The following is a 115,125-nucleotide window of genomic DNA, read 5'->3' as shown; positions in this document are numbered from 1 at the left end:
CACTGTCAGATTTTTCTACTTATTTCAAGTGAAAATAGACTTGAAATAAGTTAAAAAGTGTCTAAAAACAAGCTACTTTTAAAAAAAAATATGTATAACTATGTATGTATATGTATAAATATACTTATTTTAGGTATAATGAGATTTGTTTTGACTAGAAACGACATTTTGACTAGAAATAAGACAAATATTCTTGGTAAGATTTTGAGTTTTTGCAGTGTGATGGTTTACAAAGCATTAAATGGTTTAGGGCCAAAATACATCTCTGACCTCCTGCTCAACTATGAGCTGTCCAGACCTCTCAGATCATCTGGTACTGGTCCTCTATCTACACCTAGAGTCAGAGGTAAACAAGGTGAGGCAGCATTTAGTTTCTATGCTCCCACTAACAAACTCCCAGAAACCTGCAGGTCTGCCAGAACCCTCAGTGCCTTTAAATCAACATGGAAGACCTTCATGTTTGCTGACACCTTTCATTAACTGCACTGTAACATTATTCTGTTATGTTATATCTTTTTTTTTTTTACTATGTTTTAGTTGTTCCGTCTCCCTTTCTGTTTTACTTCTTTTTTATACCTGTTTTAATTCTTTCTCTTGTCTGCTTTTAAATAATGTTTGCTTTTTATGTTCTCATTTTGCTAATATGTAAAGCACTTTGAGTTGTCTTGTTGCGGAAATGTGCTATACAAATAAACTTGGCTTTGCCTTTGCCCATCACAGAGACAGGGGTGGACTTGGGCAAGAAAATCAGCCCAGGCATTTTTGGCCCACGTCGTCGGCTTTCAGCGCCATAGTTTTTTTTTTTTTTTTTGGCGGTTGTTTATTCATGTCGTCGCCTGAGACCTGGCTCGCTGATACTAATGTTTAATGCTAAATTTAACTTGTGTTTTAATCAGAAATATATAACTGCAGCTGTGTTTATTTATTCATGGTACCTTTTCACTGTATTATTCACTGTATTTGTATCATTGCATTTATTATATTCAGTATATTTTATCCTATTCTGAAGCCTGACCAGGGACAAAGACTGCAAATTAGCTGAAGCTAGACGTCTTACTGTATATGCATCACGTTTTCCCATTTTTTGTGGCAATGTTGTATCGTCCATGTTAAATAAACATTAAAATATATAAATAAATAATAAGCCTTATCATTAGCCCCGCCCATCCAGTGACTAACAGCCCCTGACAGAGTGACAATTAACCAGTTCTGGCCAGTTCTGTGGGGAGAAAATAAAATAACAGAGTTTTATAATACATAGTTTTTTCTGATGCCACTTGACAAAGTTTCTTGAAATCACATAGAAACAGGTGGAGAGTTTTCACTATAAAAGGAACGACTGAGTGTTGACAGTTGGTAGCAAACAGGAAATGATCAGGTCCACAGTTTGTTGACTCATTGTCAACAAAATTCACATGTGTCCTATACACCATGATTTTCAGTGATCGGGTTTGGGCGGTGGAGGCAAACACGAGGCTAAGTGCAAGAGAAACTACCTGGATTTCCCCTGAAACAGTGGAGATGATAAAGTTTTCACGTCCTGATGCGACTCCTCACTCTCTCCACAGACCGAACCAGCGATCCTGACTCTCCTGACATGAAAGTCGCAGGTGAGCAGATGTTTGTCGCTCGCAGATGGAGCGACCAGATGGCCGAGCGAGGTCCGACTCCTGGTGCTTTCTGCCCCGTTTCTCTCGCATTCACCAAGTACTCATTAAAAAAAAACAAAAAAAACACACGTCGTTTGAAATGTGGCCACAGGAGAATCCACGTTCACCGAGGAAAATGAATGAGTCTGTGATTGATGAAGCTGCAAATTGTGGTTCAGAAAATGGTGGAGCAGTTTATACACGGTGCACACAATTTTGAGAGACAAACAACAAAGCAACAAAAAGTGTTTTTAAAAGTCAGTTTTCAGTTTAAGCTCCAAAATACTTTTTTTCATCTATATTTTATTTTGAAATGTGGATCTACAAGAAGATATGAAACCATCTCAGTGTAGTTTTCCATCTCCTCTTTCAGCTTCTCTCTGGAGCTCTGGTAACAACACGTCTGTGTCAGCCAATCAGAAGAGAGGAGGAGGCTCTGAGCGTCTCTTCTGATTGGCTGACTGTTTTCCGAGTGATCCAATAAAAGTAGAGCAGATGTCAGAATAAAACACTCAGAGAAACCAAATCCTGCAAAGTTGTTGGATGGTGGGTCCAGGTGGTGAGGGGGCGGGGCTTTGTTGTGACATCACAAAGTGACAGGAAGTCCTGACGGCTGGTTTTAAGGCTCAGTTTCTGAATACAGGCTGTGTGCATTTCTCTGTGGACTGAGGCTTTGATACTTTCACAGTATTAATATAGAACCTAGAGCTGCTTTATAATCACACTACACATGGACATCTACCTTTATACTGTATGGAGCTTTAACACAAACATCTACCTTTATACTGTATGGAGCTTTAACACACACATCTACCTTTATACTGTATGGAGCTTTAATACAAACATCTACCTTTATACTGTATGGAGCTTTAACACAAACATCTACCTTTATACTGTATGGAGCTTTAACACAAACATCTACCTTTATACTGTATGGAGCTTGAATCTAATGTTATTTGTTCATTTTCAGATTCATATTTGAGTCTCATTCATTTGCTAAAAAAAGAGATAAATGCAGATTAAACCAGGTTAAAGATGAATTTGACTGATAGTGTTTCATTCCACTCATCAGAATTATTTTGCTGACCGTCATTGTGCAATGAAAATCTGATACAGTGAAAACCCAGTGGTGATTGTTGCTCTTCTCTTTGAATAACTTTGGAAATTATCCGTCAAACTTTTACACAACACTACAGCTGCAGATTATGTCGGTCGCTGCAGAACTCAGAGATTTGAAGGTTCCTGGGTTTTTTTTATCATCTCCTCATCTCTTTTATAATATTTTCACGCTTTGTTCGCTGAATGAAAGAAGCTGCAGTGATAGAATCAGCTTTCTCCCCCCCCCCAACCTCTGGAAGACTGTGGTTTCCACACACACAACAACCAGCGACGTGGACCCGAGTGCTCAGTCATCGCCCTCACATGGACACCCCCCCTCCTCCGACCCCCCCATCCTGCGTGCTTCTGCCTGCCAATTAGTGGTGTCTTTGCCTCAAGTCGCTCTGTCAGCTCCGATCAAGGCAGCTCGTCTTCTCTGACATGACTGAGCATCCAGAACGCCACCTCCAGGCCGCGCTGCCCGCAGCACCGAGCCGCCACGAAGAAGGACGTGAGAGAGAGAAAGAGGGGAAAAAGAAGTAGAAGAAAAAGTGAAAAAATGAGGAAGCTCTATAGACCTTAAAGGGATAGTTCACCCAAAATTGAAATTTCACTCATTATCTACTCACCCTCATGTGGACTAAGGGCTGGGAGAAGTTTCAGAGTCCTCCGTGGCTTCTCTGAGTTACAGGGGGTCTCGGCGTAGCAGTGCATGTCCATATAACGGTTGCAAATGGATACCAACTGTCTTCGTAACAAAAAGACACACCAAAAAACATCCAAATACCTCCATGCTGCTCGTATGTAATGTACGTCTTGTAGTTAAGCCCCGAAATGCGAAATTGTCCCGAAAAAAATTAAATACGTCGACAGTTGATATCCATTTGCAACCGTTAAATGGACATGCACTGCTACGCCGAGACCCCCTGTAACTCAGAGAAGCCACGGAGGACTCTGAAACTTCTCCCAGCCCTTAGTCCACATGAGGGTGAGTAGATAATGAGTGAAATTTCAATTTTGGGTGAACTATCCCTTTAATGTTGTGTCTTTTTCTTAATTGTATCTTCCATCTTTGTCTGAAATATAAAATCAGCACATCGAGTACGCGAGAACAGTTTGCATCTTTTTTTCACGGTTTTGGATTTTCAAGGAGATTTTAATGTTCTGGTTGAAAGCAGCTCCTCTCTCTGCGACTCTGACAATAAATTAACTCTAATGACTTTTCTTCTTGAGCCGTTTAAACAGCAGAAAGACACAGAGATCTCAGAGCTACAAACAGATTTTCTGCACACAAGCGCGTCTCCAGCGTAAACATCACAAACGCAGATTCCACAAAGGCGACTGTCTGTGACGCAACTGTGATTCAAAATTTCTTTGTGGGTTTCAGAAAATTAACCTCAATTATCAGCGGCCGCAGCGCCAGAGGATCACCCATCTCCTCAGACAATAAAAACTGCACCAAGAGCTCACGAGTTTCTCTTTCTTTTCTTTTTTTTTCTTTTTTTCTTAATGATGCACATATCAGAATATGAGCCCTCAGGCTTTTGAACTGAGATTCATTATGCGTTTCTCATGTTTTTCATATTAAAATGAAACTTGTGGTGTTCTATCCCGGTCGTGTGTGTGTGTGTGTGTGTATGCATGTGAAGTGACTGAAGAGTCAGACATATTGCAGTCCATTGCTCATGCTCTTATCTGATGAGTGAAAGCAGATAATTAGAGAGCGGTTAAAAGGACCCGAGGCCTTTGATAGACAGCGCTCTTTAAGGAAGTGGAGCCACGGACTCACTCTGCTCGTTTTAATGGTTCGATAATAATACGCCCCCCCACATCCACCCACAAACCCTCACCCCTCCTGACTCATTCAGAAACCCATCTTCATTAATAAATATTCCATCGCGTGCAGAACTCTTGAGAGCATCGAGCTCATCCGACCCTTTTTCCTTTTTCAACCAAACACCAGACATTAGAGTCAGAGATCAAACAGCCCAGTCTGATGTGACACATTGACAGTACATCAAGATAAACTGATGTGCTTCCTGTCAGGTGAAGTAAAACTGCTTGGAAAAGAACAACAAAAGAATGAGATGATGTCTGTCGTCCAAACATCTAAAAAAAGACACGACACCAACTAAAGCTGCTGCTCACACGACATCAGTGTCTGAAAAATAACACACAACATCCTGGACTTTCGCTTTTTTCAGCTGGAATTAACAAGTTATATATATATATAAAAATATATAATTTTTTAGACATATATAGAAAAAGTTTGTAAGTCCCGTTCACAGCAACTATAAGTGTTTCTTCTAGGTGCCAGCTGGTGCAGGATAAATCACAGTAAAAAATCTAAAAACTTCCAGCGCACTCAAGCAGAAGTGTGTTTTGTGTCTTAAATAGTTATATCTTCCGACAGCAATCACTTACATAGAGTGTTTGGTCTGAAACACGGGTCAGTCAGTCACTCTGCTCTGCTGTAAGCCGAGGAGAAAACTTTCCTTGTATCCTACAACCTTTATCCAATGAGGAGAGAGAACGGCATAAAGGGGCGGTCCTCTCTGTGTGTGCAGCCAAGGGATGCGTGTGAATGTGGTGACGTAGGGACGAGGGCGGGGACTGCTAACTCCATCGGCTGACAGGAAGTTAGCCAAAACGACCGGATCGCTTACTTCTGCTTTAATCAATGCAAATTTAAAAGCTCATCTATAAAAGGCAAGTACGAAATGCCATAAATAGAATGACAATCACACTGACAAGTGTTAACTCTCATAATAGGAGACAATATAGATGATAAAGTGAAAAAATAATGTAAATAATAAAAAAAAGTATAATAATTAGGACCTGTGAAATGCGTTGTTCGCCCCTTCTGGTTTTACTTTAGATTGAATTAATCTCCTTTCATTATCGAGGTAAAAGCATCATTTAGATCTCCTTCTCAAGAGTGACGTGGCCAACAAGGCACAAGATCCAGACACTAACAATATAAACAGACAAATACGAGAGTCACACACATCAGTGAAGACACAGTATCCAAATAATATGAAATACAAGGTTAAAACTATAAAGCAATTACAGACACACACAGGCGCAATTTTAAAATTCAAAACAACCACAGTGACCAAGGGATCATCACTTCATCTGTTTCAGGTTCTTCTGTAAATTGTTCCAGGTCGAGGTGGGGTTCTCACTTGGGTTTCTGCACATAATGTATGTTAATTAACAGTAAAACTAACAACAAACATGGTTGAGTCCTTGAAAAGCAAGACGTTGAACAGTTTTATTCATATTTACATGTTCAGGTTTTTATTCGTCTGACTTAACGGCTTTTGTGACGAAACGTATGAAGAGTCAGAGTCAGGTGACTTCTTTAAGAAAGATAGAACCAAAATACATCCACATCTCTGTAGTGTGCAAACGTGTTATTAGCTCTGTAGGGGGCGCTGTATGTTTGGATGAGCCCGATCGTAAACATTATACGTCTACCTGGTTTTTTACTACAACTCTGCTTCCAATAACGTTGGGACGACGTGTGAAAACGTAAATACAGACAGAATGTTGTGGTTTACAAAAAATGTTAAACCACATATTTAATTTGAAAATGGCACAAAGATGAAATATCAAATGTTGAAAGTGAGAAATGTTGTTGTTTTTTTTGAAAATTATTTGCTGTTTGACTTACAGTGGCAATAAAAGATGGGAAAAAGTTGTGAATTGCTAAATGAAAACACCCCCCAATGAACAAGGTTACCTTAGCAACAGTTTAGTAACATGATTAGTAGGGCTGGGACGATATGCTTTTCTCCCGATTCGATTCTTCTACGATTTTTTGGATGGCGATTCGATTTAAATTGCGATTCTACGATATTGCCGATTCTCTCGATTTTTAGTCTGCATTTTTAACATTTATCTGCACACAAATACTGTAGGAGCCTATAAATTAACATACTCCATTATAAAGTGAACTTAAACCCTTTTCAAAACCTGTACTCTCTGTATGTAAAAAAGGCGAACAAATGCACATTGCACAATATTTAAAAAAATTTAAAAAAAAAAAAAAAAAAAAAAAAAAAAATCGATTTTGGAAAAAAAAATCGATTTAAAAATTGTCAAAAAAAGATATTGCGATATTTATGTGAATCGATTTTTTCTCCCACCCCTAATGATTAGCTATAAAAACAGCGTCCCAGAGGGGCGGAGTCTGACTGACAAAGGACAATAATGTTAAATTCCTCAACTCTGAACAATGTGGGATTCACTTCGGATCGACTTCCAAAAGCACAAACACGAATAACATGAATGCAAAGAGCTACATTCACACAATACAAAGCTTACAAAGATAGCCTTTATCAATCATCGTTTGCATCACATTCATGGTGTCTCAATACAAATACATGAAGACACGATACTCAGCATCGTGTCAGTCGACATTAAATATGAAATCACGCGACAAGCTAACACCGTGTGTGTTGTATATGGGCTACAGTGTTTTGTATACTCTCAACCACTTATAGTTACAGAGACGTCTGAATGATACATTGAGCAACATGGTGACATCTTGTTTGTAAGATATTTGGTAACACTTTCCTTAAGGCATACAGCTGTATATTTGAATGGCAACAAGTTTCTTACAGTTACTTTCCTTTTATCAGTTTTTTTCCTTAATCGTCACATTTCTTGCACATTAATTTAATTAAGTCCCTTGACAAGTGTGATGGTGTCAACTAAGAAAAAAATTAATTTCGAGCTACAATAGTTTTTCTTTTAATTTATTTATTTGTTAACTGACAGAAAACTAATTGGCAACAATTTTGAAAAACAATTAATACTTAGCCTACTAATACTAAAAAATGGTTTCATTTCATGGTTTCAGCTTTTTAAATATGAATATTCCAGGTCGTCAATCATGCTAAATTAAATACAGTACCTGCAGGTTTTTAGCATATTTTTTAAGGAAAATATTCACAAGATATAAAATTGTTCCACTGAAACTGTGAAGGTTAAACACATTAAACCACCCACACAAACTGAAGATCCAACAAAATTAAGCTTGACTCATTCAGCTCAGCTCCTTTTTTACATTAATGTTGTGAGGAACTAAGATAGAGTCCATTTGCATTGGGGAATATTATGATCACCTGAAATATGGAGTTCCGCAAGGCTCTGTTCTTGATCCTCTATTCATTTTTGAATCACTCTCAACATGCATAAAAATCACCTGTGAAACCAATACAAAATGTTTGCTGTTATGCAGATGATACTCGCGTATATCTGCAAAACCAGGAGATCCTCAACTGCCCTAATATGGCAAAGACATTTCTTGATTTTGCTTAAATCCTGCAAAATAGCCTTCATTTAACTTCCTGTTTATTTGGTCCATACCTGTGTTTAGCTTTCACACCACAGTGGGGTACAGCAATATAATGAGTGACGTGTATATAGGAGTACAGATTTCGTGAGAGGAGTTGTGCTTTCATTATTTTTTGTCATTTCAAGATATAATTATTTTAAAATGGGATCAATAAGCAAAAAAATTTAAAAACCTATGGCACTTATATGGTGGGTAAGTGGGTTAGTTTGTGGGGTTGTTCAACAAAGATCAGGAGGGGTAACAATTTTACAAATTTACCATAAGTAATGTGAAAATGTGACTGCTCTGAAGAAACTTACTCTGTATGTCTTAAGTCAAGTGCAACCAGAAATGTTTGTCTTGTGCCGACAATTAAATACAATATGTAAAAGAAAAATATAGCACAGTTCAGTCAACAAGCAAGCTTATCCATTTTTGTTGTCATCTCTTGACATAATTTACATTAGATTTTACAAGAAAATGACACGTTGACAGCCATATACCAACAGCAATGAAAAAAAAAAGGCAAACACAGAATTTCATGCAACTGCTGCAAAAAACACCTGCTGCATGAATAAAACCAACATTATTCAACTAGAGTTAATATTTTTCTTTTAGGCTCTGGCGTCCACCCAGCACTTCTACTTCGACTGAAGACTTTTAGCAGCAGCTGTTTCTAAAGACAATAAAACATATGACTGAAGCAGTTTGTCTAATAAACAATATAAACTTGTTTTAAAGACACTGAATGTTTCACATGTACAGATATCGTAACAGTGATGTCGCAGTTGTTGTAATTTGAACCAAACTGTGTATTCACTTTGTCTCTTTTCAAGTCGTTGGCGTCTTAAAATTTAATGTTATATTAAAATTAAATCACATTCCCCATTGCAAATCTACTCACCACACCTCTCATATCTTGTGAATGCTGCAGATGGAACCATCGCTACGTTTAATGATCTTCCAAAAGGTTTCATCTGCGTCAGCATCTTTTGGCAGTGCTTGTTTTCAGGTCAAGTCTTTAACAGTTAAAGTGCATTTGCATTACTTCAGATTAAAAATTCAGTGTAAATCCTGGAGGGTTAAATGTGTGTTGTTTTCGCCGTGGGAGGGGGCAGAGAGGATTTAAGACAGACAACAGTGATGTGGGTGGGAGCGATGGAAATCTCTACATGAGCGGGCGGGAGTGGAAGAAAATCCTGCAGTAGTAGGTGGGAGTGGGTTCGAATAAACCGCTCTGTGCAAACCTGCACGACTGTGAGACCTTAAAATGATGATTTTTGGTCCATCGCTTGTTTGCAGTGTCAAAAAACCCTCAAAAAACAAGGTTCACTTGTGCAGACTGCACATTTTTGGGGAAATGGATAATTTTGCACCAGTCTGGACAGAAGTTCTGGGTGGATGCGCCGCCTACAGTTTCCCCTTTTGGTTTCATGACATCTTCAGTTCTGAGCACCTGTGTCGCTTCATCATGACAGATCACAGATAAAGGGTTTGGAGCATGCACAGCAGTTCATTGAATGAAGAACGAAGCAGTTCGTCAGCACAGTTTTGATTCTGGATCGGTACAAAAACAACCCTGTTTTTATTTTATTTTTTCATAATCATCCAGGGCTCATGTGCTGACCTGGGACAAAATAAACTTTTACCAGGATTTTTTTTTTTCTTTTTAGTAAACTTCAAGTATCACATGGGTGGGCGTGGCCACTGTGGACCACACAATAATATGTCAATAAGGTAACAGCCTTTTCCTGCACAGTGCAAGAAAACTAATGGCTGCCTTTGAGATGGGATGAAAATCATCAACTGAGTTTACAGGACACAAGTAGCTACAGCTCACAGACTTCCTCACAGGAAGCTGCTGCGTCTGATTCTTGGCTGAGTGAAACCTCGTTGGTGAAGAAACAGTCGTAAAAAGTTGAAAGTTGTCCACCTTTAGCCTCAACGACTCCTACGAATTAAAACACCTGGCTGGTCCATGTCTGATCTGGTTTGACCTCCAGAACTCTGTAGTGACTTGGTGCTTTCCTAAACTGTCAGATATCTCTGTTTTCTGATTTTACTCTGCAGTGAGTGAGGTTTACTGAGGCTTGGGAATAAAAACTACATAGTGTTTCAGGTTGTTAGCTTGCAGCTCTGGGCATGGTTTAAAGAAATTGCGGGGGGGAACTGGGACCTCCTCTGTTTGTATTTTCTTTAACAATTATGGCAGTTTTTCTTTGGGGGACAGTCTCTTTTACTTTGTCAATGTACATATCATGTACAGGTACGAATTCAAAGTCAGTTATGATGACTAGCTCACTGACAGGAGAACATTTTCTCGTGAGATAGTCAGTAAAGTTTTCATTTCTATTGACACAAATTGTTTCCATGGCCTCATATTTCACCCACATGTTATATATACTTATAAATACATTAATTTCATAAGAATAAGGACATAGAAAGTCAGTTTTTTTCTAAGTTGAGTCCAATCTAATGCTGGCAGCTCTGCCTACCCTGAAGAAAAACATGGCACCTTTTATCTTACACACACTTTTCCTTTTTTCTTTTTTTAATGTTTTTTTTTTATAAATATTGAATTTATACGTAAACATATACAAGTCAAAGTATATTTACAATTCATTCCTCTCTTATGTGTTCCCAAATGTGAAGTTGAACTGCCTACCGGTCCACAGCTCGTTTCTCGCCTCACACAGTTAATATAACACACAATCATTGAATGTAAATGGCTCTTCAGTCGGCAGCCAACAGGAGCTCATGCTAACAGCACAGGTCAGAACCAGCCGAGGTCCGATAACAGGACACGTCGATGGCTCACAGGTTGATAAAGCTAAAACCAGAATCTGCTCTCGGAGGTTTCTACCCATGTGATGTTACTGTAACAGGTCCCAGGCAGAGTACCTGTCCACAGATAAGGTTCCTGTAAAACAGGATAAAGAATGAGACAGGCGACAGTTTGCTTCTGTTCAGTGCAGCTTCGCTCAGTCGAATTTTACTTATCAATTTGCAAATATATTTTCCATACTCAAATGTCAAGTAACAGTACGACATCCATAATATCAGAAACAAACCCAAAATACTGTACATACAGGCTGGTTACAGTATAAACCTCCTATTTCCAAATAAAACACACATTTACCTGTTCTTCATAAAGAATAACCCTGAGTTCAGTGGACAACTGCATTAATACATCCGCATTCAGTCAGTTAACTGAGTTATTATGTAGTTCACAACTACTGAAAATAATACCATGAAATATAAAATGTACAGGACCTCACATGTTCCCTTATTTAATCTCACTAATAGTGCAAATAAAAGAAGAAACTAGCATATTGCTCTGACTGTTGATTCAAAATAAATGCCTGAGCTGAAGGCTTGAGCTGAAGACATGCAAGGTTTTAACATATTTTAACTGGTTACAACATAGACAAAATATATGTATATCGCTCTATAACTATCACATTTAATTTATTCACGCAGGTAACAAAATACTGTACCCAAGATAATAGTTTTTAACTCAAAATGAAATGTGCTGGAGCCAGAAACTACGACATGGTTTGGTCACAACAGAAAGAAAAAGTAAACAGCGGCGCCATCTTGAGTCGTCCGCGATACACCGAGAACTATAAGTTCTGCCACTGGTTCACAAACCCATTTAAACACATTCAATAGCCTTACAAAATCGACCTACTATCATACTGAGATGTAAAGCAATAATGTGGGTGTTTATGTATGTTTTGAAACATCACCGACCTGTAAAACAGGATAAAGAATGAGACAGGCGACAGTTTGCTTCTGTTCAGTGCAGCTTCGCTCAGTCGAATGAGGAAGTAAACAAGAGTCCGCTCAGAAGATGAGTCCAAGGGGGGAAGCAAATCGCCACACTGCCTCCTACTGGTAACACTGAGTAACTCTCTAGCTTTCACTCTTATGAGATAAAAGAGGTAATTATTGAGCATTTTGACCCAAATTAACACATTTCTTCCACAGAAATAATCATTTCAAAATAAAACAAATAAAATTACATAAAATGTGACCTTCCATTTCATGAGCGTCACACGCTCCCTGACAAAATAAAAATGGCTCCCGACATTTACTTACTCTTAAACCTCAAACATTTTCAATATTCAACATTTCTTGTACTGTTTCAATACCCAAAGGTGAGTGCAAGACAACTCTGTCTAATGATACTACATGCACGAATGTCAATACACAAATAGTGGTGCAGTGAACTGTGTAGTTGATGTGTATGGTAAGACTTGGTATGGTGTGAGGTATGGCGGTGTCTGAAAAGGTGTGTGATAGGTCATGGGATATGGTTGCATTTCCCAGGTTGGTACTGCTGACAATCCATAGGCCCCCACTGTGTTGCAGATGGGTCGGGGTTGGTATGAGGGTCGACCTAGTGTTTGATATGTGAGCATCTGGGTGGGCTTTCTCTCACGAGTGGACTTCCGAGTTTGAGGATGAGTTGCCTGCTCCTCATTGGGCTGCTCATTTTCTGTCTGAGGAGTTAGCAGCCTGTTCACTCCCTGCTCAGGTTCTGCCGGTATTGGATCAACAGGTAAGTGCTCCTCCTCTGTCCATTCCTCCTCGTGTGTCCTCTGTCCCATCTCTCTGCTCTCTACATCAGACAAGCTCTCCCCTCTTTCACTGACATGTGTGCCTGGTCTCGTTTCTCTTTCAGGTACAAGTGGTCGAGTTTCAGAGTGGTCGGATCTTTCAGTGGTTATTACATGTTTATAATGTTGATTAGAGTGTCTCTGAGGCTCACATACCGGCTGAACTTGTGTGTTCTCACATCCTCTCTTTACAGGTACTCTCAGCCAGTATCGGGGTTCCTCGTCATCAGAAGAGTCACTGCTTGGGTTCCACTCACTCTGTCTCTTTGTATTTTGTCTGACTCTTGCTCTCTGTTGGAGTGGTTCTGTTGATGGAGCAGGTGAGTGTTTTGGTGAGCCTCCTTTCTGTTCAGCTGGTGATTTCAGTGTTGGCTGGGGTAAGTCTACTGGTAGGTCATTGACTAAGTGAAGCAGGTTGCGATGTAGTGTGCGTACTCTATTTCCACCAGTTTCTGGCATCACTCTGTAGACTGGCCCCTCAGCAATCCTCTCCTTCACAACATAGACCATGTCCTCCCAGTATGCTCTTAGCTTACCTGGACCACCTCTCTCACTCAGGTTACGCACCAAGACACGGTCACCTGGTTCAAGGACAACACCTTTCATGTGGCGGTCATAGTATTTCTTTCCCCTGGAACTTGACCGCTGACTATTCTCAGAGGCGAGTCTGTAAGCTTCCTTCATCCTAGAGGCCCACTTCTCTGCATAACCTCTTGGGGAGGTAACTTCTTCATCCGTACCCAAGCCAAATATCATGTCCACAGGCAGGCGTGGGTGGCGGCCGTACATCAGATAGAAGGGTGAAAACCCAGTCGACTCATGCCTGGTACAATTATAAGCATGGATAATTTTTGACAGATGTTCTCTCCACCTTTCCTTCTCTTTCTCCTTCAGGGTCCTGAGCATTTGGAGCAAGGTGCGGTTAAGTCTCTCCGCCGGGTTCCCCTGAGGATGGTAGGGGGTGGTCCTTGAATGACCAACACCACTCAGCTGCTGGAGGGTTTTGAACAACTCGTTTTCAAATTCTCTCCCTTGGTCGTGATGTAATTTCCATGGGTAGCCGAACCGTGGGATAAAATCATCAAAGAGCTTCTCGGCAGCTGTTTTTCCTGACTTATTTCTGGTTGCATAGGCTTGTGCAAACCTGGTAAAATGGTCTACAACAACCAGGATGTACTCAAAGCCACCTCTACTAGGCTCTAGATGAAGGTAGTCAATTGACACAAGCTCTAGGGGTGAGTTGGTGGTAATACTCCCCATGGGCGCTCTGATGTGTGAGACAGGTTTCTTCTGCTTAATGCACGGACACTTCCTAGTCACATAAGCCTCCACATCCTGTTTCATGTATGGCCAGTAAAATCGATCTCTAGCTAAACCTAAAACCCTCTCGGTCCCCATGTGACCCATGTCATCATGGAGGTGTCTCAGGACCAAAGCTCGATACTGGTTGGGCAGGACAAGTTGACTTCTCTGACTGGTTTCTCTGTACAGCAGACCGTCTTTGAGATGGAGCTTTTCCCACTCATGAAGAAGTTTCCTGGTCAGACCATTCACTCCCCTTCTCACATCACTGGTCAGAGCGTTGTTAGTCTCTTTAAGTCTGATGACCTGACCGATGACAGGGTCATCTCGCTGACATTTCATGAGCTCATCGCGGCTTATGGTCGGGAGCAGCTCTGGTGACTGTATGGTTGAATCAGGCTGCGACATGTTGAGGACAGCTACATAAGCAACATCTCGTTGCTTAGCAACCCTACTGCCTTCCCATGTTGCCAGGATGGTGTCTCTGGGCAGCTCCTGTGTGCATGAGTCCACATAACTGTCAATGTCTAAGGGCAACCTAGACAGAGTGTCAGCGTCAATGTTTACTTTTCCTGGTCGATATTTCACCTCAAACCGGAAGTCAGCAAGCTCACCGACCCATCTGTGGCCAACAGCATTTAACTTAGCGGTGCTCATCACATAGGTTAACGGATTGTTATCCGTGTAGATGATGAAGTGGGGCGCATAAAATAAATAATCTCGGAATTTCTCACTTACGGCCCATTTCAAAGCCAGAAATTCGAGCTTGCCTGAGTGGAGGTTGTAGTTTCGTTCGGCCGGCGTCAATGTTCTGGACCCGTAGGCAATCACCCTGAGCTTTCCTTCCTGGCGTTGGTACAGGACGGCGCCCAGCCCCTGTTCTGACGCATCTGTATGAAGCACAAAAGGAAGATTAAAATCAGGATAACCAAGCACTGGCGGGTTAGACAGGATGTGTATGAGCTGGTCTAGGGCCCTTTGGTGCTCTTCAGCCCACTTCACTGGGGTCCTGGAGGACAACTGTGCCCCCTTTCCTTTCCTTTGCTTAGGCTGAGGCATCACTGTGGCAGTGGTTTTGGTTTGTAAGAGCTCATACATCGGTTTGGCAACCCTAGAGAAGTCTTGAACGTACGTCCGGTAATAGCTGAGGAATCCCAGAAGCTTACGGACTTCTCCGACAGTGCTGGGAGTTTTACTTCTCAGAGCCTGGATGGCTTCCACGTCCTTGGGGTCGATCCTGACTCCATCGACTGAGACCAATTTTCCTACATAACGAACCTCTTTTTTGAAGAGCTCGCACTTGGTTGGCCTGAGTTTCACACCGTGGCGTTGGAGAGCCCTCAGGACGCGTCTCAGGACCTCAACATGATCTTCAAATGTCTTAGCATAACAAAGGACGTCATCTAAGTAGGGGATGCAGCACTCATCCCGCAGAGAGTTGAGCATCTCCTCCATGCTCCTCTGAAATGCTGCTGGTGCGTTTGAAAGTCCAAAGGGGATACGCACCCACTCATACAAGCCCCATGGAGTGATGAACGCCGTCAGGTGCCGTGAGCCCTCAGAAATGAAACCTTGATGATAGGCTTTTCCCTGATCCAAAATTGAGAACCAGCTGTACCCCCCGAGCGTGTCAATAAGATCTTGGATACGGGGCAGGGGGTGTCTGTCTGGGACTGTCTTTTGGTTCAGGAGCCTGTAATCAATGCATAGCCTCAAGCTCCCGTCCTTCTTGCGAACACAAACTACTGGGGCAGAGTATGGGGACTTTGATTTTATTATCCACTTCTTTGCCAATAAGTCCTGGATATAATCCTTGACTTCTTGGTAGAGGGGCTTGGGGACTGATGTATAGGATCGCTGTACTGGGATGTCATCCTTCAGTGTTATACTCATCTGGAGGCTTGGGACACATCCTATATCATCATCATCCCGAGCAAATGCTTTTGACTCCTCATAGAGCATTGTTTTCACAAGTTCTTGTTGTTCCTCATTTAAATGACTCAGATCAACGGAGGGGTGCCACAGCTGGGGTGGCGGATCTGTTTCACTTTTGTCTCCCCCACAGTCAAGAACAGGTGAGTTGGCTTCACTGACCTCAATGTTGTCTGCATGGTCTGTTTCCACTATCTTGTCGATGGGCTGGATACTGCCTAACACTGTGAAGTGGTCCAGTGTGATGTTGTGTTGGCTATGGTTGCCCACTGGGATTTCCACATAAGGCCGCTTGGTGTGGTGAACCATAACTAGGCCATCACCGATGTCTAGCTGTTCCAGTTTTATGTCCGGATGGCTGACCTCGAACAGCGCCACAGGTGAAGTGAAATCAGCTGGCACTTTACATTTAATGCGGGCAACCTGGCCAGGATGGACAGTGACTTCATGTTGACCAACCCTCACTAGTGCATGGTCATAAATGGGCTCCTGGGTCTGTATAAAGTTCACAATTGCCTCAGCTTTGTCACTTTCAACCTGCATGGCAACTTCCAGCAGTCTGGCAATAACACTGACAACACCCATCCCACTCTCCTGCCCTAGAATGAGCTCTTTGATCACATTGAAGCCCACTATTGGTCTCGCAAGGCTCACCTGACTGACCAGGAAGGGCACTCTGATGGCGAGGTTTGGATCATCATTTCCGGGGAGGTTAAAGGTGAGTTCAACCCATCCATCATATGGTATTGGCTCTCCATTGGCTGCAGTGAGATCAAGTTTTCTGTCTCCCAAGAGCTCACTGAGAGGACGCACTTCCTGTTGAGGTAGGTATTTTTGTTTCCATGAGCGGTCTATAATGCTGACCTGAGCACCAGAGTCTTGAAGAGCAGTCACAGTATATCCATTCAGATTACATTTCAATAAGCATTTCTCTCCAATCAGTTTAGCTACTCGCTGCGATGTTGATCTATTATCAGCCGGTGGATGAGGAGGGGTGACGGCTGGTTTGCTGTTGTCTGAGTGGGACTTAACACTACTGTCGGTCACAGCCTGTCCCTCTGCCATGACCGGGGTGCGTTTCCCGATGGCTTAGATCTTTTTAAGCATCCCACAGCACGGTGCCCCTCTTCGCCGCAAGCAAAGCAGTGATTACAGTCGGTCCGACCGCTGGCAACGCAGTTAGGGCAGCCATGTGGTTTCCCTTTTCTTAGCTGTCTGTTCTGTGTATTAGGACACTGACAGGTACATTGGGGCTGAGAATCAGATGTTGATTGCTTCGCTGTTGTTGGAGCATTTGACTGGAGGGAGCTTACAGCCTGAGTCAGGGCCTGCACTTGAGCGCTCAGTTGATGGAGTAGCTCATCTTTAGCATTAGTGTCAGCATTACTCTTTTCTCTGCTCACCTCACCAATGTTACTCTCACTACTCTGTACGTGAGCTGTTTTTGTGCGGCTGCTGCGCCCCAAGCGTCTTTTCCTCTCACTCTCCTCATTTGTTGTTTTGGTAACTTGTCTAAGAAGCATCTCGTCAGTAACTGCAGGGTCTGAGAGGAGGGGCCTCAACTCACGCCGAATGTCATCATGTTTCTCATTCAAGCCCTGATAGACTGTGCGAAGGAATACGTTTTGTGCTGTTCGTGTCTCATACTTAATGTCTGAATCTGTCTCTCTGGATGTAAATATCACCTTCTGTTTGAGCCCCATCATCCTATAGAGAAACTGCTGCGGCGTTTCATGCTCATGCTGTTTGGCGTTCATCAATTCCTGAAACAGTTCCGTGCTACTTTTCTCTCCTAGGTGGGATTGGAGGAAGCTCTTTAACTCTGTTATTGTCATCTCGTCCTTGCTGGAGAGCATGTCCTTGAAGTTGCCGGGCTTTATGATACGAAACACTGCTCTGGTTATCTCACCCTCAGTGTGCTTTTCTTTCAGTCCTAGGTCAATTTGTTTACTAATATTGCTGTAGCTTATATCAGATGCATTATCACCAATTTGCCCACCGTGGATCTTGAATTCTTTCCTCTGTAGGAGGGGAAGGTCTTTGAGAGCAATCATGCTTTCAGTGGCGTTGGTGGAATGATGGTCAGCGTTTGAGCTAGGTGACAGCATGGCTTGTGGGCTGTGGAACTGGTTACAGTCATTGCCAGTCAGTTGAGTGTCCGTCATATGTGGAGTGAGTGTGGCATTCCCTTGTTTAAACTCCTGGCCGCGCACATGACTAGAGATCAACTTATTCTGTCGTGACTCAGGGGAACTAGTGTGAGAAGCTATGTCTGTTGTCGTAGTTTCAGGGTGGGTATCTGTTGTGTGAGTGTTAATGTGAGCAACCGTAGATGGTGAAGGTGGCGAAACATTAGCATCAGACACTGTAACACCCGTCCCACCCTCTGGAATGAGTTCACCCTGTTCATGTTTTTGCATTATGTCAGCAATCATGTCTTTTATGAAGAGTAACTGCGAAAGGCCCTCGTCCTCTAACTCCAGCAAACTCGGACTGTTCATGTATGCACATATGTGGTCAATGCAGCCCTCTTCGTCATCTTTGTTCAATCTTTGTTCAGCTGAGTCTTTGTCAGGTGTCTGTGGAATTCCGGCTGCAAGCTGAAACAAGTCATCAGCAGAAAGGCTAAACAGTCTCTTCTTTAGAGTCCAAACCAGCTTCTTTCTCTCGTCGTCCGCCATTGTGAACACACGTCAGATGCCGTCGGCCCTCGAATTCCCTCTCTCTGACTGCAGTCAGACGTCTTGGATTCTTGCAGCCCCTGGCTCTGATGATGGGTCCCACACTGGTCCACGAGTTCAGGAATCACTGGATCAACGATGTCCTCCCACTACGGGTGTCGCCGATCCCGGAACGAGCCCCCACAAATCTGTAACAGGTCCCAGGCAGAGTACCTGTCCACAGATAAGGTTCCTGTAAAACAGGATAAAGAATGAGACAGGCGACAGTTTGCTTCTGTTCAGTGCAGCTTCGCTCAGTCGAATTTTACTTATCAATTTGCAAATATATTTTCCATACTCAAATGTCAAGTAACAGTACGACATCCATAATATCAGAAACAAACCCAAAATACTGTACATACAGGCTGGTTACAGTATAAACCTCCTATTTCCAAATAAAACACACATTTACCTGTTCTTCATAAAGAATAACCCTGAGTTCAGTGGACAACTGCATTAATACATCCGCATTCAGTCAGTTAACTGAGTTATTATGTAGTTCACAACTACTGAAAATAATACCATGAAATATAAAATGTACAGGACCTCACATGTTCCCTTATTTAATCTCACTAATAGTGCAAATAAAAGAAGAAACTAGCATATTGCTCTGACTGTTGATTCAAAATAAATGCCTGAGCTGAAGGCTTGAGCTGAAGACATGCAAGGTTTTAACATATTTTAACTGGTTACAACATAGACAAAATATATGTATATCGCTCTATAACTATCACATTTAATTTATTCACGCAGGTAACAAAATACTGTACCCAAGATAATAGTTTTTAACTCAAAATGAAATGTGCTGGAGCCAGAAACTACGACATGGTTTGGTCACAACAGAAAGAAAAAGTAAACAGCGGCGCCATCTTGAGTCGTCCGCGATACACCGAGAACTATAAGTTCTGCCACTGGTTCACAAACCCATTTAAACACATTCAATAGCCTTACAAAATCGACCTACTATCATACTGAGATGTAAAGCAATAATGTGGGTGTTTATGTATGTTTTGAAACATCACCGACCTGTAAAACAGGATAAAGAATGAGACAGGCGACAGTTTGCTTCTGTTCAGTGCAGCTTCGCTCAGTCGAATGAGGAAGTAAACAAGAGTCCGCTCAGAAGATGAGTCCAAGGGGGGAAGCAAATCGCCACACTGCCTCCTACTGGTAACACTGAGTAACTCTCTAGCTTTCACTCTTATGAGATAAAAGAGGTAATTATTGAGCATTTTGACCCAAATTAACACATTTCTTCCACAGAAATAATCATTTCAAAATAAAACAAATAAAATTACATAAAATGTGACCTTCCATTTCATGAGCGTCACATTACCCACAATGTTATTGAAGGGATAGTTCACTGAAAATTGACATTTCACTCATTATCTACTCTCCTTCATGTCGACTAAGGGGTCGGAGAAGTCGGCGCAGCACTGCATGTCCATATGACAATTACGAACGGAGCTCACTTTTCTTCGTCCAAAGAGACACACTAAAAAACATCCAAATACCTCCATAGTGCTCGTCTGTAATGTCCCTCTTGTATTGAAGCCTCGACATGAGAAATCGTTCCGAAAAAAATTAAATAAGTCTATATTTTAAGCTTGTTTGTAGCGGAAGCTCCCAGTGTTGCTCTGCCGAAATCTTGCGCGATTTGCGAAGCCGTGAAGTGGGTGTCAGTGCAAATTGCGCGAGATCTGCACTGACACAGGCAAAGCAGTGAACTGAGACACTGGGAGCTTCCGCTACAAACAAGCTTAAAACATAGACTTATTTAATTTTTTTTGGAACAATTTCTCATGTCGGGGCTTCTATACAAGGGGGACATTACAGACGATTTATACACACGTTTTTTGGTGTGTCTTTTTGGACGAAGAAAAGTGAGCCCCGTTCGCAACCGCCATATGGACATGCAGTGCTGCACGGAGCCCCGCTGTAACTCAGAGAAGCCGCGGATAACTCTGAAACTTCTCCCAGCCCTTAGTCGACATGAGGGTGAGTAGATAATGAGTGAAATTTCAATTTTGAGTGACCTATTCCTCTAAAATCACTTTGTTAAACTATTCAACCCCTTGGTGGTGAACTTGGAGACTGCATGTACACCCAGCCCCCAGCCCTCACAGCACTGTGGTCTCTGACTGCAGGATGGATTGGGTGCGTGAGTTGCGGTGAGACTGCACCATGTGCTCGGAGCCGTTCCGGGAGGCGAAGGTGCCGCTGAAGTGATGATCTCTGCCCAGACGGCAGTTCAGGTACATGCTGCGCCACTTCCTCTTCAGCTCGCCCTGAACCTGCAACAACACGGACACAAACAGACGGACAGATATGAGGAGAGTAACTTCTCTCTCTAATCCCCCCCCCCCATTACCATCAATGGTTCCCAAGTGGAAACGGTAGAGAGCTACAAGATATCTGGGCACGGTCATTGACAAGGACTTGAGCCACATCCTCAACATATCTGCCATCTGTAAAAAGGGCCTGCAAATTAGACTCAATTTCTTGCACAAACACTTTTTATTGAATCAATTTTAACCTTCTTTTTGGTCTCGTGACTTAACAGTGCAGAAAAAAAAATGGATGCAAGGCATTGTCAAAGTAGCAAGTAAAATAATTGGCACTCAGCAGCTTTCTTTGGCTGACATCTACGAGGGTCAAGTCCTGAAAAAGGCACAGGAATGTCGTTATTGTTTGTTATTTGTCGCCCTACACTGCCAAACAGATTTCCTGTTGTGGGACAATAAAAATGACTCTGACTCTCTGACTGTTTTAAAACCTCAGTAAATAAAATGTTTTATATTCTTTGGCAGCGGACGATGTGTTTAATGTCTCTGCTTTATTTTGAGTTATGATACAAAGTCATAACTAAGCAGATTGGATTGGTTGGTCTTCTATTGGATCGACAGAGAAGTCGCCTTGCATCTGATCCCAGAACAGCTTTCTGGCCCATAGAAGATCATTGTGCAATTTACTGCCCTCTTGTGGTGGCAGCAAGGTATCGACTCGTACTTTGTATCTGTTGTTCCAGCGATAAAACCTGAACAATCAAAGGATATTTAGTGGTTGATCAGCAATAACTCCATCCATCCGTCCATCCGTCCATCCATCCATCCGTCAGTCCGTCCGTCCTTCCGTCCGTCCATCCATCCATCCATCCGTCCGTCCGCCCATCCATCAGTCCATCCATCCATCCGTCCGTCCATCAGTCCGTCCATCGATCCATCAGTCCATCCATCCATCCATCCATCGATCCATCAGTCCGTCCATCCATCAGTCCGTCCATCCATCCGTCCGTCCATCCATCTATTCATCCATCCATCCATCCATCCATCCATCAGTCCGTCCATCCGTCCGTCCATCGATCCATCAGTCCATCCATCCATCCATCCATCCATCCATCAGTCCGTCCATCCGTCCGTCCATCCATCCATCCGTCCGTCCGCCCATCCATCAGTCCATCCATCCATCCATCCATCCATCCATCCATCCATCCATCCATCCATCCATCCATCCATCCATCCATCCATCCGTCCACCCATCCATCCATCCATCCATCCATCCATCCATCCATCCATAATCCTCCATTCACCCGGGGTCATGTTGCCGTGGCAGCAGGCTGAGCAGGATGCTGCAGAAGTCCATCTCCTCCCGGGGATCGACGTTCCCAGGACAGATGGGATCTATAATCCCTCCAGCGGGATCCTGATCAGATACCAGAACCACCAAGCTCCTTTTTCCCTTCCTTCTCTCCTTCCTTCCTTCCCTTCATCCTTACTTCTTCTTCCTTCCTCTTTTGATCCAATTGACCTGATCTGTTCCCTATACCTCTATCTTTCTTTCCTTCCTTCTTTCCCTTCTTCCTTCCTTGAACAAATCTGTTCCCTCCCTCCATCTTTCTTTCCTTCCCTTTTCCCCTTCCTTCTTTCCACAATCCTTTTTCCCTTCCTTAACTTCCTTCCCTTCGTCCTTACTTCTTCCTTACTTTTTGACCCAATTGACCCAATCTGTTCCCTCCCTCCATCTTTCTTTCCTTCCTTTTTCCTTTCCTTCTTTCCCACAGTCCTTTTTCCCTCCCTTAACTTCCTTCCCTTCATCCTTACTTCTTCCTTCCTTTTTGACCCAATTGACCCAATCTGTTCCCTCCCTCCTTCTATCTTTCCTTCCGTTTTCCCTTCCTTCTTTCCTCCCATCTTTCCATTTGTCCTTCCTTACTTCTTTCCCTTCGTCATTCCTTCCTTCCTTGACCCAGGAGGACAACAGTTAAGTTCTGAGATCGGTTACGATATATTGCAGCTTTATATGTACATGAGGACGTGTAAACCTGCAAACTCTGTGCAAGTTTGACACATAACAACCAATGAAATTAAACTCATCATTTATTTATAAAGCACATTTAAATCAACCTAAAGTTCTGTCTATGTGTAGAGTGAGACAGACAGGGAAGAGTTTTTGTGTGGCTTTCTGTTTTTACTTGTTTCATCAGGTTCATCTGGTCAAATGAGGATAATGAGATTTATTAGAACTGATAGGAGGATAAAGTTTCCTGGTGTTTAAACAAATATTATGGCCTGTCATCCGCTGTGTTGGCAATGCTGTTATGGATATTTGAATAATATAATTTTTTTAAATAAGAAAAAAAAAATCATAATGATAAAATTAGGACACACACATACACACACAGAGATCACATTTTTTTTTTTTTTAGCTCCAACTAAAACAAATTGCCAATATAATTCACTGCTTATCAAATGTTTCCACTAAAGACAACACTGAAATGAAGCTTTGCATTTTTAAATAAGCATGTTATCAGCCGAGTGCAGACAAATTCATGGGAATATTTTAAAAGCTTTTTCTTTTTTTTTTTGCCTCTCCAAAATAAAAATAGTAAACAGGAAATGATGTTTGGTATTTATGGATGTGCGACATGTATTTATGTCATTTCATTTCACATAAGAGCTCTTACCTCACTGTTCAGGAAACAGTAGAGGATGGCCACAACCAGACCCTGAGAAACACAACGACACAGTGACGTTAACAAAGAGAACAACGATAATAAAAGATATAATAGAGATGGAGATGTGGCTGAGTAACGAGACAGCACCTGAAAGGATCCGAGAGCCAGGTCGAAAAATATCTTATAATCTTCTGCGATGGATTCGCTGAGACAGACGAAGACCACGTAGTGAATCCCGAACAGAGGGATCAGCAACAGAGTGGATTTGGCCAATCTCCTGAGAGGAAAACACAAATGAACAGTGTTGTGTTTGTGTTTATTGTCAGAATCATTTAACTTCAGTGCTATGTGGTTCAGCAGGTTGTCTTGAGATATAAAAGAAGTCTGAGTGGAAAAAAAGTTCATTCTCGATTTCGGCAAAAGCGTCTTATTAAAATAGTTCAAAATCACAACTCTGAGCTTTGCTGATTGCATCTTTCAGACTCTTATCTTGCTAATGAAGATTGTAAGGAGCAGTTGAAAGCTGTGAAAACATAGCAAGTGGGCACTGAATAAAGATTATTATTTTATCAAAAAGTCTGGAAATTGAATCTTGATTATGGCCCTGAAAGCATCAAAAACTATCCACCATTTAATGAGGTCTTTATTGTAGCTTACTAATGCATGAATTAAAGTTAACATTTGGAGGTGAGAGCGACTTTCAGTCTAGATAAAAGATGTTAGAAAAACCCAAATGTTTGAAATCACTCTGAATGATTAAAAAGATTTTAAAGCTCCATAAAGGTAGATGTTTGTGTTAAAGCTCCATACAGTATAAAGGTAGATGTCCATGTGTAGTATGATTATAAAGCAGCTCTAGGTTCTATATTAATACTGTGAACGTATCAAAGCCTCAGTCCACAGAGAAATGCACACAGCCTGTATTCAGAAACTGAGCCTTAAAACCAGCCATCAGGACTTCCTGTCATTTTGTGATGTCACAACAAAGCCCCACCCCCTCACCACCTGGACACGCCATCCATCCAAGTCCAACAACTTTGCAGGATTTGGTTTCTCTGAGTGTTTCATTCTGAAATCTGCTCTGTTTGTATTGGATCGCACAGAAAACAATCAGCCAATCAGAAGAGAGGCTCAGAGCCTCCTCCTCTCTTCTAATTGGCTGACACCAACCTGGTGTTACTGGAGCTCCAGAGAGAAGCTGAGAGAGGAAATGGAAAACTACACAGAGATGGTTTTTAGATCTTCTCCTGGGTCAAGAAACTAATTAAGCCTACCCAACCTGATTGAAAACAAAGATGGAGTCTCAGTTTATGAAGAAGGACTGAATATTTTTTCTTTAGCTTCTCTAACTTTCTGCTTGGCTGTGGGAAAGTGGATATTTTTTAAAACTGGATACATGTGTGGTGCTGTTGTAGGACGGTACAACCTTCCCTCCCTCTCTCCCAGTATCACTCTCCAGCTGTCGACTCAGCTCAGACTTACACCACAACTCCACCACAGCGACACCGAGTCTTTGCTTACATTAACGGGAGCTTCGGCGGTGGAGCGAACCGGGTTTATCCGAGCTTTTCATCACCTCTCGACCCCCGAGTCTCGGATTCCCGCGGCCGCAAAAACACAAGAGCACCTGACAACTCGGCACAGCTCAGCTCCTTCCACTGGAGGGTAAAATTGCCTGGAGATTAAACACACCGCCTCTGACTGGGCAAAGACTCAAATAGAGGCTGAATTGTGCAGGAATGTGCTGCTCCATAGAGGCATAAAGGTTTCCACCCCCCCATCACCCCATCATCCCCCATCCTCCACCCTCCACTTCATAAAGGCTGCATCATGAAACGCTGTCTTGTTGAATGAGTGTTAGCGTCACTCTTATCTCTCCAGACAGCAAACACAGAGGGGATAAAAAAAATGTTCTGGGTGTCTCAGATTATCAGTATTTTATATTTTGAGGCATTTAGCTGGCTCTCTTATCTGCAGCCGCTCACACTGACCCAAGCTGATGCGCCGTTTGCTTAATAACACATGAATGTTGAGACTTCCCGTGAACTTCTTTGAACTTTTGCATATCCACAAGGCTTAAAAAAAAAAAGCCTGGTGTGTTTTTCACGCTGTTTAGACCGCATCAAATCCTGCAGATACCTGTATTGTGATTGGTCGTTGCCGCCGACATCCGGACACCTCAGCTTCTGAACCAGGATCCGGATGATGCTGATGAAAAAGATGAAGTTCACCTGGGGGACAGGGAGAGGAAAAACTTGATCACACTTTATCACAGGAGACAAAAAGAAAAAAAAACTCACGGGAGTAATTTTATTTTTGATGTATTGGTCACTTGAGGTAAAAACTCATTAAATAAGTCGAGTGAAAAGTCTGATTCTATACTGCAGCTTTGGTTTCTTTTCATCACATTTCATCCGAATGCATCACATAGAATAAAAATCCCTGTATTAATGATGTTAATTCATTTATGATTGTTAAACATATTTATTTTTTTCATGGTAATAATATACATAATATACAGACAAATGTTATTTCAATATATAACACATTAAAATAACATACATAACTCATGTTTAACTTCTGTATGCTACATGCAGATCTATATGCTATTGCTAATTTATGTCCTTTTTATTTTCTCATGTCAAATTATATCTCATAAAGACTATTCTCCCGTTCTTGGAAAGTGGTCCAAGACTTTTGTGTACAATATCAACATAACTGGCCAGCCTGACTGAGATTGGACACATGTTTATGTAAGGTACATCGGTGCCATGTCATAATTCCGACATCCGAAAGAGTCCGAAAATTACCCATTATTCCAAAATCTCAGTGTTTCAACATCTCGTTCCGTCCATATTAAACGCATTGTTCCGACGTCCCGTTGTTCCAAAATCTATAAGTGTTTCGAACCCTAACCCTAACCATCCATATATGATACCAGCGAAAACCTGTGCCCATGCACGTTGTATATCAGACAACGTTATTGTCCCTAACCCTAACCGTAACCCACATCCCATAACCCGCTGGGGGTCGGTCAGCACCACGGAGAGCTCCCCAAACAACCTGGACCCCAGTGCGTCACTTATGCACAACTTGCACCAGAGTTAATAACAGGAGGTCATGGTAATCACATTTCGGAACAACGGGACGCCAGATCATTGAGATTCCGGATGTCGGGATTATGAGTGGGCTCTGATACATCTACATTATAAGCATACTAATTAGACCAACCTGAACTCGGGCCAAAATTATATATTGTAAACTAAAAAGAATGGCTTCTACACGGTTCTCATGCACATCCAGTCTGATAAGGTATTTCATTCAAGTTTCATCACGTTGGTGGAGTAGATTTGATCTTTTCTTTTGGCTGGGTTCGTGGGGCGCATGACGTCTGTCCGACTACCAATTTCTCCCACTTCCCATTTCTCCGACCATACATTTCTTTATTTTTGCGTCCATTAGTCTGACCTCCCATTACTCCGACTTAAGTAACCCTAACCCTAAACCTAACCGTAACACTGTAGAATAACCCAGATTAATGGGTAGTCAGAGAATTGAGCGGTCGCACTTTTGGGCGGTCGGACTGACGTATGCTCCCTGGGTTCGTTTTGATTACAGGTTGAGAATGAATGCTGGTGGGTCGAGCTGGGCCGGTTTTAAAATCATATTTACATACCGTTGTTATATGGGAATTCAATATGACTACAGGTGTAAATAGTTCAGTGTAGTTTAGTGACATTATCTCACATGGTTTTGGGGGCATTAGCTACCAATGCAGATGTTTTAGGGCGGATCTCTGAACTTTGCGTTATCACGCAGCACTGATTTAGAACGATGTGTATTTTCCTGCAGGTGTTGTAACTTCATGACTCAGCGTTTGAGACGAGCTTTCAGCGACCAGGAGTCTAGAAATAGAGGATAAAGAGGATAAAGTGAAGGGTCGCTGGTGAAGCCCGTCATAATGAGCTGTTTTTCATTTCACGGTAACTCACCTGGAACCTGAGTCAAAATACCAAATGAAAAACTGCTAGTATCTTTTTTTTTGAATGTGTAGTCTAGGAGGAGCACCACCACCTCATATGTTTCGTAATAAATTAAATTTACACGTCTGGCAGCGGTAAAAAATAAACTCACTTCTCACGTAAAGACCTTCATCTGCTTTTAAGAGCAGCGACCCCCTGCTGAGACCTTTAAAGGTTGAAACGGCTTACGTAAGTCAGCGGGAGAGCGGGAATACACTCAGCAGGAGATCCTGTGAAGTTAATACCTTGAGACGTGGGGTGCCAGCACATTATGTCGCCGTTACTGATGCTAAAACGAATGCTCACTGATGCCTGTAGATCTGTTTAACTATTTACTGTGTTTTTTAAAAGGTTTTAAAGTTGAAAGGGTTGTGAATTAAAATTAAAACTCTTTAATGAGCTGCGAGTGTTTCAACAGGTAAAAAATACCTTATAGTCAAATATAGGTGTGCATCCTCTTTGAATATACCAGACGTTAATAAGCAGATGACAGATGGAAATATTGGAAATGAAATTTACCAACTTTAAAATTGCACCCGAATGCCCCTTAAGTAAAACTCGGTGCTTTGTTGATTGCACATCAATTGCGGCGACAAAACATGTCTGATGTGTTGATTGTGCTGCTGAGATGAAAAATCTTTACGGGTGTACAAAGGCCATATGTTCAGCACAGAAAGTAAATAACAAGACGAGATGAAGAGATATTAAAGTCTGACAGCTACAATTACATCAAATCAATGAAGAAACACAAAGCCATGAAATAGGTTCTCTGGAAATAAAAAGTTTTCTCTGTCGATATTGTCTTCTCACGGGATTGTCCTTCCGCCTGATGCTGTAAAATTAATATGACACTTTGTCGTCGGCATCTGTATCCTTTGTGTCGTCGTCTATCGTTTTGATCTGGATGCGCTTGAATGCTTTTTGAACCAACGTGCATACAAAACTCCGACAGACAAAGAGAGAATTAATGAACCTGAACCCACCATAATGGAGAATCCGATCGGTCCATTGATCACCCAGTTGGGTATGGGGTTGTCATTTCTCTCCCAGCATCTGAGGGAACCAGACACAACCATGAAGTGACATGTTTAAATATGTTTTTTTAATAAATAAACACAGCAGGAACAGGAAAAAGTGGAAGTGGTTGCAAGCTGATCGACAGTGTTTTCTAACAATGGAGTCAGGTCTTATACGCTTCAACATCTGGTGCCTCAAACCAAGGAGTTTGGTGTTTTGCAGAGATTCATAGTATCTCCTTCTTCTTGGATCCATTTATCCAAACACCCAGGAGCTCCAGCTCCTCCTGGACGATCCCTAGATGTTAATAATTGGACCCTCTTGCATGGTTTGAATTTGCACATACATTGTCTCCATGTTGGAGATCCTTGTAAACTGAAGGTGGTTTCCAGGAGGAATCTTTACCATTGGCTGAAACATGTTAATCCTACTTTAACCAACCAAACGTGGGAAATGGGAAGAAGATCAACTGGTTGATTCAGAGCTTCAATGTCAAACTCAGCTTCTTCTTCAGTCTGGTACAGCGTACAGTTCATTATGAAAGATGCTCCACAAATCTGCATCTAAAAATAAATAAATATCATCTTCTATTTGGGCCATTGGGGTAATAGCACAATAGACGTTGATACATTTTTCCCTCAATTAAGACCAAGCCTGACATGAAGTGGGATGTTTTATGGACTGGGTGGTCTATCCACCTTGACTTCTAAAGCTGTGACCAGACTGAATGGCAGCTCCAGCAACATAATGCAGGGTCATAGAGCTAACAAGCTGAACCCAAGGGGGGAGTTGTGAGTTCTACAAGTGAAGACCACTTCCGCGTTCAAAAAGCTGCAATCCCCTCGGCTTCCTCTGGGGGCTGGCTCCAGAAGGGAGCAACTCCAATTGAGCCCCATGTGAAAATAGCCGACTTTACAGCTTAAAAAAACATATTTACAGCCTGGTACATTCTATTTTCTTGGTCTCTTCCAATAGTTTCCACCTCCGTGAACACTGTGGGGGGGTTTTAGTATTGTTTAGGCTTCAAATTCGTGCATAAATTACGTTGAATGACAGGTTCACAGAGAGTTTACCGGCCGTTAATTGGTTGCTTTGAGTTCAGAGGGCGGGTTCTCAGCTGGCTAACCGCCACACCTTTCCAAATATGGCAAGTAGACTCCACTTAAAATCCAAGATGGCGCAGTTCAAACCCCCGTAGTAGCGGCACAAAACAGACTCCCCCAAACCAATGGGTGACGTCGGGTGCTACGTCCATTCTTTTTACAGTCTGGTTGAACCAGGATAAGGATTTGGTACAATGAAACTGTAGCCTATAAATAAAGTATTTTGGGATTTCTGATGAGACTGTACTAATGAGACTGTGGCAGTGGACGTTAGAAGAGGAGACCAGACCAGACCTAAACACTTAATAGTCCTTTCTCAGAGTCGGTCTGGAGCTTTAAACTGCACCTCATTGCCTTTATCTGCAGATGCTGTTTCAAAGTGATTTATTGGACTTTATGTTACGATTATTTATTTATTTATTTTTGCCAAACCAGTGTTGACAAGGTCAGGAGTGAACTTTCATTAACATTCTCCACGTGTTCCTCTCGCTGTGCAGCTGCACTGCTGCTCTGCTGCAGAGTCATTTTCTTTTTACAACACGCCCACTCAGTGCGACTCACTCAGTAATAAGCTGCAGTGTCAGCTGTAATAATGTGCAACTGATCCGCGGCGATGACGACTCAATGCAAATCCCACCGGCTGAATTATCCAATAAAGTGCTCTCTGACACGCGGGATGTTTGTCTTATTATTTCTGGAAACTGAGCGACGCTGGTGTGGTGTTGTACACACTGACGGACTCTGATCGATAAATGTAATAAAAGGACTTAAAGGGATAGTTCACCCAAAATTCAAATTTCACTCATTATCTACTCACCCTCATGTCAACTAAGAGCTGTGAGAATTTTCAGAGTCCTCCGTTCCTTCTCTGAGTTACGGGGGGGTCCGCGCAGCAGTATTTGTCCATATAATGGTTGTCAATGGACACCAACTTTCTTTGTCCAAAAAGACACACCAAAAAACATCCAAATACCTCCATAGTGCTCGTCTGTAATGTCCCTCTTGTCTTGAAGCCCCGACATGAGAAATTTTTCCGCCGGGTAGTGCAAATCACGCGAGATTGGCACTGACACAGGAAGAGCAGTGAACCGAGACACTGGGAGCTTCCGCTACGAACAAGCTTAAAATATAGACTTATTTAATTTTTTTCGGAACAATTTCTCATGTCGGGGCTTCAATACAAGAGGGACATTACATACGAGCAGCATGGAGGTATTTGGATGTTTTTTGGTGTGTCTTTTTGGACGAAGAAAGTTGGTGTCCATTGACAACCATTATATGGACAAATACTGCTGCACGGACCCCCCCGTAACTCAGAGAAGGAACGGAGGACTCTGAAAATTCTCACAGCTCTTAGTTGTCATGAGGGTGAGTAGATAATGAGTGAAATTTGAATTTTGGGTGAACTATCCCTTTAATGGAATATAAACAGATGCAGTCCCTGTTGAATACCAGTGTACGCCACTCTCCGCTATGACTGAAGCTCCCATAATGAACAGAATGCATGGCTCTCTCCTCAGAGATCCATTAATTAAACTTGAATTAGAATGTCAAGACGGGACGCGGTGTTCAGCGAGTGAACGCGACGCGAAGGATGTGATGCATATGTCCACAAATATCAAATCTGAATCACATTTTCATGTTGATGAGTGATTATCTCTCACCCGGTGTCCTCCAGATAAATCCTCGTCATCGCCCACACAGAGACAAACACAGTGGGGATCCCTGTGGACAGAGGATATCGATATGATATAGTTAAATCATCATCTATTGATTTATATTCAGATCTGACACAACAGATGTTTGTGTTCGTCTTTTGCAACATGTGGTTTTGGACAACAAGACATGTTTCAAATGAATGTGTACAAGTGTTTGATTAACCCTAGAACACTAACATTAAAAATAGTAACATCATCACTAACGCCGGGTATTTTTTACCCGATATAATATACCCATAAAAAAAAATTCTCATCAAAGTATATTAAAATACAACAATACATGGAAAATTGAAGTACACTTCCTTTATTTTCCACTATACAATGTTTCACAAAATGAAAAAAAGGTATCATGGAGGACCCTATAAAAAAATGTCCAAAATTTGTGATTTCTTTTTGCTTTTTTAACAAAAACTTCCTAAAAAAAACAACTAATGGAGCTGGGGACTTGTCCTTCAGACCACCCACTTGTGGAACATTTGAGCCTTATTTGGTGGAGTAAAAAGAAGAAAGAAAAATTTTCAGCATCACCAAAAATGGTCGCCAGATTTAGAATACATAAACATTAACGTCGGATGAAATCCACCCGAACATGTGCCTGCTGAAAAAACTAGGGATGGGAGCAGGGTAACATGCCTACCTTCAATGACGTCACTGAGCAGTATGAAGCTACCCAGGGACCCATGAAACTCAGACAACAGCAACATAATTAAATTATGAAACAATAATTTCACGGGTGAAAATCACCCTACGTTAGTGTTCTAGGGTTATAGGACAATTGTGTGCAGAGTGCTGCGACCGCGCACCCCAGCCGATGAACATGTAGACGATGAAGTGTCTGTTCTCGGAGAAGATGACGACGAGCAGCGTGTGGAGGTACAGACCCTCCACCAGCAGCCAGAAGAAGTTGGCCATGATGAAGTACTGGAAGAAGACCAGGCTGGCTTTACATCCCACCTGAGAACAAGAACAAAAGGCAGCTAAAGGTCAGAGATATAATGAGCAGGTTGTAGACTCACTCGGTATCTAAATCCTGAACGTTTGAATGTTGAATGTCAAAAATTCTGTAACGGCTTTATCACCGACACAAAATTAACCTTTAAGTCACTTCCTCAACATCTTATTATTTGTCTTTGCACAGCTGTATGTAACTGCAGCGTTGAACCAAACTCCTATATCCACACACACACACAGAAACTCTCACACACACTCTCTCTCTGGATTAATCAGGCAATTATGCTAATCGCTGTGATAGGTTACACTTTATATACTCTAATTTTTCCACCAGGGCAGTCGGTGGGTGCACCGGGAGGACAAGCTTTAATTTGCAGAGATCACAACAATACAAGCAGTGAACAGATAAGAGAATAAAGGTCAGAGCGCCCCGACAGTTATTCCTGTAATTATTACAGAGACGTTTCCACTTCAAGATGAGAGGAACGTTCAACAAAAAAAAAAAGAAAAGGAGAGAGAAAGGATCAAATGTCAGAGCTTTAGAGCATCAAAAGTTTTAGCTCGTAACAAAAGCTGTCAAGTGTCAAGAGCCGATGATTGTTGAGATTTTCAGTCCTGTGTGATTTTTGTTAAGTCTTTATTGGACGTCAGGAGGAGATAAAAGAAAGAAAAACTATCGAGGTTGATGTCTTAACCCCTCGTTACCCACCCTCCCTCCCTCTGAACCGATATCTCAATTATTATCAGGCTGATTTTTTAGGATCTAATCTGTGTTTTTCTCAAATTAAAGCAGCTGGATTTGTTACATTGGCTATGATACATCAGCTGTTAGCTCGTCTCTCCAAACAAACAGAACTGCGTCACTTCTAAATAAGATTATGAGATTTGCTGTCGGATTAATTAAAGTTGGGATGAATCCACTGATATTTTAATCAACATGTCCACAAAAGCCTCTTAAACCACAACAGAGTCCATCCATCTCTCTGTAGGCTGTTTGCTAATTGCTACATAGCTAACATTAGCATTAGTTTAAGTCTTGTAAAGCGCTTCGGCCGCTGAAGGTTGTAAAACGTGCTCTGAGCAGCTACAGACTGGATGCTACAGTGACTCGGTATCAGAAAATGATGAGGCGGCATGATTAGCCTGGAGCTAATGGGTTAGCATGCTAACTTCTAGTGGGAGAAAAGAAGTGAAACTGAAGGAAAACGAAAGAGTTGATTAAGGGTTTGATGAAAATAACAAAAGCTGTTATTGACAATAGCAAAACGTACAGATATACTGTGATTAGCATGTTTCAGGCACTTTAATGTGGCTAATTATCTTCCTAGCTCGTCTTATGTAACTGTGCGTTCCAAAAGCTTCCAAAGAGGCAAAGTCACCCGAGGATGCACTACAGATAAGACAGCTTTTTGACGCTTTGGAAGCTTTTGGTGTGAACGTACAGTAACATGTTCATAGTTGATTGTTTTGAACACACTGACCACCCATCCTGCAGATGTTTAGACCTTTTTTATATTATTTTAATCTCCTCTGCTGTGACTAGAGCTCCTAACCCACATTTTAATGATTATTTAATGTATTCTGCTGATTTTGAGATATTTGCTTATTTTGTGAAAGAAAAAAGTGTTTTTTTTATTATTATTTTTGAAGCCTCTGAAATAACCGTGCTGATACATCTCTGGTACGTTGTGCACTGCCAATCTTAATGAGTGGAGGAATTTCCCATTTCCCCTGAATTAGCCACTCTATAGTGACTCCAGCTGGATGAGATGTGATGTCGGTAAATGAGCTGTCACAGCAGATGGTTTTTGCCCGTTTTTATCACATTGATGACGCTGATTGATGTTTGCAAAACTTTCATGCAAATAAGAAAAAAAAAAAGTGACGTCTCATCTTCACAAAAACCTCATTTACATTTTCAATTTCAGCTTCACACTCGAGCCGCCTCAGCTCTGTGACAGTTGTGCTGTTAACGCTCGAGTGTGTCGCTCGCTCGTTCGCACGCTCTGTTCATTCGTTTGTTCGTCGGAGGGGGATCAGTGTGGACAGAGGTCGAGACCTCACCAGTGACGGCTGGCTGGAGCACTGCGAGGTCCGGTTGAAGAGGATGTCGTCTTTCACCAGCACGGCCACGGCTCTCAGGATGAAGGAGAAGAAGAGGTTGAGGTGGATGTAGTTCCTGGTGCAGTGCAGCTTCCTGCACAGATGATGGAGGATTAGCTTTAGAGTAATTAGCATCAATGAAATGAAACAAAAAAACATGTGGAGTTGAAGTTTTTAGATCGTTGAATTTTAATCATCATGTTTTGTCTAACAAAGCTCATGATGGATAAATCTGAAACCAAACACTTTTTCATCAAATGAAGGAGATCAGAGCTCTTCCTCTCTGTGGTGTCCCAATCTGACCTCAGTGTAAAACACACTGGGTTTTGTCCCTCTGCTGGTTATACTGGTGCATTTACCCGCATATTAAAGAGTGTGTTTCAAACTGTGCCACGGGTCCTTTAAAGGGACAACGAGGAGTTTTGGAAAAGCGAAGCGTTTTCACACTACATTTATGAGCCTCCGCGCGCACCGTAAAATTCTTTTGGCCCGGCGCAAGACGGACTCATGTTTTCATTCATCAAGACTTAAAGTCAGAGGTTCAAAGAGGTTCACATACCGTCGTAGTTCCCACCATAAACGGCGATTCAGCTGCGTTATTCTCATGACTCGTTGCGAAACCGAAAGTAAAAAACGCTGGTCGGCTCGACCAGCATCTCCGCCACCACTAATAATAACAAAATAACGATAGAGATAGAACGATATATTTATCGAAAATGGGCCCATTAACAAGTGTGGGTAGCGGAGATTCATCCACATTAACGTGAGACTTTTTTATAACCGAATAGAAACTCCTCGTTGTCCCTTTAACCTCACAGTTGTGGAGCGTATAATGAATTTAAATTTTAATGATGTTTAAAGGGATAGTAGCATTTTTTTTTAAAAGTGGGGTTGTATGATCTACAAATAGCCCCTAAGTACTTTAATTGATTAAAACGCCAGCCCATAGCCCTGCCCAGAGATTTACAACATACATTGTTGTGAATGGACCCAAAGAAATAGACTATTTTCGCGGCCTAAAAGAGGTTTTACCTGAAAAAAAAAACACAGTTTCATTGTTTTCATTGGGTCTGTTCACAACACTTTATGTTGTAAATCTCTGGGCAGGGCTATGGGCTGGCGTTGCTAACGGGAGGAGTGCAGGGAGTCTTCTACTGCAATTAAAGTATACTTAGGGGCTATTTGTAGATCATAGAACCCCACTTTAAAAAAATGCTACTATCCCTTTAATGATCTTCAACTGTGTGTTAACTGTTTTCATTGAAATGCTTCCATGAATTAACGTCACGTTAAAGCTTGGAAAATAGAGACAGTTACTCACAACTTGTACAGCTGATGTACATACTATATAATATGATAATGGACTCTTTTCATATTGCACCTTTCTTAGTTACAAGGTGATTGTGCAGATAAAAGAAATTTAAGAGAAAACAGTGACAAACCACACAACCAAAGAAAAATAGAAGGAAAAGTATAAATCCTGTGACCCAAGGTGTTTTTTTAATCAACATACTGTATGTGCAGTGTGTGTGAGTGTGTTCGAAACACTCAGTCAGTATTAGATAAATATCTGTTGGTTGGTCACAGTAAAAATCTAACTTTTATCCAAACTGACTCTTCCTGAGAGTCAACAGCACATTATCATCATCTTTATTTTGTCATTGTTCAGTGTTTTAACATTAAAGATAAACTCAAAAAGAGACAAACGAACAAATGAAAACATATTTGTTTAAGAAAGCTCTCTGCAAAATGTTAGTACACTTTTCATTGTCTTTTTTATTAACTCTGTCTGGTGTCTCTTTTTAATAAAGTTTGAACTGTAGTACTTTGAGATTGCTTAAATATGAAGTGCATTACAAATAAAATGTATTATTATTATATCACAGTAGCTGATATTAACACAAGCAGAGCTGAAGACTTCCCTGAATGATAAAAACAAAATGCAGACCATGCACATTACATTTTTGGTTGTGGCCATGTTGTGTTGAATGTTTCCTCAGCTCTGCAGCTCTGTGGCCTCATTGAGATGAATGAGACAGTCCTGTTACTTTTTTTTGTTTTTTTTAGCATCTCTCTCTTTCTCTTTCTCTTCTTTTTTTTTGTTTTTTTGCCTGTGACTCCAGAGACTTCTGGAGCTTTTAGCTGCACCTCCCTGTCTTCCTGAGCTGAGAAAAAACCTCTAAGCACTCTGGGCCACATTAAATGCATGAGTCGTGCTTTATAATAAATGTGTTCAGCTTCTAGTGAAGCTACTAAAAAACTTTTCTTTACAGTCGCTTCTCCAAATCCACAGGGAGACTCCGGCACTGGTTGGAGCGTGTTATAAATACTGTACTGTATGTGCTCGTTAAAGAGCAGATATAATGAGCCTTCACTCAGGGATAAGAGCTGAGAAAACTAGAAAAGATGAATACAGTATGTACAAGTTTGATACAAGATACAAGTGGTGTCGAGCAGCTTGTATTTAAATATAAGAGGATTTACCATCATCAAACACATGTACACTGAGAAAGAGAGAAAAAAAAACTTTAAAGTCGGGATTTTTATTATTTTTTTTATTTTCTGCTCCGACTCAAATGTGCTGAATTAAATGAGCCCTTAGCAACATTTTTTCATGTCTTTTGAATAAAATATCTTTTCACAGATATGTGGTTTCTGCATATTTACCACATTAAGTTCAAAGGTTCCACTGCTGTGGTCAAACCTCCCGTGGCTTTTTACAGCTAATCCCAACAGCAAACAAATTAACATAATTCAAATTAACAAAACCAAGGGAGCTAAAAAAAAAAGAGAGAGATGTGTCTAATTGCAGTGCTTGTTCATTTCAAATCTAATTAAACCAACAGCTTTCTCTCTGACTCTGACATGTCAGTCAGCACATGGAGATAAAAAAAAACAAGAAAAAAAACACCAGAAATGAACCGAGCTTGAAATTTCCACCAGCCGCTCTGCTTCTGTAACTGATATTAGTTTTATTCTTCTCACCTGAACAGACAGAGGATGGCGCTGCCGGTGGTGAGGGCGATCAGAGACAGGCTGTGACCCAGAGTGTACAACGTCTGCACCACCACGTAGAAGACCAGCTGCAAACACACACACACACACACACAGTTACAGGTGACATCGCATATGACAAATATGTCCCTATATAGCGATTGTTGCTGTATATGTCAAATCAAATAAACCAAATAAACTTTATTTGTCCCGGGAGGGAAATTTGTCTTGGAACATAATACAGCTGCTTTGTGATGTAAAACATACATACACAATACATACATTACAGTAGCAACACTGGCACACATATCCAAGAGAGAGAAGAGAAAAAAAGTGCAATAAATAGTTTAAAATACTCATAAAACAAGTTGTCACCTATACACGCATAAATCCTCTAGATATATAAGATACAAGTTATAAATACTAAAATTTGTAGATGCATATTGACAATATCGATATAATATATAGAGTATATCAATTTAAAAACATGCAAATGTATTACCAAAAGCAAACATAAAAGATTAAAAGAAAAAAGATTATATATGCTTTTATACTCTGTGTTTTTCCTTTTGGTTTCCTTCTTAATGTCAACATGTATTTACATTCTGGGAAACTGTTCTCAGGCTTTTGAATGCACCGTTTATGAGATCAACATATATTGACAAGCTTTGAGGTGGATATGTAGATTTATATTTCTACAGCACATAAACATAGAATTGATCTAATATCTAATAGTTTCCATGTATAATTTTTACATATGAATATTTTCATTTGTTATGTAGAGGCTTCGTAAATGTATGTCATATATTAAAATGCAACATCATGTCCCTTGAAATATGAAGTCCCAGTTTTCACCACAGTTCATATAATAATAATGATATCACACTTGTTTTCACTGCTTACATTGATGTTTATCATGCTCTGCACTTAATCCAGCATTAAACATGTATATATGCTAATTTCAGCTGCCATGGCGACGACACGGAGTGAGTCACAGCGAGTCTGATGATGCATTTCTCTATGATCTTATTGGATTCTGCATTTTATTCATTAGTATCATGATTAAAATGAGTGTTATTATTTATTATTACTGTTTACAGGTGCAGCAGGAGGCAGCAACATGAGCCAGAGAGGGCGAGAGAGCATTGCAGCTATAAGAGAAAGAGAGAGAGAGAGAGAAGTGAGCACAATGGGCAATTGAGTTGTGTTGTTCGTGACCCAAAATAAGTGAAGAGGAGGAAACTGCAGTTACACAACAGCGACGAGCCGAACGCATGAACACACAGCAGATGTTTGATTTCATAATTGTGAGACGGTCCATGATGTGAGGACAGAGACACAGACATCTACACATTTACTCACTCACGGATGAAGCTTGTTACACAAATCTGGACTTTTCATTGATAAATAAATATCAATGAAATATTTTATTTGCCAAAAATTGCACCAATCACAGGGTTTTTTTTCCCTCTCTCACACAAACTACTGTTATTTTAAGTTAGAAATGATCATTCCAGTTAAATCTGTCATTGTCACGTTGTTCATGGTGGTTGTTTCAACACCGTCCCCAGAGCCTCGCTGCCAGCTCGGCTACACACTCAAATAATAAAGACTATTACTGTAATGAACTGTCTGCACTTTGTGTGACCCTCCGTCCAGTCAAGTGTGGTGCAACATGTCACCAGTAATTAACCAAGTCAGAGTCTCTTTTATACTGAGGCTGCATTCAGACCTGTGGCTTGTTTGCTCTGCTCTGATTCAGCGGCTAAAACGATACAATTGTTTAGCTTTTTTTTTATTTTGGGTCGTTTGTGTTCACACGGTAGCAGTCCCAAAGTTGTAAACTAATGCCATGCGCGAGCCAACTCTCATTGGTCAGGAGGAGGAGGAGGAGGAGGAGGAGAAAAAAACAATAACCATGGAATAGAGGTCTCAACGGGCCTGAAAGTTACACCCCGACCCGACATGATCAGAGTCATTTGTATTGTATATTTTCAGTCCAAAACCAATCAGAACTCAGCAAAAAAAAAAGGAAGCTGACTCAAGTCTCAGCCTGAACTGGTGCGTCCAGTCGGCCCGGCCCATTGAGAACATTAACAGCATGTTGAGTTGGTTCCTGAGTCAATTATGTTCTCACTGCAAACAAACCGCTCCAGTGGGCTGAGATCGGACGACCCGCCTTTTATTCTGTGTCCGAGCACAATGGCTGCGTTCACATCTGAACCAAATGAAGGGATCTTTGGGGTTAAACACTCCATGTGTCATAACAGCTGCTCCAAACGAGCCAGGTCTGAATACACCCTAACAAAAAAATTAACAAAATAAAAAATGTATTAAATTTTTTATGGTGTGAAAGCATCAATCACACTCAGGTGCGCACTAAATCAAGCGGAACAAGACCTCCAAAAAGGGGTGGTCTTGGTCCAAATAATCAAACTAGCGGTGTAAGACAGCTAGTTCGGTGCAAACCTGGACCAACTCAGGTCTATCGGTGTATAATACGCACCTTTTTTCATTGAAAAGTGGGGTGTGTCTACACTTGATGTAATGTAAAAGGCTGCCCACACTAAGAATAGCAACTATTTGAATGAATCTCACTGAACTACAGTGTTTCCCCTTAATTAACCATAATTAAAGCAGAAGTAAGCGATCCGGTCATTTTGGCTAACTTCCTGTCAGCCGATGGAGTTAGCAGTCCCCGCCCTCGTCCCTACGTCACCACATTCACGCGCATCCCTTGGCTGCACACACTGAGAGGACCGCCCCTTTATGCCGTTCTCTCTCCTCATTGGATAAAGGTTGTAGGATACAAGGAAAGTTTTCTCCTCGGCTTACAGCAGAGCAGAGTGACTGACAGACCCGTGTTTCAGACCAAACACTCTATATAAGTGATTGCTGTCGGAAGATATAACTATTTAAAGGACCAACGAGGAGTTTCTCCATCGGCAGAACAAAAAATTCCGCAACAATAAAAATGTGGATGAATCTATATTACCCACACTTGTTAATGGGCCCATTTTCGATAAATATATCGTTTTGTCTCGACCAGCAAACCAGCGTTTCTTTACTTTCGGTTTCGCGGCGAGTCATGAGAATAACGCCGCCGAATCGCCGTTTATGGTCAGAACTACGACGGTATGTGATCGTCTTCGAACCTCTGACTTTAATTCTTGATGAATGAAAACATGAGTCTGTTTTGCGGCGGTCAAAGAATTTCACGGTGCGCGGAGACTCATAAATGTAGTGTGAAAACGCTTCGCTTTTCCAAAACTCCTCGTTGTCCCTTTAAGACTTATATTACAGTAACACAAACATTCCGCTTACTTCTGCTTTAACGCTTTGATAGTAAAGTGACCTGAGATAAGTCGGTGCTATATTATGAATAAAATTGACTTAAACATCTGGATGTATGTCACCTTTGACCGGTGAGTATCTCCCTCCCTTACCTGGACAGTGTACTGTGTGTGTGTACAGCAGCCACCTCAGTACTGTGTGTTTACTGTGGGTGAAGTCAGTCAGTGGCCTCTTGATGCTCTGAGCTGATTCTCTCATGCACCAACACACTGAAGCTCCCTTTGTGCCACTCAGCAGCAGTGGGCGGAGCCTCCTTCATCATTTTGAATAAAAATACATTTTCTCGCCAAAAGCAATAATTTATCCAGCAAATTCGATTTCAGAGCAGAGAAGAGACTCGTCAATCACAAAAAAACAAAACAAAACAGGATCTAAATACCACTGAGACACATTCACACTGAGGTTTGACTGAACTGATTTAAAAATATGTTTGATTTCATGTGCACACGTGAGCAATGAAAAGGATGGAGAGAAGAAGAGAGAAAAAAAAGCAGGAGCAGCTGATTCCTCCTCTTTTTGAAAGTTTCCTTTTAATCTTAATCAGGGCATAAAATATGTGTCTCTTGTGTTTCGGTGCAGATGTGATGCAACAGGAGCGTTTTTTTTTTTTTTTTTTTTGCTCTGAATGAAGGTTTGCATCAGATCCGAGCACGAGGCTCATTATACGGCGAGTGTGTGAGGGACGATCGAGACAGAGAGAGAGAGAGAGAGAGAGAGAGAGAGAGAGAGAAAGTGTTGTGTTGGTGAGAAAAGTTTTGTTTCTGGCACCAAGAGCTGAACGGCAGATAATTTCCTGTTAGGAGCAGAAACAAAGAGATTGATATCTGCCAATAACCCCCACCCCCCCACCCCTCCCTCTCTCACTTTGAGAGTGTGTGTGTGTCCTGTTATCTCTTTTTGCCAGAAAAAGACGTTATGTGTTTGATTTCCTCCTTTGTCGCTTTGGGTTGAGGTTAGAAAATTAAAGTGTTCTTGTTTTGACGAGAGGCTGAAAACTCAGGTTTATACCAGTTTAAATGTTCAGCTAACAGACTGATTTAACCTGAACCTGAACGCAGCCTCATCAGGTCACAATGAATGAGAATAAAACATGCATCTCTTCATTACGATCTCCTTTGAGTTATAAGAGACTTGGTAAATTAGTTCCCTCCATATACTGTAAATCTGACTCGAGTTGTAGGAGGATCTACGAAAGGAAGGAAGGAAAGAAAGATGGAGGGAGGGAACAGATTCCTTTAAGGAAGGAAGAAGGAGGGGAGGAAAAAAGAATGCTGGAAAGAAAGAAGGGAAAAAGGAAGGAAAGAAATATGCAGGGAGAGAACAGATTTGTCCAAGGAAGGAAGAAGAAGGAAGGGAAAAAGGAAGGAAAGAAAGATGGAGGGAGGGAACAGATCAGGTCAATTCAAAAGAGGAAGGAAGACGAAGTAAAGACAAAGGGAACGAACGAACGAACGAAGGAAAGGAAAAAGAATTGAAGGAAGGGAAAAAGGAGAGAAAGATATGAGGAGGGAGGGAACAGATTGAGCCAAAAAGGAAGGAAGGAAGGAAGGAAGGAAGGAAGGAAGGAAGGAAGGAAGGAAGGAAGGAAGGAAGGAAGGAAGGAAGGAAGGAAGGAAGGAAGGAAGGAAGGACAAAGGGAAAAAGGAAGGAAAGATTGAAGGAGGGAGGGAACAGATTGGGTCAAAAGGAAGGAAGGGAGGGAGGGAAAAAGGATTGTGGAAAGAAAGAAGGGAAAAAGGAAGGAAAGAAATATGCAGGGAGAGAACAGATTTGTTCAAGGAAGGAAGAAGAAGGAAGGGAAAACGAATGGAAAGAAGGATGGAGGGAGGGAACAGATCAGGTCAATTGGATCAAAAGAGGAAGGAAGAAGAAGTAAAGTCAAAGGGAAGGAACGAACGAACGAAGGAAAGGAAAAACGATTGTGGAAGGAAGGGCGAAAGGAAGGAAGGGAGAAAGGAAGGAAAGAAGGAAGAATGGAGGAAAGGAACAGATTGGATCAATTTTACCTACAGTAGAAGGGCAACAGGAGGGTTAAAGGCCTCAGTGTTGAGGCTCCAGCTGTTGACCTCTGGTACGAGTTGGTCCAGATGTGGAGAAGTAGCATCAGACCATTATGTTGTACATATGGGTCAGATTTCGGCCGTGGAAACAAATGTAAACATGAGGTAAAAGAAAATAAGAATGTGGCCAAGTTTGCCTTTGACTTTAATTTGGCTTTAATCTGTAAAATGCTTTGAGATGATCTTTGTCGCTTTATGAATGAGACTGAATTGACACGACTTTAGGAAGCAGAGTCTGTTGAAACAAAGACAGAGACTCATCATCTGTCTGTTCCTCGGTCCTGTAGTTCAGCTCCGGTGGTGAGTTTGTGGCCTGTTAGACGTCTTTAAAATTCAGTCCCACCTTCTAAAACCAACAGTCACCAACAGTTCAAAAACACCTTGTCGGCTGCTTCCAGATGAAAGTTCGACGTTTTGCCTCTTTTTAACTGAGCGGCTGAAAAACGATAAAGACGGACATTGGCGTTCCTTTACAAGACGGAGCTGCTTTGATTCCAAGTCCGACTCCTTCAGACGTTACAGTGCTGCCGACCCACCTTCAGATGAACTGTGGCTTTGGCCCAGAAATGTTTGAATTATAAAAGCACAAGCTGGTAACTGTGTTTGTTTGGCTTTTTTTTTTTAGGCCGTTGAATCCTTTCTCAGTGCTGCTTAAGTATTCCAGTAACACAGGAGGAGTCCGCTGGAAATAAACGCACAATGTTTCTGCCTTTGTTCTGCAAAATACACCAGTGAAGATGGACCACTTTGATCAGACAGACACACAATGGATAGCAGGACGTTTTTGGGTGAAGTGCACTCACTCAGAGGGAGAGCTGATCCGACTGGAGATCAGGGGAAAGACAAAACCAAAGTGGAGAAGGTGAAGAGGGCAGGAGGAGGATGATGGGTAAAGAGGCAGCAAAGGGAAGAGCAACAGATGGACAGTCAGTTTAACAAGCACAAAGAGACATTGAGGACGAGACCAGCAGTGACCCAAACTGAATGAGAGGCAGCAATTATCAGTGTGGAGGCCAAACAAGGCCAAACATCCTCCACACCATCACAGACACCCCCCGCCCCCCTTATGCCAAAACAAAACAAACTTACAGATTCAATCATCATAACGGCTTTAATGTACCTTCAGCTGCTGTGTGATGACAGAGTACAAGAACGTTTCAGACGTCCAATCAGTTATCAGGTAAAAATCTGTCTAATTGCTACATACATTAAAAAGAAAAACACATTCAACCATGTAGCCTAGTTTTATTTTTTGAAATAATATGAAAACACTGCTAAATCAATAGCTGTAAGTTACCTTCATGTGAATCAATGTCTTAAAAACAAACTTCACCCAGATGTTACTATTGACTGACGGCTTCTGGAAGAAGTGGAATTTTCCAAACTGCATGGGAGCAATAGATGGGAAGCGGTTACACCCCGCCTTTCCGAAAATAGACTTCCATTCATCGTAATAGCGGGGTTCTCTATTTTTTCTAAAGACCCCGCTATTCCGAAAAGGCTATTGGGGAAAACCCTCCATTCCGAAACCCCCCCACTCCTTTTTTTCCTTTTTGGGATCAAACGGATCACTGCAAAACAAGCACTTCATATTAATGACATATAATGCTTATTATGCTTCTAGCCTGTCTAGCCTCTACCTGGTCTTTTTACTAAACTTAACCAACTCCTTCCTTCATTGCTTAAACCCAACCAAAGTAAAATGTATTTATTTTTTCTCCCCCAGTCTGCTGTCAGCAGGAGCGGCGACTGCAGCAGGCTCGCGCCTGTGAAGTGGGCTCAAGCCGGGTTCAGCCGCCCTTGAGCGGAGCGGGGAAGAGAAAAAAAAGTGTATTTATTTTACTCTGTGGAGATCTCCCACAACGGAGGGAGGGAGAAAGCAAGTGGGACAGAATTGCCCAGTCCCTGAGCAGTGCGTGTTTCACAGACAAGCCACAACGCAGGGTGTAAACAACATCAGCTAGTTCAGCACCATGGACAGCTGCGGGGGTGGGAGGGGGTTTTCGGAACAGCGGTGTTTCGGGGGGACGTTCGGAGTGGGGGGGTTTCGGAACAGCGGGGTGTCGGAATGGAGGTGTTTCGGAATGGAGAGCTGTCCCCATGGGAAGCATGTGACCATCCAAGCCCCACCACTGACTGGGAGTCAGTATTTCAACTACAAGAAAACTTTCTCCATAGTGCTTTTGGCAATTGTGGACTGGAACTACAGGTTCAAGGTCATTCAAGTGGGGGACTTGGGAAGGACCAGTGATGGTGGTGTATATGCTGGGTCAGCTCTGGGGAGAGGAACACCCAGTACCTCTCTGCCTGGCGTTGCTCACTTGGGTGATGTGCCACATGAGACCATACCCTGGACTGAACCTCACTCACCAAAAGAGGATATTCAACTACAGACATTCAAGGGCAAGGATGGTGGTTGAGAATGCTTTTGGCATTCTGTCCTCCAGGTGGAGAGTGTTGCATCGCAGGATCAACCTGCACCCAAAAAATGTGGACACCCTCGGTGTGGCTGCATGCATCTCCATAACTTCCTGTTTGCCCTGAGAGAGAGTGCGAGGTTGTCTGGAGGAGGCAGCGCAACAGGAGAAAAACCTGCCACCAGTATGGAACATAAGAGGAAAGAGGGCCTCAAGACAGCATGATTATTGCACAGGTGTGCCTTAGGCTGGCCACACTAAAAGGCCACTCTAAAATGTGCAGTTTTATCACACAGCACAATGCCGCAGATGCCGCAACTTTTGGTTACATGCTGTCATTTCGACATCCCACCATTCCGACATACCGCTATTCCGACATGCAAACGTCCCGCCATTCCGACAAGGCTTTCAATATAAGGAAATGTGCGTTACTCAAGGCAAGGCAAAGCAAGGCAATTTTATTTGTATAGCCCGTTTTTACAAACAGTTTGTCTCAAAGGACAGGTGACTCCCTTCTTTGGGACTAGTCTGTCTGTCTAGCCACTACCCTAAGTTTTGAGGGAGCGTGCAGGAATGTCCACCAGAGCTGTTGCCCATGAATTGAATGTTCATTTCTCTACCATAAGCCGTCTCCAAAGGCGTTTCAGAGAATTTGGCAGTACATCCAACCGGCCTCATGACCGCAGACCATGTGTAAGAACATCAGCCCAGGACCTCCACATCCAGCATGTTCACCTCCAAGATCGTCTGGGACCAGCCACCCGGAAAGCTGCTGCAACAATCAGTTTGCATAACCAAAGAATTTCTGCACAAACTGTCAGAAACCATCTCAGGGAAGAGACCGCATGCTTGTCGTCCTCATCGGGGTCTCGTCATTGTAACCAACTTGAGTGGGCAAATGCTCACATTCGATAGGATCTGGCACTTTGGAGGAGTGCCATTGAAGAGGAGTGGACCAACACTCCACAGGCCTCAATCAACAACCTGATCAACTCCATGTGAAGTAGATGTGTTGCACTGCGTCAGGCAAATGGTGGTCACACCAGATACTGACTGGTTTTCTGACCCCCCGGACCCCCAAATACAGTAAAACTACACATTTTAGAGTGGACTTTTATTGTGGCCAGCCTGTGCAATAATCATGCTGTCTAATATACCACACCTGTAAAATGGATGGATTATCTCGACAAAGGAGAAGTGCTCAGTAACACAGATTTAGACAGATTTGTGAACAATATTTGAGAGAAATTGTTTTTTGTGTACATAGAAAATGCTTTAGATCTTTGAGTTCAGCTCATGAAAAATGGGAGCAAAAACAAAAATGTTGCGTTATATTTTCGTTCAGTGTAGATGTCTTTTGTTATTCAGATGTTGGTGTTTTTTTTTATCATGCTCATTACAGTTTCATTGTTCTATTGTTCTAAAGATGTCATCATTCATTGTAAATAAAACATTTAAAAAATAGCGTTGTTCATCTCATTCTTTTCAGCTCCCTCGCAAAATGTAAGTGTAAACTACCACCCACCATTGTAAATGCAGTGCCACTCAGCAGTTAACATTAGCATAAGAAAGGTAGAGACTGAAAGTTCATGCACTTCCCTTACAGCTGACTATTTCAACAGTATTTAAACATTTCTCATCTCATTTGCTGCAATTATACAGCTGTGCCTGTGGACATATTTAGCTTCATCACCATTCAAATCAATGTGTCTAACACATTATATTGCTCAAAAATCATCTCCTATATACTATTCTCTCCATCCTTTAAATACATCCACAATCAATAAGTTAGAAAATAGCCTAGTATTTTGCATTTCAAAAAATGTGAGTGACGGACATAAGACGACTTGTTCAGTTCATTCTCAAGGTCACGACGTGGAGGAAACTAGTCTACTCTGCATAGTGAAGCTCAGCACTGAAGTGAATTAATCATCTGAAGACGCCGTCTCTGAGAAGAAGGAGCTTTTAAAATAAAACACTCAAATCATTTTTTAGGGTCTGTGGAGCATCGTTTTGTCAGAGGGGCGGTGCTGAGAGAAGACAAATGGACTAAAACCCAGACTGCAGCTGTGATTAGATGCAAAGATGCGACAAAAACAAAAATAAAACAGACTTCAGGCTGCATATGAAATTAAGTTATACTCCATTTGCTGGTGGTTTTTATCATTAAAACACCCTCGTCTGCTCAGTTTGGGAAGAAGACTGCGCTGAAGCAAACAAACAAACAAACAACAAACCAGTGATTTGTCGGATACAAAAAGGGACATGTACAGTCAGATGCTGTTATGCACATTCCTTCTGTCCAGTGGTGAGTTTGTGGCCTGTTAGACGTCTTTAAAATTCAGTCCCACCTTCTAAAACTTATCACCAACAGTTCAAAAACACCTTGTCGGCTGCTTCCAGATGAAAGTCGTCGTTTTGCCTCTTTTTAACCGAGCGGCTGAAAAACGATAAAGACGGACATTGACGTTCCTTTACAAGACGGAGCTGCTTTGATTCCAGGTCCGACTCCTTCACTGGGCCAAAGAAAAGCGTGACGTCCGTCCGCCAGACGTTACAGTGCTGCCGACCCACCTTCAGATGAACTGTGGCTTTGGCCCAGAAATGTTTGAATTATAAAAGCACAAGCTGATAACTGTTTTCTTTTTTCTTTTTTAGGCCGTTGAATCCTTTCTCAGTGCTGCTGAAATATTCCAGTAACACAGGAGGAGTCTGCTGGAAATAAACGCACGCAACGTTTCTGCCTTTGTTCTGCAAAATACACCAGTGAAGATGGACCACTTTGATCAGACAGACACACAATACGTAGATAGCAGGACGTTTTGGGTGAAGTGCACTCACTCAGAGGGAGAGCTGATCCGACTGGAGATCAGGGGAAAGACAAAACCAAGTGGAGAAGACGAGTCGGGGTCGAACGATTCGGACGGTGATGAAGAGACAGAAAACTTTGTACACAAGCGCAAAACGGCTTCTGTGGTGTCCATTTTGTTTTGTTTTTTAATCAAAGGAGGACAGAAAGAAGAGGACGGGTAAAGAGACTATTAATTAGCTCATGTTTAATGTTGTCCTCCTGGGTCAAACTGACCCAATCTGCTTCCAATGGTCCTTCTTTCCTCCCTTCCTTCTGTCTCTCCACCCCTCCTTCCTCCCTCCTTTCTCCAGTCCTTTCCTTTCTTTGTTCCTCCCTTCCTCCATCCTGCTTTCCCTCCTTTCTCCCTTCTCCCCACCATCATTTCCCTTCCTTCCTTCTTCCTTCCTTGACCCAATCTGTTCCCTTTCTTTCTTTCTTTTCTTCTTTCTTTCTTTCTTTCTTTCTTTCTTTCTTTCTTTCTTTCTTTCTTTCTTTCTTTCTTTCTTTCTTTCTTTCTTCCCTCCCTTCTTTCCCTCCATCCTTCCTTCTTCTTCCTTCTTTGACCCAATCTGTCCCCTTTGCCCATCCTTCTTTCCTTTTTTTTCCCCTTCCTTCTCCCCACCATCCTTTTCATTTCCTTCCTCCCTTCTTTCCCTTCGTTCTTCTTCCTTCCCTGATCCAATCTGTTCCCTTTCTTTCTTTCTTTCTTTCTTTCTTTCTTTCTTTCTTTCTTTCTTTCTTTCTTTCTTTCTTTCTTTCTTTCTTTCTTTCTTTCCTTGACCCAGGAGGACAACAGGAGGGTTAATTGTTGTATTTTCAGTATATAAATCAGATATTATATCAATAACAAACCAGTTATTTAGGATATTTTATAATAAGTATAGACTGTATAGATTAGTATAGATAGTATAGATTCTGCAGTTACAATAAATGTGTTAATGTGTATGTTCTAATAACTAAGAGTTTGACAGGAATATTTATAAAGTATATTCTAATTAGTGCCAGTGCAGGAAGAGTTCTCTATAAACGATGGATTATCTGATGCTTTACAGTGTGTGGTCGTTATAAAAAGTGACCAGACCGAGCCAGAGACTGGAAACAGAGAAGAGCAACAGATGGACAGTCAGTTTAACAAGCACAAAGAGACATTGAGGACGAGACCATAGCAGTGACCCAAACTGAATGAGAGGCAGCAATTATCAGTGTGGAGGCCAAACAAGGCCAAACATCCTCCCAAACACCACCACAGACACTCCTTCATCTCCCTCCACAGACTGTTTGGGTGGGGGAGGGGGGGTGGGGGGGTGGGATCACAGGGTCGAGAGTTCAGGGCCTAAAAATAACCATCACATATTCATCCTGCTTTAACTGTGCAGCAGAGCTAATTAATGATGCCGTTTGTTCACATTTATGTTTATCTAAGCGAGTCGGGGGTTTTGTGTTACTCCCCATACCAACTTTCTTCGTCCAAAAAGACACACCAAAAAACATCCAAATACCTCCATGCTGCTCGACTGTAATGTCCCTCTTTTTATATATATATATTTTTAGGGGCTTTTTTGCCTTTAATTGACAAGATATTTCAGAGAGATAGACAGGAAATGGGAGGCAGAGAGGGGGAATGACATGGTGTGTCTTTTTGGACGAAGAAAGTTGGTATCCATTGACAACCATTATATGGACAAATACTGCTGAGCGTAGGAACGTAGGACTCTGAAAATTCTCACAGCTCTTAGTCGACATGAGGGTGAGTAGATAATTAGTGAAATTTTGAATTTTGGGTGAACTATCCCTTTAAGCACCTTCTATTCGCTATTATTGAATCAGACAGTAATAATCCGAGCAACAGGTTCTGTCATGGATGAACAAAAGAGGCTTTTTCCGCACAGCATGGGAGCTAATAAGAATTAAAGAGGCTCATTAATTGTTTCATTTAAGGTTCAAACCTGGAAACGTTCTGCAGGGCGACACGTCACAGCGCCGCAAGACCAAAGGCTAATGGTGTTTATTTATTTTTTTATTTATTCAGTGACGCAAAAACCACAACAACACAACAACACACCCTCACACTTGCGCAAATTGCTCACATTTAAAGATGTTTCACACACATTGACCTTTTAAAGCTGCAGCCCTTCACCACTAACTGGTGTTAATTAACATCCAGCCCTGCAGGCCTCGCCAATTACAGGTCACTGATGGGTCGGGTCGTGTGTTTGTGCATGTGTGTGTGTGTTTTTGTTTTCCTGCTGCACAGTCAGAACTCATTAGGGCTCAGGTGAGACGCTCCGCTCTGACATTTACACCAACAACGCATTTAAAGGCCGACACGTTCACTGTACCTTGTCCTGACTCGTGTCCGACTCGCACACGCTGCTGATGTTTGGGAAAACGTCGGACCATCCTGCCGAGGTGCAGTTCCTGCTGATGTTACCTGCATGTGAGGAAGAGGAAGAGGAGGTAACACAGTGAATTATCTCTTTTATTCCTGGTTGTAGCACCAAACGTCCTGTTTACAGAAAACGACACATTTAAGGCAGCGTCTCTGATACGAAGTGATTTACCGTAATTTTCGGACTATTGAGCGCATTGAATATAAGCCGCACCAGCTACATTTTTAAAGAAAATATTTTGTACATATATATAGGCTGCACTTGAATATAAGCCGCAGGTTTTCATGTTGTAACATATGATATTTACACAGAAAGACAGTAGGGAACTGTGACAGTCCACTCGCTTTTCCGCTGTTTTGGTTACGCTCCTCTCCTCCATGTGCATTTGTTTACAACAAAGCTGGAGAAAAATCAATAAATGGAGCGGTGGATAATGTTACATATAATAACATATACGATGTTACGGCGTGTGTTTGTGTAGTTTTAACCGTCATAAACAAAAGATTACGGGTTATGGAGCGCGTTTGTGTGTTTGGTGTGCAGAGGCTAGAGCTGGGACACCGGGGCGGGAGAAAAAAGCAGCGGTTTCTAGTCCGAAAAGTACGGTATACCTCTGAACTTCTGTGGTCGACACAGTTTGAATTTGTTCCTTTGCTTGTTTTTATCCTCTGGTTTAAAATCTGATCATCACACCAGTCTAATAACTCTGTCTCTCTGATAACAGCAACTGTGTCATTAAGCAGATAAATTGTGTTTTTTCTCAGTTTAGATTATGCTGTTGAAAAATGGCTCCGATATCCAGTTTTCGAAGTCATTAATGACCTTTACCCACATTATTTATCTGAGATTTCCCCTATACGCACTGTTACTCAACCAGCAGTTCTTAAATCTAAACTCAAAATTTTAGATTTATTTAGGATAATTTAGGATGAGCAGCGTTAATGTACCTTTCATGCTTTTAATGATTTTGCTGCATCTTGTGTTTCTCTTGACTTTGGTTACCATTGGTTGTTGTAAATGATTCAATAAATAAATCCTGATTGATTGATCTTTATTTTGGTGACTGTGGAGTGAAATAATCTGTTGCTGGTCTCTGAGGGCCGGGAAGGCTGAGAGAGACATCATCTCAAATCAGAGGACGTAAATTTAAAAGAGGAGACCTGACTTTGAAAGAAATCTGACGAGCTTTCTGCTGTGGTTTGTCAGTTTAAGACCAAGAGTAACATTCATGAAATGAAAACAAGCAAATCCTTGGACAGATCTGAACTTCCATGAAGATTATTGAAGATCAGATTTGTAATGTGTTAAAAAAGACAACCATCATAACTTACTGTACACGTTTTCATGTCTCAAATGAAAAATACTACATCCATATTTTTATTAGTGCAGTTTGGTGTGCCACAGGGATCTGTCCTGGGCCCTTTGCTCTTTGGCATCTATTGACTATAAAGAGCTGCAGCACATCTTCGTTATTCATTTAAACCAGTGGTTCCCAACCTTTTTTGGCCCGTGACCCCATTTTGACATCACAGATTTCTGGCGAATCAAGATGCTCCAGCTCAGATATTTTTATATGCTGCATTTTATTTGAACTCGATTTATATTTGAGAAAGTGAAAGTATAGAATACAATTGTTTAAGATTGTGCATGGTGTTTTTAAAGGAGAAGTAAGTGATATATTTGTGTTAATATAAGTCTTAAATAGTTATATCTTCCGACAGCAATCACTTCTATAGAGTGTTTGGTCTGAAACACGGGTCTGTCAGTCCCTCTGCTCTGCTCTGAGTCGAGGAGAAAACATTTATCGTATCCTACAGTTTTTATCCAATGAGGAGAGAGAACGGCATGCAGGGCTGTGTGTGCAGCTGTAGCGGATGTGCACTCACTCCACCCATAAAAGACGTGCTAACCAACCCGCCAAGTGGTTGTCAACCTCTTGGCGAAGAGGTTAGCATCGTCGCCTCCGGTGCGGGAGGTCGTGGGATCGAACCCCACCTAGGGAAGGCCGTGAGAAACACAACGCAGAGGGCCAGATCGACATCGGCTACACAGCCAAGGGACGCCGTGAATGTGGTGACGTAGGGACGAGGACTGTTATGGTGCGTTCAAGGAAACTCGTAGACTTGTGTTTTTCCGTCCTGTGAAGTTGTATCAGTTTGATCTGGTACGACTATTATTGGGTTAGGGGGTTAGGGTAACCCTGTTATAGTGACTTTCACAGGTAAAACAGGTCGGAAAAACACGAGTGGGTTGCCTGGAACGCTACAAAGTCGTAAGTTGTGACTTGAAGCTGTAATTTACGGTTTCAAAAGCCTGCCTGGAACGCAGCATTAGCCAAAACGACCAGATCGCTTACTTCTGCTTTAATCATAATTTTAAAAAGAAAAATAATTAGTTTAAAAAAAGTTATTTTATTTTTATCAATACTAGGCATTTCAGACGACCCCATTTGAATTCCAGGCGACCCCACGTGGGGTCCCGACCCCAAGGTTGAAAAACACTGAGTTAAACCTTGAAGATCATTCAGGTTTTCCCTGGTTTATATACACTTTATATACGTATACTGAGTTAAAACTCAACAGAGGACGAGACTGGACGAGACGAGACAATCTGAGTGAAGTGTAGAAGTTTTGTCTGTGACTGTGTTGTGTCTAAGTGACACACACCTGCCCACTGTGTGGTAAAATGAAGCTCCGTGTGTTTTGAGTTATTTCCTCCTGAGTGACGTCGTCTCATTTTTCCCAAAAATCGATGCAGCGCGCTGGAAGCTCATCTCCCTTTGGAAATTCCCAGAATGCACTGTAAACAGCGTGATGCATCGTCTAGCTCAGCGACTGGAAGTAAACTCACTTCTGCCTGGCTTCACCCTCCACAGCAGCGTATAAACACAGCTGAAGGTATCGTAGATCTTGTAACGTGTCACAGTGTTTCAAGTCGTTACCTCAGCGTCACAGAGTCGTCACTGTGGGAAAAAAGCCTCTTTAAAAAGCAGAACAATGGGTTCAGCCTGTGTCCACTCATCACTATGAGTCATTTAATCCATTTTTAGAACAAAAAGCCAGATGTGCAGCAGCTGGGATGAGGGTCAATACCTCGTATAGTTGAAAAATGACGGCTCCCTCTCCCTCTCTGGGATACTGATGGGTCTGTGTGGTTTGCAGTCAGAAAACGAACAGCGAAAAAGATCTCATGAATGGGAATTGGGAATTACCATACCAACCAGTGCTGTTTTTCCTTCCAGATTTTGCTGCATCAACCATCACCCACCAAGCAGTCAAGGCCACCTGTGTTGTACATGTCATCAAAAAGAGACCTGTCATTTTCCGATTTTGAAGCAAAAATGGGATACGAGTTGTTTTCTGAATTCTAAAACAAAAAATCAAATGGACGCAAAGTAAATGAACTCTGATTGATGGGGGTAGCTGATGGAGCACTGGAAGTCAAAGCTGTCGATTTATCATCTGATGACCATGACTTGTGGTCTTGAGCTTCAGGTACATGATCAAACGAATGAGATCGTCCAAATGGACCTTCCTCTGCAGCTCAGCTTTAGAGATGGAGTTTTTAAAGGGATAGTTCACCCAAAATTCAAATTTCACTCATCTACTCAGCCTCATGTTGACTAAGAGCTGTGAGAATTTTCAGAGTCCTCCGTTCCTTCTCTGAGTTACGGGGGGTCCGCGCAGCAGTATTTGTCCATATAATGGTTGTCAATGGATACCAACTTTTTTCGTCCAAAAAGACACACCAAAAAAACATCCAAATACCTCCATACTGCTCGTCTGTAATGTCCCTCTTGTATTGAAGCCCCGACATGAGAAATTGTTCCGCTGGTCAGTGCAAATCACGCGAGATTTGCACTGACACAGGAAGAGCAGTGAACCGAGACACTGGGAGCTTCCGCTACAAACAAGCTTAAAATATAGACTTATTTAATTTTTTTCGCAACAATTTCTCATGTCGAGGCTTCAATACAATTATATGGACAAATTCTGCTGCGCGGACCCAGAGAAGGAACGGAGGACTCTGAAACTTCTCACAGCTCTTAGTCGACATGAGGGTGAGTAGATAATGAGAAGCATTATAAGAAGCAGCCTGCACAACCTGGCTGACATCAGATGTGGGTGAATAGATGGACGTGAATACAGAAAACGAACTGGACTTTTATTTCCAGTGTCTTGAGTGCACAAAAGATCCTCAGTCAGGTTGCTTTAAAGCCGGCCTGCAGCGTGTGTGGAGCCTCTGTGGTGCAGAGCTGCAGGAGCTGCAGACGGTTCATTATGTGGAGGTTTCTGACCCTGTCACATTTCATAGTGTTTGTTGTTAATTTGGAGAAAATACTGCCGAGCAAAGCGAAATAAAGTCAAAGCAAAGTAAAACAAAGAGTCTGAAAGGTCTCCTCTGAAATACTATGTGTTGATTTTTTTTCTCTCATTGGGAAAAAAAACTCATCAATTTCTTATTTTCTCTGCACTTTCATTTTATCGACAGCAAACTAAATAAAGACGTTCAATAACTAGAGGGCGCCCGGTGCTCTGCCTCCTGCTGATGCTAAACGTCCATTTGGACATAATGAGTCCTGAAACGCAGTAACTTCAGGGGGTTTGGATGCGAGGAGCGTCAGCGTGCGCTCGGGCTCTGGACACGCCGCTGGCTGATTACGTAACGTTTAGTCATCGATGTAAATGGGAGCAGAGGCTCAGAGTGGAGATCCGAGCTGCCATCTGGTCCCAGGCTGGAAGAACCCCATGGGTTCAGGAGGGAATCCACTACTGACTGTCCACATCCACCCAGACAGGAGGCAACAGAGGGTGAACAACACCAGGGTGAGACAAGGACGCTCAGTCCCATCAGTTTTAACTCCAAATCTCTACATGAACCCACTGGAAAAACCACTAGTGGAAAAACCATGAGTGGACGTCTGAGGCCTGGTCAGGACAATCAGCCATAATAATAATAATACTGTTTAAATACACACCCTTAAGAGGAAACAGGTGGTAAATTTTTGTATTATCATTATTAATATACTGTTACAGTACTGTATAGCCTACTGATGTTGCGTTGTTAATTTTGCTGTTATTTTGATTATAATGAAACAGAGAGTAGGGGTAGGAGTTTTATAAGTTTTTTTATTTCTTCCTACTCCTTTTCGAACATGTCCTTTTGTTTGTTTGCATTTTGTTGTTTTATTTTATACTTTATAAAATTTTTAATCAATTTTTACTCTCTGACAATGGAGATTTTGTTTAAGTTTTGTTTCATGCATGTTCGAAATAAAGATTTCAATTCAATTCAATTCAAATGAAGATTTACAGCAAAACATAGTGAGAAAAAAACAACTCCAGAGCACAGTTATAATCTGGTGGATTTCAGTCGACCAAACTGTGTTGACGACATTATCAGTGGCGGCAGTGGCTCAGGTGGTAGAGCGGCTCGTCCAATGATCAGAGGGTTGGCGATTCGAATCCTGCTCTGTCCCGGTTGCTGCCGTAGTGTCCTTGGGAAAGACACCTTACCCACCTTGCTCCTGATGGGTCGTGGTTAGCGCCTTGCATGGCAGCTTCCGCCATCAGTGTGTGAATGTGTGTGTGAATGGGTGAATGTGATGTATGTACTGTAAAGCGCTTTGGGTATCGTTGAGATGGAAAAGCGCTATATAAATACAAGACCATTTACCATTTTACCATCAATAACTAGACAGTGGTGATTTTTGTTTTGTGTAGCTGTAGGTGAAAGCGATGGAATTATAATCAATTTGGCAAAATCAGGTAATATCTCATCCCTATAGTCATAGCAGTAGGTTCGTTACCTTTATTTTTTCGGTGCAAGCTATTTTTAGAACGGCGGAGCGGAGCCGCGAGCTGCTCAGAGCTACGCTACGGAGGCTCATGGGATTTCTTGGTTTCCCTCATCAAACTCATCAAATACACAATCCAACAACTCCACAACGCTCTGGTGGACAAGTTGTGACCTGCGCATTCACCACGCTAGGGAAATTCATGCAAAACCGCTGATGCGTGTTGCCTTCAGGGGCAGTTTTCCCAGCAAGCTGTCTCTGTATTTCCCTCTAAAACAACTCTGTCTGGTAACGTTGTGTTATTATCTCATAGCGTGGTGAATGTGCAGGTCACAACTTGTCCACCAGAGCGTTTTGGAGTTGTTGGATTGTGTATTTGATGAGTTTGATGAGGGAAACCAAGAAATCACATGAGCCTCCGTAGCGTAGCTCTGAGCAGCTCGCGGCTCTGCTCCACCGTTCTAAAAACAGCTTGCACCGACAATTAAAGGTAACGAACCTACTGCTATGACTATAGGGATTATGGCAATGGGCCAATTTTCCAAAATGTTGAACTATCCCTTTAACATCAGGTAAAGGTTCATTCATCAGTGTTTGAGTGAATCTGTTATAAAAGAGAATCAACACATGAAAAACTGAAAACACTCAGAATCTCTCACCGTTTCTGCCGAACAGCGTCTTGAGGACTCGAGGACAGGGGATGGTGATGGTGTCTCCGACCTCTGCTCTCTCCCAGCATGCAATGTTGTCCCAGCGTCCTCTGCAGCCGGGCTCTGTCGAGACCACAAGAGGCTTCATCATGAGTGACGTTTGTAACAACCTGTTATTATGGGCTGTCGTGTTTTCAGCCTCAATTATTATTCACCACATCAGACAGAAATCCTGGAAAGTTCAGCCATGAAACGTTGATGTTGTTCATTACATCTAAAGAAATAACCAATAATAACCAAAAAACAAATAGCTTTATAAAAAAAAAAACTAACACTGCAACCTGCTTTAACAATGAATTCAACCTGAGCTGAAATTGAAACTGAACAGTCAAAATGAAATAGAAATAAATACTAATGGGAAAAAAATTGTGTAACATTTGCACATTCAGGTTTTTCATGTATTTTTTTTCTTCTCCTGCTGATGAAATTGAATTGTGTTTGTATTTTTCTGAAATAATCAAACCCATCACTGCGTTCACCAAAAGCCTTTCTTAGTATTTCTATTTCTCTCAAACTCTGGTTCACAATCAGGTCAAATGTTGGTTCACACATCCAGTCGCCGCCAACGAGAAGTAGCTGCGGGGTTTCAGATGAAGACGGTTTGTTCTCCCTCATCAGAGAGGCAGCGAACGCACCTGTTGTGTTTTTAGTGATTTCCACTGCAGAGGAATTCACTTTCTTACCGAGGCAAGCGCTCATGAATACAAATACCTCACAGGCTGATATTCATTTCCAGAGCATCTCCCCCTCCGCTCACTGTCATCCTGTCTTCATAATTGCAGAAACAAAATTACAGTGTTTGCTCCGTGGCCTCCGGTGACCTGCAATCTCCATTTACTGAGAGTTTTTTCCTTTTTTTAAGGAAAAAAAAAGCCTCTGATAAGATAATTTCCTCCCAATGCAGAGGAAAATGTGTGTTTCATGTTTCATGACCAGTGGTTCTGGCTTCAGACAGATAAAAGAATGAAATGGCAAAGTTTAATTAGGCCTTTTTACAGGCCGATCACAGACAGTTCAAACATCCAAAATTGTCCAAAAATTACACTTTACTCATAGAAGACATGAAACTTATCTCATTCATGAAGAATTTAGCACAATTAGACTCAGTAGGTGGAGGTTACTACAGCAGAAACAGTGGGAGCAGCCCTGTAAACGCGAACTGACTGACTGAGTGACTGAGTGATGTAGTTACATCCGCGGCTGACCCAGCTCTGATTGGAAAGGAAGAAACATAAAGAAAAAACTGATGTAAAATAAAGTAGGCTAATGGATTATTTGGTGGCGTTTGTAAAGATGATGAGGAGGAACGAGGCAAAACAACAAAAACTAACAAAGAACAGAAAAGGCTCAACCTCCACAGGGAGCACCGCCTAAACAAACCAATGAGTTTCTGTGACTAAATTAACCAAAGAACAGCAGCGCTTCTTTTCCCACTTCAACAGTTAACGGTGACAGAAAACACAACATAAAGTGACTTTTCAGACACATTTTGTTTGTTTTCTAAATATCACCTAGCACAGATTTAGCATCAAATCTCAGCTTTGCTAGCACTGCCCAGTGAGTTTTTGCACTTAATGAATACTGCTACCGGCTACCGCTGAACTAGTAGGCTAACTACTAAAATACAAAAACTCAAGTAACCTAACTATCTGCAACTGCTAATGTACTAAATACTATAACTGCTACCGAAAACAATCTATGCTAACAGTGCAACCTGCTACTGTAGATACTCACTGTATTCCTCAATTTATGCAATTTGTTAAATCAAACTGTTTGGTTAGGCATGAGAGTTGCCTCCAAAATGTCAGACAATGCTAAATTCAATTGCAATAGCTTTCAACCAGTAGAGGGCAGTCACTAATGCTTTTTTTTTCTTTTTCTGCAACGAAATACAGTAGCCTACATGAAATGAAAGTACTTCGGACCTGAATTAATCAAAAACACGACTTCATACCAGAACGTATTAGCTAAAAAAAAGTGGTTTGGGGGTTTAGTCACTCATTAAAGTAGCACTATCGCAAATACAGCAGTAATAGCAATAAAAAAACTGAAATATGCAATAAATAGGTCCAGGGGAGCCATAACTATCTGTACACCTCCTGAACGGCACGCTATGTAAAGAGGACGACGATGTTTATATCTTATATGCTGCACCACTGGCCCCATCTAGTGGCCAAACAAAGAATTGGAATTTGCGATAGTGCTACTTTAACTTAAATGTTTGGTGGTTTTATCGGATCTCGTTGTAGTTGTAAAAAAAAAAAGAAATCAGGACTTTGTTCTACACATGTCATTTTTTTTCAGTCACAATCCTAAACTCGTTACTTTGTCTGATGACAGAAACAGAAAACCATGTGAGGGAGAGTCTTTACTGTGAATTCAGCTGCACAGACACAAGAGAGCAAACATCTAAGAGGCTAAACTAGATGCTAACAGGCTACGACGCTGCACGGTCTCACACAAGCTTCTGACCCAGCCTTGTTTTGTTCACACTGAGAGCATGAATCATTTACCATCAAACAAATCTTCACAACATTTAAAGTGTTACAGTGTGATGTAGCCAAATGGTATAATCTCCTCACTGATTGAATTAATTGGATGTAAGACAAAGCTGCTGTCTGTGTCTGTTTCCATATTAGAGTCTGTAGCCTACAGCAGAAAACTGTCTAATCGGCTTCATTCTGCATTTACGACTTATAATTTTCATTTAAAACAATCCTCCTCTGTCATCCAGACTGCTCGTGTACAGTGTGTTTGTCTTTAACTGCTCACAATACAGGATTTTAAAAGAAAAAAAGCTTTAAAACAAAAGCTTTACAGAGCCACTGTCTGATGTTTCTTCATGAACTGGGTGTTGGTGTAAATGTGTGGATGATGATGTTTACTGCACAAATATTGGACACCGTTCACTTCACAGCTCAGAGGAAACGATTGTGTTTTTATATTCAGTTACGCTGCTCTGAGCTGCATTATCTCAGCATAACCAGCTTATTTATAGCAAACACATGCAGCACAATACGACCACAGAGAAACAAAAACTGCTAAAACTCCTCGTGTGTGGAGCTTCTTTTTTTTCTTTTGGATTATGGCAGCGTCTTTCCTGAAAGACACAGGAGCCATATGTGGCGGTTTGTACTGTAGAGCGACTAGAGACAAAACTCCCTCCTCTCCCTCCTCCTCCTTCAGCCTCCAGAAACAAAACAAACACTGTGTCGACCGAAAATAGCTCCTCCAGCTCTTCAGCGTGAGCGTTAATGGGTGTGAAAGTGCTGGTGGCAAACTGAAAAGTCAACAAGGCTTTTTAGAGATAGATGAATGGAGACGGTAAAGTGGAGCTCGCTGCAAAAAAACACAAGCAAGCCAGCGAGCGACCATGCAGGGCATCAGACTGTGAAGGAAAATACACTATAAAAAGAAACCTATTAGTGTCACGTTAAAAAAAAAGAAAAAAAAGAGAAGAGCACAGCCGGAGGAGAAGAGAGGCTGAAACAAACCGGAGTGATGGATCAGAAATGTTTTATTCCCTTCACTCACATTTCAGGTGGTTTGAGCTGATGACATCATCATCAGGAGATCAAACCTGTGACTCCTGAGGCAGAAACCTGAGCACCTGCACCTGCACCTGAGCACCTGCACCTGCACTAATCAGCAGTGTCTCCTCTCATATCCTCAGCTGCATGAAGGTGTCGTCATCATCATCATCTTCCTCCAAACCGTGCATGGCAGCCAGCGTCAGATGGCCACACAGACTTTAGAGGGATCAGTCCATGAAACCTCCTCCATCTGCTTCAACCCTTTCAGCGCTGTTCTGTAAAAGCTTGCAGCATCTGGTTGATTGGTCTTTAGATAAAAGGGATATTTCACCATTTTGGCAAATTCACCCATTTGCCATAATCCCTATAGTCATAGCAGGTTTGACCACGCTATGGGATAATATATATGGGATAAATAATGGAACGTTATGAAATGGAGCCGTTTTCGAGGTAAATACAGGGTAAATACAGTCTGCTTGCTGAAAAACTGCCCCTGAAGGCAACGCGCATCAGCGATTTTGCATGAATTTCCCTCTAAAAAATCGTGTGAAAATCAGCCTGAAATTGTGTCATCTGATCCTACCTTAGGACTGCTCTCTGACCTTTGACCTCCTGACCTGTTGGACATCTAATGTAGGAGCTGAAGCTGATTGTTGTCTGGATCTCTGTGGAAATCCTCCATTCAGACTCAGACTTTGTTTTTTTTAGGAGACTGGCGGAAGAGAAGTCGGCGTGAGAAGAACTCGAGGGAGAAACAAAATCAAAGATGTGCCAAAAAAAGATAGAAAGGAAAAGAAGAAAGAGCCGTTTGAAAAAGGAGGAGTGAAAGAGCAGAGGTAAAGAAGAGGGAAGAGATCACAGAGAGGAACTGGAGGAAACCTCCGTCTCCATCTTAAGTGATCCGTCCTGTCACAGGTGCACAGCAGTGCACATCTGGAGGGAATTCCCCAGTCAGGTCTCTCTATTTTGTTTTATTTTTTTTATTCTTTATTCGCTACGAGGTGACGGCTGCTGATGGAGTCCTGCTGTGGAAGAGGATTTCACCTCCATGACGCTTCACCTCAGCATGACCCTCGTCTCCCGGAGCGACGCTGCCACCGAACCAGTCGCACCGGATGGACGGCAGTTGTCATGGCTACAGTAACGAACTCACAAGACTGTTCTGAAAGTGGTGTACCTATACATTTATCACCACGGTTACTACAATAGCGATCATGTTTTGGTTAGACTCAGGAAATGATCTTCATTTCGGTTAAGATATAAGTAGCCTACATCCTCAAGATTTAAAGGGATAGTTCAACATTTTGGCAAATTGGCCCATTGCCATTTTCCCTATAGTCATAGCAGTAGGTTTGTTTTATTGTGTAATGTTTATTTTTAGAACGGCGGAGCAGAGCCGTGAGCTGCTCAGAGCTACGCTACGGAGGCTAATGGGATTTCTTGGTTTCCCTCATCAAACTCATCAAATACACAATCCAACAACTCCACAACGCTCTGGTGGACAAGTTGTGACCTGCACATTCACCACGCTATGAGATAATAACACAACGTTACCACACAGAGTTGTTTTAGAGATATAAAAGAAGAATTATAAGGCTACGAAAACCAAACAAACATTATTTTATCGCGATTAACACTTATACAAATACATTCATGGGTAGTTTATTCAGATTTTGCCAACAAACCTTGACAATTATGACACACTGGACCTTTAAACAACCCTTGTTGTCATGGTTACAACGTGGTTAAACTGTGACATGCACATGGGAATCGAACAATGCTCTCCTGTGTCATATTCATCCATCCACTACAACCTAACGTGGACTTTGTCTCTTCTCTACACTACGCCACTTTTCCTTTTAACCCCTGTCATAATTACAACAACCAACTAGATGTCGCCTAGCAACAAAATGTAAACAAAGGTGACAATAAACTGCTGCTTCACAACCTATGACCTGTGAAATACAAAAAATGTGTTGTAGCTTTGGTAAAAAAAAAAACAACTTAAATAGACCATGTGTCCTGCCGAACGGAGCAAGGCAGTGGTGCTGTGCGGTTTGATTCCCGCCGAGCCATGTTATTATTTTTGCTCTACTTTGTGTCATTGAGCTTCAGAGTCCAGAGCTCACTTCAGTGCAGGGTGAAGTCTGGCTTGTTAGGGAAGTTTTTACGCTTTCGTCTGCTGCAGATAAAAAGGAGGAGGAGGAGGAGGAGGAGACTGAGTTTGTTTTCCTCGGCCTTTTCACTTTCGGAGCTGAGACCAGGAAGTGAGAATTAAACACGTAAACTCAGACCACAGTAGGTTCCTGAGGTAGGAAGAAACTTTAAGGAGGCGAAAGAAAAGTTAGTTCAGTCCTGAACTCTGTGAGTTCACACTCAGACTAATTGGATCTTATATTAGGACCTACAGTACAGTTCTGCTGGGGTAATTATGCAGCCAGTGGGTTACATCAGAAACCAGCCTTTCCTCTGAGGAACAAGCAGCAGAGTTTTTCATCTTCACCACAGCGTGCAGTCCCCCCCCCCCCCTGAAAAAAACTTCTCAACATCTGTTTTGGAAAACAGTGACCTTTCCCTGAGACGATCATGATCAAGTCATGAATATTCATCTGCAGAGTTCATCTCATGCCAGGAATTAATCAGAGACAGTAGGTGACGGGCCGATCGCCTCGACTATGGAGACTATAGTGACTGTTTGTCTCGCTGAAGAAGAAACAGTCGACTCACTCAGAACCTGCTCAACTCCTTTAAACATGAACTATCCAAGTGTCTCCTCCTCTGTGTCTCTAACCCTCCTCTCCTCCATGTGCGTTTGTTCTCAACGAAGCCGGCGAGAAATCAATCCATGGAGCGGTGGATAAGGTTATTTATCATCTACCATGTTACCATGTGTATATTTTGTTTGTGTAGTCTTATCTGTCATAAACAAGAGATTACGGGTTACGGGTTAGCGCGTTACGTACAGTGCTTTTCTGGATTTAAAATAACAAAGAGCATGAGTTAGGGAACATGCTGAGCCGCTAACAAGCTAAGGTGGTGACTTCTGCAGGTAAAGGGGTTAAAGATTTACCTAATGCAATGCTACTCAATTTAATGACCCCACACAATCTTAGACCAAGTTTTATTCAATACTGAAATGAATTGACTTTTATTGTTTGTGTGACATTCACTGAAACACCGTTAATCATATGATGCTTTGAAAAGGATGTTTTCTTTTCTTTTCTTTTCTTTTAAATAAATGAGCCATGCACTGAACAGATCTCCATGTTCACACCATGTATGGACCATTACAGTCCATCAGCAGGTTCACTCTGCTGTGTTAATTATCTGTGTGCAGAGGTCGGAGTGTATAAACACTGTCGGCTCTGCTTACATTTCTGACTGTGGCAGAACGATCCAAAGTTTCTATTCACACTGTTTCAAGTAGATCAGAGAGGTTATAGTCTCAGTGTAAAACCGCTATTTATTATTTATTCTTAATTCTCTGGAGCACAAAGTTAAGCTGGATAACGACTCCATAATACCTGTGGGGAAGTGCTGGGACTTCTGCATATACGCCTCATTATCTCTACCTCATTATTTTGCCTGCTAAGTGTAATAAGTAGCGTGTGGGGACACGAGGCGACCGGCTCCTTCAAAGGAACAGTTCAACCTATTTCAGGAGATATAAAACACTCATTTGTTTTCTGTCGATCGATAACCAGCCTCATGTCCGTCCTGTGCAGGTGAGTGAGTCCAGACGTGTTTGGTGAAGCTTAGCACATAAATTGGAAGCAGAGGGGAAGAGACGGACAGAAGTTTAGAAAAGACAACAAGAGGGGAAAAAAATACTCTGGTTGACAGGTTTGTTCGCAGCTAAACCTCAACTATTAGTTCTTTCTTTCTTTTTCTTTCTTTCTGCAGCTCAAACTGGCAAAGACAGCAACAACAGTGAAGATTTTCAAGAGAAATATTCTTCTTTCTTTTTTTTAAAGTTACATTTGTTGAGGTGAGAATTGAACCATGTTACAGTTTTCGGTTTGTTTAGTGAAGCAGTGACCGTTGGGTAATCTGCTACAAAGACTTTGGACAGCAATACAGGAAGAGAGACCGGTCTGAGTACTGAAACACTTAACTAAAGCTTACTCTTGCTATTCTAGTAACATCAGCATATTCCACACCTGTTGTACAGAATGAAGACACTATACTGAGTAACACGTCAGTATACGGGGCCAAACATGGACATTTTTTTCTTTTTCTGCAGATATGTGTGTGTGTGTCTGTGTGTGTCAGGACGAGCTGGTGATTGGTGGACATCACTGAATCGTTAAAGGGATATTTCAATATTTTGGCAAATTCGCCCATTGCCATAATCCCTATAGTTTTTTAGGGAAAGGCGAAAGCACCGCGCACCGTGCAAAGCTCACGTCTCTGCCCTGCCGATCGGAAAACAGCTTGCATTGACGATTAAAGGTGCAAAAACAGTAATGAACCTATTAGGTTTGCCTACCTTACCTAGTATTCATGAACCTTTAATTGTTGGTGTAAGCTGTTTTTCGATCAGCGGTGCAAAGACGTGAGCTCTGCACGGCGCACGGTACTTTCGCCTTTCCCTAAAAAACGAACCAAAAGTGCAAGTAGTTCCGAGTATTTGCTTCATGTGTCGTAATATTACATGATTATATGTTATTATCTCATAGCGTGGTGAATGTGCAGGTCACAACTTGTCCACCAGAGCGTTTTGGAGTTGTTGGATTGTGTATTTAGTTTGATGAGAGAAACAGGAAAGTATGCGCCTCAGTTGTGTTAGCTGAGCAGCTCACGGCTCTGCTCCGCCGCTCTAAAAACAGCTTGCACCGACAATTAAAGGTAACGAACCTACGACTATAGGGATTAACATGGAACATTTTGCCAAAATGTTGAACTATCCCTTTAAACCAATTGGCTCCTGTCATTTGTCCTCCAGATGTAAGACACCGATGAGCCGCACCGGTGGTTTGTTATTTGAGGAGAGAATCATCACTGAGGGAGACGGGGTCACCACCTTTCTAATACACCAGGACATGAAACGTGTGTGTGTGTGTGTGTGTGTGTGTGTGTGTGTGTGTGTGTGTGTGTGTGTGTGTGTGTGTGTGTGTGTGTGTGTGTGTGTGTGTGTGTGTGTGTGTGTGTAACTGAGCGGCTTGTTAAAGAGGAGTAAACCGTGTCCCTGCAGCTTTGTGTCCACTGTCCCTGCCACACTGTCTCCGACTGCTCAGGGAATCTGGAAAAAGAAAATGACTCCACAAACGTTTTATTGTAATTTGCCGGTGGCTGAATCCTCCCGAGTCGTCACCCTTCACCCTGGATGTGAGGACAGTCTGTCTCTGTCTCTTAGAAACTCTTGGATTCTGCCTGTTATCACTGCTGCTGCTGCTGCTGCTGTTGTTCTTCCTGTAGAGAAACAGCAGCTGTTTTTCCCTTTTTCTTGTTCGCTCTTTGGTCGACTGTCTCACTCCATCATGTATGATGTTAAAATGCCAATGTACAGTTTTCTAAACAGCCTCATGCATTATTTACAACCTGCGGTGGTCCAGGGTTTAACCTTCAGTATATGTGAAATGACTCAGTGTGTGTGTTTTATACTCGGCTGCAGATTTAGGAGCTTGAGCAGGTTTCTAAACCTGTGCAGCTTTGATATTCGTTTTAAAGGGAAACTAAGCAGGATTCCTCCCGTATCTATGCTACACACTGCAAAAACTCAAAATCTTACCTTTCAAGTGAAAATTAGTTTGAAACAAGTGAAAATGTTAATTTTTAGGTGGTGAGTGGAAAGAGTTTACTTTTGACTAGAAATGAGACATTTTGACAAGAAATTAGACAAATATTCTTGGAAAGATTTTCAGGTTTTGCAGTGTATTTTTACCTTAATTAAAAAGCTCCGGAGTAATTGACTGTGACTCGTTACAGTGAGAATGGAGGACGGAGGTACGTTTTATCAGTCTGTTTTCTGGGAATAATTGACATAAGGAGAAACCAGAAAAGCCGTTTTTTCGTTTTTTCGTTTTGGAAAAAAAAACGGAAATCAAAATTTCAGTTCGTTTTCTCGTTTTTGGTTCTTATTTAACAAAACGACTTTACCACTCAATATTTTGTTTCCGTGGGTGGGCGGGTCCTAGTGTGCTTCCTTGCCCTGTGCCCTTCAAAATAAAAGTTCCTCAATTTAATAATGTCGACAAAAATATTACTGTAGGCTACAGACACATAGTGGACCCCATCACCCACAGTCAAGACTGACACGGCTTCAAATAACAATAATAGTAGGCTATTCATAATGAAAATGAGAACTTATGAAGTTATGATGACTTCAGTGTAGATGTTTAGCCACAAGGTGGCGCAGTTATTACATGAAGAGTAGATCTGATGGCTTTACTACGACGGAGGCTCACAACATATCGTGTGTATTATTGAAAGCGAGGGGTGTGCCTATAGGCTAGAGTGTCTACTCTGTACAGTGACAAAGACTGTACAGTAACTTCGTTCAATATACAGTAGTGGCCATTTTACTCGCGGGGAGCGAGATTCACGCAACGCGTGGAATGTGAGTGACAAAGTGATCACACACGAGAGCATTATGACTGATAGCTCCCCTGGTAGAACAGCTCACTCAGTAAGCTGAATCATCCGCTAGTGTGGGTTCGAGTCTCAGTTTAGCTTGTACCATTAATTAATGTGTTTTCTTTTCTCATCATCATTATGATCACATATGGCTTAAGTTTGAGCAAATAAATGAGCAAATGAGCATTAATTCTCCGCTGGGCCGAGGCACCAACTTCCCTGCTTGTGTACATGTTTATAGGGATGTGAACGTGTACTTAAATATGTACACATGTAGGCTACACTGTGCATTTTCCTGGCCAGCACAGGTACCAGGAGACCAAGACCCCCTGTCATGTCGGTCCTCCACCCTTCCTGATCCGCCGCAAGTTGCAAGAGCCCCGCGGAGCCCAGTCTCTCCCTCCTCTCCCACACTTCAGCACCTGTCCTGGGCTGTCAGTCTGCAGGGACGGCGCCTGTCATAAGCCGTTGCAGACAAATACGTACACAAGCAGGGAAGTTGGTGCCTCGGCTCGGCGGAGAATTAATGCTCATTTGCTCATTTATTTGCTCAAACTTAAGCCTTATGTGATCATAATGATTATGAGAAAAGAAAACACATTAATTAATGGTACAAGCTAAACTGAGACTCGAACCCACACCAGCGGATGATTCAGCTTACTGAGGGAGCTGTTCTACCAGGGGAGCTATCAGTCATAATGCTCTTGTGTATGATCACTTTGTCACTCACATTCCACGCGTTGCGTGAATCTCGCTCCCCGCGAGTAAAATGGCCACTTTGAAGTAGTATCTACTGTATATTGAACGAAGTTACTGTACAGTCTTTGCCACTGTACTCACTAGCCTATAGGCACACCCCTCGCTTTCAATAATACACACGATATGTTGTGAGCCTCCGTCGTAGTAAAGCCATCAGATCTACTCTTCATGTAATAACTGCGCCACCTTGTGGCTAAACATCTACACTGAAGTCATCATAACTTCATAAGTTCTCATTTTCATTATGAATAGCCTACTATTATTGTTATTTGAAGCCGTGTCAGTCTTGACTGTGGGTGATGGGGTCCACTATGTGTCTGTAGCCTACAGTAATATTTTTGTCGACATTATTAAATTGAGGAACTTTTATTTTGAAGGGCACAGGGCAAGGAAGCACACTAGGACCCGCCCACCCACGGAAACAAAATATTGAGTGGTCAAGTCGTTTTGTTAAATAAGAACCAAAAACGAGAAAACGAACTGAAATTTTGATTTCCGTTTTTTTTTCCAAAACGAAAAAACGAAAAAACGGCTTGTATCTGGTTTCTCCTTATGTCAATTATTCCCAGAAAACAGACTGATAAAACGTACCTTGGTCATGGAGGCTCTCTGCCTTCCACCTGGCGTCTCATGGCTGAAAACCAACCTTGTAAGATCAGAGCCTCCGTCCCGGTGTCCCAGCTCTCGTCTCTGCGGCACCGCGACACAAACGCGCTCCGTAACCCGTAATCTTTTGTTTATGATGGTTAAGACTACACAAACACACACGCTGTAACATCGTATATGTTATGTAACGTTGTCCACCGCTCCATTTATTGATTGGAGAGGAGCGTAACCAAAACAGTGGAAAAGCGAGCAGACTTGCACAGTTCCCCTTTAAAGTCCCCCTCCCGCGACCCTTTTTGGTTATTTTAAAACATTCTCTGTTATGAAGTTTTTAGCCAAAATCACAAAACCTGTGCCATTTCCCAGGGCTCTCCTTCTGAACAGCACCAGCAGCTCATTAGCAATGCACCTCTGGAGGGTGGGCGGAGACTGCGCTGCCCCGCCCAGCCACTCCGCTCGCTGACAGCTGGACATTGTACAATTACCGATTCAGTGCGTTTAGCGAAAACGCTTACAAAAAAGTAAATAATATTTAATGCACATCTGATGTTGGACATGTCTTTTATTTTGAAAAAAAACATATATTGAAAGGCACGCGTCATGTGAACACATGCAGTTGTAATGCTCCTCCTCAGTTTCTTATTATTTGCTCTGAATGCAAAGATATCAGTTTCTTATTAATGTGGCCTGAATGCAGTGAATCTTGTTTTGTTTTGTGGGTCTTTATATTCACTTTTGTGAACATGCTCTGAATGCAGAGATGCATTAGAAGTCAAATATATCATTTTGTTGGTCTCCATTTTGTGCAGTTTGATATTTTTTTATTCACTTCCGTACATGCAGTTGTCATGGTCCTCCTCAGTTTAATTCATGTGCTCTGAAATGCACTTTGCTCAATAAAGAGCAACATTAGTTTTTAAAGGCTTTAAAAAAAAGAAATCTTGGTTTGAATTGAGTGGGTCGCGACTTAATGACCATGGGAAAATGTGGGTCCCAGAGTGAGACCAGTTGAGAACCCCTGCTCTAACATAAGAAAAATGCCACAGGAACATGTGGAAAGCACGAAAAACACGATTTTCATGGGAGGGGGTCTTTAAAGTCTAAAGTCGATCAGACAGAGATATAATCTGATCTTCTAACATGAGGTTTAATCTGAACAGATCCAGATGTGGTCCAGGTCTCATGGAGCTGGATTCATTTCTGTGCTGTCAACAGAAGATAAAACAATGGAGGGTGTGTTCATCCTTCAGTCTGCAGCCTGATCTCTCTCTACAGCAGGTGTGGATGGTGACTGAGTGTAATGGTGAGTGAGTGATGGTGACCTTTGATGCTGCCGGCCGCCTCCTCCTCCTCCTCCCTCAGCCGCCGCAGACACTCCAGCTGGTCCCTCTCCACCTCCAGCATGAAGTTACAGGTGGGATGGCGGCTGTCCACCTGCCATGGGAGCAGAGAAGGAAGAAGAACTTGGTTATTAGTTATTTGCTTTTCTCTCATGTTTTCAGAAATGTTTCTTTTATGTGAAATGCACTGAGGCCTTTGAAGGTTCCTGGACACTGTTTGTCATTGTTTTAGGTTCATGTATGATAAAGTTTCATTTGCATAAAGCAGCAGATAAGAGATCCCTTCATCTGTGATGATTTGTGTTTAAAGGGATAGTAGCATTTTCTTTTAAAAAAGTGGGGTTGTATGATCTACAAATAGCCCCTAAGTACTTTAATTGCAGTAGAAGACTCTCTGCACTCCTCCCGTTAGCAACGCCAGCCCATAATAGCCCTGCCCAGAGATTTACAACATACATTGTTGTGAACAGCCTATTTTCGCGGCCTAAAAGAGGTTTTACCTGAAAAAAAAATACACAGTTCCATTGTTCACTATAATATAATTTTTTCCAGCCCTTCAAAGTGCAGGAAAAACGCAGTTTTTATTAGGACCTAACCAACTGCTGATCAGCGGGCGCTAACCCTGGGCGGAGGGATACGTGAGTTGGTTAGGTCCAAATAAAAACTGTGTTTTTCCTGCACTTTGAAGGGCTGGAAAAAATTATATTATAGCGAACAATGGAACTGTGTATTTTTTTTTCAGGTAAAACCTCTTTTAGGCCGTGAAAATAGGCCGTTTCTTTGGGTCCATTCACAACACTGTATGTTGTAAATCTCTGGGCAGGGCTATTATGGGCTGGCGTTGCTAATGGGAGGAGTGTAGAGAGTCTTCTACTGCAATTAAAGTACTTAGGGGCTATTTGTAGATCATACAACCCCACTTTAAAAAAATGCTACTATCCCTTTAACTCTCTCAGTGCACTCTAACACACTCACAACTTCATGTCTCATCTCTCTGCTCTGCAGGACTGAGAGGTTCAGGACGTCCTCTGTTCATTTATTATTAATTACTACATTTATGATTGTTGCTAATGAGCCGCTGGACTCCTGAACCTCCCCTCAGGTGATAAATGAAGTTTCCCTGCATTGATCTGATCTGTTCAGATCAGTTCGTGTCGGTCGGTTTCGCCACCGTCAGCTCTTCTCCTGCTCAGACACCTGTGGGAACCCGCTGGCTTTCTCAGCGTGTTCTCCAAACCCTCGTTAGCAGAGTCACGCTGAGAGACCGGTCCCAGCGCTTTAAAACAACTGTTATTAAAGTGAACAGTGAGAACACAGAGCCCTGAGCTGCTGCTGCTTCTGCTGCTCCACAATGAGACAAATGTGCAAACTCTATGAAATGTGTGCAGAACAGAAGAAGCAGCATGCACGAGTGGCTGCAATCAACACAGCAAGACTCCAAAACTGCTGTTTAAAGGTAAATTTCAACATTTTGGCAAATTTGCCTATTCCCTATAGTCATAGCGGTAGATTCATTATCTTTAATTGTCTGTGCAAGCTGTTTTTCGATCAGTGGGGCAGAGATGGGAGCTCTGCACAATGCACGGTACTTTTGCCTTTCCCTCATCAAACTCATCAAATACACAATCCAACAACTCCAAAACGCTCTGGTGGACAAGTTGTGACCTGCACATTCACCACACTATGAGATAATAACACAACGTTACCAGACAGAGTTGTTTTTTAGAGGCAAATACAGCCGGAACTACATTCCAGACACGGCTGCTGGGCGGAGGGATTTCAAAAGCGCAAGTAGTTCAGAGTATTTGCTTCATGTGTCGTAATGTTACATAATTATACGTTATTATGTCATAGCGTGGTGAATGTGCAGCTCACAACTTGTCCACCAGAGCGTTGTGGAGTTGTTGGATTGTGTATTTGATGAGTTTGATGAGGGATAGGGGACTTGTACCGTTCACCTCCATTGTGTTCACTGAGCAGCTCACGTCTCTGCCCCGCCGATCTCAAAACAACATGCACCGATAATTAAAGGTAATGAACCTACTGCTATGACTATAGGGATTATGGTGATAGGCGAATTTGCCAAAATGTTGAAATATCCCTTTAACCTTTTCATATTATAAATAACATTTTGTTTGTTTGTGTGACTCTCAGAGGAAGAGACGTATCTTCTTATCATATCTAAGCCGGTTCACAGAGGAAAGTCAAGGTTATGACTGACAGATGAACACAAGGTCAAGATAAGCTGCTTAAACCGACGCTCCCCGACTCTGTGTGTGTGTGTGTGTGTGTGTGTGTGTGTGTGTGTGTGTGTGTGTGTGTGTGTGTGTGTGTGTGTGTGTTTAAAACCAGGAGGAGCAGATGAACTAATAGTGTGTGAGCTCCATAAATCCTGCAGAGGAAACATTGAGACTCTGTTAAACAACACTGAACCCACAACAAACCTGCTGCACGTTTCTGAATATTAATGTCACAGCTCGCGTGTGTGTGTGTGTGTGTGTGTGCTTCTACGAGTTTACTTAACTTTAAGCTGCCTGAGATCACACAACATGTACAGTGTAGCGTGTGTGTGTGTGTGTGTGTGTGTGTGTGTGTGTGGACAGATAAGCCTCCTGTCCTCTGATTGAAGCATTAATTACAGACTGGTGTAAACAGTGTGCCGTGGTTACATCAGGAGGAATCCTCTGATGTCACCGACACAGAAACCACAAACACCACGACTCTGCTTCTCCAGGAAGATTCACACACACACACACACACAGTGTCAAAGTCTGAATCTTCACTGTCCGTTTGTGTGTGAGATCAGAGTCACAGCTCCGTCCAGTCTGACGTCCTGAAACTCTCTGGAGCTGCATGTTGATGTGTCTCTGGTAGAAACTAGGGATGGGACTTTTTGTCGACAAATCGACAAAAAATCGACACATGCTCCCCTCAACAAAAAAAATGGAGTGTCGAAATGTCGAGGGGGCGGGGCTTGTGGGATTTCCATGTGTAAATTGCATTTTGTCTTTCAATATTTCCTATTCAAATAAACAGCAGAAAGTGCCACTTTTCCCCTAATGAAATAAAATATTTTAAATTAAACAAATCCACTTCTTCTAAACGGGATAGCTACTTGACCCTCATTCTGCTTCACATGTGACGGGAGCGTGCGTGCATGCTGACAGGCGACAGTGTCAAGAGATCAGCTGTCCGGGCTCCCTGCAGTCTCAGATGATGGTGCGCTGTTGATGACGAGTCCGGGTCCGCAAAAAGGACAAAACCATCGGCAAAACAGGTGGATGCAATGGTTGCATTCTTCGTAGGGCCGACTTCGTAGGGCCGACAATTCGACAAAAAGTCGACACATGGGCCTCGACAATCGACAATCCAAATCCCTTGTCGTTCCCATCCCTAGTAGAAACAGGAAGTTATGGAGGAGGAACATGCACAGGTATTGATGGCTGTCTACTCTAGTCCCCTAACACGTTGATGTACATGTACGACTTCTCTCCCTCACTGTCACACACACACAAACACCTGAGAGATGAAACTGGGAGAAAAGGATGATAAACAGTTTCAGACTGATGGTGTGTTCCTTTAAGGTTGGAAGTCGGAGCTCAAACAGACGTCACCAAATCGGAACGATGGACGATTAACTTAACGAAACAATAGTAGATATAACAATTTCATTCTTGTAAATGTTTAGATTTCAAAAGCCGTACAAACGCACAACAAAAACATGTAACGTGTGTAACGGATGTGCACTCACTCCACCCATAAAAGACGTGCTAACCAACCCAAGTGGTTGTCAACCTCTTGGCGAAGAGGTTAGCATCGTCGCCTCCGGTGCGGGAGGTCGTGGGATTGAACCCCACCTAGGGCAGACCGTGAGAAACACAACGCAGAGGGCCAGATATGACATCGGCTACACGTGCACCAAAATTAATTATTAACAATGAATTAATTAAATTAATTAAAGGGACAACGAGGAGTTTCCCCATCGGCAGAACAAAAAATTCCTTGACAATAAAAAAGTCTCATATTAATGTGGATGAATCTACGCTACCCACACTTGTTAATGGACCCATTAACGAGTGGTAACGTAGATTCATCCACATTAATATGAGACTTTTTTAGAACCAAATACAAACTCCTCGTTGTCCATTTAAAGAAACAATTTTAATTGGACGCAAAATTAGGAACGCCTTCGAGCGCAGGATGAGTCATCAAATGTCTGAACTGTTTTACAGGAAAATACAAAGATTTAAGATGAAGAGAGAAAAACTTTCTGACGAATATCCTGCATGTGGAGACAGGATTAAAGGTGGAAAGAGCCGGTTTTTATTTCATGGGATGACCAGCACTGTGTTGTTGTTGTTGTTGTTGCTGCTACATAATGAGCTGCTGAACACGGAGCTACAGGTTCATGAACGTCTCTTCATCCTGTTTTGACCTCAGTCTTTTCATCGTTTAAACGTAACAAGAACTTAATATGTGAATGAATGAAAGAAAGAACATCGTGTCCTGCAAATCCTCTGGATCCTGTTTGGCTTTAACAGAACTAATCATAAACCTGATGACAACACAACAACACAACAACAAACTGATGTGGTTCTGTTGGACACAGCGTCTTCAGGCTTCTCTCACATGTTTTGTGTTTTGAGGACTTGTTACTGTAGCTTCCAATCAGTCGTTGGTTGGTCTCGTTTTTAATCGTTGTGCTTCTATTGTTTGTTTTTTTTCCCTTGTACAAGTTAATTTGCTCCGTTTCCGTGCCGACAGTGAGATAAAAAGCTTCTGAACCGGTTCCCAGTGCACAGACTTCTTTCTCCTGCCCATCACTCACTCAAATCCTCCCAGACAAACCGCGGCCCTTTATCCCCCAGGCTGCCTGTCACGTCATCAAGACAACACACACACACACACACACACACACACACACACACACACACACACACACACACACACACACACACACACACACACACACACACACACACACACACACACACACACACACACACACACACACACACACACACACACACACACACACCAGCAGCTGAACACTGAACACCAAACATGACTCCTGCATGTAGAGTACGAGGCTGCAGCAGTCGCCTGTCAGTGCAGATCAGTGTGTTTCCTCACACGCAGCAGAATTCAGCTGAAACTCATCAGGCAGGATGAGTAAAACTAAAACACAACATTTTCTATTTGCTGCAGCAGCCTGAAGGGAGAGGAGGAGAGCACAAGAGCACAAACACACAAACACACATACGCACCACTGACCACACACTGACGCTCTGATGTGGTGATTTACAGGTAAAAAGACGTTCAGGGTAAAAGCAAAGAGTTGATGTTTATATAAGTGTGGTTCAGGGTTCGGTGTGAAGCAGCTCCTCTAATCTCTCTGCTGCGAAACAATGAAAGAGCAAAACAAAGCATCAGATTCTGTGAACAGACGTTTATGTATCACAGGCGTCTAAAAAAAAAAGAGAAAAGTACATTTCCAGGAGATCTAAGTCGAGTCATGTACCCAGGAACCTTTGAAAACAGAGTTTTTCCCTCCTACGTTTTAAAAAAAAATTCACATCCACACCAACATGTTTGAAAAAAATACCCCGGTCCAGACCCCTGTTTTCCTTCTCCACAAGTGAACACAAAAACAGCATTTTGAAAAGTCGACTGCCCAGGAGGAGTTTTTGAAAATATCAATTTAAGTTGTTTTAGAGGTAAATACAGAGACTGTTTGCTGAAAAACGGTCCCTGAAGGCAACACACATCAGTGGTTTTGCATGAATTTCCCTCTAAAACAACTCTGTCTGGTAACGTTGTGTTATTATCTCATAGCGTGGTGAATGTGCAGCTCACAACTTGTCCACCAGAGCGTTGTGGAGTTGTTGGATTGTGTATTTGATGAGTTTGATGAGGGAAACCGAGCAGCTCACGGCTCTGCTCCGCCGTTCTAAAAACAGCTTGCACCAACAATTAAAGGTAACTTACTCCTAAAACTATAGGGATTGGGCCAATTTGCCAAAAATGTTGAACTATCCCTTTAACACAATTCAGCTCAACACGTTCACTGACTTTATGAAAGGCTGTTACCACCTGATTAGTTACCAGAGAAACAGGAAGGAGGAGGAGGAGGAGGAGGAGGTCACAGCAGCAGCAGAGGTCTGACGTTAATTCGTTGAAGAAAGTTTATGATGAGTTTATAAAAATGTTATGATGTGTCAAAACTTTGTCTGTTTCTCTTTCTGCAGCAGAAACGTCTCACAGAGGCTGAGACATGTTTAGTCTGCTCGTCAGGCCGAGTCGTTTCTTTACTTTCAATCCACACTTATTGTTGTATTTTTGGTTCAGTTTTACAAAGTAAAAGCAGCAGTGATATAAACAATGTAACCACCCACGGCTAAATGATGGTCGAACTCTCAAACTGATGGTTCACAATGTTTTATTCCTTGGACCGTTTCAAAAAGAAAAGAAAAGAGGAAAATAAAATACAGTTACCTTTAAATGAAATTACTTTTAACTGCTTTTATCACATAAGCAATGTGTAAGTTGACTCTCTTTTTTATCTGTTTTAATAAACTTATTGTAGACTCACAGGTTTGAGGTTTAGTAGCCTAAAGTATTTTCTTTTTCTTCTTGATTGATCAAGATAGCTGATTCAGCACTGTGAATTTATCTATTATCAATGTGCCTTTAATGTTTGTATTTTGAAGATACTTCAATAAAAAAAATAAAAATAAAAATAAAAGTAGCCTAAAGTCCGAAGCACCGGATGTGTACGAGGTCTCGGCGAGACGCTTTCAAAATAAAAGCACTGAATATCCGTCTACTTAATATATAAAAAATAAAAGCCTGGCTTTATAGAATGTTAATAAATAATCATAAGAACACATTTATAGAAATACTATGCTCATATTAAAGGTCATTTACAAACAAATAACAAATAAGTTGAATCATTATCGTGGTTTAAGGTTTTTGTCTTTTAACACTTTTACAGCTGATCAACAGATAATTGTGTAATGTTTGTGCTCAATCTGATATTCTGAATATTTATTGTTTTTAAATGCTTTTTTTTAAATCTTCACCATCCATTTAAATCTAAGTGTTGGAGAGGAGACGATCTTCTCCCTCAGTGGTTCATGTTTACAAAGTGAAACCCTGCAGATTCTCTGTTTAATGGAGATTTCTGGAGTTTTTTTTTTATGAAGTATTTGCATTCCTGTGTTTTTATTTAGATGAAAGAGTGACCAGGAGACGCTGCAGAGCTCATTTCCATGACGACAGTGGCCTGTTTCTTTCTGCTCGTGCTGCTGCCGACTCATTTGCATCATTTCCGTTTCTACCAGCGGTGAGCGGGACAAAGTTTAACAAAGTGAGAAAGAGACGGAGCAGACTGAATCAGTGGTGTGAAGCAGCAGCCAGACAAAAGTGACACTTATTTACATGTTAAAGTGGCTGAAAATTTATTTTACAGCTGGATGGAAACGCAGCTCGACCTCTGCTGCTCAGTGTCTCTCTCTCTCTCACACACACACACACACACACACACACACACACACTCCTGTTAGTGCCGCCGACCAACTTCACTTTCTCTTCCATTTCACCCCTGTCTGGTCTCTTCCTGCTTTTCATCTCCTTCTGTGTTTAAGTCAAAGATATTTTATATTTTAGCTGTGTGTGTGTGTGTGTGTGTGTGTGTGTGTGTGTGTGTGTGTGTGTGTGTGTGTGTGTGTGTGTGTGTGTGTGTGTGTGTGTGTGTGTGTGTGTGTGTGTGTGTGTGTGTGTGTGTGTGTTTAACCAGCTGTCTGGACGGCCGCTCCAGCAAATTATAGTATTTCATGCTCAAGAGGTTTTTTTTTTCTGTCAAACGAACGCTGAAAACGCTGAAAAACGCTGAAACTGCACTGCAGGGAAATCAAACTGCTCTGTGACAGTTTGTTGAGATTTCTTGTCAGTTTCAGTGTGTGAAGTTTTAAACACACTGCCTTGATGCTGGTGACTTTCATTACAGGCCTGTCTCTGCAGACCAGAGGCGGTTAGAAACACGTGGACCTGCAGAAGACAGTTTAAGGTTCAGTCCGATCCACATCAGAATTTGAGCCTTTTACTCCTAAACTATCACAGAGGAAACACATCCTGATATCTAGACATGCAGCCAGAAGATCTAGTTGGTTCCTCCTCTGGGTTTAGGTTGATTCTTCCACCAAAACCACCATGAACAAACTGGTCAGCTCATGGATGAATCTCTGTCCCCAGGTTAAAAGGATAATTCACCCAAAATTGAAATTTCACTCATTATCTACTCCCCCTCATGTGGACTAAGGGCTGGGAGAAGTTTCAGAGTCCTCCGTGGCTTCTCTGAGTTACAGGGGGTCTCGGCGTAGCAGTGCATGTCCATATAACGGTTGCAAATGGATACCAACTGTCTTCATAACAAAAAGACACACCAAAAAACATCCAAATACCTCCATCTCGCGCGAGATTTGGACGGACCAGGAAGAGGAGCTTCCGCTACAAACAAGCTTAAAATCTAGACTTATTTAATTTTTTCCGGAACAATTTCTCATGTCGGGGCTTCAATACAAGACGGACATTACATACGAGCAGCATGGAGGTATTTGGATGTTTTTTGGTGTGTCTTTTTGTTACGAAGACAGTTGGTATCCATTTGCAACCATCATATGGACATGCACTGCTACGCCGAGACCCCCTGTAACTCAGAGAAGCCACGGAGGACTCTGAAACTTCTCCCAGCCCTTAGTCCACATGAGGGGGAGGAGATAATGAGTGAAATTTCAATTTTGAGTGAACTATCCCTTTAAGTCAAGTCAACCCTAATGTCACTCTGTCTGCGTATCACCATCTACACAACACCAACCTCCTCACTCTTATCTCCATCACTCACGTATCCCTCCGCCCAGGGTTAGCACCCGCCGATCAGCAGTTGGTTAGGTCCAAATAAAAACTGTGTTTTTCCTGCACTTTGAGGAGCTGGAAAAAATTATATTATAGTGAACAATGGAACTGTGAATATTTTTTTTCAGGTAAAACCTCTTTTAGGCCACGAAAATAGGCCGTTTCTTTGGGTCTGTTCACAACACTGTATGTTGTAAATCTCTGGGCAGGGCTATGGGCTGGCGTTGCTAACAGGAGGAGTGCAGAGAGTCTGCTACTGCAATTAAAGTACTTAGGGGCTATTTGTAGATCATACAACCCCACTTTAAAAAATGCTACTATCCCTTTAAAGTGCCTATAAAGAAAATGCATTGCTATTATTTATGTTTTTACTGCACTAGTGTATTTTATCACTAGAAGACACACAGAGATCAGAGATCAGGATGGATCCAGCCGATCGCTGATGAACCGGTTCAGTGCTCTGTTAAAACTCGGTCCACAGCTTCAGTCAGAGCCGTCACTCTGGAGGTTTTGCATGTGGATCACACCTCTCTTCTTTGACGCAGTTTCTTTTTGACAGCGAAACTTCTCCAGTTTATGACGAGGCTGAAGAGCGTCGGTCTAAATCCTGCAGCAGCAGCAGATTCACACCGACGTCCTCTCACATGGATCAAGAACATAAACAAAATGACTCAGGAAAGTGTTTATTCTGACATCTAATTTCCCTCATCCAGCTTAACACAGACCTCAAATGTGCAGTGTAAGTTATATGATGAAGTCGGAACTGAATAAATATGAATAAATATTGGATCATAAAGCTGCTCGTCAGGACGCACATTAAGTGCAAGTCGGATGCTGATAATCCGTTCACCTCAGCGGAGAAGTGACAAACTGTCTGGGACGTGGAGGAGTCGAAGTCACGTCTGCACAGATGAACATGAAGCTAGAATCACATTATCAGGGATATGAATACCAGATTATATCCCATATCAATTCATGAATATGATTACAACCCAGCAAGGTTTATGTAAAGATTCACAGGACAGAAAATGAGATGTGTTGATGGAGTCTTATACTTTTGTCTCAGTGATGTGATGACTGGGGACAATCTGGATCTACAGTCCACTTAAAATGGTAATAGTGTTGATAATTTAAATAGAAAACGATGGTGCTGAAGATGAATTGATGATTGGAGATCAGGTTTTTAGACCAAAGTGCTTTAACTACAGTAGAAATCCTGGCTGAAGTTCTCGTCTTTAATCGTTAAAGAGAGGATAATGACAAAGTCGTCGTCTATTTGATGAGGAAACGGAGGACGGAGCCGTTCTCCTCGCAGCAAAGTGGATAATGTGGAGTAAAATAACAGGTCAGACTTGAAATGGCAAAAAAAAGAGAGAGAGAAACTGGAAAAGCTTAGTTTGAAAATGAAAAACTTTCAACTTTAAGCTCCATTGATTGACATTGATAGGATTTTTTTTTTTATTAAAAAGGGTACACCGGATAATTTCGAGACTAGGTTCACAAAAAGTTAATCAAACATATCTTCAGACCCATTCTACTGTAAATTTAAAACTTCTTCTTATTTTAACCTGAAGACACAGGAGCTGGTTTACACTATTTGCTCTAAAGTGCTGTATCCTGATTTATATTGTGTTTGATAAGACTGAACCAAAGCTACATTTATGACGATCCATCAAAGTTGGAGCTGAAAGGGAATGAGAATAAAAAGTGAGTTTTGTGTAAAATGTTTAAGTGTTAAAGGTTTAAAATGCTCAGCTTCCCAAAGTCCAAACTGTGTGGTCAAAGGATCTCTTTGTAAACACCAAACATATCGACTGCTGTTTCTATCACTTCTTATCTTCTACTGAAAAGTCTGTAAATGTGGGTAGATGTGATTCCACCCATTGGTTTTGAAGCTCGAACTGAATTGCTCTAAAATCGCCATTGTTGCAGCCGCATATTCACACCTGTAAATCTTAATAAAATTGAAATGAGTGAGTTATATGTAAAAGAAAAACAGCCCCTGTGCGGTTATCATGAAGGAGAAAATTTGCCATAGAGACCAAAACGGTGCATCCTCGGTGGTTGTTATCTTGATGCTAACCAGCTAGCCGCCATCCCCATTAGCCTGAATCTTCATTTTCCGATACCGAGTCACTGTATCGTCCAGGCTGCTCTGAAGGTCATGTTATGAACACAACGATGGCTGAAAATTTTTACAAGTCCACTGTTATATTCCACAAGTGTCAACAACACGTTCCTCTAACGAGACACCATTAAACGATAAGAGATCCGTATTTTAACCAACTCACAGAAAAAAAGGAAACAAGCACAAATTGTAACTTAAACTGCTTTTTTCAACATGTTTTACAAGGCAAATAAAACATTTTAAAGACAAATAATCTTTTTTTAAATCTGTTTTGTCTTTTACCTGAAAGTCAGGAGCAATGGATGACAGATACAACTGATCTGCAGATCATTTAGAACAGGCATTTTAAACTCAAAACCTATGAAAACAAAACAAAACAAAGTATTACTGCCTGTTTAGCCCCCTCAGCACAACATTTTAACATGTTTACTGGTTTCCTTTAACCTTTTAAGCACTTTTAAGTGTCTTTCAACTCATATTTTTCAGTGTTTTATATGTTTGGCTTTCAGTATTACCAGTAGACTGTTAAAGCTCATTTAGAAACAATAGGGATCCAACCAAACTGTGATAATAAGTACGTTAACAGACAGTGAAATTGCATATTATACACAATAGAGTAGATATATAGATATAAAGCTGTGTTTATAGACCCGCCTCATGAGTCATGGCCAAACACAGCCGTGTTGCACTGAACATGTGCTGCGTTGTTTACAGAGAGACATGAATCCTTGACATGTCGCAGATCGAGGAAACAAAATCGTGTTCTTCACTCGGGATAAGAGGCTTAGCGAAACCGCCTCGAGTCTAAATGTTTTATCAAACATCAACAAAAAAAGGCGACTGTGTTCCTGTAACAGATCCCCTCAGGAACCATCTCGTACAAAAGGAGTTCACAGCCCCTTATCGGAGCTCAGCGTGTTTGTGGGCAGCAAAGCCTATTAGCAGACAGAACTTGCACCGTCTGTCAGATTACACAGATAGCGGAAAATGCGGTTTCCTAATTTCTTTTATCGCAGTAATCACACAGCAGGGGAGACTCTGAGCACCATGAAGCCCCACTCCCTCCGAATGCCTCCGATTCTGCCCAGATTCACTTGCAAAGACGAGTCTTATCTCGACTTCAGCATCTGCTACTGCGAAATAAAATAAAATAAAATCGTTTTTTCTTACTGAGCTCTTCAGACTGTTCAAGGTTCAGTGCCTTGCTCGAGGGCGCTCTGCAGGCGCAGGAAGGAAGGGAAGGGAGGACCGCTGCTCGTTTGGTTTTCTCCAGCTGGTCCTCTGGGTACCAAGGCTGCTCCTCTAACCTTCGGGCCACAGCTGCCCCAAATCTCAGTCATGTTAATAAATTGAAACTGTGTGAGGAGCCAGAGAAACGACGGCTGACCTCAGAGTCGGCCCTGAGGTGCGACCCCCCAACCCCACCGCTGACTCCACCATCTGCTGCAGGCTCCACAGTTTAATGTCTTCATCATGTTCCCTTTGTTTTTAATGAAGTTATGAGTTAGTGGTCTGTTTTAACCCTTTACATTCTGCTGCTCATTTTGCACACCTGTTAGGATGTGTCATTATATTCAGAACAGCATTATTTGTGTGTCTGCATGTTGTGTGTCTTGTGAGTACCCTCTAATTTCATTGTAATGCCTGCAATATAATGACAATAAAGTTTGTTCAGTCATCATTCAATTGTTCAGAATTCCAATGCATACATCTGAACTCCAGATCTATTTAAAAATGCATCAATATTATCTATGAGATCGATCATTTGGATGATTAATCCTTAATTGGAATGAATGAATGAATGAATGAATGAATGAATGAATGAATGAATGAATGAATTAATGAATGAATGACTGTTATTATAGTGTCATGCATACTCCTGTATATGCCCAGCCTGCATGGGTTTATAAGACACCAAGAAAACAAACCCAGAGCACTTCATCAACACATCAAAGAAATAAGAAAACAAACATCGGTTCAAAACCTTTATCTGAAAAAAAGAAAAGAAAAAGAAAAGGAAACAATGCCAAGGTTCAAGAGAAAACATCAAAAAATAATTAAACTCATTTCCCTGTCTTCTTTTCCAGGCTTTAGAAATAAAACTAGCAGTCTTAAACACACTGGAATTAAACAACCACTCCAGCTTCTGCTCATCAGAGCACCAACATATTTCAGGGTTTTGTCCACAGATTTCATGAAATAAAACCTCTCTCAAATCCTCATACTTGGTACAATATAAAAGGTTTTCTACTTCATCTAACTCACACATTTCACATATTCTATTCTCCTTGGGAATATTCTTAAATCGACCAACCTCAATGGCCAGAGGAAGAATACCAGATCTCAGCTGTGCGACTAAAGATCTTTGACTTCTCTGTAAACGTGATGTAACATATAATTCAGGTCCAAAGTTAGATTGAATCTGCATATATGTCCTTAATTTTGGTTTTAATAGAACATTTTCAAACCATTTATCTTCTCTTCTGTGTCAGAGAACAAGGAGAGTGTTTTTTGTTTGTTTGTTGGTTTTACACCACTTGTTTTCTACTATCCAACAACATCATGTCCCTTTTTTTACCAAAGACATTAAAACTATCACAATTATTAATGATTTGATACATTTGTCTGGAAATGAGAATGGGAATAACATTCTGGAAATGTTGGGATTCATTATACAGTGGTGGACAAAGTTATTACAACACTTGGCATATTTAAAGGGATATGCCAACATTTTTTTTCGTGTCTTGCCTCACTCCCGAGTCCATGACAAGCAGATAGACACCATCCTTTCAACTGTGCGTGCAGAAACAAGGGAGATAGAGCCGTATCGCCCGTAATTAGCTTAGCTCAAATGCTGGAAGTGTACAGCAGTCAGCAGTCAGAAGCTGATTTCATTTTAGCTCTAAACTCTGTATAATATATAATATAATATATCACTTTATCAACATTTCAAACATGTTTAGGTGAGAAAGTAGCCGTTTAGATCAGCAGTGTGTCGTTAATTTGTCTAAATACCAACTATATTAAAGTTTGTTCGGATGAATTTGGCGCTACTCAAGCTAGCCGTTGTGTCCAACGCACTTCTGGTTACTTTCACAAAATAAAACACCCGTTGCCCTTTACATACAGAAAACCATGACGATAGAATTTGTGCTTTTACTTTGAAACAGGAAGCTAACCTACCCTCGATGTAGCTAGCTTGAACCAAAATAAACCGTCTTTACTTGAACCCTCCGTTTTGACCGATCTCGTCCCGTTACCGGCATTTGACAGCTCAAGATGCCTTACCGGGGAGTTTTGTCAGCTCTGAGACGAAGATCGGCCCGCCGGTTTCCGTTTAGGGTTGCTGAAGAGTTTCTCTGATGACTTTAGGTGGAGGCAGGCTAACACTATCTTGATACACTTCCAGCGTTTGAGCTAAGCTAATTACAGGCGATACGGCTCTATCTCCCTCGTTACTGCACGCACAGTCGAAAGGATGGTGTCGATCTGCTGGTCATGGACTCGGGAGTGAGGCAAGACATGGAAAAAAAAAAGTTGCCGTATCCCTTTAAGAGGTTTCAGTTGGCTATGCAATAACTAACCAACCAACCAACTATGCAAGTCGGTTGCTTTTTCCTTCACAGTTCTCTCTGCAGTTTTGAAACGCATATTTTCACTGTGGTAAAAACTCACAGTTAGTGTTTGTGTGTGTATTTTCGGGTCATTTTAGGAAAAGTCAAGATGAAGAACATTTGACATTTACAGTTTGTTCACTGCTGTCAAAAGTCAAGTTCGACCTGAGCAATGTGTGTGTGTGTGTGTGTGTGTGTGTGTGTGTGTGTGTGTGTGTGTGTGTGTGTGTGTGTGTGTGTGTGTGTGTGTGTGTGTGTGTGTGTGTGTGTGTGTGTGTGTGTGTGTTATCAGTAAGAACTACTACACATGGAGCATATTTCCATGTATCGTAGGAAGGATATGAAGCATTGAGAGACGAACTAACACATTTTTGTTTTCAGTTTTAAGACAAAGAGGAAGAAAAACACAGAGTTTGGGAACAATAGACAGAGCTAATCCCATTTACAGCCATTTAGCTGATCCTCTTATCCAGAGTGATTTTACAATACAAAGAATAAAAACAACAACAATTTAAACCTGATTATAAAAAACAACACAAAGACAAAACTACACGAGTCCAACACCAAACAGAGCTGTTTCTGTTTTTATTCTATCTGCTCTCTGCTGTGTCGTGGCCCCTCATGTAATGGAAGTTGTGTTAATGCTGTTGGTAAAAACGCAGCACATGAAGAATCGGAGCACTATACGCTTTAATCAGAGTGGGTCACGCCTCGCCTCGCGCTCCCTGCCCTAAATACAAAGACAACAAACAGCTTTCCAAAATGAGATCCCTTTGAACAGACCAAAAAGAAAAAAACAAACAGATTACATCTACCCTCACTGATATTAAATTAAATTTGTAACATGGGAAACTTTAAAGCTTTGCTCATGTTTCATTATCTCTCTGTCTTTAATGATCATTATAAGCAGCCAGAGGACGTGGATCAGTGTGTTTTACTGACTCTATTGTACTTTCATTGATCTACTCAGATCTATATAGTATAGCACACCCAGGCTCGGAGAGTAACGGACGACATGTGTAATCCATTACAGTACAGAAAGAAATTACCTGTACTGGTATATTTGATAAAAATGGGGATTGGTTGACAGAAAAATAAACAAAGGGCGTACCACAAAAACACTATGCAAACAAAATATACAAAACAAATACGTTGTATTCTCAAAAAGGAGTCAGAAGAAGTCCAAACTGGTGCCACTTCTTCTCTATACATAGCCAGTAAACAAATTAAATATACGTGTCTTCTTCAAAAGTGCTACAATAGTAACCACCAACATTTACTTAATTCCTTCATCAGGATTACAATTTTCCTTTTAAACTGTTTTAAAAGGAAAAGAATTAGACCACAGACCGCCATTGGACAAAATTTTGAAGCAAACACCAGAAATACACAAATATTTATTTTGTTCTGAGACTGAATAATGTTACTTTTTTAGTCAATGTATGTTCAATTTAGGGCCAATGGTGTGAATTTTTGGAAATATTGTGGAGAAATTTCGGGGAAAAAACTGGTACAATTTCTCAAAAAAAAAAAAAAATTGTTAAAAAACGTTTAGAAAAATTGGTAAAATTAAAAAAAAAAAAAAAAAAAAAAAAAAAAGTGATAAAAATTCCCCCCCAAAAAGTTTTGAAATTTTAGAAAAAAGTGGTAAAAGAAAATTGGGGACCCCCTTGAACCCCTTCAAAGACCCTGAGGTTCCCCGGATCTCAGTTTGAGAACTACTGCCGTAAAGGAGTGTGGCGTGTGGCGTGGACTCACGTGTGGGATGAGGTGGAGGAAGGGACATTGATTTATTTCCACTTCAGATCCGTTCAATAGTCTCACCCATATGCAACACATCTTACAGGAACACACTTTAAGAGTTGAGATTATTCCTGAAGTTGTAACCTCCCATCCTGATTACTGAACAGTCTCTGTCTATTTCCTGGTAAAAGGTTATTTCTATGGCTTTTTGTGCTGTTGCATACTCTACGGTGTCAGACAGTACATTAATACTGTAAAAACAGTGAGTAATGAATAATGAATAATCCTTATTGCACGCTTTTGAAGAATAATTAGTGGACGTACTGTAGTTTTAGCAGGATTACATTTTTAAAATCAAACAGTACAATGCAGCAGATATAGGCACTAATAGCAACACTTTACAACACAACACCACAACAAACCAACACATGAAATGAGTTTGTCATCATTGTGTTTTATTTTGAAATTTACCGGACGCACAGTGCGTTTGACTTCCTGTGATCGTATCTACACTGATTGATGCGTGATGGCTGCATAATATTCTTAATTTGCAAGTTTGGTATTGAAATAATCCAAAAGTAATGCAGTACAGTACTTTAATTTAGAGTAAGTTACATTTTTTAAAGTAACCCTCCCAACCCTGAGTCGACCATATAAAGATGTGACAGAAACCCAAGAAGCCAGACATTAATCCACTTCCTGGTCTGATAATAAATCATGTATTAAATGAATTAATGATGTGATATCTCTATAAAATCATTGGTGTCAGTGCATTAACAGACGGTGATCATAACCAGGAACGTCATCTATATTTGACAATAATCAATAATATATCTAAGCTTTAATCTGTGCCTCTCCCTCTCATAAACCTCCTCGTAGCTCACACTCGGCTCGGTTCAGATGGTGAATTATTCATCCTGTGAGTTCATTCATGTTTTCTTTCTCTTATTTCAGTTTCATCTCAGCACATCGCTCTAATTTTGACCTTGTGGTTTTATTTACACGTCAACATGTCACTCTAAAATTAGATTAGATCCTTAAAACAAAACCTGGAGCGAAGCTTAATGCCCCATTAGTTATTTTTTGTTTTGTTTTTAACCTTCAGTCAGTCAAATGACCGTGCATAATGTGTAGCTGTTGCTTGGAGTGATGAAAACCTGGAGACCTGCCACCCAATTATGTCTCTGCAGAGCTCTCGGGCTTGTCTCTTCTCTCACTGTTGTGTGTTTTTTTCTTTTTTTCTGCCAGCTGTGGCAGTGAACCACCTGTCCAGCATCAAAATGACACGCACAGACACACACACACAGCCAGAGGAACGTGGAGCAGCTGAAGGGTCAGGGATGTTTCCTCAGGAGACTGATGTCGAGCTGCTGGTCAGAAAACACTGTGGTTTGCCAACATGGCAACCGCAACAACTTTTATAACAAGATATTTAGTCAGGGCCATGTGTGTGTGTGTGTGTGTGTGTAGTAGAGGTGGTCAGGAAATAAATACTATTAAAGGAGAATTCAGGTCATTTTTGACCACTAAAACGTTAACCTATGGGGGCAATTCTTTCAACCACAGCTAACACTAAAAAAACAATCAAATAGGCATATGGTACACGACTGGAATCCTTAGAGACACCACTGAACTCATATAGTGTACAGTATAAAAAGTATAAACGTTGTGTTTTTACATGTAGTCACTCACCTCAGATAGCCGAACTCTGAAACATCCTGGAAAGACATTACTATCCCATCACAGAGCGCCTGCTCTCCCCGCCACAGAAACTAACACTTTTTCCTTGTTGTGATGATATCTTTACAACAATAAACGGTCAGAGATATTTTGGATATTACCACTGCTCTGCTCCACTGTTTATTGTTTTAAAGATATCATCACAACAAGGAAAAAGTGTTTGTTTCTGTGGCGGGGAGAGCAGGCGCTCTGCGATCGCTTAGTAATGTCTTTCCAGGATGTTTCAGAGTTCGGCTATCTGAGGTGAGTGACTACATGCAAAAACACAAGTGTATACTGTTTATACTGTAACTATATGAGTTCAGTGGTGTCTCTAAGGATTCCAGTCATGTACCAGAGATATTTGATTGTTTTCTGAGTGTTTGTTGTGGTTGAAAGAATTGCTCCCATGGGTTAGCGTTGTCGCTATCCCTAGCACCGTCTAGCCATGGTGTAACTCCGGTTTGCCTGCATCAATTTTAGTCGCGTTTTTTGCTCCCTCCAACACTGGGTGACCATCAGGACAAAGATTTAGGGGTCAAAAATGACCGGAATTCTCCTTTAAGATGCACATTTAAAATAGTCTAGTCTAGCCTAGCCTAGCCTAGCCTAGCCTAGCCTGGATGTAGCGGTGCCCACTCACCCACTCTCCTCCAGCCGCTTCCTACTAATGCAGAAGTCCTGACAAGTCGATTACCGAGTGCATCAGTGTTCCTCTCTGTTTCTAACAATAACTAGCGAGTGTTGACAGGAAAATAAACTGAGTTGAGTTGCTCAAACTATCACAGTCAGCACAGTGTGCTGCATATTTGGAACTAAACATAAATGGACTCCTGACTTTTCTACTGCACTCGGTAATCGACTTGTTAGGGCTTCTGCATCAGTAGGAAGCGGCTGGAGGAGAGTGGGTGAGTTGTGTCTTCGTCTGGGTTACATTGTCCCTTTAAAAGGTCAAAAGTGCTCCAATGGGTCCTGCACTGGAAGCTGGTCAATCTTTTAAGTAGCTACTTGATTCAATTCAATACTCTACTGTCATTGTCATCATGAAACAGTTTTAAATGGCAAGATGCCACTGGAGCATCATTGTACTGGTAAAGTGCCCGCCAATTATCAAAACATATCCACACTGAACTTTGGTCTATTTAGCTCATCAAAACAACAGTAACACCCATTGCAGGCTCAGTTGTCTTGCACTTGGACAGGCTCCAAGCTCCACTTAAGGTACTGTATGTCGCTGGAAGGTCCAGACTTCAGTACACCACAGGTTGCCATACTTCATTTCATCCTGCATCTACCTTAAATCTGTGCCCACTTTACGATTTGTATCTGCCAACTGTCAGAGGAACTGGGCCGGTCAAGAAAATGCTTCAATCTACCAATAAGCAAACTGTGCAGAACATTTGACTTCATCTCAACCACCATCCAGACTTTGTTCCTCTTTAAAGTTGGTAAAAGAAAAACAAAAAAACTCTCTCAAACCACAGAAGGAAAAAAAACAAGTTCAGTCCCTTCAATATAGAGAAACCAGGTTGGAGTTTTTCTCCGCTGCATCAAACTGACAGCGGGGGCCCGTATCGCCACAAACCCCTGGTAAGTGATAAATGAAGACATTTCCATATGAGAGGGAAGGCGGGTGCAGATTTCCATTCCCGTGCTCTGTGACCACCTCGAGTCACAGGTGACTCATCCAATTTGTTTCCCTGAAAACACCGACGAGCAGCACAATTATCACCCTAGCTGCGCCGTTCATCAAAGTGCAGCTCACAGCTTCCGGCTCATTAGGCCTCGGCTCTACTTTGACGTGTCGGTCGCCGGTTGCCAAACAAACGGACAAATGTAAATATATGTCCCTGTACACGACACGATGGGTTTATCTGGTTTCACATGCTTTAATGGCTCTGGCTTTGTTATGCAGTTCTATGTTGCTGTTAGGTTGTGATATACTGGTACGACATAAGATATGTGACTGCCCGTTGTGTTCAGGTATACGCAAATGTTTCCATTTTGCGAGTTTCCAGATATAAAACTCTGTGAAAGCAGATTTTTTTTCCCCCACTTACATTTTTCACATTTTAGTGAAATGTTATGGCAATAAAACTTCAAAGTGTTGCTTATATCTTCTGTCTATTTTGGAGCAATGTAGGCTCGGAGCAGCGTTTCAGTCTCGCTTTCCATTTTTGTTGTTGTGTCTTTTTACAGAGAGGGTGTGTGTGTAGGTTTGATCGCTGCCGGGGTGGGAGTTCAGATGTTGTTTTTTACTTTTGTGCTGATGCCTCATCATTCAAATTCTAGGATAATGTAAGCAACTTATAGGATGAATTATCGCCCCGACTCGCGCTGGGAGCATAATGGTGTGGGTGTTGGTGTAGGTTTTGTGGATGCTGAGGCTTCCTATTACTGTTGATCCCTCTGGAGGTGGACATACCTGCTCTCATCCCCCCCTCCCCCTCCTCATATCCTCTATCAGCCCTGCCAGCTCTCTGTGTAGGCACTCTTTATAAATCTAATACCACCAGAGATGCTTACAACCAATCCTGTGTTTGGGAGAGAAAAAAAAGCTACATTTTTTAAGGTGAAATTATTCCATAACATGAAAATTGGAATTTGAAAGTTTGAAAGTGTAATCTACTGTACTGAAAAGTAGGATTAAAACATTTGACATTAAGATTTGAATGACTAAAATAATGACTTCACTCTTTTCAACACTCAATTCAACACTTTGCTTTCAGAGTTTCCACTCACTTTTGAACTCACTCTCTCACATTTGCAAGACCATTAGAGGTCTTAGATTAAATTTAAATCTGCTAAATGGCCAAATTACTTGCCCGAAGATGAAATTCAGTATTGTTTAGTCATCAAAGTGCTGCTCTCAAACTGTGCAATGAAAGGTTCCTCATGAATAAAGTTAGGTACTGTAGCTCCATACAGTATAAAGGTAGATGTTTGTGTTAAAGCTCCATACAGTATAAAGGTAGATGTTTGTATTAAAGCTCCATACAGTATAAAGGTAGATGTTTGTGTTAAAGCTCCATACAGTATAAAGGTAGATGTTTGTGTTAAAGCTCCATACAGTATAAAGGTAGATGTTTGTGTTAAAGCTCCATACAGTATAAAGGTAGATGTCCATGTGTAGTGTGATTATAAAGCAGCTCTAGGTTCTATATTAATACTGTGAAAGTATCAAAGCCTCAGTCCACTGAGAAATGCACACAGCCTGTATTCAGAAACTGAGCCTTAAAACCAGCCGTCAGGACTTCCTGTCACTTTGTGATGTCACAACAAAGCCCCGCCCCCTCACCACCTGGACCCACCATCATTTTGTTTTTGTTTGAACACAACACCAAGCAAAGGTTTGTGTTTCCTGAATACTGGAGCTCTTTAATCTGACTTTTCCCAATCTACATTAGTGGGATAGACTCTGTCACAAATGATTGGCCTGGCGGTGCATCTATCAGAAAGCAATTGGCCAATCAAATGCTCGGTTCAAAATACTGATACAATGAAACCTACACTGAGATGGGTTTAATATCTCTTAAAACCGCAAATAAAACCTATCGACAACTCAGCCCATAGATGTGTCAGTCAGTTGAACCAACCCAGAGCCTTTATAGTTAAAGGACCAGTGTGTTGGATATAGTGGCACCTAGTGGTGAGGTTGTAAACTGCAACCACATGAACCCCCTCATGTAATGAGAAAATATTTGTCTTGTCCAAGAAAAATGAGCAATAAAGCATGGCTGATAAAAACAGAGTTATTTCCAGATGATTATACACAAATGAAAACATAATTGTGAATATCTATAACCCCCCACGCCCCCTCTGGCTAAATCCTTCTCAGCGGTCCTTAAACGGCTAATTACCACCATCAGCCTCCTGCTGCTCTGTAACAAAGGTTCTGACCTTCTCCATCACATCACCAAGTGTGTGTTTAACCTCTGGACACTTGTTGCAGACGTGCACAGCCTGACCCTTTCCCCTCATTACAGCGCTCTGCGTGTGTTTTTTTTTTGTTTTTTTTATCTCTCAACTCAGACGCGAGACTGAATCTCACTTGCATGCTTCAAGATTTCAGCCTGGAAAACATCCAAGCACACAGCTGGAAATCTGGCCAATGATTCAGCCCTTAGAGGAGAACAGCAGGCTGCGAAGAGCCAGTCTTCAGCATGCACAGATTGTGTGTAATATATATATATATATCATGGATTTATGGTGTTAGAATCTATTGCGCACAGCAGATTTTCTAATCGCCACGTTCTGTGTTAAAGGGATAGTTCACCCAAAATTGAAATTTCACTCATTATCTACTCATCCTCATGTCGACTAAGGGCTGGGAGAAGTTTCAGAGTCCTCCGTGGCTTCTCTGAGTTACAGGGGGTCTCGGCGTTGCAGTGTATGTCCATATAACGGTTGCAAATGGATACCAACTTTCTTCGTCCAAAAAGACACACCAAAAAACATCCAAATAACTCCATGCTGCTCGTATGTAATGTCTGTCTTGTATTGGAGCCCCGAAATGCGAAATTGTGCCGAAAAAAATGAAATAAGTCTATATTTCAAGCTTGTTTGTAGCGGAAGCTTCTCGAAGCTCCTCTTCCCGGTTCGTCAAATTTGGACGAACCACGGTCCGTCCTCTTCCCAGTTCGTCCAAATTTGACGAACCGGGAAGAGGAGCTTCGAGAAGCTTCCGCTACAAAACAAGCTTGAAATATAGACTTATTTAATTTTTTGCATTTCGAGGCTTCAATACAAGACGGACATTACATACGAGCAGCATGGAGGTATTTGGATGTTTTTTGGTGTGTCTTTTTGTTACGAAGACAGTTTGTATCCATTTGCAACCGTCATATGGACATGCACTGCTACGCCGAGACCCCCTGTAACTCAGAGAAGCCACGGAGGACTCTGAAACTTCTCCCAGCCCTTAGTCCACATGAGGGTGAGTAGATAATGAGTGAAATTTCAATTTTGGGTGAACTATCCCTTTAACCTCTATTTTTTTTTCTGTTTACTCCACAAACATTTTCCAAACCCACGTTAAAACAATAAATCTGCCTCCGAAATTAAAACACGCACAGACTGAAAATGGCGGTGCGGCCGTTTGACTGATGATTGTCAGCGGGTTTACGCTCCGTCGGCCACGAGAGCAGCAGAGTGAGTGGATGTGAAGCTTCTCTATCCACACGTGGATCAGAGCAGCAGCAGCAGCACAGCGAGCGTCGTTACCAGGACTCGGAGGAGGGGGAAGATGTTTTGATAAAGGCCTCCGGGGGATTCTCAGGCTCTATAGTTTATTTGACTTTCTCTTTGATCAGGCTGATTTAAAGGGATAGTTCACCCAAAATTCAAATTTCATTATCTCATTATCTACTCACCCTCATGTCAACTAAGAGCTGTGAGAATTTTCAGAGTCCTCCGTGCCTTCTCTGAGGTACGGGGGGGTCAGCACAGGAGTATTTGTCCATTTAATGGTTGTGAATGGATACCAACTTTCTTCGTCCAAAACCATCCAAATACCTCCACACAGCTCGTCTGTAATGTCCCTCTTGTATTGAAGCCCCGACATGAGAAATTGTTCTGAAAAAAATTAAATAAGTCTATATTTTAAGCTTGTTTGTAGCGGAAGCTCCCAGTGTCTCGGTTCACTGATCTTCCTGTGTCAGTGCAAATCTCGCATGATTTGCACTGACCGGCGGAACAATTTCTCATGTTGGGGCTTCAATACAAGAGGGACGTTACAGTATGGAGGTATTTGGATGTTTTTTGGTGTGTCTTTTTGGACAAAGAAAGTTGGTATCCATTCACAACCATTATTGAACGGAGGAGTCTGAAAATTCTCACAGCTCTTAGTCGACATGAGGGTGAGTAGATAATGAGTGAAATTTGAATTTTGGGTGAACTATCCCTTTCATTTTGTAATTCTGTAACTCATCTGCTGTGTGGAAGAAGTGTGCGGCGATAGTGTTCCTTCATTCTGCTCAAAGAATATGTTTAAGTTGATTTTAGTTACAGTGTGAAATTCTCCGTTGGCAGTGATAAGCAAATAAATGAACGTTATGAGCAAATTAGCCTTAACCTGAAGCACATGAAAGGGATTATACATGCTACACACCGCTCAGACTGTTTCCCTGTGTTCCTTATTTTCCTAATTGGCATTAAGAGATTATCCAAAAACGGAAACCTGTGAATTTTTCTTCTTTTTTTCATTTTTTTTCATCTTCAGTCTGTATCTTTAATCACTAAATTGCTTCACGGTTGTTTCAGCTCAGCGCTTGCCAGACAGCACCTGTCAGTCAAACACTGAGAGCTTTGATGTCTACTTGTGTGGATTTTCCGAGGATAGTGTGAGTGCATTAGAGTTGGAGACGGTGCGGCGGGATAACCACCTCTTTATTTAAATTTCACTGTCTCACCCGGAGCGCATAGAAGCTAGAAGCTTTTCCCTCACCTGGTTTGCTTCTCGGCTCATGCAAATGGAGTCGCTCTGAGTTCTGATTAAAGTTTCACAAACATTAAAGTTTTACAGTTTGAAACTTCACGACTAAAAGACGTATAATTGACCTTATGTGGCGTTCACACAGTCCATAGCTAATAATAATGATGATAATAAGGGGGAAAACGCTTTCTTTTACAGAAGTCTGGGACAAGCAGACTGTTTCACATGGTGAAAGAAAAAGAAAACTGCATCTGGAAACTCATCTTCCTACTTTTCTTAGAGGTTTGAATCTGTCTGAACTTCAACCCTTGGAGACTCGAGATCACGGGAGAATGACAAACTATCGTGATAACAGCCGTGTATAAAATGAGATTAACATGTAAACCACTTTGCCTTTCTGAGGTTGATTTACCGTTCAATGTTACTCTGTGTGGTTTTCCACATCCATGATTATTATTTTTCTTCCTCCATGACGACATCACGATTTGTAGCTTGTGCCAGTGGGTGAAACTGATGGTGAAAGTGATGATTTTACGATCTAAAGTTTGTCCATTGTGTTTTATTTTTGAAATTTACTGGATGCTCGGTGCTTTTGATTTCCTGTGTGGGGCGATCTTATCCACGTGAATTGATGCGTGATGGCTTCGTGTTTCAGGAAAAACGGACCTGCTGCATATTTGTGCAGACCTGGGATTGACTGGAGATGGACCAGAGGTGGAAATGCATTTGAAAATGCATTTGAATTGCATTGAAATGCCTTTGCAACTGAAACGGAGCGGAGACGTTGTTGGTAATTTGGGGTCTATATACACGTAGCTGCACATCTGACATCACATATGGTCACACATTCTGTTTTATAGTTTATACGCGCACACAAAACTGGAGTTTTCCCAAATCTCCACAGTTTTTCAGAAATAATCCTTTTCAGTGAACAAAAAAAACGAGTTTTCGTGTGGATTAAAAGAGAAAACATGCATGGCCTCTTTAGATTTGTAATGTATGAAACTGTGGCTGTCTGAATTATGAGGCTGTCATTGGTTCAAGGTTGAAACACTCAAACACTCAGTCCTCATGCTGATTATTATTTCACTCATGTGTAGTGAAAAACACCATATGGACGTTATTATGGTGATAACAGCTTCATTTACACTGGAGGGGCCTTTAATCAGATCCCAAATGTGTATAACTCTTTTGGAAACTCTATCTAGACTAGTGGCACTGGTTCCCAACCTGTGGTTTGGGGCCCACCGGTGGGTCACAAAGGTATTGCAAGAGGACAAATCTTTAGCAAAAACGTGCAATACAAACAAGATGTTGTCATGATCTTTTTGATCTTTTAAAAAACTGTTTTTATATCAAAACCTATCCATGTGATAAGCCAATGACGGGATATTTCAAAATGTCGAGCGGGTTTTCACCAGTTAAAGAGTTAAAATGGAAGAAAATCAAGTGACCTGTTAGCCTGACAAGCCAGACTATATCATTAAGATGCATAGTCTGGCAAAGACTCAATCCAGGAGGCGGGATGAAGGCTGTCTTTCAAACTGCCTCTGCACGCAATAGGGTAGCGCTACGACCAATCAGAGCAAAGAGCAGGATGACGTCGGTAGATTAAACTTTTACCATATCCCGTCGGCAAAACACCAAATACATCCTTCTTCGAAATGAATGACTTCAGTGCAGTTTCTTGCTCAACTTTTAAAGAAAACGACAAAGTTTAATTCTTTCAAAGTTGATGCCAACGCCGATTCAAACGATTCCTTTGCCAAAGCCATCTTGTCATGTTTTTCACCATCGCAAGTATGTCGTCATGGCGTTAAGCCCGCCCAACGACTCTCTAAACAGATAGAGCGCTGTGATTGGTGAACACAAACGGTGTTCGAGACTCAAAAAGTTCCTATGGCTCGTTTCTAGACCCACCTACGGAGCAAATATATTTGCTGCCGCTAGGGTGGGTCTAGATTTCTAGGCTAGGGACCTGTATCTTCCACTTCCACTGCACTTTGAAGGGCTGGAAAAAATTATATTATAGCGAACAATGGAACTGTGTATTTTTTTTTCACGTAAAACCTCTTTCAGGCCGTGAAAATAGGCCGTTTCTTTGGGTCCATTCACAACACTGTATGTTGTAAATCTCTGGGCAGGGCTATGGGCTGGCGTTGCTAACGGGAGGAGTGCAGAGAGTCTGCTACTGCAATTGAAGTACTTAGGGGCTATTTACAACCCCACTTTAAAAAAAATGCTACTATCCCTTTAAGAAGTGGGCAGTGGGCACTGCACTGAACAATACTTTAACTTTCATTGTCGTCAGTTTGCACAAAGCTTTAAAGTTGATTTTGTTCAGACTTTAGCCGCCACAGACAGACAGAGAGAGAGAGAGAGAGAGAGAGAGAGAGGTATAAAATACAAAACATTTTGCTGCTGCAGTTGGGAGGAAACCAAACGCTGCACCACGGTTCACAAATTCATCTGAAATTGACCCAGAATCTGGAAGTAAACATAATTGAGCTGCAGATCTTATTATTATGGTTTTCCAGGACGCCGCTGTGCTGTCCGTCCTGACTGGCACACATAATGGACTTCTGCGTCTGTTTCTTACACTCCAACGTTGAGTTACAAAAGAAACAGATTTCGTCAAATCTTTTGCTTCAGTGATTTAAACTAGGAGAGTTTTACTTTCAGAAAAGCCTCCAATTGCTCCGACTGTCAGTCACCTCATTTTTTTTTTTACCTATGCAGACAATGAAGCAGGATTTTTTTACCAACAGGTGCCCCAGATGCTTTAAATGACTCTATTGAAACTGCATTAAGTCCTGAAACTCCATCAATACTGAAAGTTTTCAAGCGGTGAATCATTCTTAACTTTTCTGCATTTCATTTATATTTTTTTCTTTCACCATGCTGGATCATCATGACAATTTTGAGCTTTATCCCTACCTACAGAACAGTAGCTACTGCATTTCACAGGAACGCCATTAATGTTCAGAGGCTTGTCACTGTTGTTCCAGGTTACAAAAACACACAGGTAATGGAAAAAAAACAGGATTTCTCTATTTTCATTCCTGAATGAAAACACATATTTTTTTGCCAGATGTCTATTAACACTGTTATCTATAAATAATAATAATAATCATTAAAAAAAAAAAGACATGCCAGCGCCGGCTGAATCCAGGCCTGAATCCGGTACCTCCTGTTCTGCCAGATAATATCAGACAGAATCAACACAGATGACCTGGAGTTGGCTGCTTTTTTCTTTTTTTTCTTTTCTTTTTTTTTTCAGCAGCTCTGCTTTGCTTATTCTTCATGCTCTCGTCAGAAAATAGCACCATCCTGCAGCCCACACTCACACAGATGAATGAAAAGATCATATGTATGGGCAGCTGCAGCCCGTCCACACACTTAGACTACAACATAACAAAGCAGCTCTTAAAGGGATAGTTCACCCAAAATTCAAATTTCACTCATTATCTACTCACCCTCATGTCGACTAAGAGCTGTGAGAATTTTCAGAGTCCTCCGTTCCTTCTCGGAGTTACGGGGGGGTCCGCGCAGCAGTATTTGTCCATATAATGGTTGTCAATGGATACCACTTTTCTACGTCCAAAAAGACACACCAAAAAACATCCAAATACCTCCATAGTGCTCGTCTGTAATGTCCCTCTTGTATTGAAGCCCTGACATGAGAAATTGTTCCGAAAAAAATTAAATAAGTCTATATTTTAAGCTTGTTTGTAGCGGAAGCTCCCAGTGTCTCAGTTCACTGCTCTTCCTGTGTCAGTGCGTCCGGCGGAACAATTTCTCATGTCGGGGCTTCAATACAAGAGGGACGTTACAGACGAGCAGTATGGAGGTATTTGGATGTTTTTTGGTGTGTCTTTTTGGACGAAGAAAAGTGGTATCCATTCACAACCATTATGTGGACAAATACTGCTGCACAGACCCCCCCCCCCCCATAACTCAGAGAAGGAACGGAGGACTCTGAAAATTCTCCCAGCCCTTAGTCGACATGAGGGTGAGTAGATAATGTGTGAAATATGAATTTTGGGTGAACTATCCCCTTTAATTTATCCCTGACATTAACAGTCTATATACAGATGTGATGTACAGACTGTAATACATCAGTCAGAACTGTTTTGCTGCTCCCATCTGGCTGCTGTTATAGGTCACCGACCTGGAGAAGGGTCAAATTCAGCTGGAGCTTTGTCCCCTCTGCTATAACAGATCAGTGAGTCGCTACATGTGTGTTTTGTTTATTGTTATATGTGGGTGATGTATTCATAATGGGTGTATGTGTATCTGTATGTTGTTGGTGAAATGTGATGTTTGTGCGTGTGTGTGTGTGTGTGTTTTCACTGCCTGTATCCATGTTCATCTGTCTATTCATCATCCCACTGACCTTTGACCTCCGCCCACCTAACAGCACACATCCACACAGCCCATTTAAGTGCATGTGAAAGGACCGGTGGGGAACAAGCATGAAATACACTGTATATGCAGCACATTACATACTGCAACTCCAGTCAGCAGTCAAATAAACTAAATGAATACTCATTAATTGAACAATTAATATTCATATGTTGGCAAAACAAAAACAAAAAAAGTGAAAAGTATCGTCATAATTTCCAATAGCTTCAATCTTCTTCAAGTATCAATGAAAAGCAATGAATCTTCACACCGGAGAGGCTGAAAGCTTCTGTTTAATTAATTAATACTGATGTTGACTTTTTATTTTTATCAATTGACAAATCCATCAGCTGTTTCAACTGTTTCAGCACCACCCAGTGGGAGGATGTGGATAAACTCTCCCACCACCACCACCGAGTGAAATCAGTTTACTTTACATAATAATTTGCACTGCAGGATGAAGGTTAATATTTTAATATATTGCTGCTATCACTGAGACACAGTGAATGTGAGGGAAGTGGAGCATTAAACTCCAGTAAATGAGCTGTCCGACCCATTCAGACTCCAAACCCTCAACGCATGCACCCGAATCTGTTCCTCCTGAAGAAGCGAGACGATGGCGGTCAGTACAGGTAACACTTTGTGACCACTAGATAAACTTTTTCACAAGGAAAAGTTCCATACATCTTTATATTATTATATTATACGCAATGGAAAATGATCTGCTGTTCCTATAAGACAAAGCTAGATATTAATTTAGAAAGTAAGTATAACAGTATAAGTGTAATATCTATAGGTGCATGTACAGTACACTATGAGAACATTAAACTCCATTGACCATATCTGGAATCTACTGTGAGATTAAAGGAATAAAGGGAAAGTCTGGATGTCTCAGGTTAGGTAAATTAAAGCACATTGGTGCATGGTTTTTCTTTTTTTCTTTTTTGGGGGGGGGTGACGTGAACATTTTGACAGCGGCGGTCTGCTTTTAGTCAAAGGAGGCTTATGGGAAGAGAGACAGAGAGCACTTCCACTGTTTATCCTGTGGGGAGGATCAACACGGGGAAAAGAGCAGATCATCATGAGTGAGGGAGCGAGAGGGAAAAAAAGTGCGATAATAGCTGGAGGATGAATCCACAACAACAACAAGGAGACAGTGGGAGATTATTTCCACAAATTATCTTAATTAATGAAAACAGAAAAACCAAGGGGCCAACACAGATGCCTTTCACATTTATTTATATATATTTATTCCAACAAGCTATAACTTAACGCTCTTAACAACTGATACTAATCAACCTTACATCTGTTTTCTCAATTCAATAAAATTAGTTTAGATTTTTACAGGTTTATTATGATATAAAACAGAAAAAAACACCAAATATCCTTTAATTAAAGACGCTGGGAGCAGGAAAAGTTTTGCATTATTGCTTAGAGAATTGCTGAAAGACAACTGATGATTGAAATGTCAAAAATGATTTATTTTTTTTGCCGATTGCCTTTAGCCCTTAAATCAACTTTTTCCTCAGATTGAATGTTAAATTTCTTGTATTTGTGGGACTATGGTTTAAAAAAAAGTTCCTGTTAATTGATTGGTTGATTAGTTTTAGTAAGAGTAAGTGTAGTTTGTTTGTTAGAACAGTTGCACCTCTGGTAACAGTAACTCAGATTAAATTTACTTCAGCTAATCAATCAGTCAAAAATCATTTAATAGGGTAAAAATAAAAAATGTTCTTTCAATGATCTTTCCCTTGGGATGTAAACATTTAGTTTTTTTCTTCTTCAATGATATGATGAATATCTTGGACTCACTGATTAAACCATTAAAATCTGAATGACAAAAATAAACAAATGTCTGTCACAGTTTTGGTTTCTGATGTTAAATACAAGACGGAACAACAGAAGAACAGCAAATAGGCTACTCAATACTCAAATCAATTACTTTGTGCTTCAGTGATCAATCGATTATCAGAACTGAATCGACTCATCAGCTCAGCTTTAAACAGGACGTTTGGAGATGTTACTTTGGGCTGGGATGGATTATGACGACCTTTTTTCTGACATTTTATAAACCAAATAAATCAAGAAGACAATGAGATTAAGTGATAATGCTGAAAATAATAATCGATCACCATGATTGTAGGATATTTTACACTAAAACAGAAGAAAACCAAATTACAAAGTAAAATACTCATAATCCCACTTATGTGATATATGTGAAGATTATTGTTGTTAATATTGATCAATATAAAGTAAATGTGATGTCTCAACATTGTGTCTGTAGTTGAATTCCTACTTTTATCACCTTGAAAACACGTGTTCACATTTATCTAAAAGAAATCCAGTTTTTCTCACACTGGCATCCCCAGCTAGAGAATATAATTGATTTTCATTATGATTTGGTTTGTTTTTCGATTCTTTTGATGGAATAATTTTACTCTACACTCACAACCGTGACTGAAAAAAAAAACGAACAAACAGGAAACACTCACCAGGAGTGGACACGTCGAGAAACACAAGGTGAGGAAGAACAAACTTCTCATCTTTAACCCTCAGGTAAAGAAGCAGGAGGCGCTGGTTAAAACAGGAGCACTGGACTTCATTTAAACTCCACTGCAGAGTTGTTCATGCTGGTGACAGGATCGGTGCAGCTTTTTAATTCCATGAAGCAAAAAAAGAAGAAAAAGAAGAAGTAGGGAAATAAAAGAGAAGAGGAGAAGAAAAAAAAAACCCAGCCGATGATGTCCTGTATCCACACTGGTCGCTTCCACTGAGCTGAATGTGCAGGGAGATCAGTTTCCCCGCAGCTGGCTTCCACTGTCAAGAGCACAACGACAAGCACGGCTACTTCCTGCTCTGACTTTCAAAATAAAACCTATGTTTTGGCTCACAGTGAAAAAAAAAAAGAAAGAAAAAGAATCAGTGTATGGTACTGTAGTATCCAATCGTTGTTAATCTGGGAAGTGTTCTCTCCTCTACCAGGAATAAAATGCAGCTGCCACAGCACTTAACAAAAATGAAGGTGTGTGTCTTTGTGTGTGTGTGTAAATTGAAAATACTGCTAATTGTTGACCAAATAAGTGTATCCCTTCCTTCCCTTTCATCTTAGAAAATTGAGGACATCCTCATGTCCTCACTGTCTGGCACACCTTCAAAGGCCTGTTTGACTGTTAGGACGAGGTTCGTTATTACAACAAGTGTCCTCATAGAGACAGGAAAACAAGTATGTGTGTGTGTGTGTGTTTGTGATCCAGATGTTACCCAAATTGTGGGGACTTTAACATTATTTATGTTCCCATTATGGTGACTTGTTTTCCTTTCGGGGACAATTGAGTCACCATGAAGAAAGTCATTAAAGGCATAGTTCACCCTAGAATGATATTTCGCTCATTATCTACTCACCCTCATGTTGACTAAGGGCTGGAAGAATTTTCAGAGTCCACCGTCCCTTCTCTGAGTTACAGGGGGTCTTGGCGTAGCAGTGAATTTCAATGCAACGGTTGCAAAGGGACACCAGAGCTGGAAGCTTCTCGAAGCTCCTCTTCCTGGTCCGTCCAAATCTCGCGTGATTCGCAGTAACCGCACTGACGCCGGCGCAAATCACGCGAGATTTGGACAGACCAGGAAGAGGAGCTTCGAGAAGCTTCCGCTACAAACAAGCTTAAAATATAGACTTATTTAATTTTTTTCGGGACAATTACGCAATTTGGGGCTTCAGCACAAGACGGACATTACATACGAGCATCATGGAGGTATTTGGATGTTTTTTTGTGTGTGTTTTTTTACGAAGAGCTCTGGTGTCCCTTTGCAACCGTTGCATTGAAATGCACTGCTACGCCAAGACCCCCTGTAACTCAGAGAAGGGACGGTGGACTCTGAAAATTCTTCCAGCCCTTAGTCAACATGAGGGTGAGTAGATAATGAGCGGAATATCATTCTAGGGTGAACTATCCCTTTAAGTTTGAGTGTGTAGACATGTTTATTTGTCAGAATAAGATTAGATTGAGATGAAGGTTAGTGTCCTTTAAGTCAATGCAATGTCTTGTGTCGTATGTGGATGTGTGATAGTTTCCCCTCCTTGGTCCCCTAAAACCCTTAAAATTACCAGGACCAAAAATGATTCAGAATTAGCATGAGGTCATCTTGCATTTACATTTCAGTTGTCAGGATAAAGGAATGTGGTGAACCAGCTTTATACTCGAACTCAAACTGTGGGATAGCCAATTATGTTTAGAAATGTTAACCCAGTCACCATCATAGATGAAAGGTGTGATTTGGGTAGAACGGTGACAACGGGGACAAACTGACCGAAAGCTTTAAAGGATATGAAACCGGCTCCAGTTGCCCCTTTCATGTTCTTACATTGCACTCCAGCCAACGAACCACAAATCAATACTAAATTAAAAAAGTGCCCAAGCTGGGTCCAAACAAAGGATCTATCAACTTGTACTGGATATGAACCGATACTAAAAAGCTTAGACATATTTATACAACTGTGCCCGCTAGAGGTTGAATTGTATATACATCGAACTGCCACGGTACACGTGTTATAGAAGAAATGTAGTGGCTGGCTGGATAGTCCTGTACTATACGGTTAAAGGGATACTTCACCCAAAATCGATTAATTCACCAATTTTCTACTCAAAACACTTTTGGAGTTTGTAACAGGCAGCCTCTGGTGGCCATTTAAGGTATCGCAGTTTTTGGAACTTTGATGTTGGCTTCATTTTTTATTCCCTATGTTTAAAAAAAAAAAAAAAAAAAGTATATTTGTGGTGTCTATTAATTTATTGACTACTACTTGTTGCTACTCTTTGCAAAAAGGGCCAGATTTGATGAGGTGGCCGACCATTCAGCCTGACATCCTTTGAACCATTAACATTAAAAGCAAATTAACTATGTAATACATTTTTTAAATTGCAAATGGCATTCTTTTCATTTCTTCACATAGAATATAAATAAATCTAAACAGGTTTTTACCAAAATCACTCTGCTTTTCATATTTGAAGACCACATAAAATGAAGAAAAAGTATGTCTGGGAAAAAAAATACTTTGAGGAAGCTTAAACATATCTAGTTTCATTCGAAACATTGCATATTATATATTATATTATATTATATTTTAAAAATGGGCTAGAAAGTACGTGCTGGCGGGCTGCATATAATTGATTTTATGACAGAGGCTGCGGGCTGGTGGGAATTTGAACAGGGGCCGCAATTGGCCCCCGGGCCGGACTTTGGACATGCCTGACTTCAGCAAACGATTAACAACTTGATAAATAAGCAGAGCAGACTCAAGAAGTTGGAAGACTGACTCCATAATGTCAGCAAGACGGTATTATCTCCTTCAAAGTAGCCTCCATAAGCTATTAGTCATACCAGACCAAAAAAGGCTGAAGATGAAAACCCTGTAAGTGTATTAAATTTAAACAGGAGTGTCTTCTACTATTTATGAATTCAACCTTCCATTTCTAAGAGGAATACTTTGTTATTCCTTCTTTCAGAAGTGACACAGACTCACTTAAATTGTCAAAACAACTTGAGTACCGGAAGAGCAAATGTTTTTTAAAAAGAAGGAATGGATTTTCGGATGGTTGGACTAACATTCAAACTTTAATGATTTTTCTGTACTCCGAAGGTTTCAGTGTTGTCTTAGAAAATTGAGTTGACTGGTAAGGAAACTCCTCTGGGAGTCATCTCAGACTAGAATAATCGAGACTGACTGAAAGTAAAAAAGGTTTTAAATAAAGTAAATACAGTACGTGCCCAGCGGATAATTACCTAGGCAGACAAATGCCTACAATTCGAAATACACCCACACTTTGTGAACAGCCTTGTTCCTCCCAGTGGCTACCGTGAAATTGGTCTGAAAACATCATTACCGCTCAGCAGTGATTAAGTAATTTGACTCTGACACTGAGTTTATCCAGTTTCCCCGCCGCCGTTCCACAAGGCTGTTATGTCTTCAGTACAGTTTGCACCTCAAACAACTGCAACCTCCAGGCTTTTGGTGAAGACAGTGTTGTTTTGAGTTGTGTGTTTTTTTGGTAAATCAAAGAGAGGTGATACATTTCCACATGAACTCATAGCCACAACAAGTAATGGCTGAAGTTTGTACGTAGTAATTTCAACAGCAATTTCGCCAGGAAGCATCCATCCATCCCTAGATCCATTTTCAGGAAACAACTTTGACCCCTTGGCTCCAGCCGCAACATTTCAACAGGTCCTCAAATGGACAAAAACAGGTTGTTTTTTGTTCCCTCGCAAAAACCTTTTACACGAGATGGAAATAATATTCTCCTTTTGTCTTTTTCTTCCCATCCACGCAAACTTAAAAGCAATGTTTCAGTGTTCAATCTTGGGCTGTCTTGATAACAGATTTTCCCTCAATGAATATCATGGCAAATTGGATTGGATTGGATTGTACTTTATTGTCCCGAAAGGAAATTTGTTTTGGGCTCGGAGCCACTGCATACACAAGACAAGACATACGAGACATCCATACAAAATACTTTCACACCTTTAACACGCATTCAAAACAGTGAAAGGTGCTTCCACTCTATTACAAAGAGGTCAGTAAAAACAGTCTATAGAACTGATCAAATCGGCAGCTCTTTAAGTTAAAGTGCTATGTGCGTTGTGGTTCGACATAGAGAAAAACTAAACCAATGGAATAAAGCCAACAGTACATAAATAAACTAGAGTGCTACATTGCATATAAAAATAATAAGATCAAGAGTGAAATAATAAAAGTAATAAAACAATAAAACTATAGGCTACAAAAAAAAGTAGGTAAAAACCGGTCAAATTAATAAAGAACTTACAGTTCTGCTACATATTATTGTTTAGTGTTTTAATGGCGGAAGGGATAAAGGAGTTCTTATATCTATTCAATCTACTTTTGGGGACTCTGAGTAGATTGAATAGATATAAATATAAAATATATATAAATGCTGCTATACTACCCATATACTTTGGTTGTTCACAGACACCACCTCTCTATACTCATATTTGAAGACAAAACCAAAAAATATACAAATTCATGATGAATTTGACGAAGGGTCTGATGCACTGCTGTAGGTACACTCCATGTGTTTATTAATGTAACCATAACATTTCAATCCCAGAGATGAAACTTCTTGATTATGTGACTAATAACCATAGAAATAGCCCACAAGTGCAGAGAAAGCCCTCCCTCCCATACACACTCACAGCTGTATACATGGTTTCTGTCCCGTACAGTAAACTCATGAGAGTGGAGCCAGGGCGAAGTGGCATGTATTTACACAAAGCCAGAGGCCGACAGCTGCCCCGCTGAGGGCGAAAATGTCAACACTGCAGTAAAATGTGCAGACAGAAAATCTTAAGCTAGTCGCTCCTCATTCACTTACTTTATGTTTTATGGCTTGTGTATAAACCCAAATTTAAACAGTGTGATCTTACTTTTAAACAGAATGTACCCATCCTGATCCAAACAGAGGAGGGGAAGTCCCACCAGTCTTTTATTTTTCATTTCTTATTTTTCTTTTATCTGGTTTATTTCTAAGGGGGAATTCCTGGGAGAAGGTGGTGTTAGATCTCACAAAAAGCTTATAATGTATGACTCAGGGTTAGATTTTGGTTAAGTTTATACATCTGCTCTTGAGTTTTAATTGTCTTTTTGGTTTTTGGTCATTTCTTTGATTGAAAGACTTGATCTGATAGAGCCACTGCTGATAAACCAGGCTTAATTCATCTCACTAATCATCATCACAGACACAGTACGGAAAAAATGAAAATCTTTCAATTTTGATTTTGCTGAAAACCAAACTTAATCAGAACAGTATAAAAACCTAACATTTACTGATAATGTGTGGGTTGTACAATATGGGATTGTGGGATTTGTTCTTTTAGCCAAATTATAATCAGTAAAGACATAATTTCACATTAAAAGATCACAAAAGGCCCCCACAAACATATACTCCGCAGACGTCCATGCGGATGTTGATGCTTGGTGGCAAGAACCCTCCATGTGACAGCCACTGTCTCTAGTGACCAGTGAACGATAAGGACCAGGTACAGAAGGAACAGATGTCCGACCATATCATCAAACTTGCAGTGTTCATCCTGAAGTATTTAAACTGTGTTTCTTCATCAATACTTCACATGTCCCTCACTAGCATGATGAACCCCCCTTCGGCAATGGCACCATGTTGCATTTAGTGGCCTTATGTAACGGAGGTCCGCGGGTATAGTCACAGTAGAGGCTGACATTTTCTCGGGATTCTCGCGGGATTCGGGAGTCAATTTATTTTTAATCACGTGATTGGGACGTGATCACTAGACAGGCTCTAACTTGGAACCAACAAGGGAGGAGAAATAGAGGCCGGCCCAAAAATACCTGGCGGAGAGATCTCCAGGCTGACACCAAAAAGATGGGATACAACTGGTCGCAGATCAAAAAGAAAGCCAGTGACCGAGTACTCTGGAGGTCCCTTGTCAATGGCCTATACCACAGCAAGGGGTGTCAGGCGTAAGTAAAGTAAGTAAGTAAGATTGGGACGTGACGGGAAAAAATGTAAACGGGAGTGAACGGGACCGGGAGTCAAAGCGCGATTCAAAGAAGCACAAGCCAGGCAGTAGGCTACGTTAAGAACCCAGATTGTGCACTCAAAACGGTCCAGAAGTTCAGTGTGTGGACTGATGCACACTTCACACCCTCAGTGATCACTGTCGTGGCTACGTAGCGGTGTATAACCTGTGTAAATCAACATACCGGTAGGCAAACGTTTTCCTCCAGTCAGAGGAGTCAGCTGATGCGGCGGTGGCGTAATCTCCACCTCGCATTAAACAGGTGATGCACACAAGCAAAAAATAAAGAAAGAAAAATAGAGAGAGGGAGAGAGAAGGGACTAGGAGGGCGTTCATTATCACTAATTGAAATAACAAAACAAGACGGTAGATGTGGCGTCAACACATCTACCGTCTTGTTTTGTCTGTCATTCAGTCTGCAGTGCGCTGGGGGGGGGTCCGTGTCTGTCAACACATGACGACTGTGACGACGACTGTGTTCTAAAATAGAAAAAAACGGGAGCAGGACCGGATCAGGAGTGATTTATTCGGGATTTGAACGGGACAGGATTATTTTTTGACTTTGTCACGGGACCGGGACGGGACGGGAATTTTTTGGCGGGAGCGGGACGGGACAGGATTGAAAAAACACTCCCGTGTCAGCCTCTAAGTCACAGTTACGACGAGGCACCAGTAAGGAGAAGTGACAGCGTGTGGCGGTTAGCAGCACTGAAGTCAAACTCACTCACCCATAAAATACGTGCTAATCCGCTTTCCAAGTGGTCATTGGCCTCTTGGCGAAATGGTTAGCATCGCCGCCCGCAGTGCGGGAGACCAGGGTTCAAAACCCGCTCAGGGCAGGTCAGAACGGCATCAGTCGCATTGGTGCCGTGACCCGGATGCCCTGGGTGGAGTGAGTTTAGGGCGGTGAGTGTAACCATAGACTGTTAAAAATATGGACGCAGCATCAGTGACGTCACCCATTGGTTTTGGGGAGTCGTTTTTGTGACTCAAATATGGCGGCCTGATCAGCGCCATGTTGGATTTACCGGCCGAGAACCCGCCCACTGGCCTCGAAGCAGCTGTCCACGGAGCTGCTCGGACCTGTCACTCAACGTTTCCGCGCCCTAATTGGCCAGAGTTTTAACCTAATAATAGTAAAACGGTAGAGTTTAAAAAAAATTCACACAGAATCACTCAGATCAGAATCACTCAGAGTGTGTGTGGGGGTAGAAACTATCGATTGAGACCAAAAAACGTGCTGACACCAGGCTTTTAACATGTTTATTGAGGATGTAAAGTCGGCGATTTTAACATGGGGGTCTATGGAGAATGCTGCTTTCTGACACCAGCCCCCAGAGGAAGCCGAGGGGATTGCAGTTTTTTGAACGCGGAAGTGAGCTTCACTTCTCAGACCGACAACTGCCCCCTTGAGTGTAACGGAGGTCCGCGGGTATAGTCACAGTCACGAGGCCAGAACGACATCGGTCACACTTATACCACCTTCTCTGCTTCTTTTTCCCATGTAGCCATGAGGCCAGAAAATGTAGTGCGCAAGGATTGTGGGACACGTAGGGAATTGGCATGAGAAATGTAGGAAATTGGTAGGCTCAACTATGAAGGACTATGAAATCTCAAACGACTGCTGCACAGAGTCTACTCCGCTCACTGTGGGGGGGCCTTGAGAGTACAGTACAGTCCCGTTAATACAAGTGTGGCCTCACTGAACAGATTTCACCACAGTTCTTTCTTGTATTGTATTTCTTAACTGTGGAAGCATTGGAGACACAATGTCTTCAAGTGGTTTTGGAACTACTAATTAAATTCAGTTCACCTGCATTGCACTGGAGGAAATCTTTCAGGCAGGAATAATCTCTGAAAGATAATCTCTACAAACAGATACTGAATCCCTAACTGACCCTGCAGATGAAGCTGTATTTGTATTATATTATTTTACCAACCTCCACTCTGGTTAATCTGAGAGACTCTTAGCTACAAACAGTATCTCTTTTGTAGTGTTTTACACGTATACATGTCGACTCTGAGGATACTGGACCGTGACTGGCTGACAGCAGCCGCTCATCTAATGTAAATTAGGTAAATCTGCTCAGTGGGAAAACGGCTCTGGGTGACTGGATAGATTCTTTAGGCAGGCGGACCAAAGTGTCTCAAATGTAATCACCTCCTAAGTACCATCCATAGGGACTGAAAAAAATCTAAGTGACTGCCTGCTGCTTCTGTGAAGTCGGGTCCACGACGGATCTCTGGCGTGTAACTCTTCAGGAGGGATTTTAAGGACAGACTGGTGATCGTAGAAACCGTGCCGATTGATATTTGTGGGGAGTTTGTCACGAAAAAAAAAAAGAAAGAAAGTTGCGGGCACAAAGTTTCTCTGTGGATTCCTGAGGTCTGAGGGTTAAGATGTGAATATACAAGCACAATCTTTTCTCCAGAGGTCTCGGTCCGCTTGCAAATTACACAAGAAACTCGGTCATACGGTATACACCATGAGCAGATGTTCAGTGAGGTTAGAGACGGCCTCCATCAAAAATATATTTGCATATTGATAGAATTTTCAGTACACAGGGACTCGATGTGCTTTCAGAACTTTTTTTGCAGCAGCTTATTGAATTTGTTATGGAAAGACAACATGGGCCAAAATATTACCAGGCCTGCAAATTCAAGTGGGATGAAAAAAAAAGAAACTGAAATCCTGCAGGCGGGACCAGAGGGGTGGGGGTGGCGGCAAAGCAAACCCCCCTCAACAAAATCAATCTGATCTAAAAAAAAAAAATGTATATTGGAAAAATTTGTTGTTTTTTTTCCCCTCAGTTTTTGGATTAAAGCTGCTGCACAAGATCAAAACAACAACCCCTGCCAACATGATGGCTGTGCTGAGCTCAGACATTACATTCAACCTCATTATCAAACACAAAAGGCTTCCAACCTTTTCCAGCTCATGGCCCACTTAAATCTCAAAAAATGTTGACGACCCACATCCAACCCCGTAACAATATGGAGGCAAATTATGTTCTTTGATGAAGGGAAAAAATCATTTGTCGATTCACCATCTGTCTCTTGACTGTTTCCTTTCAGCTCTTCCTTTTCTCCAGTTTGATATTCCACTTTTTTTTTAACATCGGTGTAATCACTTGTCGTGCGATCAGACCAAGGTACTGTAGCAGGTGCGGTCTGGGGGCAAAGTGGTCCAGCTATAGCATCAAATATAAAAGTTCCTATCATTGGCTTATCACAGTGACAGACATTGGACAGTTCCTGAGCTGAGTGGTTTAGTACTTGGCATCAATGCGGTGAGCAGCAAGCCTGAGGTTTGATTCCATAGCCGGTTGGACTATTCCCTCATCCCCTTATTTTCGCCCATTTTTTTTCCTCTCTGTCTTCAGTTTTCATTATTAAAGGGATAGTTCACCCAAAGTTGAAATTTCACTCATTATCTACTCACTCTCATGTCGACTAAGGGAGAAAGTTTCAGAGTCCTCCGTGGCTTCTCTGAGTTACAGGGGGTCTCGGCGTAGCAGTGCATGTCCATATAACGGTTGCAAATGGATACCAACTGTCTTCGTAACAAAAAGACACACCAAAAAACATCCAAATACCTCCATGCTGCTCGTATGTAATGTCTGTCTTGCATTGAAGCCCCGAAATGCGAAATTGTCCCGAAAAAAATTAAATAAGTCTATTTTTCAAGCTTGTTTTGTAGCGGAAGCTTCTCAAAGCTCCTCTTCCCAGTTCGTCCAAATTTGACGAACCGGGAAGAGGACAGATAATTTTGCATTTCGGGGCTTCAATACAAGACGGACATTACATACGAGCAGCATGGGGGTATTTGGATGCTTTTTGGTGTGTCTTTTTGTTACGAAGACAGTTGGTATCCATTTGCAACCGTTATATGGACATGCACTGCTACGCCGAGACCCCTGTAACTCAGAGAAGCCATGGAGGACTCTGAAACTTCTCCCAGCCCTTAGTCCACATGAGGGTGAGCAGATAAATAAAGGCACAAGAAAGAATGGCTGTAAGTGAGATAGTCCATTTTCCAGTATAGCAGAGAGGAAAGCACTATTGTAGAGCTGAAATGAAATGATGAGTCGATTGAAAGACCCATCAAGATAATCAAAATTCACCTGTGGATTACTGTAACCAGATCATCCTCTTTCCATAACCATCCTAATCTGGTCGTTTATTGTGCCTATGCCTAACCTAAGTGTATCCATAACTGACTTGTAATGGATGTTGTGCTGTTGGTATGGGCTTCAATATCTGGACGACTTGTTGGATGCACTTCTAATTCATCAAAGCAAAGTGTTTTTTCAATCCAAAAATGTACCTTGAAGGAACTTTAAGTGACTTTTCCTTTCTTTGAGCTCAAATAAAATCCATCCTCCTCTGCCTCAGCTCTGACTTGAATTTATTTTCTCATACTGTACCTGTGCTGGTCTGGATATATGCAGGGTGTTCATTGCCTCTGTGCTGCAGCTTTGCAAATTGCTCCTCTCTCGCCCTCATATTAGAAATCACATTGTTCCTCCTCCTCCTCCTCCTCCTCCTCATAATCCACTCTCCCTCTCTCCCTCTCTCTGTCATTACCCTGCACCGTTTCAGAGAGGAGCGAAAAATGAGAATAATGAGCATAGCAGTGTAACAGGCTGCATTTGTCCTACCTGATAATCCTTTATCATTATGTTTGCGCTATTACCTTTATTTATTTTTAGCCTGTAAAAAAATGTACCCATCTCAGTCCGTTGTTTGGTTATTCGCTTTACTTTCTACTAATGTGATGATCTTGATGCAAATTCAGACTGGCACTGACCTGATGTATCATAACATTGAAGTACCTGTGGGACACAGGGATGACTAATCTACTGTAGCTCGTTTAATGACCTTGCAGAGATGTCTTGAATAGCAAACAGTGGGCAGGTAAGACAGTGTGGGCACGGACCAAGATATGACATGATATGAACATCAGCTCCTTATTTCTTTTGCTATAACAATTCCATCTCACATTTTGGCATTTAGTTTGATTCTGGTTTCCTGTGGTAATTACAGTGAGTGCAAGAGCAGAAAATAGGTTAATAAATCACTATTACTGCAAATTACAACATAACAATTTATATAGAACTCACAGTTGAGTTATGCTCTAACACTTTCTCTAACTTTACAGCCTAAATAAGGAGGATTCATCTTATCTTACCCCAACTTTATAAATCTAAATCTAAATTAAGTGAGTGTATATTTAACGGTGAAAGGAATACGTTTTGTCTGACCCAGTTAGAATGGCTTATGAAAAAAAAAGTCAAAAAAAGTCAAAAAGACTTGCATTTATCTTTTCAATTACCTGATCTTGGATTCTTCCCATTTTGATGCTAAATGTATTTTTCATTTATTTGCCTTCAACCACACACACACTTAAATTTGTGTGCAATGCAAATTAAGCACCAAGACCTCATTTAAACAGACGACGTCGTTAATTCACTACAGATTCCATTTGTTGTTTTTATGGATTTTTCCTCTTCATTTCCCATGTTTCTTATTTCCCACTTGCATGGACACACATCACTCTTATAATACTAATTTGCAGCTGTTTCTGAGAAGGGGAGTCGTCAGGACTGAATAATACATAGCATTAGCAAACTACAAATTGTCTTTGTGTTGATTTTAATATTCTCCAAAAAGACACTGGACAATTTATTCATAAGAAATTCTTTTGATTGTTCTCCCACACTGCTCTTTAAAAAAAATGCTATGCACTTGTTTTAAGAAGAAAAACAATCAGACAGTTTATTAAATTGACTTTACGCTGAGGTGAGTTTCTTTTATTAAAGTGCATAATGATAACAACATAATTCCAGATTGAGAAAAAAAAAAATGAATGATACTTGCAGAATCAAAGGAAAGGGGGAATGGGTGCTGCAATGGCGACTGCTGAGAGGGTTTTTCCAATTTCCTAAAGTAGGCTACTATTGGTTATTTCAATAGACAGATAGATAAATATACATGTTTAGAAATGTAACATGATATGGATATATATACTCCACAACAGCTGTGATGCTTTAGTGTAAAAGCACTACCATGACATCTAGTGGGGAAATGCCGGTAGCAAAGTCAACTAAATGTCTGAAACAGCACACTGAACTTTGATGGTCTCTATAAATCTCTACTAAATTACAGTAACTTACATTCCACTTATGATTGTCCATGTTAGTAAATTTTGAATTTTGAATCGCCTGGCTGGCTTATGTAACCGCTTTAAACAACAATGAGTTTCAGCATTGAAGGGAGCAAATAGGATGAAATGGTCAAAGGTTGAAGGTTTAGTATCCTAATGGCATTTGCACAGGATTATCCCTGCTAAAAAAAGAACACATGGGTTTGACTGTTCAGCCGCCATATCATTTTATATTTTTTCACCAAACAACATAGGCTATTATAGCTACAATTTTGGCATTCAAAGTGGTCGAAGTTATCTTTTATGAATAAAATATTTGATTAATTTACATTCATTTTCTTCAGCTAAACCACTAAGACTAATATTGCAGTGTCAAAACACGAGGGCTGCATGATAGATAGATAGATAGATAGATAGATAGATAGATAGATAGATAGATAGATAGATAGATAGATAGATAGATAGATAGATAGATAGATAGATAGATAGATAGATATTTTAGACTGGTAACTAAATATCAGAAAACTGTAGGCTATCACGGGTGTTTGTGTTTGAATGTTTCTTCCAGTCCGACTATAAACAGCTGTGCTAGCATCAGCTATGAGGCAATAACAAAAGTTATAGCCGAAATGTTATTAGTTTGTTTAAAAAATGTGCTGTGGATGATGACAGACTAAGCTAACCATGGGAAGCAAGGCAACGCAGGCCAATTGTCTTTATAGCCCATTTTTACAAAGAGTTTATCTCAAAGGGCTGTACACCGCATCATGACAACATCCTTTGACCTAGACCCTCACATCGACCGAGGAAAAGTTCCCAAGAAAACCCTTAAAGGGAAACTATGCAAGTCTGGTTGCTTTTCCACTGTTGCTGTTGCTAACCCTCCACCCAGCCATGTGCATTTGTTTTCAACGAAGCTGACGAGAAAGCAATCCATGGAGCGCTGGATGACGATGTTACGACGTGTTTATTTGTGTTGTCTTATCTGTAAGAGATTACGGGTTGCAGGGCACATTTGTTTTGCGGTGCCACAGAGACGAGAGCTGGGACACCGGGTCGGAAGCGAGGTTAGTTGAGACACTAGGTGGAAGGCAGAGAGCCTCCATTCTCCCTGGAACAATTAAGTTACAAGTCATTAGGCTACTCTGTAGCTATTTAATTAAGTAAAGTAAAAATGTATGTGTGTCACTGTAATATGGGCATACAAATGAGGAACATTTGCTCTTGTGCCCTCACACAATATTCGTGCAAAATATGGACATGACTCCACAGAGCTCTTCACGAACACAGAAAAGATTTTAACTATGTTACAGGCTTGTTTGACAATGCTGGAAAACTAAATGAGAGATGGGAGGGCATAAAGTGTGTCATTCCCAAACGTTGTGTTTTTATTGTGTCAATAAATTAACTAACTAAGAAGCTAAATATCTTGCATTGTTCCTCTTTAACTAACATTTGTGATATACAGTAAGGCTAAATTTAGATTTGAAATGTTGATATCAGACTCGTCAA

General features: G+C 41.4%; 1 protein-coding gene across 1 annotated transcript; it reads right to left on the bottom strand.

The window, feature by feature from the left end:
- Positions 1 to 20,787: 20,787 nt before the first annotated feature.
- LOC311001066 (vasoactive intestinal polypeptide receptor 2-like) lies at positions 20,788 to 101,419 on the bottom strand (the record flags this gene model as incomplete). The annotated part of the gene is made up of 13 exons (XM_083992032.1): positions 20,788 to 20,961; positions 23,631 to 23,672; positions 23,769 to 23,898; positions 25,761 to 25,852; positions 28,627 to 28,696; positions 31,428 to 31,488; positions 32,285 to 32,435; positions 34,497 to 34,629; positions 37,521 to 37,618; positions 50,551 to 50,642; positions 57,058 to 57,171; positions 69,905 to 70,016; positions 101,369 to 101,419. 13 exons carry the CDS (start codon positions 101,417 to 101,419, stop codon positions 20,788 to 20,790), a joined length of 1,320 nt encoding a protein of 439 aa, XP_083848158.1.
- Between the last annotated feature and the right edge of the window lie 13,706 nt (positions 101,420 to 115,125).

Source organism: Trachurus trachurus, assembly GCF_905171665.1.
Source record: "Trachurus trachurus genome assembly, chromosome: 17".
Taxonomy (NCBI): Eukaryota; Metazoa; Chordata; class Actinopteri; order Carangiformes; family Carangidae; genus Trachurus; species Trachurus trachurus.
Note: the sequence above shows the minus strand (reverse complement) of the source record. Positions and strands in the feature narration are given on the sequence as shown.